We start from the raw sequence: 144,179 nt of genomic DNA, 5'->3' as shown, positions 1-144,179 counted from the left end.
GCATACCACGAAAAACAAATAACAGTAAAGCCTTATATGGACCATAGATGCATGTAATATGAAATGCAATAGCTTTTGCCGAAGATGATTCTTACTTTTCACAAAGCTATCAACAACAGCATGCGACGAGCGCACTCAAAGGCTCATCGAAGATTCCACTCAAGCACCAGCCCAGTAGTGCATTGCAGAGCAACCGATATTGTTGGCAATTTGCATGTATAGTATATACACATGTGTGCGAATGTGTGAACAATCTGCAGAAGCTTCATTAGCATGAATGCAAATACACTTGAGGACATTTCCATCGTCTAATGCTCATCATTGTCATCTTCATTTTCACGATTATCCTTATCAAGTTGACCATCATCGATGGCACTAACCGGCACACACACACACACACATATACAAATGCATGTACTTGAAACTAACAGTAGCAGCAATAACAACAGCAGCTGTAGGCAACAAAGTGCAATAACAGTGACCGGTATTCTCTAGTGGTGCTTGTTGCCGTTCTGAGGCTGCAGAATTGACCGACCATATAGGCATAACTGTATATATTACACATTTGTGTGTCTTTGAGTATGTCGTTGTGTGGTGTAAGTGCTTTGCATGGTTGTTTAATAAAAGTGAGAATTGTCATTTGCAACGCTTTATTTGCACCTGCTGAAACAATAGTGAATGCGTCTCGATTAGAGCGGCCCTCAACTTAGTAATGACAGTCTCTCCACCCAGGCCAACATCCACAGAGCTGTCGTCACAACGCTCAGCCGCCTTGAGTGCGCTCAAAGTGCTTAATTGGTACCGTTGAAAGCCTAATTTATATGCTACAAGCAGTTGTGAAGTATTCTTGATGTCCATAATGGAGAATATGACCATTAGGCATTACCTATAGAAACAACCACGGAAATATCAGAAAAGTATTGAGAATTAAACCGTGATCGTGGTAACATATAACTTTGTATCATCAATTTGGGCCGTCTTACTAAAATTCGCTCTCGAATCGCTCCAAAAATTCAGAGTCCAGTGAACGTTTTGTACATCTCACATGGAGTCGAAGTCGATTACACCTTACCAATACTAAAAAAAAGGTCGGTCGTCACCTCTTCGGTGGATTGGAAGATCCCGGTTTCGACATTTGAAGGTCCCGGTTTGATCTCTGGTGTGTACTGGAGAATCCATGATTCGTCGAAGATCACGTAACGCTACAGAAACTTCTTTGGACAGACAAATATGGTCTGAGTAGTATATTGCCTAGTACAAAAGGACTACTAATAGTAAATTTCACTTGAGAAAGTAGAGCCAACAGGTGGCGGTTCAAATTTCCGAACGACGCACGAAATAGTTCCTCAACTTGACTGCTCGGTCACACCTTACCAATGCTAGAAAATGTTGGTCATCACCTTTTCGGTCGATTGGAAGGTCCCGGTTTCGACACTTTTTTTAACTCTGGTTTGTGCTGAGAAACTCATGATTGATCGAAGGTCACGAAAAGCTATAGAAACTTCTTCGGATAGCGTTTTAATAGCGCAAATCAACGTTGTCGAGTTTCGCGGTCAAAATTATTGTCCGACTAATTAGACGTCTAGTACTCATAGTAAATTTCTCTTGGTGTGGTTTTAACTATCGAACTGACCTCGTATTAACACACGAACCACCTCACCAACTTGATTCCTCGACTTACCTTCGCTGCAATTGTCTACTTCGCTGGTCACGGTATACGAGATGTCTGGTTGTCGGTAACTTTCTCCGTGGGACAGTTAGTTAAACCGTACACGGTGTTGGACGTGGCTCTATTGCGGTCTCCAACATGCACTTTTACAATATTTTTTGTAATATATGCTTGCATATACTTTTCAATATTTTGAAATTTTTTTTGTGTTTTTAAATGATATAATGGCACTTGAAATTTAACTTCAAAAATCGCACATTTAAGCTGAGCACAGTCAAGGAATTTCGGCAATAAATGGCATATAATTGTCCAAATCGTACACTTCACAACACTTAAGAAAATTTGGCTTTATTTGCAAAATGTGCTTAATAACTAAGAATATTTTTTTATTAACTATACGCCTTTGACATGTTTAATAAAAAAATGAAAATTTGTTTTCGTAGAAAAAACTTCACAAAAACACATTTGCTTCAATGAGAATTTGATTGAAAATACATTTTCGGGAAGTGTTACTGTGCGCAGAGGATTTAATGTGAATGAGAAGAAAGCTATAAAATTTAGTTTCGTCCTCATTTCTGAACTTAACAGGCTACTTAGATTTATGGTCTGGCCACATCGGAATCGTCGGAAACTATAAAGCCGAGACAACCTTACTCAAATTCCATCAGGATTAGATCTAGCGCTTTGAATGAGTTCAACAAGTACTTGTGGGCTTGCAAAAGCCTTCTGGCCTGAAGTGGTACGCAAAAGGTCCATTGTACTCCCAGCTGCCAGCAAGATTCACAGGGCCGCAATGATAGCTGTCCTAACTGGAAACTGTCCCATTGACATTCACGCACTGTGACTGAAAAGTTTAGAAGACGCAATTTGTCAATGGGGAAGATGAGGTGGCAACATCTTGATACTTTATGCTCCACTATATTGCTTTCTCCAAACTAAGGTGAAAGCATCTTGATTGCCATGCTTTCTACGAACCCCGCGAATTAGTTGGAATTAATAAAAGCCGCCTCAATACATTTGTTGCAGGCTCTAAGCATTCTATCGATATGCGACGTTTCATGGGAGTTCTAGACATCACAACAGACAGGCGTCTGAAGCTGTCCAAGGGATTATTCATGACTTATTTCCAATCTTCAGAACAGCGGTCGGCTGGCCAAACTATCAATACCAGCAACTGATCTAATAGTTTCTACACCCGCAGAAACTAGCTGCTTAGATGGCTCTAGTTAAGGATATTCCGACATTCGTGTGAATCTCCAACTTTGGTTTCTGGTATTACAATGTGGCTAAACCAACTTTGGATGGCTTCTTTGTTGCCTCATGCTTCATTGGCTTTGTAACGGACAAACTGCTTTGGAAGGGCGCAGGAAACTTGCTAAAGGATGGTTTACGGCTTTATATCTTACACACACCTCATTAGTTTTGTAACAGTGCAACTGCCTGGAAAAGACGCTGGGAACTTGCTAATGAATGGTTAGAAACTAAATTACGATTTAGAATCGTGCACCTGGAAACTTCGGTCCCTTTATTGGGAAAGTACCGCCGTCCAGCTGGATTTTTTCCTCATAAGAGTAAAGACTGACATCACCGCCGTCCAAGAAATGCGATGAACGACGATGAGAATTTTAGTATGTTCTGCCCAATCCACAAAAAGGTACACCCCACAATCGGCATCAACTACCTCGGGTTAAGCCTCATCAACTTAAAGCCCACCGTTAGCAAACTACTTTCCAACAGGTCGAAGTAGCACCTGAGACTGAGTAGGCAATAAAGTCCACTCTCGACGAAGTCACCCATCATCCCAGTCCTGCTGTATGGTGCAGAGGCATAGACGATGACAACAATTTATGAGTCGGCGTTGCGAGTTTTTGAGAGTGGTTCTGCGGCGAATACCGTAGTTCATAGAATGGTTAGTTGTGCAAGATATACGACTTCATTGACATAGTTCACTGAATTAGGGACAGCGGCTAGATCATGTCATCCAAGTGGATGAAAACTCTCCAGTTCAGAGAAGGAAGTTCTTCTGAGGAAGAGGAAGTTTTGCACTCCGTTGAAAAGACCAGGTGGAGAAGGACCTGACTACATTTGGAATCTCTATTTGGTATCAAACAGCGAAATGGAAGAACGACTGGCGCGCTGTTGTTAACTCGGCTATAACCGCGTAAGCGATGTCTACGTCAATTAACAAGAAGAATAAGAAAGTATTGGGCATATTCCTCAAATCAACTAAATTTATTTGGATTTAATTTACTTAGATTCACTCTAATTTAATTAGCCTATACTTATTTTCACTCACATAGTGCCCTCTATTCGTTAAATGAACTCTTGGCAACGTGCCAATTGCAATTTGAATTTTTACCTGAAACAATTGTCTTCGCACTGCCAGAGTAAATTGCCGACTTTCTTACATTTTATTCTGTATTTTGTTTTCTAAATTTGCTTGCATGTCTTCCTTAAACTATTCCCGTCCCTATTCATTTCTCATCAGCAGCGCACATTTCCCTCAAATTGCATTTTCGATGTGTGACATTCTTGGCTTAAGTCGCCAGCAGTTGACTCGATTTAGGTAGTAATGATAGCGGTCTACTCATTGATTGCTTGCAATTTGTAAGACAAATGAGAGAGTTTTAGAAATATTGACTCTAAAACGGAAATATTTTGTAATCATTGCGATAATATTATTTGTGGGAAAGTAAAATAAGAATTCGATACTTTTGCTACGATGGAGTTGGGACAGGAAACTGTTCAGAGTTAGGCATAAGGCAGCCTTTTAAGTTACCGGACCACTGCACAGTATATTTTAAGCTGAGGTCTATGCTATTGCAAAAGCCACGGAACTGGCCTCTAATGCACCTGCATTCTGGAGTCAACATCTACGTAGGCAACCAAGCAGCAATCAATGCAGTAACCCCGTATCGCAAATCGGTCAGAAGCGTCTTGGGAAGCAGGGCAACAGTAGAAAGTGTTGCCAGAAGGAAGTAAGTTCTCTTCTACTGGCTTCTCCTGAGAGCCATGCCACAAAGGTAGCAAGAGCAATAAAATAGTCGACGAAATTGCCAAGAATGGTGTACGACAAACACTCGTAAACGTGATCAACATTGATCTGGACAGGAGCATGGTAAAGAAATCAAAATCCAATGGAACGGAAGTACACACAATTCCTTTTGGCACTCGATAGAAGAGACTGTAGGAACTTGATCGGAATACTAACTTGTTACTGTCTGGTGGCGACACACGTCCACACAATGGGGCTAACAGATCGAAAAGACTGCAGGAAGTGTCGAGAGCAAGGCATTAGGGAAACAATGGAGCATCTCTTGTGCACTTGTACCGCATTCGAAAGACTACGTTGTAAGCAAGTGAGGTCCCTACGTATGATGATAGTGAGGCCGCAGAGTCTGTTAAAGTTCGCGTCCAACGCAAGCATCCTAAAGAATGACTACTCCTCATGGACCTAGCGACAGATCTTCAAAAAGGACCAAAACTATACGTGGCTTATTGGCCTATCAGATTAACCTAACTTAACCTAGCCTATATATTCATGTACTCGAAATATTGATAAATATTGTCCAAAAAGCATTCTTGCGAAATAGTCTGAGTCATATCCTCATTGCAAAAGAACTTCTGTAAGTTGACTACTTCTAAAAACAAGTATAGAGTTTTTAGAACAGCTTGTAGTTTAGACACATTCTCTTCTCACTTGAACAGATATTTGTCCTTTGTATTACCCAAACACTCCTTAAGGTAATGGTAATCGGGTATAATATCAATCCCAGCCACTTCGCTGGGTTCTCCAGCATAGATCCAATATAGAAATAGCGGAGAGTACAAGATAGTTACACCTTGCCTTCCTCCATACAGCTTTGGAAAGAACGTCCAAAAAATTTATATTTGCACCGCATGTGTACCTATTGGGCAGTGTCCAGTCAGAAGGAATACAATAGCGTTGAGATTGACTTTGCTAAGTGCAAGTAGTTCAAAGAACCTCTTATGGTTCACTTTAGAGCAGAAGTATCTCTCATTCGCAAAAGTTCTTGTTGTTGACCAAAACCTGCCATGCTCATAGGTTCATTGGTTCTATGATAGAACACAAGATCTTACGATCTTAAGTAGAGTCAAAATTACCACGATTTTTTTTGTTTTTTTTTTTTTTTGATTTCACATCGTCCAGTGTTGTGTTAAGGTCGGATTTGTACGCTGATTTGTGTCATGTTTTTATTAATACCGACAAAATGAATAAGAAAGATTCATAGTAATAGCCAATTATCTTGAATTTTAACCGAGTCCAGTCATCTGATATTACCATCGAAGGTTGCTGTCTTGGATAAAGTTTATAAGAACTAATAAATTGCCAGTTCGGTATTAGGTTATGTCGTTGAAACGAACGGTTATCCAACCACATACTTATGCACCGGAGCAACACGGATAAAGAAGATCTAAAATGCCATGATCTTGAATTTTAACCCAACTCAAGCATCTGACCTTGCGGTCGAAGGTTTTTGTCTTGCATAAATAAATGAACCCTTAATCCGACAATATATTTATGCATCGGCGAAGATGAGTTAAATCAAGAAAAATAAGACCAACACGAGCAGATTTATGAGTTCCAAGAAAGAACATAAGCACACTTTACAGAGCTTTCTTGCCAAGTTTTTACACCTAACGAAACTCTACCGGCTTTCATTTAGGTAATATCAACACACTTAGAGTGACTTGTAGAACTTCTATCACTATCTCTCTATCTATATTATTTCGTAGCCTAAATCATTGTTATCAACTCTTTCATTACATGCTGACATTTATGAGCTCGCGATTTGTTTATTAACTTAATGAAATTAGCCAAGCAAAACTATTCGTGAGACAACAGAGAGCGCAAACACAAAAACAAAAGTCATTCAAGTTTTCATATTATTTATAAGCCGAGTCGGCGGATGTTGATGTACAGCGTTAATCCTGATTACCGACACTACCCACCCACGCAGCCTCCTCGTGCCACAGCATCCTGTCCATTATCTCTGCTACAGCTTAGTCATTGTTGAGCGTCATTTTCTCTGGCTCTCCTTCTCTTCTGCTCCTTCGATTTTTTTGCTTTTTGCGCATTCATCAGCGAAAAGCACCGGCGTTGGCTTTGCATTAGTGGAAATGCGCTAAGTTCTACTATTTGCTTTGCATCCATTCTTGTGCTGCCAACAATGACAATGTTGTTGTTAGTAATTATATGCTGCGTGAATGCTCTCATTGTAATCTTTAGTCATTCTACTAGTTGGTTGTTTGTATAATTCATTTGTCGACTTGAGTTTTGTTTTCTTGATGGGTTTTTCTCATTTCTAAGTTCCCGTACTTCCCGCCACAAATTGTAGTTTTACTTAATTCCATTCACAAGAAAGTTTGACAGCTTCACATGCACTCAAAAAGTGAGGTTACGTAGCTATAAATATACCTATGATAACATCATTTGGGCTTTTTATGTGATTGTCTTAACAAGTTTGATTGGAGAAACTTTTTTAAGCAGAGAATAACGTTTAAAACGATTTTAGTGCAGTGTTGAAGCTTGCGCTCCTGGTAGCGGTACAAGGGGCAACGAAAAAAGCTTAGCAAGCACCGAAGCTATAATACTCTGACAAAAAAAAAGTTATCAAACAAAATTTTGATCGTTCCGTTTATATGGCACCTATATGCTATCAACACCACCAACAATGTATGCCTGGAAATCCAACGCAGGATTGCTCTTGCCAACAGGTGCTACTTCGGACTGAGTAGGCAATTGAAAAGTAAAGTCCTCTCTCGACGAACAAAAGCTAAACTCTATAAGTCGCTCATAATTCCCGTCCTGCTATATGGTGCAGAGGCTTAGGCGATGACAGCAACCGATGAGTCAACGATACGAGTTTTCGAGAAAAAAATTCTGCGAAATATTTATGGTCCTTTGCACGTTGGCCACGGCGAATATCGCATTCGATGGAACGATGAGCTGTACGAGATATACGACGACATTGACATAGTTCAGCGAATTAAAAGACAGCGGCTACGCTGGCTAGGTTATGTTGTCCGGATGGATGAAAACACTCCAGCTCTGAAAGTATTCGACGCAGTACCCGCCGGGGGAAGCAGAGGAAGAGGAAGACCTCCACTCCGTTGGAAGGACCAAGTGGAGAAGGACCTGGCTTCGCTTGGAATATCCAATTGGCGCCACGTAGCAAAAAAAAGAAACGACTAACGCGCTGTTGTTAACTCGGCTATAATCGCGTAAGCGGTGTCTACGCCAATTAAGAAGAAGAAGATATGCTATTGTGGGCTGTTTATCAGTGGTTTCCACAAATGAGCACTTACAAAAATTCATGCCATTGAACTTAAGCAGAAACTCTAACCTAATTAAAAATATCTATAAGAAAGTTATATAAAATCACATACTTATCAAATAACTGTACTTACCAGTTTTCCAAATAATTAAACATATACCAAAGAAGAAGATATAACTCAGACAGACAACTCTTAAAGTTCTGATTTAAAAAAAATCTTACGAATAGAGTTATGAGTTCCTTAGTTCCTTAATCTACGAATTACGTAATCCAAAAATGTTGAAAATTCAGTTCTAGTATATGGAAATGTTTAAAGTGAAGGAATTTTCAAGCTTCCATTTTAGAAAATCCATCTTGGAGAAGTCATTCACTTGTGCCACCTCTCACACTAGTAGTCTTTCATACTATCGAACAATACATAGAGTAGTACGCTATAAATTGACTACCATGTATGTATAATCTAAAACTAAGCGAGATATACGATTATAAATATATAGATGAACAGGATGACGAGACGAGTTGAAGTTTGGGTGACTGTCCGTCCGTGCAAGCTGTAACTTAAGTCAAAATTGATGAATCTTCGTATGCGCATTCCTCGGCAAAAAAGTACGTAGATAGGCGTCAGACCACGCCAAGCCCACACAACGCAATTAACTGAAAATCTAAAAAGGTCTTAGCCCTGTAAAATGGTTTTAGCCCTGTCATCTAATAGTTTAGTTTACATATCTGCTAAACCACTAAAGCTACAACAACCAAATTCGCCTAGCGCAAAAATTATAAGAACTCCTACCTGCTCACTTCGCATAAAACGGTACTGTCAAAAATTACTAAAAACGCGATAAATGATATGATAAAGCTTTATAGTAGACGGTGTCAAAATTGGTCAATGGGCGTGGCACCGCCTACTTTTATATGAAATCACATATTTCGGAACCCGCCCAACCGATTCCAACCAAATAAACGGTACATGGCATTCTATGGATATTCCTAAGTATGTAATACTGTGAAAGAGAGTAAGATCAGAATACAGCCATGCCTACTTCCCAAATTACACAATTTTAAAATCCAAGCGCACTTTACTTTCTAGTATTCAAATTAAGAGTGAATTAATATATCAAGATAAAACTTGACGCGGATAGTACATTTGAGATGTGCCACTTTATGACTAAAAATTGCGTAAATCGAGCCGAAACTCTTCAAGAACCTAATGGATTCCAGTACCTACAGTTGACTTTTGACCGAAAATATCGTTTGATGTATGGGATATAAATTGAAATTCAGAGAGAACTCTTTCCTGACAGTAGTAACTCCGTGTATCAAAAATGGGTTAAATTGGGTTAATATTTATCTTAGCCCCCTACACCATATACTTAGAAGGATTTTCGAGCTTCCAGGTGACTTTATACCGCATAGATCGAATAATATTTGGGTTATCTTAATAAAATTGCGAGAGCGTGTTTTTCTAGTAACAGTGCATATTTGTGCTAAGAATGATTAAAATCGACTAAAAACTCGCCCTAGACCCCTTATAACTATCAAGCCTTATGTACTTGAAGGTACTTCGCTAGCTTTAATCCTGGCAGGTCGCAAGAGTATGAAATGTTCGGTTATACCCGAACTTAGCACTTTCTGACTTGTTTTAAATAACTTCATTTTTAGGACTGTATAACTATTGCATGCCATTAACTTCCATCATACATACATATGTACGTTTGTTGCATCGTAAACATGCCACGAAAGTGCTCTAACGACCCCGACAAATGCCATTTGCTAAGCCAATGATTTGAACTGAACTACAGGAACATGTTGTGGTTATTTTTGTTTGTCTCAAACAAACGGCATTACTACCAATTACAAACACTCGACACAGTAGGGTGGGTCAATGAGAAAAAACGAGTGATTTCTTTTCGCTTCGTACTCTGAAAAAATGGCTAATAGAAACCATTAAGAAAGACTCTCCAAGTATGAGCTCTTAAGTGTAACGGAAATGTGTTCGGCCTAACGGCTTTCTAGAATTTTTCGTAATATCATATAGAAAAATTTGTATATCGCTTCCAAGTACTAGATGAAATATTTCCAGCAAACGAAAATTGATTTGATTTTTGGAAATTGAACCATTATGCTACTGTAGAAGATACACCTAGCGTTGGTGGATTTGTTCGTCTGAAAAAGAAATTCCCCAAACTCAGCGGTACAAAAACCAAAAAGGGAATTTTTGTAGTTCCACAAATATAGCAAATGATAAACAATAAGAGTTTTGAGAGAAAAACTGAATGAATAGAAAAAAATTATCCGGATTTCCTTTCGTCAAATTTAGGTGCTATGAGTGACAAACAAGGCGAGAAGTTCCTTCAGAACATTTCTTTAATGGAGAAGCGCTATCCAGGGAAATGAAGCGCAGGAAAACTAGCAAAACTAAGCAATAATTTTTCTAAATTTACATACTTATTTGTACTTTTACGAAAATATACTATATGAGCAAAAAATAGTAAGACTTTGTTCATAAATTTAAAATTCTTAATTTATTCTTAAAAATCTAGATCGTTCCCTACAAAATAATCCTCCTTGGTCTCAATGACTTTTGCCAACGTTTTTTTTTCCAATCCTCAAACGTGTTTAAGTCAATGCCAATGTCAAAGCCTTCAATGCGTATAGCGATACACGTTTAATATCTTCAGTTTCCCGGGAGCGGTTGTTTGAATTTGCTGAATACCAGAAGTTACGCGGAGCTACATCATATATATACTATATATAGGATATTGGTGGAAATTTTGGCGAAAATCTAACGAAGAATCAAAAACCACGAGTTATCGACCCGTAATTCCGGTCTCTTTTTTCGAATAAGACTCAAATACTAGTTCCTTGGCTGGTGAGACAGAATTCAGAGTGCACCAAAGCTCAATAATCGAAGGAAACTGTCAACATAACCTTGATTTTTGATCTGCTTAGACATAGTTTTTTCGTCTTCGGCTCATCTTTGCCATGATATTCGGCCGATTGAGCGTCTGTTTCCGCGTCATAAGCATAGATTTGAGACTCATCGCCAATAATAATACGTTTCATGACATCTTGGTAGTCGGAAAGCATTGTTTCACAGAAGTTAATGCGACGCTGTTTTAGGAAAAAATTAAGTGATTTTTGAACCAATCCTGCTTTCATTTTTCATAGTCCCAAATGATCTTTGAAAATGGTTTTCACTGATCATTCCGTTCTTCTAACGATGCCAGTAAGATCTCTGACTGTTAGTCTTCGATACTTAAGCCAAACCAATTAACCAATTCCTCTTTTTTATTGACGTGTTGATCATCAGTTAATGTTGATGTTCGTCCTGGACGTGGTTCGTCGTTAACGCGTTCTCGATCATCTTTAAGTATTTTGTATCAATCAAAACACTTGCTCGCGACTAAGAATTACTAGCAAAGGCCTTTCCCAACATTCTGAACGTTTCGGCACCAGAAATTTGATTCCGCACACAAATTTGAATGGAACTTCTTTGTTGAATAATTTCACTAATCGTAAAAATTGCCGAATACACTTTATATAATACTTCAGAAAAACAAGCTTACACTAAACACTAAAGATTTTTTTGTGCTGAGACTTGGCAGAGAAGTTACTGACAGTAATACCAACCCAGAAAAAAAATATTTCGGCGAGTGTGATTTCACGCACAATTTAAATTAAAAAGTCTTACTATTTTCTGCCCACAGTATGTTTTCATTTCACAAGAAAATTTGGCATGTCATTTTTTTAATCATACAATATTGTTAACTGGCAGTTGTATATTCAGAATTCAATATCAGTTTTCATGTGCTTAAAAAAACTATAAAATTGTTTAGCTAATGTTATTATATGCAAACTACACTGCAAAAAATCGTACCAATTGCACTGATATAGCTCAAATTGCTATACTCACACTTAACAAATATTAGTTATTTGAAAGAAATTAATGAAATTGTTTAGTCACGTGCAACACTGCTGATTTAAGAAATATATTTCAAATATTTTACATACATACATACAAGCAACATTCAACAAATAGCAAATAAACAACAAAAATTTTCCATATAAATAAGTACTAAGTATATGTGTAGCAGAAAGAAATCAAAACCCACAAAAAACAACAAAGAAAGTACATATAGGTAAACCACACATAAATAACGTGTATTAGTGAAGGGTTGCATTGGCGCGCAAATTTGCACTGCGCAGCATGGCGAAATACACGTTGAGCTCAGACCATTTTGATTAGTTCGAGGCGGAATTGTAATGAAATAATAAACTGAAACACTTGAAAATCGGCAGGACAAACATTTGGAACGAACTTTAGAACTAGATACTCACATATGCTACAAAACTAGACAAGTTTACTAGTAAGAAATATATATATAATGTACGTGTATAAGCGATTTTTAATATTTGCAGTTCGCTTTTTGAGTTTTTTTTTTGTTTCGAGGAACACCAAGCACAGTTAAGCCCACAATAAAGCGCTATCAAAGGTTTCAAATGGTTTTTAATGCTTTATTTTCTGGATTTTCGGCACAAATTCACGCAGCTTTTAAAGCGATTAAACACGACTGCAAAACGCTGAAGACAATACGTTACGATAAGTGACGTAACAATAACTAAACGTAACGAACGAATGCAATACGTTATTGTATATATGTATATATAAGTATATAGATGTATATAGTATATAAGACGGCAGCGTTTTACTTTTGACAAAACTATAAAAAACGATTTCAATATTTTTTCTTGAAACGAAGACAATAACACTTTTCGAATTGGACAATTTCACAGCAGAAACAACGTTATGTATTACGTGATGCAGCACAAAACTAAGCGAACAAGTGGGATTATCGGTTGACGACGCACTAAACTGTAACCAAAACAGCAATGAAGAAAGTTTTTTTCTAATTTTTTTTTTGTATTTTTGAAAGTACGTATATATGTATGCCGATGAGTTCGGATGCACAAGCAGTATCGAGAAACGCTTAGTTGAATAAAACAATATGTAAATGAGAACGTTATCAAGACAACGGACGCTGACAAACTGAACTGATCGAAGAGGATCGATTGGGTGGGATGCGTTCTACAATAAAACGAAAAAAAACCCTAAAAACACAACAACAAAAGCATTAAATGTCACACAGTCGAAATACATGCATAGATAGTGCCAAGAATTGAGAGGCGGTGCTGCTGTGGCAGTGTGTCCACCATCACATGGCTGGCATCTCTGAGTGATCTCTGCACGCAATTAGCGATAAGCGTTTGGCGATTATTACACTGTCATTGTACGTTTAAGGGAAACCTTTAAAGCAAAAAAAAGTGAGAGATATGATTTTTATGCTGCGATTTGCGTAATGCCCCAGAGGTCACAAGAACATGTGCTTAGAGTGCATGCAGATACATACATATTCGTGTATACAATGTATACTATACATGTATGCATATGTATATATATATGTATATATATGTATGTATGTATAAGTGCCTGCAAGACCTAAGAGAAATGAACTCTATTGTCTTATCAGTGAATTTTCGAGTCACTCAAATACGTTGAAATACAGTTATCAGCCTATTACTAAGAACACATTAACAAAGTAATTTCTTAGCACAACCGAGCTAAAATAACTAAAAAAATAGAAAAAACTAGTAAGGAAGGGCTAAGTTCGGGTGTCACCGAACATTTTATACTCTCGCATGACAAAGTAATAATCGAGATTTAATAATACGTCATTTACATATTTTTCAAATACCGTATTTGTGTAAAGTTTTATTCCGCTATCATCATTGGTTCCTAATGTATATGTATGTATATTATACAGAGAAGGCATCAGTTGGAATTCAAAATAGCGTTATATTGGAAGAAGGCCTGGTTTTGAACCGATTTCACCCATATTTCGTACATGTCATCAAGGTGTTAAGAAAATATTATATACCGAATTTCATTGAAATCGGTTGAGTAGTTCCTGAGATATGGTTTTTGGTCCATAAGTGGGCGAGGCCACGTGTACCAAGTTTCATCATGATATCTCAATTTTTACTCAAGTTACAGCTTGCACGGACGGACGGACAGACAGACATCCGGATTTCGACTCTACTCGTCACCCTGATCACTTTGGTATACATAACCCTATATCTAACTTTTTTAGTTTTAGGAATTACAAACAACCGTTATGTGAACAAAACTATAATACTCTCGTTAGCAACATTGTTGCGAGAGTATAAAAAGACAAGAAAAAATACCTTCTTCTTATACAATAAGTTGTGAGAACTCTAAAGATAGTTCCAACTGTCAGTGCCTTAAAAATGCCTAACGAGGTGTTCAAATTGAACATAAGCGCCACACGATCAAGCGAGCATTGCACACTAATGATCTTTATGGCCGGGTATCGAAGAAAAAATCACACATAAACAGATTATCTAAACAGTTTGATATAAAATTTGGTCCAGGCGTCGAGACCGGACTTAGTTCAATCCTGAATCAACCTATAGAATAACGATCCTAAGCATACGGCAAGAATAGTAAAGTAATCCTTGATTTTCCGTATAATTTAATAGCTAGATCACCCCCAAAAATCACCGGACATGATCCCCTTGGATTCTTTTTTAAACTGTAGACTTTAGTTTTGAGTACTGAGTATATTTAGTATTCTATGTGTTGTTTTTGTTTCTATAGAGTTTTTTGGGATTGCTCTTAATTTATTGTAAGAACAATATTTAATTATTTATAAATGATAATTGATCTGAAAAATCGAAAATTTGCCAGTAATGAAGCGAGGTACAAGGCGGCGTTCGGAATATGCAACCGTCTCCAAGGCATGTCCAACCTGAAGAAAGAAGAGTTGAAACGGCTGGGTTGGCCAGAAAGGAGGTGAAGTACGGCCGGGCACACTTCGTTACTCGTAACTGGTGTAATGCCTCGAATCCATCGTATGCTAATCGCATTGAGGAGCATATCGCTGGAAAGAGGCAGCATTCGACGGAGATCCAACCGAGGTCGTCCTTTTTAGGCCGTAAGTAGGGTTTAAAAGGCCTTCGCACCGCATAGGGATCGTCATCCTACGTGATTGGTGTACCCACTAAACCACACCCCTTCTAGCATGGACTTTTTCCCACCCCTAGACCGCTTTCGCATTACTTCAGGGCAAGGTTTCCAATATGGACCCATTGCAGGCCTATTTCTACTCTCCCTGCCCACTATTTTATAGCCAGCATCAAGCTAATTGGCTCATCTTCTATTGGAAGTCCGCATCCATGTCTCTTTTTTAGTGCGTAGAATATGTTCCACGTACGAGGAAATTATTTCTCAGTTGTTGCTGCTAGCTATCAAAACACGTGGACGACAAACCGACAAAATCCAAGCCAGCAGCGGCAACCAATGAGACTGCGAAATTGCATATGAACGTCGCGCTCATAGATCGCAGTAGCCCGCTAGGACTAATGTCACAGAAGCGGTGAAAATAGTAGGAATGAAGCTATTGGAAATCCTCTTCTCGAGAAAGGACGCCAAACCAAGCCAAGAACCCATGCCGTCATTTTATTGATGACAGTGGCTTAGCAGAGTCAAAATCTTGAAATACAAAGTCGACCCGTCGCTAACATTGGTAAGGGAAGCGGTCAAAACGATTCCAATAATGACAAGAAACGAAACAGGATGTGGCGGACCATTACAATACTCCATCGGTGTCCATAGCTCGCTTGGTGAACCCGGAGCAGATCTGCGGCTGCTACAACGACAGAATTCAGACGTGCCGACTAGCGACTGGAAGGTATTAGGTGTGGCAAAATCGGTCAACGAAGATGGTGGCCAAAGCTACATACTCCAGATCAATAAGGCAGCAGGGGTTACTTTGTACGCGAGGTTTGGCACTCATAGATCGCATAGATGGAAGATGGCGTGGAACCAAAGAAACCGGTTCCTTCGCCTCAAGAAGCGGGAACCGGCGAACGACAACAAAAACACATTGGAGAAGGATGAAGTGGAATAGTCTCGGCATAAAAGAGATTATGGCGACTTTACTTGTCCTACAGTAGGTGGAAGTGGAGAAAGAGCCCAGTCAGCATTCTGATGATCCAAAACCAAGAGCTGAGGGTACTCCAAGTGAACCTCTACAAAAGTAAGTTCGCCGCTGCCGAGCTTCCTCTCAACTTAGAGAAGTTCGGCTACGACTTTACTTTAGTTTAGGAACCATGGATTGCATGGGGTAACGTCGTCACTAAGCTAAAGTCACAAAACTACACAACATACACCCCGTTATTAATAAGGCAACATCATAATAACAGAGATATTGTAGAAAAAAAGTTTATATTCCCATATTGACTTCATCTTTTACGCGCGTCATTTAAGTGGCAATATTGGCTGATAACTTTAGCTTTCTTTAAAACTTCTGAATAGTTGGCAAATATTTTTTCAAGCTGTCGCCCTAGCCCCACCAATCGGCGCGCCGCGGCGTCAAAATAAGATAGATTGATATTATTTTATAAAGGCATCTTTTAGATACTCTTTCAACAGGATATGTAGACATATTCATCCGTTCATTGGGTATCAAAATAGTTCCCCGTATTTACCTTTCCACAGGTTTAGATTCTGCAATTTTCCTTTCGCTCTTTTTCAAACTTATCTAAAACCAATAAAGTTGATTCTATTCTCTCACTTAAAATATGTGTGATCCTTCTACTTTCGCGATATATTGGCTCGAAGAATGATCAAAGCTGCCAATCACCAGCACAACACATTTGAACATATGTATGTATGCTTGTGTGTCTAAATACAAGTATGGGTGCCATGTTACGTATTTAATCCTCAGCAATTAGAATTAGAGTTTGATTTGGCATCAGTTCAATTGTAAATAAACGCTCGAGCTTGTGTGCGCAAGTGTGCGGTTTTCGGTCGCTAACATGCCCCATGCATTTACTACAAAGCCACTAATCCTTGTAGCCCTATTTAGTACATGTGTTGCACGGCAGATGCCTTCATGCGTTCATCGAATTTGGCATCCACAAATCAATTTCGTAAAATGCTTTCAAAATGTGTTACCGCCAACAGTTTTCGGCAGCTTCCCTCCACCTATAGCCGACGACTCCCCCACACCGCAAAAGCACTTGTATATCCTTTTGTTAGAATTGTTACGCCTTTTGTCTTCAACGTTACACACACACATACACAGAGAGAGGGCTTTCAATGCGGCAGCGGCGGAATCGGCGGGCGGAAGAAGGGGAAATGTTTTTGGTTGCAACTAGGCACTCAGCTGGCAATTACATTCAATCGCGTCGCACACATACATTAACATGTCCGTATGTGCTTATGTGTGTGTGTTAGAAAGCCCAAAAAACCAATTCAATAACGAAAATTAGTTTAATTTTGAATTAAAACCACCGCTGACCGACGAACGAAACAACTAGCTATACAAAAGCATAACTGCGATACCCACGACGTGCACTCAAATGCCAGTACCTTGTCATGGCTGTTGCTGACAAAGCGTTCGGCGTGTGCGCTCACGGCTACATATGCTACATACATACATACACATGCGGCAGATGCGTTGCTGTCATTCATTGACTACGGCGGCACTTCAGCTAACCAACCAGCAATTCGCCATGATGACAGTCAGCGTAGTTTTTACGCAATTTTTCCGTTCAGTTAACAAGCACTTTTGTATTGCATGCCACACACGCCGCACATGCCACATACACCGCATGTACCACATGTCGTGCGCTTCACTTGATGTCATCATAGTCTGACACCGTCCCTGCAGTGAAATAGTGTGGTAGGCAGCAGCAATATTAGTTTACAATTAGAAACTTTTGTTGAAATCGAAGTGGTCCGAAAAGTACTAGTCTACAACCAGTTGGTTATAAGTTTAATTTTATATTATTTAATGTAATAAAAATGAGTTCAACATAATTTGTTAAATTTTAACTAATTTAATGAAAAATTTTATTTAATTTAAAAAAATTATAAATAAGTAATTTAATTAAAATAAATTTCAATCGATTTTCTTGGATTTATTTGAATTTAATTAATTAATTTTAAATTCTTTGATTTAATTATATAATGTAATTATAATTAATTTAGTTTACAGTTGAATTATTAAGTGTTAAATACTTAGTAAGTTTCAAATAATTTACGTAATTTAATTAATATAATTTTCATTCGATTTTAAATTAATTTAAATATAATCACATTGTATCAAATAATTTGCGTAATTTAATTAAGATAATTTATATTCGATTACATGCTCTTTGATTTAGTTAAATTTAATTAATTTTAATTTTGCTTTCTTTATTTTAATTTATGTAATTAAATTTAATTTAGTTTAATAATTTATAAAATCGGCTGAAGGCCTCGTCAGCTGGTGCTGCGTTTATGTATTTACATAATAAAACTAACTTTTTGTTATATGAATTATTATAAATAAATAAATAAATTTAGACTAAAATAATTTATAAAATTTTTTACTTAATTTTGTATTGCATTAAACTTTAATTTAATTTATGTAATTATATTTAATTAAGTTTAAAAAATTATCAAATAATTCAAGTTATCTAATATTAATTAATTTTATTGAATTACATTTCCCTTAAATTAATTTAATGAATTATAATTAAGTTAAAAACCTTGGTTTTATTTAATTTACATATGTAATTAAATCCAATTTAATAAAAATAATATATCATATACTATAAGTAATTTAATTAAGCTAATTTTCATTAAATTAAATTTTCTGAGATTTAATTAAATTTAATTAATTATAATTGAATTATTGTCAATTTTCATTAAATTAAATTTTCTGAAATTTAATTAAAATTAATTAATTATAATTAAATTATTGTCAACATTTATTTTTGCTTTAATTTAATTTATGCAATTTAATTTAAAAAAAAACTATCACATAATTGAAGTAATTTACTTAAAATAAATTTTATTCGATTACATTTTCTTTGATTTAATTTAATTAAGTTAATTTTTTTTAATTTAATGTTTTTGCTTTAATTTAATTAATGTAATTATACTTAATTTAACTTTAAAAAGTATCAAATAATTCATGTAATTTAGTTAAGATAATTTTCATTCGATTAAATTATCGTTGAGTTAGTTTTGTTAAATTAATTATAATTAAGCTAATTTAAACATTTTTTCTTCAATTTAATTTAATTTATGTAATTACATGTATTTAATTTATTTATAAAAAAATTATCATATAGCTTAAGAAATTCAATTAAAATTAATTTCTTTCGATTTAATTTTCTTTGATTTAATTTTATTCAATTTGATCACACATAACTCAGTTTAATGTAACGTAATTTTCTTAAATTTAATTTAACTTAAAATAAAAAAATCTACTTTTACTATTCTTATTTATAACCATTTACCTTCAATCCAATTTTATGTAAACAATTTAATTTAATTTAGCTCAACTTGAATTAATTAAATTTATTTATCGGTATATGAGGCGATATTTACTCGAACTTTATTGAATTGATTGAGATTAATATAATTTACTACATTTCAATCTCACTTCGTTCCATTCTAATTAGACATAATTTGCGATAAATTAATTTAATTAAGATATTAATTAATTAAGATATTAATTAAATTAATTGAAAATAATTAATAATAAAATTATTTAAACAATAAAGTTAAATTGAAATTAATTAATTAATAAAATTTTATTTAATTAAAATAAATTTAATTTAATTCAATAACAAATAAATAAAATAACAGTTAATATAATTTTAGTTAAATCTAAATTATTATTTAATTAGTTTTAATTTTTTAATTTTAATTAAATCCAAATTATTTTTTTAATTTATTTTAATTTAATACAATTAAATTGTTTAAATCACATAAATTTTTTAGAATTGGATTAAATTAAATTTAGAAAAACATTAAGTTAACATACATACATAGTTATAGAAAACCACTATAAATTAAATAATGCTATTTTAATTAAATACTAAAAAAATAAACTAGATTATGTTTATTAATTTATTTAAATTTAAACTGATTTTTATTTACCTGGACTAAACTAAATTAAAATTTAATTTAAATTAATTTAATTTTTTTGAACAATTCTATTTGAATTTAATTTACTTATTTCAATTCAATTGAATTCAGTTTAATATAATTATATTTATTTTAAGTTAATATTAATTAATTTTAATTTAACTTAATTAAATTTAATTAAAATAAATGTAAAATAATTAAGTTTAGATGAAGTTCATTAATTTAATTTAATAAATTTAATTTCAATTCATTTAATTAAAATTTAATAATTTAGTTTAATTAGCTATAGATAATTTATGTTGTATATTGATTATATTGAGCTTTTAGAGGAGAAAGAAACACAATACATATGCTCCTACTTAGCCTGGTAAATCACACCAGTTTTAGTGGAATCCACAAATAATCCTTTTCACTGCCTGGTTACTATAGACAAGCATACCATTGCATTGTTGGAACTCAATTTGTTCAGTCAGCGAAATATATATTTTTATGCGGATAATGCGCGCGACCACTCGTCAATCGAGCAAACTGGGGATATTCGTTTATTTGTTGTATTGTTGAAGTTCAAAGCTGTAGAGGCGGTATCTGAGTTGTTTGGCAAATTATTACCCGCGGAGTACTATGCTTTGTCTATAGGATTTTGGGTGGGTATGACACAATTTGTAAAATTAAAGTTTTTAATTATCTATTAAAGTTCATCATTTATACTTTGAAGGTCATCTACTGCTGGATACTAACGGTTGAACTAACGTAGCAGAAAGTGTTCACGAAGACCTTGGAGAGTCGTTTCAGCGCCGTTCGCAGCAACTCGGACTGATGCATGAAACGGCTTGACACATTCGACGTCGAGATCTCAAATTGAAAGCTTACAAAATATAGCTTGTGCAAGAACTAAAGCCGCTCGAACTTCCCAAGCGAAATCGCTTCGCTCTATAGGCTCTTGAAAAGTGCCCATAAGATCGGACTTTTTCGAGCCAAATTTTGTTGAGCGATGTCGTTTCTGGCTCATAAAGTGTATAAACAAGCAAAAAATGCCGCATTTGGGACGAAGAGCAACCTGGAGGGATTCAACAGCTGCCATTTCACACAGAAAAAGCAACAGTTTGGTGGGCCGGTTGTATCAACGGTAATCAATAGATCTGCTAAGAGAACACTTCAGGGAACAGATAATTTCACGTTTGGGACCGGGCGTTTGGCCACCAAAATCGTGTGATCACAACGTTAGACCTTTACCTGTGGGGATATGTGAAGTCTAAAGTCTATGCGGACAATTTCGCTTCGACTCAGGTCTTCGAGCAAAACATCACGTCTGTCATTCGCCAGTTATCAGTCGAAATGTTCAAACGAGTCGTTGAAATTGGACGCAATAGAGGGACCATTTGAGATGTAGTCGCGGCCAACATTTGAAAGAGATAGTTTTCAAAAAATTAATGCCAAGGAATGTTCTTTCGAATGATAAAGATCATTCTCTTTTAAGTTTGAAGTTTCTGTGTTTTTTCTTTAAAAAAGTATAGAACTTCGAAATGGATCACACTACATATCTGTAAGAATTAATAGTGCGTGCAAAGTATAATAATGATCAATATCTGATTATCTTTCGGAATTTAATTAGTGACTTTAGTATGTTATAGATTTTCAGGGTTTTTCCTGCTCCTAATAGCATAAAATTAAGCTTCAAAGGTCTCAGAATTTGTTCGAGTTAAGCTTACTGAGTCGCTGTAGAGAACTTTGTGCGTACACACTTAGCATGCTAGGATAATCCGCTTCCTTAGACTCTCGTTAAGAGTAGGATGCGAGCTTTTCAGAAACTCATACACAAAAAACTGACCTATTTAATCGAATATATATCGATAAAGGCAAGACTTGGAACTGTAAACACTTTTTTAAACTGTCAGGAATGTTTCTGGCTTGAAGAAACCCCAAAATATCGGCGAAAATTCATTTAAATAATTTTCTATTTAATTAATTTTCCAAACAAAACCTAATTTTCATATCCGCTACACACGCTTATTAGTCTAACTCGAAGCGAGTGCATAAGGAAATTTCATAAGCAACATTTATGCATAACGGTTTGTATGTATGTTAAGCACGCTGCATATGCATAACTCCACATATACAAATGTGTGTGTGTATGTGTGCAGACGTGTAAAAATAGTAGTAATGCTGCCTGACAGCGCAATCCACTAGACACTGGATAATTGATGGGGCGGGCCAAGTTGGGGCATTGCCTGATTCGTTACACGATGGCATGAACATATCCGTTCAATTGTTGTTGTCATTGTCAATTAACAACCATACATGAACGACTTCCGTCTCGTTGCTGACGTATGACGTACGGAGAGGGAGCGGCAGAGAGAGCAGGAGCGGGCGAGTGCGGCTATGAGATGTTGAGCACTCGTTTCAGACCGAACAGCTTCCGTTTCCGTTGCTGTCGTTTAGTTTTCTAAAGTTGCTGCAGTTTACGCTGCACAAAAGTTAGATCCAGTCGTAGTTTTGCCTATTTGTGTGTTCGCCAACATCACTCATGATTGTGGGTTGCTGCGACGACGACGCAACGCCGAACAAAGCGATGGCAAATGAATTATTAACAAGCGCCTAATTGCGTTGCCATTTCACTCACAAAAAGTAACAGGCCACGAAATGAATATTGAGATGTGACAAAGAAATTGACGGCGTGTGTGGCAACTCAAACATCGTATGTACATACAGACACTCACATGCATATGCATGTTGAAGGGAAACGGGAGTATTTAACGATTCGATTATAATGGCGCGGAAAAAGTTAGAAAATTATTTGTTGCATATAAAACATTTTACTTCGCTATATAGTTCTTTGGAGATCGGGGTGTAACGCCTAGACTAGATCGGGCTGAAAATTAATTCCAGCGTTTTAAGAAGATATGCTCACTAGCACTCTAAGAACCTAGAACCTTGCTAAACTTATTTATCCATCATAGTCTTGGGCCGTGAGAAAAATACTTTATCTTAGCAAAGACTTCGACGGCTTCATGGGTGTATTTAAATGGGTATTCTTCGAAAACCATTGAAGAAGAGAACAGTCTTCGGATTTTTTGGCACTGGTTCGTCGGGTGTTTACTAGTAAGTACTTCGGATTACGCTTAAACTGCGTCAAAAAAATACTGAAATGGACTCGGGATTGTCTTGATGTCTATCTCACGTTAATTGAACTCTTTTAGCCGCTTTCCCTTGTACTTCTTTCCTTTTTAATCTTAGGAATAAGCTGGGATTGATAACGAGATCCATCAGGTCTCAAATTGCCATTCTATTGAAAGTTATTGGACCCGTCATAGCCACTAGCAGCCGAAATACCTAGATATATTGATATAGCTAGTTTACTCCTAATAAAACCTTTTAATCTATGCAAGCGAAATTAATTTAATAGTGCGGGACGAAGTCAATTTCTACTACATCGAAAAGTCGACTAACAAGAATATATTCCAATGGACTCGTGCTGTTGTTTCTGAATAGTCTCTGCTGCTTCGGTTCCATTCATTCTAACCTAGATAACTACACCGTAGGAGCGGAAATACTGCACCGGAGTGCAAATTCCTCGAGAGAGGTATGTATTCACTCCGACAGTCGAGCGCCTACATTGGCTTTGAGTTCGCTGACTGTGTGCTTGAGCTCATTAGTAATAGTTTCAAGCTTCTATCATATCAATTTCATCCTTTTGGAGTGGAGTAGGTTCTCTGATATCCAGTGAGCTCAGCAAACGCTGATCAACAACCAGAACTTGTGTTGCTGCGGCATCCTTCTAGCCCAGATTGAGCCGAAAGAGATCATCTGAACTACTGGCTCTTAGCAAATTCAATCTCTACGCAATTATAGGATTTCGGATTGGACGAACTAGTCAAGGAAAACATGATCTCATTAACAATAGATTCAAGCTCCTTTCATATTAGACTTGTAAGAGTGCGTGGCCACAGCGAAATCGCCAGAAACAGCAAAGCGATAAGCTTTCTCTCTTTAATTCAATTGGAAGTGGGTTGGTTTTCCGATGTCCTCTTGAGTTCTGTCGTTAGACCTATGGACCTTTGGAAAGCTCAGTAGATGCTGGTCAGCAACCAAACTGCGAGATCCTTCTTGCCCATAATAAACCGTAAGAGGTTCACCGAACTACTGGCTCTGAGCAAAGTCTACATAAGTATATGCTCTGACTGGACACCGTCCAATAGGTTTACACGCCGTGCGGCTAAATATTCTATCGGACACTCTTTGCCAAAGCTGTGTGGAGGAAGGTCAGATGGGATCATTTTGTCGCTTTCTTCTATATTGCTCAGATGAGACTGAGATTGAGACATCTCGGTAGTCGAACTTTGACAAACCAAGCGAAGTTTCTGTGATCGATATTGACCATCTTAATAAATTTGTGGTAATCACAAAATGTTTCGTCGACCTTTGAGCATCTGGTGATCAAAATTAAGGAGTTTATGGGTAACACAAAAGAAGAATTTCATCGATTTTGGATCAGCCCACGACCTAACTTAACATAACCTAAAAGCTATCGGAGTCAAACTAAGAAGTTCTGTCATAGATCAAAACCTTTTTTTCAAAAAACTATTTTGTAAATTCGAACGTGAGTTGTATGAAGAATAGAACTTTGAACAAAAAGTAAACCACTCGACTTTGCATTTAAATGCTGTGTATAACTTTAATTCCCTTAATAGCTGGAGCATCGAAAACTTGAAGTAAACACAATGCGAAATGCTCAGCGCTTACCTATTTCCAACAAATTACCACGTAGTGCAAGCAAACTTTTTTCGTGAATAATTACAGCCTCTGGGCATATCTATAGGTACATTTCATATTAAATGCGTATACGTATGTACACGTTGCACTCTCCTCAACAAAGTTGGCTTGAAGAGAGTTGGACTAGCATTTGAATTAGTGCCGCGAGGCAAGTGCAACAACTTATTTTACAGCTTTGCTTAAGCCGTCAAGTCAAGTCAGCAGGTTTTTTGGCGAATGTTTACGCAAATTTCATGCCAGCGCAATACGCGCGCGTAAGCATAATGTATACACGTTAGGGTGGTCCACACATAATGTCGAAATATTATGAGATTTTTATACAATTTAACGGTGATAGTTCCAGTACCAGAACAAAAACCAAACTCTGCAAGTCCCGGTCCGCTGTATCGTGCAGAGCCATGGACGAATGACAACATCTCATGAGTCGGAGTTGCGAGTTTTCGAGAGAAAAGTAGTTCAGTGAATTAAGAAACTGTGGCTGCGCTGGCTGGGTCATGTTGTCCGGATGGGTAAAAACACTCCAGCTTTGCGATTATTCCAAAATTCTTTCGATAAAAGTCGAGGTAAATGTTTTTATCTCTTTGAGCTATTCCTCTCATGTAATGGTTATTGCTTTATATTAAAGATCAAACAGTTTTTTTATCTGTCTCAGTCAGTCTCACGAGCATCTGTTTGTCAGTCTGTCTTTAGATTCTTGGAATATATGGGTACTTCTGTGGTGACGGGTCTGTAACCCTCAACCATAGTACATATAATACGTAGTTAATGAATTCTGCTCCTGAAGGATCCTTTAGTTCACTCTCAAAAAGTAAATTATTCTTTAACTCTCAATTACAGTGGAGCCTCTGAAGAACAGAAATCGACCAAAAAGATTCAACACAGTACAACAGAATTTTCCTGGGTCATATTCCTTTAGTTAGAGAGTTGATTAATAATTCATGCTGTGGGTCTGTGATGGATTCTGACTGTCTTTCAGGTTTAGAGGGGCGGCTTTCTTTCCAATATATTTTTAATATTGATGTCACTTCGTAAATTTTTAATAATTTGATTTAAAATTTTTGATTTTTGTGGGTCCGCCACTGCTGAGGATCCAAAGGTTCCTTTGTTTGACTGAGTATCTCACACAAACAAAGCTGCGCTCTCAATTACAATCAAGTTAACTACGGATCTTTGTTCTTTGAGGGTCTTGAGGTCTGTGGAATGTAATTCCTCAGCTCAAAATTGGATAAATGCTTTGTACTAGAATTACAAACTTTCCCTTATCTGACTGAGTATCTCAAATAAACTTCTGAAGTGACCGAAGCTCAACCAAAGTGAAGAATATCAGTTCAATAAGGATTCCTTTAACTCTCTACCTTCCAAATACCTTCTGCCGTGAGCTCGGCTTTTGTTCCCAAAAATTTTAAAGGGTCTCTATTCCATAAAAGGGCAAAATTTAATGGAAGGTTTCCTGTTTAACTCTTCAAAGATGGAGGAGTATTAAAAGTTCGTGGTGAGAACTACATTTGACATTAGAAAGAATGACTCTGAAACCCAGATCCAATACTGTCTTTTCAAATTAACCAACTGACGTTAGGATGGACCCATTTAAAAGTTCTTATAAGCGACCGAAGAAGTCTTCATGCAATAAATAATATTAAGAAAGCATCACTTCAATTAAACTAGATCTTTTGAAATATCTCCAGAGCTCAATCATTTAATGTTCTTTCTGGGGAATATGACTTATTCACTATAATATCCGTTACTTACTTGGAGAGAGATAGAGCTTTTGAAACTTTTCATCAGTCGGATAACACAAACAACAAAAGAATTAGTACCCCGTTTATTAGCTCCTCGAGTAGAGATAGAGCTTTCGTAACTCTCCAACACTCGAATAGTATCAAGTCGAACACCAGTAACAATAGAAAAATCCGTACACCCTAATGTTTTCGCAAATTTCACCACTGCTCGCAAAGGTGCTCGAAACGGATGGACTACAACGCGCTTCTCCGAAATGAATGACCTTTTGCCAAAATCATGTACTCGGCGATGAATAGTGGCGAAAGCAGCAACAACAACAACAATGTACACGTAGCAGCAACATCAGCAAAAGCAATAACACGAACTTTGTAGTAAATCCTTACAAATGTTTATCTTTTCTTAATCCGACCAAACTTATTGTATGCATTCGCAAGGCAGCGCTCTGAGCGAAACTGGTAAATTGCTTGCGCTAGCGCTGGCAAACTTTTCGCTGCCATCACCAACACATCAGCACAGCGAGGACATTAGTAAAGCATCGCTCGGAGTTAGACGCATACTCAACACCCATTTACTCCGCCCCGTAAAGTCGACCAATCATTGTTAGTCGCTTGTTGTTATAACCCCATGCACTTTATAAAGTTTTTAATCGGTTCCTTGACTACACACTGATACATACTTGTATATGTGCGCATGGATGCTGTTTATACATACATAGATATATCTTGAACTATATACAATATACATATGTTGATATAGTTTTATATATTTTAGCAATCGCTTGTTATCTGCCACCTGCTTTTGTTGTAATCGCGGAATTTTTAATTGTCCACATATGCAACCTCTTCGCTATGGTCTTTGTGAACTTAACCGAGTTGATAAGCGTCAATTAGCAGGAAACCGAGCTCAGTGAAGACAAAACTTCGTCAACAAAACAATTTTTATCAAAAAAAGAAAGTTTAAGTGTTAGAGAGTGGATTCTAACTCTGGCGAAAACAAAAATAAGTAAAAGTCAAGGAAAAAGCTCTGTTGAATAGGAAAAAGTTGGGGATGATTTGGGAAGAAAATATCGTAGTGTGCAAGAACTTATACGAGTACAAGGAAATGGAGTCGAAATATCTATGAAGCATATTTGTTATATTCGATTCTACAGAATCCTCCAACACAAGAGCACGAGGCATATGCAATGCTATCAGATGAAATATTTCCTGTCATCAAGCAAACAGTCGACGCACTCGCGACTTGGCTCCCACGTCACAGTTGACACTTACAAGTATAACATCGAAGTTGTAGATAATTTCGTCTATTAGTTCAGTATTAACACCAACAACAACGTCAGCCTTGTAATTCATCATAGAAAACCTCTTCCCAACTGGTGCTACTTCGAACTGAAAAGGCAATTGAGAAGTAAAGTCCTCTCTCGACAAACAAAGAGCAAACTCTACAAGTCACGCGTCATTCCCGTCCTACAATATGTTGCAGAGGTATGGTCGATGACACTATCTGATGAGTTGGCATTACGAGTTTTCGAGAGAAAGGTTCTGCGAAAGATTTGTGGTCCTTTGCACATTGGCAATGGCGAATACTATAGTCGATGGAACGATGAGCTGTACGAGATATGCGACAACATTGACATAAATAGTTCAGCCATTTAAGAGACAGCGATTATGTTTACTGGATCATGTCTTCCGAATGGATGAAAAAACTCCAGCTCTGAAAGTATTCAACGCAGTACCCGCCGGGGGAAGCAGCGGAAGAGGAAAACCTCCACTCCGTTGGAAAGACCAGGTGGAGAAAGACCTGGCTGTACTTTGAATACCCAATTGACGCCAAATAGCAAAAGGAAGAACGACTGGAGCTATGCTGTAAACTCGGCTATAACCTCATAAGCGATGTCTACGCCAATAAAGATGAAGAAGAAAATGTCGATAAATGTTGAACAATGGCAAAAATGGAATTTTAAATGAAAAATAAATCAAAAGAAAATGAGAATGATTATAAACAATATTTCATTAAGCCATTCAATCCCGTATTTCTATTGAAGTAGTATGAAACATATCAGCTGATCATCTATAGTTATCGATGCATTCAACTTGCTGTTTCAAAAAAAGTCAGATTGATGTCATAATTTCGACTATTCAATCGAGAATTAAAATCAAATTCAGTTACAGAAAGGCTGTCTGGATATGGATAAAAGTAATAGTCTGGCGAAACCGTGATATCAAGCGATGTATAGTACGATTGTGATTCCTAATAAGATTTGTGAATTAGAAAGGGAAGAGATAAGAGGAGCTGCAAAATGTTTGAAGTAGCGCTTTGTCTAATACCAAAAGTCATCTCAAATCAAGATTACCATGGTTATAAAGCTAGTTTTGGCAGATCATTCGTTACAAAGGGAAAAACTAAAATTTGCCGTTCATTAGGCGTTGCTGAATTCAAAAATATATACATTTATTCAACAATCACATTCAAAACTCATCAAAACACTGAGAAAATTGATCAGACGTTGAGGAAGAAGCAGTTGAGATAATGTTCCAGTATAATACTTTCAGGAAAATTTAGACTGAGTTGATATTTGTTCGACCACGCATCTTATAAGAAAATGAAAGAACTGTATTTTCATTTTCTTATAAGACCATAAAATAATTGAGACAAGTTTGGTGCCTTCTAGAAGGTAAGACTCGAATACCCTAATTCTTTTAAGCATGCAACTTCTATTATGTAGGTTGTCCTTTATGTATCGGAATTTGACAACCCAAGTTTTGCTATCTTTTAACTACTTTACTCAGAACGTTTTGACATAAGAGCGCTATTTGTGTGGTTTACAGTAACTTAAAATATTCATTTCGGCCAAAAACCAAAAATTTTCGAAGTGGATATACTCAGCAATAGAGCATCGATGAACTTCGTTAAATTTTTTTTATGAAGCTCCATCAAAGGTCAGTGTCTAACGATGGTATGGTAAGTTCAATCGAAGTTGTAGATCACTCAAAGGCGAATTCCGTGAAGGTCGTTCAAAATCAGTTGTTGCTTCGAAAACTATTGATATCGAGCCCAAATTGATATTACAAGATGAGCATGTCACCTATCGTGAGATAGAGACAACTATAGACATTAGTAAGACTACCAAACATTCAAATTGGATGAACATTTGACTGTAAAAAACATTTTTCACATTGAATCCCGCACAATTTGCCAATCACTCAATAACAGGCTCGTGTCGATTGATCGGATGAAATGTTAAAAAATACGATAACGATGCTTCAAAACAGCGGTATGACAAAGAGGTGATAAATCGTTGATATGGGCATATGAACCCGATAGCAAAGTCGACTGTATGGGTGTTGTCAGATGAGCCAAATCCAACACAAGTTGGTGGCAGATGAAGCAGTTGAAAGCAAATGGTTGAATTTTTTAAACTAGACATGTCGCAACCTTAGCACTAAAACCACGCAGAACATTAAATTCTGTGTGGAAAACAGCAATTTATACGACAGTGGTCTTTCAAGAAATCAGAAAGACGAAGCACTCATCTCCTCGACAATGCAAGCTCTCACAAGCCAACTGAAACAACTGCATGTTTGAGCACTCAAAACATCAATTTGATAATTAATCCACCGTGTAGTCCTGACTCGACATGGAATGTCTTCTTTTTATTTCCGTACAACAAAATAAACTAAGGAGTTAATGTTTTTCAACATCTGAACAGGCGGTGAATGCGTCCAGAACACATGTTTCGGAGATACCTCAATTCAAGTGGTAAAAGTGCTTCGGCCATTGGTTCAAAGCCATGCAAAAGTGTATAGATCGTAATGAAGAATATTTTAATAAACAATGAAGGGAGCTTGATGATTCAAATTTGTTTTTGTCCTCTAATACCGAAATATAAAAGGCTCATATGCCCTCTAAACATAGTTAGAAAAACATAACGTTATAGGTGGGTAGAATTAGTGTCTGAAACCGTTATAGAATCAAATATAATTATATTAACTCTCTTCCAGAACTGAACTGAAATTGGTCAATAATTTCTGTAAGACCGCCCACAGGTTACTAGTCACTCAGGTTGACTAAATTCGATATATGTATACTGGATTCTCCATATTTAAGAAATCTTTTAAAAATGCTAACAAATATATTAAATTTAACAAAATCTGGCTCAATATTCCAAAGGACGAAATCGATTTATAACTTTATCAAGCTTTTTTATACAAAATGCAATGATTTTTGACTATCTGGTTTCCTTTGCAATGAGTTTTTCGGTTGATAGAAAGAATATATTGAAGAAATACGTAAGTGGGTCGTATACAGTTTAAGATGATCTGATGCCCAAAACATGGATGCAATTGTTGTAGACCCAAACATTAAGCAAAAATAACGAAACTTTTTCGATTTTCGTCGACTAATTCTACTTAAAAAAAACTGAATGTAATTTCGCTACATTTATTGTACATAGCCATACTCCGTTCACGATGTTTGTTGTAAATGTTGGAGACCCTACACAGAGAGAAAGCATAGCCGATGTAGCCATGTGCTGACTGTACGTCTGCATATACGCGCGCTTGTTCCTCAGTTTTTGATATATCGATTTGAAATTTTGCAAATGTTATCAAAGACACAAGCCTGCGAGAAGTACAAAGCCTTCAAAGATGGTCGAGAGATCGTTGATCACACGCCTTATTCTGGACAACCTTCGACCACTTCAACTCATGAAAACATTAAAAGAAAATGAAGAATATTGTGTTTGAAAGTCTTTAGGCAAGTGTTAGAGAGATGACAAGAGATCTCGTGGTGTTTTGGTAGATATTTTGAGTATGGAACGTGTTCTTGCTCAACTCATTCCGACAAAGCTGAATTTTTTTCAAAAAGTGCTCTTAGACAGGTCTCTTTGGACATGCTTGATCGCGCGAATTCCGATAGCACACCTAGCATTATAACTGGAGAGCATTATAACGGCCGATGAGTCATACATTCAAACAAGAAAAACACGCTCAAAAATCAAGCTGATGCTCATTGTTTCTGCGATACTAGTGGTTATATTCATCATGAAATTCCGGAGCGTCAGACGGTCAATGAGGATTATAATTAGGCCCTATTGAGGTGTTTGCGTGAGACCATCCATCGAAAATGGCCGGAGTAGTGGAAGAACAATTCATGAAATGTACACGATGATTATGCACCATCGCATCGAGCCACAATTGTAAACGTTGGAACCAAATTTAAAGCCAAAAACGCAATGAATACCATCAATCAACCACCATATTCACCAGATTTGGCTCCGTGCGATTTTTTTTCTTGTTCCTCAAACTGAAATTGTCCCTTCGTGGAACCCGTTTTCAGTCGCTCGTAGAGATGAAAAAAAATCGCTGAAGGAACTAAGGACCATACCAAAAAGTGCTAATTAAAAGTGTTTCGAGAACTGGAAAAATCGTTGGCATAAGTACATCTCGTGAGGATTATTTTGAATAAATATTCCGCATTCAGCTAGTATGCCGCCTATAGACATCCAGGGAGACGAGTTCGCGAGACTATATGAACTATCAGCGCCAATTACAGAAACCCATAAGAGAGAAGAGAGAAATAAGAGCATAACTCTATGGCAGCAACGGTGGCAAACCTCAACTAAAGGACGGTGGACCCACAGACTCATACCTGACATCCACACGTGGATAAGTAGACAACATGGGGACCTGGATTTCCACCTCACCCAAATATTAAGTGGGCATGGGTGCTTTAGAGACTACCTATATAAGTTTCAAAATGACGTCAGTCCGTATTGTTCGATGTGTACGGAGTCAATAGAAGACTCTGAACACGTGTTTTTCTATTGTCCTCGGTTTCAAAAAATAAGGGAAAAGTTAGAAACAGCACTGGTGGTAGTTTAATGGTGGAAAGTTTGGCTGCACTTATGTGTCAGTCCTCTGAGAAGTGGAAAACTGTTCGCGAAGCGGCAGCTTCCATCACGATAATATTAAGACAGGTACAGCGGAATAGGCGCCAGTTCGTCCGTGCTATAGAGGAGACGTAAAATGTCTTGTCACTCCCATGAAGTAATACCTTATCTGGTGGTTCCGTGGGAGGGTCTTGAGTTGGGAGTAGGTTAGGTTTAGCGGGTTAAAGTCCCGCACTTCGGCTTTCGATGCTTCCTCCTACTTAAAAAAAAAAAACTCTACAGAAACAAAATCTGCTTGTTGCAAACGTATTTAGAATTAACTTTGAGAAATCGAGGAAGCTTCAAGTTTTATCAAACGAAGATGCTTTCGAAATATCTATGATTGTTTACATTTGTATGAGTATGTGTGTGAACGCTGCAAATCGAACAAAATGTAACAGTATTTTGCAACACAAAGGTTATTGCATTCCTTGCTTTGACAAAACGCCAACAACAGCAACAACAACAACAACAGCATGTAGAGTCTGAAAAAAAAACAGAGTTGAGTTGTTTGTGCCGCTTTTATGAGCTGAACAAAGCAGTTCATAGTGAACCAAGTGCCACAAGTGTAGGTAAGAGGGTTTGACATTTTCAAGAATGTTGTCGACAACAATTGGCCCGCATATGTTTTTTGTAAGACAAGCAGCCAGCTAAAGAGAGAGAGTGGCGGAGAGAGGTTTGTTGCCTTTTTTTAAGCTAAAATATCCAATGTTTGGTAGGGTCAAGACTGTGTGGGCTAAAACGCGTTCAAAAAAATGCGTGTTTGCCGAAGATATACGAGTGTAGACGAGATATGCTCGCTTTATTATTGTCATATGTGCTTCTATTTTTTAAAGATTTTTTTATTTTTTTCACAATTTTTATTTATATTTTTTTTTTTGTACTTTTTAAAAGTTCGGCTTGACTCGCTTATTGTTACACCAGCGTAGTCGATGAAATGTTTGCACAAACGCTTAAGGCAAGCAAAGCTGAATCAGCAGCAGTCGAGAACAATAAGTGAGCTTTATATACCGCATATACAAACATACTTGAAGCGCATACGAAACTATGTATGTGTGTGTGTCTGTCTATCGGTTGCTACTCGGTCTTCGCTTGAGCGACAATTGGCATGAGGGTTGTGCCAGCGCGCCCCCTTTCTAAGCCTTTGTGGCGCATTTCGAACGCGTTGGTATGCATTACATGCTGCAAGAATGGAGCCACAGTGGAAAAAAGAAGCGGACTTCGAACTTTTCAAATTCATGACCGCCAGCATCAGTGCTCGGCGAGAAGGTGAGGAATGAGTATTTTCGCAAACAAATGAAAGTGGATCCACTTCAAAGCGGCAAATGAAGTGGCAGTGTGCGGAGGTGGCAGGCAACAATAGCCAATGGCAACAGTATTAGCAGTGGCAACAATAACAACAACAACAGCAACAACAACAGGAAAAGTAGCAGCAACAACAACAAGCAGCAGTAGAAGTAACAACAACAACAAAAACAGTAGAAGTAACAACAAAAACAAAAACAGTAACAAAAATATTGCTGACCTACAGCAACAAAAACAACAACAATACATTTCACTGAATTACAATAACAAAACATCAACAGCATTTTACTGAACTACAACAACAACAACGAAAGAAACACTCTCAGCAGCGACAACAAAATATACAACAACAACAACAACAACATTATCAGCAGTGACAACTACAGCAATAATAAAAGTAACAACAACAACAACAGTAGTAACAACAACAACAGTGACAACCACAACAACAACAGTAGTAACAACAATAATAATAATAACAACAACATCATCAGCGACAACAACACTCACTCACTCATCAACAACAACAGTATCAGTATCAGCGACAGCAACAACACCGCCAATGTTATCCATCACAGCACCAGCGACTGCAGTTCGGCAGTAAAAGTGCAACGAAAGCGAAAAAATTACTCGACAAACAAGCGAGCAAGTAGCACACGAGCGGACACAAATATGCATACATGAAAACTGGAAAGGAAACGGGCCAACGGCTCATTCATACATACATATGTGTGGCTGTATGTATGTGTATGTGTACTTAACGCCTGGGGATGAGCAGCAGTCACCGCCATCGGCCGGGTAAGCTTTACACGAGATGACAAGAGTTGCCACTAATGCTACTCGTCACAACAACGGATAAGCGCTGGAGTACAATTTTGAAGTGGTGCGTCAATATTTGATGGTGTTGAGTTCTGTGCCATTGTTGAACCAGTACTGCAAACAAACACATTCGACACAGACACGACACGAATGAGTGTACGCAGAGTAAAGAACAAAGAGAATAAGTGAAGGACTTGGTTTTTGGTCGGCGATTAAGTGTTTACTTTCGTACTAGTTGACTGAGGACCAGTTAGTAATGATAATAAGACAATTACACTATGTTACATATTAAGACAAATTGTAGAATATGGAAAAACTCCAAAACTTTGGTAGTTTTAAAATAAAATCAGTAAAAATCGCGACCTTCGGCTGCACCGAAACTATAATACTCTTCACAGTTGCATTGTTGAAAGCGTAAAAGGGTATAAAACAATAATTATCTTGATTGTAAGGCAGCTATATGTTATAGTGGTCCGATAGCCGCGATTCCAACAAACGAGCAGCCGCTTGGTGAGAAAACGGCGTGTTCCAAATTTCAAATCGGTAATCAAAAACTTAGGGACTTGTCATTACTATAAAAGTTGCAGTAAGTGACAAAAGATGGAAATGTGGCACAAAAAAGTAGTGTCGAGAATGCGTTCAACACTGCAAAATGGGAACACATAATCGAGGCCTTGGATGAAATACACTGCCCTGAATACCTCATAAACATTATAACGAGTTATTTTAAAAGTAGAAGGTTGAATTTTGGTACTGACGAAGGCACCAAGAGCTACTCTATCTCGAGTGGAGTACCCCAAGGCTCAGTATTAGCCTCACTCTTATGGCACTTTATGTATGACGAGGTGATAAGAAGACAGCAACCAACAGACGTGCAACTAATAGCGTATGCGGACGATTTCATGGTGGTAGCAGTGGCCAAATAATTAGTTGACCTAAGAAACAAATGCGATGAGACCCTAAATGGTCTTCTCGAATGGTTCTCTGCTGTGAGTCAGGAACTGGCTAAGCACAAAAGTGAATTTTTACTCATAAGCACCAGGGGAGTACGAGATTACTTCACAGCCGCAGCTGAAGTAGCTGTGAGTAATATTGGACTCCAAATTAAAATTTAAGAAACATCTAGCGTATACTTCCGGTAAAGCAAAAAAAATTATAGTGATCTATCAAGAATGATGACCAATAGGAGCTGCGTGCGTTCCAGCCGGCGGGCTTTACTAGAATAAGCCATATTCGAATAATAAGTGCTTTCCGGACAATATAAACCGACGCTGCTGAAGTATTAATCAGTATGCCACCCATTGACATTCAGGGAGATGAACTCGAGCGAATATATCAGCTATCAGCGCCTAAAACAGCATCGGCAAAGACAGAGGAGAGTAAAAGGAGAATGAAAATGTGACAGCGGATGTGGCAATCCTCCACCAAAGAGCGCTGGACCAACAGACTTATTCCGGACATACACTCATTGATAGACAGAAGCTTTAGAAGCAATCTTTACAGATTCAACAATGACATTAGACCGAACTGTCCGACTTGTACAAAGTATAAATACAAGGAAAAACTAAAAACCACACTCGGTGGTAGCTTTACGGTCGATAACTTAACGACACTCATGCGTCAGTCGATTGAGAAATGGAAAGCCGTTGGCGAAGCGTCTATTTTCATAATTACAAAACTGAGACTTTTCAACAGATTAGGGGTCCATCAGTCCTCACAATAGATGAGACTAAACTGTCACGTCCCTTCCACGAAGAAAAACCCAATCGGTGGTTCCGTGGAAGAGTCTTGAGTTGGAGGTGGGTTAGGTTTAGCGAATTAAAGTTCCGCACTCCGGCTTTCGATACTTTCCCCTACTATAAAAAACAAAAACCCAAAAAAAAGACAGACGGTCAGACGGATAGATGTAATGTGTTAAAAATGTTTGATTAATCACCAAGAGGTAATTATAGAAAAAGTCGATTATTTTACTAACGGCAGTAATCCCTTAACCGAGGAGACAATATTCTCAGGTGCATTTCTAACCTAAAAATTCTACTAATTCCATTCAAGCAATATCCGAATGGAGCTTCTAATCCAATTGACGGATAATACAAATCAAAGCAAAACCAAATAAACAGCTTAAAAAATTGGCAAAGGGGCTAGCACATTGCTATAAAAAATAAATCATTAAATTATAACATCACCCCTCATTGCTTTAACATGTGTAAACTATACATAAATTCAATCCGCTACATTTTGATTGCAGCAAGCACTCACCTTACTTAAGTAAATCTCCACACACACTAATTTGAGAAAAAAATTATTTAATGCACAGTTATGTATGGATAAGTTGCGAAAGCAAAAACAAAATAACATTTGATTTCAGAGAAAAAAACTGATTAACTTTTTTTACTTTTTAATCTTCTGCTTGCGTTCATGCAATTTTTTATCTCCAACGTCATTTCCCCAAGCGTCATTATTACGATTGCAGCGTCAGAGAGCTAGGAAATATATGTAATATTAAAACTACACGGATAAAGCAAAAACTGTGAATGAATAAAGGATAAAAAGAAGGCAGAAAAACTGCCGTAAAAGCGTACCTTGATTAAAATTTCTGATTACCAAGGAACTGAGCAAAAAGTCTGCCATACGGTTCCAATAGTTGAACGATAACTAGTAATGACGGTAGCGATTTAGGTAGTTCCCCGCTTGTTTCAATAGCAGGCATGGCTTTTCATACCAACAACGCTACTCCTTTACTCTCTAGTGTGTAACAAATATGTATATATGGATGTATGACTAGCACTGCTGTTGAAAAAGATAGCAGCTTAGGTGGTGGAACACAAGAGCAAGAGAGTTTGAATTAGGACCTGATTAAAATTTATGAAAACTTAAGACAATTAAAAGAAGATGGCGATGAAACCAAGCCAAGAGTTTTTTTGCGAAAATTTATTATATATTCGGAGAGTAAAGAAGTTCACGCAAGTGAGGAAAGTTCTCTGATCGCCATTCACTTGTGAGTGGCCAGAGACGGTTATTTTACATAAGGCTCAAGCAGCTCACAACTTCCGGACTTTGGCCAAGTATCCTCTGGGTAACCTAAGAACATCCGATTGAAGGCGAACTAAAGTGAGAAGGCGAAATATCCCCTACACAGGGTTGTGCGCTGGGTTTGGGACCCTCCACGTAAAAAAACGCACCCAATGAAAAGGAACAAACAGCCTCGGACGAAAAACCCCCGCCGTCCCAGAAATGCGATGGACGGGGCAAGGACTGAGGCGAGTAGGTCCTTGTGGAAATTACAGTGGCCATATAGAGGTGTGGGATGCGTGGTGGGAGAGACACTCCTTCGCCGAGTACAGTCATTCACCCCGGTGGATGAACGTCTAGCCACAATCCGCATCAAAGCGAGGTTCTTCAACATATCGCTGACGATGTGACCAAAGGTACCATCTATAAGCCCACCGAAAAGCCACCAACTAGATGTTGGGATAGACGGAAGACGTGTCTACAGTGTTCTAGACGTGCGTACGCTCCTAGGTTCAAACATCGCCTCGAAAATTTTACGAAAAGATGAGACGACTAACAGAAAGTTTCAAGACCAGGCCGTACTATTGTAGAACCCCCAGAGGTGTTCTAGTGACTGATGCCCAGAGCATACTAAAATTATGGGAAGAACACTTCTCCAGCCTGCTGAATGGCAGTGAAAGTATAACGCCAGAAGAAGGTGAACCCGATTTCCCAATCGATGACGATGGAGCAGATGTTCCATTGCCCGACCATGAAGAAGTTCAAGAGAAAAGTTCTGCGAAAGATTTATGGTCCTTTGAGCGTTGGCCGCGGTGAATATCGTATTCGATGGAACGATGAACTGTACGAGATATACGACGACATTGGCATAGTTGGGCGAATTGAAAGACAGCGGCTACGCTGGCTAGGTCATGTCGTCCAAATGAATGAAAACACTCCAGCTCTGAAAGTATTCGACACAGTACCCGCCGGGGAAAGCAGAGGAAGAGCAAGACCTCCACTCCGTCGGAAGGACCAGGTGAAGAACGACCTCTCCAATTGGCGCCACCTTGCGAAAAGAAGAAAGGACTTGTGGGCTATTGTTAATTCGGCTATAACCGCGTAAGCAGTTTCAACGCCAGTAAAGAAGGAGAAGAAAGAAATGGAGAGAATGTAAAGAAAATGGCAGTAGATATATTGAGCCTTTAACAGATGCTAGAGACAAATATAGATAGACATCTTATTTCTGGTCCGATAATGCTCATTTCAGATCAGATTCATATTTTTAAGATTAGTGTCTGGATAGCGATGGGGGAACTATATACAAGCAATGACAATCCAATGCTTTTTACCGACAAAAAATTACTAAATATGGGCTAAATCCCAATAATGACGAAACATTTCGGTCCATCACAAATTCATTTAAATTTCGTTGGTTGACTCCGACTGTAGCCATTTCGATTGTATGGAAAACTCTTCATGAAAGCGGCAGAGTCAGAAGGATGAACTGCTATAATCTTGTCACACTATTTTCCAGATAACTTCAACAATTAACATTTTCATGGGTGCAATTCAATTAATATCCTTATACAAAGGAGAGTCGACTTCACTGAAAGACTTCTGTGTCCTTCTGAGCAAGATGGTTTTTATGACCGCCAAGCAGTTGACGAGACCTCACTTAGCTGAAATCAAATCCAGACCAGCGGTTGTTAAGACTATTTGGTGCTGAAACATCTATCATGTACGTAATACATACTTATTTTCATCAGTGTCAGGAGGATCGACGAATTCGAACCATAAGTTTGTAAAAACGTTTTTGGTTTAAGAGTGGCGGTACAAGGGTTTACGGGTTTCAACAAATCGAATCTTTGTATTGTCTTATTAAACTCTACAACACCTCTAGAATATTATCTTAAATTTTCAAGTTGACACGAGTAAAAGTTTCAAAGATACAGCTTTGAGAACTTGTGCGCTCGAAGATAGCTAAGCTAAGTGCGCCGTCTTTAAACGTGTTTTTATCGAAACTGTGTTCTTGAATTTGATTGGCAAGTGTTATCGAGAACTACTCAACCGATCCTCATGAAATTTTACACAGGTTTTTGAGATACAATTCTTAAAGACACGGATGAAGAATTTTTTTTTTTCGATTACAACTATTTAAAAAAATAATATTTCTCAAAATTTTCGCTGAAATTTTTATTTTTTTGTAAAAATGTCTGCCGAAAATTGAATTTTCAGTTTTTATTCCTTCATCCAAGTTCTAGGTTAAGGTTTCCCTGTAAGGAGTTATCCTGCCAACGCGGGCACATCTTTTTTCCCAGGGTTCACCGGAAATAGCGTCGCAATGGCCGAGTTTAAAATATTTTTTTCCAAAAATTTCAGAATTTCTTTGTGTATGTTTGTAACATTAACAATAAATATTTTAATAAAATAATTATTTTTTATATGAGGAAAGAATTATTGAAAAAAGGCCGAGAGTGCACGAAGGGTGTCAGAACATATTTTTAGTGCGTCGAAAACAATAAATCCGATTGGGAAGAAGCTTAGATAAACATGATTACGTTTTCTCGAAACTGCTGAAGTCCTTTTTCTAAAATTATTGAGGCATTGGCTTTCAGAATAGCACTATAAATGGGGCTAAAAAGGTATTGATTGCTTTTCTTTAACTGGTGCAAAATGATTTTAAAAATGTTTAGAAAAATTTGTAAATTTAGGAACAGAGTAAGTGAAGAAATACAGAATCCAATTCAGCCCGGCAATCTGATGGTTTCGTAAAATCGGCTGTTATAATTTATTTTTATCAAACACGGCCATTGAAAGGCAAATATGTTATTTTTCTATGAAAATATTAAAAAAATTTTGCTTAAGTACTAAATATCGGTGATAATAGTATGAGGTCATCTTAAACAACAGAATATATAAATGGTATTTACATGTATATCTAAAATCAAAAGACTTACCATTATTAAATTGGTCAACTCGAATGCAGCAACCATCATCGTGGAAATTGATGAAGGCGAAAAGGCTCCGACTCCAAAATTGCTTTGGCCTTCAAGAAAATTGGGTTCAAGGAAAAGAGGACCGGAATTTTGTGTTGAAATAAAACAAAAATAAATAAAAATTACTTAATTTTTTAATAAAATATATATGTACATTTTTTTATAACGTCAATTAATAGAAAAATAATAATTTTTACAAAAAAATAAGAACAAAAATAAATTGTTACTGCCAATATTTACACCCCTACTGTTCATAACTTTAAGTGTGTATGTATAGAGAGAGACATCTTCATGCACATATTTAAAGATGATGCACATTTCACCGGTACTGGCGCACCGTTACTACCATTTAATGCTCATCCAGGCAACATGGATGGTCGGGTATTGTGTTTGATTTTCATTAGTGTTTCATTTCAACACTTTTTAGCATGATTGATGTTTTCAATTTGAACTCGATGTGTACTTAGTGTACGTCGTATTCATGCCTTAGCACAAATGAACATTTCTACACACACACACACATGTATATACACAAATGTAAGCGCACATTCCCCAGCGCATGCCTTTACTTGTAGACATAATTGTAGTGCCGCTCATCAATTGGCACACATAACACACATATGGGCGGATCGGGTGTATATATGTGTGGGTGTGTGTGTGCGTGGTCGGCACATGTGTGTAGGTTAGTGGTGGCGCCTTTGTAATTCGTAATGTAATGTCGCATAGTACGGAAGTTGACTTCCTGTCAAAGCTTTCAGCTGATGCCCCCAACCCCCCTTTGTCATTTCACTCAATTAAAGTTTTTCGCATTTCGCTGGATATTTGCTCTTAAATTCATCGAACAAGCTAATGATAATAATATCCTCAATATTGTGTCAAGGGGTACACTGCGTATAAGTAACATACTACTAATGGAGGGCTTTCATTTAAATTGATCTCTAATTAGAGCTAAGTACGTTTTAGAGGGCAGGACTTGGCAGCTGACAAACCAAATCACTAAAAGCTAAAAGCTTTTTAAGACAAAGTAATCTCAACACAAAAGTAAAAATTTCCGCAGAACCCCAGGCATAAACATAGTGAAGGCCTTGACGGTCATCTAACAGCCTATAATATAGTTTAAAGAAAGCGCTAGGAATTTGTCAAGTTTCGGACCTAATAGGAAATTGAGAAGTAACATCGGATAAGTCGACGTTGCGAGTTTTTGAGAGAAAGGTTCTGCGGAAGTTTTATAGTTTTTTGCCTACAGCAACGGCGAATACCGCAGTCGATGGAACGTAGAAATGTATGAAATGCACGACGACATTGACAAAGCTCAGCGAATTAAGAGACAACGGCTACGCTGGCTAAGTCATGTCGTCCGAATAGATGAAAACACTCCAGCTATGAGAGTGCCCGCCGGGGGAAGCAGACGAAGAGGAAGACCTCCACTCCACTGGAAAGACCAGGTAAAAATGGACCTGGCTGGACTTGGAATCTCTAATTGGCGCCAAACAGTGAAAAGGAAGAACGACTGGTGCGCTATTGTTAACTCGGTCATAACCATGTAAGCGGTGTCTACGCCAATAGAGAAGAAATCCAATCTCTCCAGGTAGCCCAGGTTGAGAAACTAAATTGGATTGTACATAAAGGAAAGACTCCGATGGATACAGAATAACACGAAGACAGCTTTCCTCTAGATAGCATCCTTTTAATCTCGGAACCGGATCCATTGGATTCACTTGATCTAACAATAATATAACTTCTTTGAGCCGTCTGAAAAGTAAGCAAAGTAGACCATGGATACATGTTTCGTCGATGGTCACGGAATGATGCAGAAGCTTCTTCGAACTGTATACAGGGTTAAACACTTCTGTGAAGTGGTTTCATGGTCAGCCGTGTCGCCAAAGATGAACAAATGGAGCGCTCAACGGACCGATAGCTTTCAAGCGCCCAATATTTCATCCTGGATATGAACCATGAGGTCTTTTGAGGCACCTACTGTCTCAGTAATCACTCCTTCAATGAACGATCTGCCTATACGGGCGATGAACATTCATACCAACAGCAGAGCGACGATATTAGCATTAAGTTCGCAAACTGTGCGCTCAAAGGTAATCCAGGAGTGACTGTTTTCGGGTGCGGTATCACTGGAAACTGCTAATCCGACGAGAAAACAAAACGGGCCACCATCGTAGTGGAAAGGAGTCGGATCTCCGTTTTCATTTTGCTCTCAAGCACTGGATCTATAGACATCGAGTGTGTTTGGCAAGCGTTGGTCGACGACCAGCTACTGTCCGACTGCGAGGTCCTTCTGGTTTAGAGTATAACGTAGGAGATCTACTGAACTACTAAACCTTAACAAAGTTAATTTTGGTGTTCAGACACAAATTGTCCATGTTGTATGGAAGAAGGAGAGGTGGAAAGATCCAAGCACTTCCTCATTCATTGTCCAGCATTTGCAAGACAGAGGCGGAAACAGCAGTCATACCTACGGCGAACCAGCAGACATAACAGAGACTGACATTAGCCGCCTCAATAAATTTGTGATCGGCTCAAAGCGCTTTGTCAATTTAGAAGTTCTAGGTACCACAACAAATCGGGTTATAAACTGTCCTAGTGAGATCTCCTTTTAGATTCCCTTTGTCTGAGGAATGACCTCTCTCTTATCTATCTTGTCTGCATAACAGAAACTTAGCGTTATTTAGTGTGTTGAGAATAAACTCTACAAAAACTTTGATTGTCATTCTGAGCATGTGATCAAGTAACAGCCAATCAGGCATGAAACTATACGACCAGCACTTCGTTTCAAAAAAAAACTAGATTCAATATCGAAATCACTATATAATTAGATCATACTAATTCAAATTTTCGACCACTTATTAAGTACATCGTCAAAAGGCATCAGTGTAAACACAGAAGCCGGTTTCTTTTCACGAATATTAACCATAGTAACCTATCTGGACGACATTACCGTGAATCCTTCGAAATAATTTGTTTGCTATTTACCAACACCAATTTATTCTCTTTAGTTCACACACCAGTAGTGTCGAAAATTGAAATTTACTTTCTTTTTGTCTGCGAAGTTTCTTCAGCTGAAAAATTTCTACTCCACATTGTGCTTGCAAACCAGTACGAGGAAGCTCAAAGCATTGTCTTGACGTCATTGAATTCGATTCAATTGCGGTTTATTGGCAACCCATTGCTGCAATAACGTTCATTGCAATGGCATATTTATGTGCATGTGGACTAAGAGATACCAAGCGAACCAAGTGAACAAAATTTTTGAATTAAATTCTGGATGCAGCATAAAGCCAACCGTTGGTTACCACTTTATGAGGCTTTCTCATAAGGAGATAAGGATATATACCCCGACAAAAGAGTCATACGTTTCCAGTTTTTTTTTGGTATGTGTCAGTAAGCCAAATTCACTAAATCCTTGACAACAGTAGAGCTGACGCCATAGATCAGCCGCATTTACGCGGTAGAAGCAACGAAGCTGAAATATTACTTGCCAATTCGCACAGAGTTTGATGGACAAAAAGACGCTCCTTGGCTGATTAAAGTCTGTGAATTTCGTTTAACTAGAACTAGAACTCGTTGAACTATTTATCCAGATTTTTCTACGTATCCTGACCAGACCCTGTTAGATAGCTAGATAGACAGATATTAAAATTGAGGCTTTGCACTGCGACCTATGGTCTATTGTGCCCTCCCCTATATAACATATAGTTAGAAAGGTCCAGCATCCTGAACAATTCCAGAAGCCTGCTGGGCGTGACTGAGATGATGTGGTCTCTGTTCACGTAGATAGAACCTAGAGCCTTGAGCCTGCTTCTGCAAATTGCTGGGTAGTCCAGAATTAGGTGTTCTTGAGTGTCCTGTTTAGTGTCGCAGAACCGGCAGTTTGCGCAAGAGACTACATACTATATATCCATGTTTGACAAGCGCTTCCTGAGCTTGCAGTACCGTGTATAGAGCGCGACAAGGCGGTGGAATTTGTCTCCGGTGAGATTGAAGACCAGACCAGCAAATAGTTTCTGTTTGCCACTAATTAGGTCTTTACATCCAACACCGCGTCTCTCTGATTCAGTTGCTTCAATTTGATGAACCTCGAAGTTCTGTATTTTCTAGTTATATTCATAAAAATTTGGCGAGTCATCTTTAAAGATCACTTTCTATATAGCACAACTAGTTCACAATACATACCTTTCGGATACAATTATGTACTAATCAAACCCAAAGGAATATCTTTAGAGTTAATCTAACCATAAGCCTATCGAGTATGAGACATGCTCGAACTAAAGGGACTCATTCCGCACTTGCTGCATTCAGGGTCTGAATTTTCCCAAACAAAATGGCTTACAACATAGCAGCCGCTAAGTGGAAATGCTCTCTGAATTAGAGTATATTTTTGGTTGAAAATGGCATTGTGTTATGTGGGTTAAATGTAACTTATGCAAACATGACTATTCAACAAGTGTTTCTACGTAAAATAATAAATTCTGGTATGCGCTTGGCTGAGCGAGTCTTCTGCCACCTTCTTTTTACTTTCATAAACTTCTGTGCACAGCTGTGAAATTCACACTTTAATTTCACCTCAACCAATAAAAGCGAAGAGAACTATAGAAATTCGAGTGCAATAACAAATTTATCAAGATTCTTTCACACTTAAATTTGGCTGTCCGATTGCTAGTGCTAATGCATTACTCTGTTGTAAACATGTCCAAAGGGTTTTGTCATTAGGGTGGCTTATTTTTGCTACTAACGAAAACATTTCTATACACTGAACAAGGTACAATAAGTTTGCCAAGAAGTTTCTAACACCCAAAACAATATACATTGAAATAATTAGCACGACGAGGTGAGTCGATTTAGCCATATCTGTCTGTATAGAAGCTTTTGAGATATCAATCCGAAATTTTGCGCATGTCATACTCATTTATCAGAACCGGTGATATCGAAGAGCTATAACAGATAGCGGCAATACAAACTGAACGATCAAAACTAAATTTTTAACGAGATTTTCAATAAAAGCATACAAATGTACTCGATCTCTTTTGCATGGCCACCAATGGCACGCTTGCAGAGATCCAGACACTGAACCCAATTTTCGACAGATTTCAAACATAAATTGGCCGATGCTGCTGCAATTTCACGTTCGATATTCGTACGAAGTTTATCAATCGTCGCTTGCTTGACGTAGCTCCACAGGAAGCAGTCTAACGGCGTCAAAGCGCACGACCGAAGCGGCCAATTGACTGGGTCATCTCGTGAGATAACACGTTCACCAAACTTGGTTTTCAATAAATCGATTGTGACATTAAGTGTGTAGCTTGTGGTGCCGTCTTACTGGACCCACATATTGTCCTAGTTCATATCATCTAATTCGGGCTAAAAATATTCGGTAATCATTGAGCGGTAGCAATTCCCATTCACAGTAACGTGCCGATCTTGATCATCTCGGAAGAAGTACGGCCCATAAACTGCACCAAACCGTAATTTTTTTGGGATTCAATGGTGACTCACGGGTACATGTAGATTGCTGCCTGACCAATAACGCGTATTTTGCTTATTGACGAAACCATTTAGCCAGAAATGAGCCTCATCGCGGACGATGATTTTTTGATGAAAAGCCGGATTATTTTCAAGCTGTTGCTCACCCCAATTCGCGAACATACGACGGTTCTGGAGGTTGAAATCCCCGTTGAAAACTCAGTTTTGATGGTTCAGTTTGTATTGCCACTAAATTCTGTAGCTGTCCGATATCGCCAGTTCCGACAAATGAAAAAATGAGCAGAACAACAAAGAGGCGACGGCTGACGGATTGCCGGCAGAGCTATTCACATCCGGCGACGAAGAACTGAGCATGCATCAAAAAGGATCTTCAACAGCGCTAATAACGTTCAAGCGAGCGGACTGTGTGAAAGATTAAAACCACCATCAACAAACTGAGAGGAGCTTATCAGTGTGACTTAAGGTCTGGAAAATCAATAACTGACCAGATATTCGCCATGCGCCAAGTCTTGGAAAAAATCCTTGAAAAGAAGATCAACACAACACGCACTACCTCTTCGTCGATTTCAAAGCTGTTTTTGACATCACGAAAAGGAACCGCCTTTATGCCCCGATGTCTGAATTAGGTATCCCCGCAAAACTAATACGGTTGTGTAAACTGTCGTTGAGCAACACCCAAAGCTCCGTTAGGATCGGGAAGGACCTCTCCGAGCCATTCGATACTAAACAAGATTTCAGACAAGGCGACTCTCTATCGTGCGACTTCTTCAATCTGCCCTTGGAGAAAATAATTCCAGCTGCAGAACTAAGTAGAGAAGGGACCATCACCTATAGGAATGTACAATTGCTGGCGTACGCCGGTGGTATTGATATCATTGGCCTCAACAACCGCGCCATTAGTTCTGCTTTCTCCAGAATGAATAAGGAAGCGAAGCAAATGAGTATGGTAATGAATTAGGACAAGGGAGAAGACACCTCCTTAAACATAAATTATTAATAATGAAATATTGTTAGGGAGATTACATAAAAAATTAGTCGCAATATCTTTCATGTATTGAAAGTCTATATTTTTGTAATGATTCAAAGAAAAGTGGGAAATGCTGTGGAATGCGTAGCTAAGACCAAAACCTTACACATTTTGGAGTACCCCATTTCTCATGTACCGCCATTTCGTCACCTAAATAATTCTCCAAAAGGAAGAGTTCACATTAAAGCCCCACTTTAATTGATTATGCAGATGCATAATGATGACATACATATGTGTGAGCCTAACATGGTCACATCTGTAATTTTACTGTTATGTGCCGGTTCGACTAACTGCCAATAAATTGTTGAACAATTCAATTTGAAAAGAACCGCACGCTGTCTACTCGGGCACCAGCAGAAATAAATCTATATGAATATATGTACCTAAGTAGGTGCACATGTGCCAAGATGTAGCATATGACAATATTAAGTCAATTGAAATACAGTCGAAAATGTAATGTCATGTGATGTTGGGTAATTGTAAAACCACGATTGAGCAAAGTAGATTTATAGCTGCTATACATATATACTTGTAACTTTATATCGGTAAGGCAAGAGCAAAGGTTGCAGGTAGGGAGGTGTGTATGGTTTTGAATACGCCTTCCCAATGTCACGTACGAAATAGAAAATACAAATATGGAGATGTCGTAAACAATTTGTAGTGTGAAGTCGGTGTTGTTCATTCGAACTCTGCTGTTGCATTATGCAATAAAATTGTAAAAAATTTATTCAAATAGGCACCCATTATAAGTGTTAATATGTATTATAAATAATTTTAGTTCGACGACGAGCTGAAGCTGAGGTCTTTTCTTATGAATAGCGATTTGTCAAAGCAGCTCAGATAGTTTGAAAAATATGTTGCCACAGGCTTTCACATTGAGGAACACTTTCTGTGGTGCTTTGGGCATAAAAATATAATAGTCATGATGTTATTTAAATGGCGCTTGGTCAAGTTTTCGTCCGCTTTTATATATTTTTATCACAAAGTTACTCTGTTATGAGAGAAACACGCTCTCACAATTTCAGTGAGATAACTCACATGTTGGCCGATATACAGTATGTAGTATAAAGTCACACGAAAGTTCGACAATCTTTACATATATTAGGTATATGGGAACTAAGGGAGGTATTGACCCAATTCAACGCACTTTGACACAAAGACATCCCATTGTTAGGTAAGAATTCTCACTGAATATCAATTATATGTATGTCTCACATATTGACCAATACTGTCGTTTAAAAATCAACCACAGGTACCGGGGTCCAAATATTCGGTACTTAGAGGCTTGAATAGTTTTTTTTTTGGGGTTTGGACAATTTTCAATAGCTTCTTGTTTTGTACACTGGAAGAAAAGAATCAGATGGAATTTAAAATTGTGTTATTTGGGGAGCAGGCGTGGTTACAGACTAATATCGCACATTTTCGCACTATTATGTAAGAATGTGAGAAGAATTTCACGTACCAAATTTGGTTTATATCGTTCGGGAGGGTCCCAAGATATGTGATTTCTAGTTACTATCCCGGCCCATCTCGGGTTTTTAAGTATGTATACCATTATATGGAGAGTGTAGGAGGTTATCTTCCGATTTCATCAATTTTTACAGAGTCGGTAGGGGTGATTTAACTTGAGCAAATTCTTTTGTAGTTTAAGTGGTTTAGGACATACATTAAACCAATTAGAGCGCGAGTTCATGCTCACTTTCTCAAAAATGTTAAACCAGCTTGTTGGACCCCTTGATACTGCGATCCCCTGTACCAAATTACAGTTCCTTATAATTATAATTTGCTGCTTAGTTATGGCACTTTATATGTTTTTGCTTAATGGCGTTTTGTAGGCGTGGCAATGTCCAATTACGCCCATCTGAGAACTCGTAATGTTTTTTGTATAAAGGAAACTACGCACCAAGTTTCATCGAGATATCTCAATTTTTACTCAACGTACCGCTTGCGCAGTCGGACGGACGGACAGTCACTCGGATTTAAGCTGGTCTCTTGATCCTGATCATTTAGATACAAGTATAACCCTATATCTAACTCGATTAGTTTTAATTTCTTTAGACAACTCCTCAAATGAAAAAGTTGTCCATACAATCTCCTGATTCCGATCATTAAGTTTCTAAGGCAGTTATATTCTATAATGGTCCAATATAAGCAGTTCCGACAAGTGTGCAAAATTTCAGATAGATATCTCAAAAACTGGGAGACTATTTCGCGTATATACCGACAGACGGACACAACTAGATCGAATCAGCTTATCATACATATCATATAAGTTATGTATATATATAAATATGTATTTTATAGAGTCCCCGACATTTCCTTCTGGGTGTTACAAACTTCGTGGCGAACTTGATTGACCTCAGAATTGTTTGTGGATACCACACATACTATATTTTTCGGATCTGGCCCCAGGAATTTTTCTTTTTCGAATCGCCGATGCTGCAACCTAAAGACAAGAGGACCATAACAGGTACTATAATGAAAATTTGAAAAGCTCGCAATATAGAACCATTAAGGATAGATTAAACTCTTAAGCATTACTTAGTTTTAATTTTCATGAAAGATTGGATAAGAAGAATGCATTCGATTGGATCTGAAGGATGGGTTTGGTTTGTTGGATGCATCTAATTTTCTATTTATTAGTGACGCTAGTACTTTTCCCGATATGTTAAATTATATATGGTAAGTGCCTGGAGCTTTCTTCTTCCTTAGGCTTGCGTCACTACTGTCGAATGCTAACGATTTCTTCCAGGTTTCGTAATTCAAAACAATTGAAATTAGAAAGTACTTAAAAATCATACAATTCTTCTTCTTCTTTATTGGCGTTGAAAAAATCTTACAATTAAGTCCACATAAAATCATCTAAAACCACTGATTTATATTGTTTTACTTAAAAGGGGTTTACTGTTTTCGCTTTAGGGCACACTTAGTGGCCAATGGAATTAAATTGGCAGTTGAAAGACAAAAGTGCCCGAAAATGGGAATCAAAACAAAATAGTACCTACTCGCTTTCGCTTTATACCGTATTCTAAACACGATCGCCGTAAGCTTTTATACGCATAGACAACAGTATATGCGATTTATATAAGAGTACATATGCATACTTGTACATATACATATTTGTGGTTATGTATGACCGAATTAATCGCAAGACCAGTTTTCAACAACTTTGTGCAGGCGTAATTAGTTTGAATTTGTAGTTGTATATTCCAGCAAAATCATTTTTATGTATATAGACTTATATATAGACATTATATTTTTACATTGAATAGACGTACCCAGTAGGAAAAATATTATAAAATTAGCGAATAGCGAAGTTAATAAAATGTTCCATGTGTATGGTCTAAGGCTTAAAGCCAAGGCCAAAACGGGACGAATTAACTTACGGGTGATCCAAATAGGAGTATCTTTCTTTAAAAGCCTTTTTTTGACAGATCATCCGTGAGTCGTGGCAAGCTGTCATGTTATTTTTGTTCGGTATTGTCAAGCATTCCATCAGGAAAAGAATCACGCCCATTTCTAGCTCAATGGGTATGTAAATAAGTAAAAATGCGGTATTTGCGACGAAAAGCAACCTGAAGAGATTCAAGAGCCATTTCATCCAGAAAAAAAAAACGGTTTGATGGGGTTTGTGGTCCGGTGGAATCACGGGTCCATATTTCTTCAAAAATGATGCCGAAGGAAACGTAACCGTCAATGATGACCGTTATCGTGACATGATAACCGATTGTTTGATGCGAGAAATTGAAGCTCGTGATCTCGGCGAGACTTGGCGCCACTGCCCACACATCGCTGTAATCAAAGGATTTATTGAGAGAATAATTCGGCGAGCAAACAATATTGATATCATCGGCCTCAACACCCGCGCCGTTAGTTCTGCTTTCTCCAGACTGGACTAGGAAGCGAAGTAAATGGGGTTGGTAGTGAACGAAGGCAAGACGAAATATCTCCTGTCATCAAACAAACAGTGTTGACAGTCATAACTTCGAAGTTGCAGATAAATTCGTCTATCTTGGAACCAGCATTAACAGCAAAAACAATGTCAGTCTAGAAATCCAACGCAGAATACTTCTTGCCGACAGGTGCTACTTTCAACTGAGCAATTGAGAAGTAAAGTCATCACTCAACGATCAAAAAACAAACTCTACAAGTCACTCACTATTCCCCTCCTGCTGTATGGTGCAGAGACACGGACGATGACAATATCTGATGAGTGAACGTAACGAGTGTTCGAGAGAAAGGTTCTGCGGAATATTTATGGTCCTTAGCGCATTGGCTGCGGCGAATATAGCATTCGATGGACCGATGAGCTCTACGAGTTATACGACGACATTGACATAGTTCAGCGAATTAAGAGACACCGCAGCTACTCTGGCTAGGTCATGTCGTCCGAATGAATGAAAACACTCTAGCTCTGAAAGTATTCGACGCAGCAAGAATATCTTTTGCAATCTCTGCTCGAAGTCTTTTTTGCAAAATATTCAAATTTTTGGTACGCGTCTAGCATTGACACGTTTCAAAAATACTCTTAATCTATTCGGTTCGCGTTTGCAGTTTATATGGATTAGTCCGGGTCAAATTTGATCACAGGGCATAATTTGTTCTCATAACAGTCTGATCTGCGTAACTGGAGCGTACTCGTTTTTTTTCTGATCAGAAGCTGATTAATCGCTACTTGAGGAATATTTACTATCGCTACAACAACAATATAAGAAAAATTGCCAATTCTAAAATTTCAAGCAATGAAATTTCTCGCTTGGCTTGCATTTGTATACATACATACGTATGTACATATGTACATCTAGTCGCATTTGCCAACTTTTGATGTGTACAAATGCTTGTACCTAGATCGTGAAGATTTAAGGCTTTGGCACACAAAAAATTCATTCACGTACTTATGGATTATTTATATAAAATAACATGCTAATTAAGAAAAAAAAGTAAACTGATGACTACATACAACCTTGGTGATCTACATAAAGAGCTACATATATGCATACATACATATATAAAAAATATATATTATATAACGCAAAGTTCTGTGTTTAGTTCCAGTCTAATGACGCTTCAACAAAAAAACTGCAATTAGAGAATTCCACTAGGTGGGGCTTATAGCCGGTACATAGCCTTATTGAAATGTGTACAGTTATAATTCGAATATATAGATACGCCATACAGCTTAACAGCAACAATTTGCAATGGACAACAAAACAAAAATATAAAAAAAATTAAGAGAATAAATGCAACAACGCCAGAAAACTAGAGATTTCTAAACAAATTGCCGACGAATTTTCCAGCATTTCTTAAATAACACGAGGCAAACGCGCGTGAAAAAGCGAAATTAAATATATGTATATATGAACCGAAATGTAAGTGGAAACATTTAGGTACATATGTATAAATATACATATATGTACATATGTATGAAGACTTGTGCTCATATTTGTTATTTGAAAACTGAAAACCACAAAGCAGCGCCAACTCGCTCCAAAGCTCAAGCAGTCATTTCAGTCAGTTTAAATTGAACTGTCTTCGAGTGTACACCTTTGCTTTGGTTATTCTATTGCAGCATAAAGAAAACCTGTTGATTTCTCAACTGTTTGTGAAAGAAAAAATTTTTTGCCAAAATCAAAATGAAACAAATCATTGCACTAGTGCTCTTGGCGGCCTGTCTATTGCCCAGCGGTAAGCGGAGAGTGTAGTTATGTGCAAAAGAATATGTTTATATCTTAAATTTACATATAAGCCGTTACAGACGTTAATTAGTGACAATAACAGTATAATAAAATATAACCTTGACGCGCTTAGGCTGGAGTTATGTGACTGAAAGTGTGTGTGTCAGCCCCAATAGAGAGTTAAAAGTGAAAATTTCCATAATTTCAAATATTTTATACAAGGTGCTTGATTTTTATAAAAAATTATAAGAAAAATTATATTAATAGCATCCCAAAATGGCAACAGTTGTGAGTTATGCGTATATTTACTTAAGAAATTCATTTAATTTGGCCTGCAACCCACAACATTTGGAAAAGCGGTCGCTTGACTAAGCGCAAACGCACTTAAATACGTACAAAAATAACAAAAAAAAACATAAATACATATGTATGCAAGCACATCGGCAACAACGCTTGCATATAAATAGCGATTTTGTCATCATGTTTGGTTTTGTTTTTGTGGTTTTTTATTTGTTTTCTTTATTTTTCCATTTTTTTGTTTTTTTTTTATTTTTTCCCATTTTTTTAATTATTTTTATTTTTCTCTTTTTTTTTATTTTTTTTATTTTGTTTTTTTTTTTTTTTTTTTATTTATTTTTTTTTTTTTTTACATTTTTCTCTTGTAATTTTTGTACTCATTTCAAAGCAAATTGTTCAGCAGCCATTCAAAAACAGCTCAGACTTACAGCTCGCCAATGCGAAATTTACATACATATTTACATGTGTGTGTTTGTATATGCAAACTCATGTGATCGCATTTGGGCGTTATAGCCAGTCAAGTACACTGACATACATATTCAAATGCGTATTTGTAATGTAGATATGTAAGCTTATGCAAATAAACTCTGAATTAGACACTTGCCAGCTACAACTCAGTCTTCTTTAATTACAAAAAAAAACTGGTTTTTGTTAGACAATCGAAGCAAAGTAATGTCGTCGTTCAATAATACAGTTTTCTTTAACGTCAAAGTTTAGACGCAATAAATGAACTTATAAAATCTAAATGTTTGTATGTATGTATAAGTATTAATAATTTAATTTCAAACTGGTTTAAAATTTACACAGTAACTTTTATGTACATGTGTATGTATGTATGTACATATGTAGTATAGTAGCAACTGCGAAAATTAAAATTCTTGAGAAAGCTTTATAGAATAAAATTTACATATTTAATTATACATATGTACATACGTACATATGTATGTACATATATTAGGGTGGGTAAAAAAAACGATTTTCTTTTCCGCTTGGTATGCTGAAAAAATAGTGAATAGACATCTTTTAACAGGTCTCTCCAAGTATGACCTCTTAACTGTAACGGTAAGTTCTTCGGCCAGCACAGTTTTCTCAACAAAAAACTAAAATGACATTTTTTTTTATTTAAGAACCATTTTTTTGGAGTACCAAGCGAAAAAAATTATTCGGATTTTTTTAACCACCCTAATATATTATTACCTACATATGTATATGTATATATATATTTTTTTTGTTTTTGTTATAACGTATATGTATGTATATATTTTGTGTTTTCATTTTAATATAAATTTTTTTAATTTTTCCATTATAAATAAAAATTATTATTTTCTTTACATTTCCAGGTGATGCCATCAAATGCTATCAATGCAAATCGCTAACGGAGGCAAATTGCGCCAAGGACGTTATCGATGCTACCTTAAATATTCAATCCGTCGATTGCGATCAGGTGGCAAAACCTAACACTATGGATCAGTTGTTGCCGGTTACTAAATGCAACAAAGTTGTAACTAGCGGTAGGTTCAATTGATTTCAAAACATAACTTGTTAAAAAAATAGAAATTAATTATAATTATATAAGTTAATTAATTATTTGCAATGCTTTTATATACTATTTATTTATATTTTATAAAAAAAAATATTTTTCTTATTAAAACTTTTATTTAAATTTTTTTATTAAAATCATAATTTTTTTATTAACAGCTGTTAATATACAGCAACTAATTCACCTTACATTTAAAACACTTCGTAAAAATACAAAAATTTAAAAATGTAAACATAACCTACAATTTCAGTAATCAAACTATGTATTGTCCATTCTAAACACTCGCCAGTTTCAATAATCAACACACTTTCCATTATTAACACTCACACAATTCAAATTAATGTCTTGCTTTACGTTTATTAGCACCAAACCTTGTATTTTGCTTGAATTTTCAACTTGAAATTATATGTATACATACTATGTACATACATACATATCTATTTACATCGCACAAAACAGACTGCTCTTGCTAATGATTCATATCAAAATATTCATATTTCACGCACAAATTTATCGAAAATTATATAATATATGAAAAAACGAAAAGAGAGAGAAAATAATAATGCAATACAATGATCAATTCATTAAAAAAAACTTCGCTCAGATATTATTCGGTCAATATTTTTAACTCATGAATTGATAAAATGAGCACAAACAAAACTAAGAACATATTGCTGCACGGCTAAACGTACAAATCGCGTCAATATTTAGCTATAACTATTGTTGTTGCAATATAACGGTGCATTATACCGGTTCTAATTATTTCCAACATAACCGGATCCGTCTAAACTGAATGGACCCTTATATGCTCAAATATATACAACTAAAACTGTCATCTCAGCAGCATAAACCGAAACGATATTTTATATACAACAACAACAACAATTAACTTAATAAGAATTTTATAAAAAAAACCTATCTCCAATATTTTCTATTTTTAATATCAAACAGCGTCTATTGCAGTTGAAAAGCTCTAAAACCAGAATGAACCTTTTGAAGTCTCGTTCTGACTATTGCAGCAGGCTAAATAAAGAGAAGCACCACAGAATGAAGAAAAGAGAAAGGATTAGTTCTATGCATACCTCTCAATCCAAAAATATCTTACAACCCTTTCCTAATATTAAAAATGGTTAATTTTTTGTTAAATTCAGTCGATTTACGGCAACGTAAATGCAAAATTTTCTTTTTTTAATCTTAATATGCTACAAACCCTTTATTAAACCATAAATACCTTCTTTACGGAAAGTTAGCAACTCCTTCAAAGCTCCACTGACGCACATTATGAAACACATTTCATTAAAAAATAATAAAATTAAAATTTTAACGTTAACGTTAACAATTTAAAATTTCTACAATTATAGCGTCTAAACACAACGAATACAACATATGTTTTGCATCTATATTTTGTTTTGATTACAAATTCCACATTTTATTGCTGCCGGAGAAAAGTTGTTTTCATTCGCGAATAAAATACCTTCAGCATATTAGTCATACATTTTTAAATTATAGTGTATGCACCGTTATTAAATGCATGAAAATTAGAAAAAATTCTCTCTGTTCTCTCTCTAGCAGCTCTCAATGTCAAAAACAATAAAAAATACATAAACAAATATTATTATTTATACTTGTAGCATATAAAATTATAGCATAAAATATAAATAAAAAAAAAAAAAATTATCAATTAAAAAATATATATTTTTTTATTTTCCTCCTTTTTTACAGACAAGGCTGGCATTATAGTGTCACGTGACTGCCACTTTGAAGTAGTGGGTCAGAAGCCTGATGTTTGCACAGTGTCCCACAGTCGCGAAGTACAAAGTTGTCACATTTGCAAGGGTGATCTCTGCAATGCTTCCTCAGCTGGTTTCGTGGCGATCAGCTTGGCGGCGCTAATTAGCTTGATTGCTATGCAATTTTTAATGTAAATTATGTTATGTTGAATATTGTTAGAGGCAATCAACTATAACCTCTTGAAAGTATATTTGCAAATTGTATTATATTAATTATGTCAAAATATAAAAAAATAACCAATATGTACATACATACATACATAAAAATTGCCAGTCTCTAAATATGTAAATATTATAATTTATCAATAATTTGTAAAATTAAACAATACAAAAACTATTTTCTGCTCTGGTTTTATCTAGCAAAATATGTTACACTTACACATCTACAAAACTAAGCATTTAGAGAGCTGATGGTATTAAAAAATTAATATTTAAATAATTTATACAAAAATGTATTTAAAGAGTTTAATAAAAGTAGTTTCTGTAAAAATATTTTCCAAAAGCAATTGTTTTATTTTTTAAGAGTCGAAAAGAGTTACACTTTGCGGTTATAGTTTTAGTACTTAATTAAAACCTGTCTAATGGAGATATGACAAAATTGTGACCTTAATCGTACAATTTGTATGTCAGCTGATTACTATAACAAACCGATCTAAAAAATCTAAATCGTTCATCACGCTATCGAGGAATCATGGGACCGACGATATTGAATTTTTATTTTTTACTACTTGTCAAAACTAGTAAACAAACACCGTGTTGTTAATTTCATTTTGTCAATATAAATAAATTGACTTTGGTTTTATTGATTACAATAAATGTTTTTTGGAATGCCAAATGGTTTCTTATACGAACTCGGCAAAGTAAGAGTGTCGTTTTCTTAGTCTTTTGTGTTTATTATTTTTTTAAGTTAATCTAAGTATATATCGTTTTGGACGGACATGTTTAAAATGTTAAGTATTTGTCTTAACAATACTTAATTGTACTAAGTTACATACAAGTATGCATATTCGATTAGTAAATCACTTATAAAAGGCACATTTTAGTTATAAATGATATGGAATGTAGTCACATTTTTTTAAAGGCGTAATGTCCAAGCAATTGCACCGACTATTATTGTACTGAGCGTTATTGCAATTTTGTTCCCACTAAGTAGACTGGCAACATTACAACCATCTTTACTATTGCATGTGCAGTATTCCATAAAAATATTGTAGCTTCCTGTGCGCATCAGACAATAACGCTCATCACCTTCAATGCCAGGTTCTCCCATGTAGGCACAGCTACGGAAATAGCGCCATTCGCCGTGCATTTTTTGGCGAATTTTACGACACATTGTCGGTCGTACACCAGGTAAGTGTTCCAATTCAGGCTCCTGTGCACAATCAGTAATAACCAGTGAACTATTGTCGAATGGATTTCCACATTTTGGATCGTTGTCTGAGCGGCAGTCCCAGCACTTAATAGCAAAGCCTAAAACAATTTTTATGAATGGGTGCGTCATTTTGATTTCATATTTGTAATTTTCAATTATATTTACTTACCCAGTTGTACTAGGCAACATAGAAATATGCCAACATAAATTACTGATTGGAAATTACTCATTGTACTATATTCAATAATAAGAAACTTTTGTACGAATCTATAAATGCAGTTTAATTTCTAACAAACAAAATATTGGGAAAAGCGTCCCCACCCAAAATACACGATGGTTTGATGATTAAAATTTGACACCTTCGGTGGTGATGCCGGATGTATGTAAAGTGAAAAAATATTTCAACACTATTCTACATAGACTTTTGCACATTCGTGAATACATTAAAAGTGATAGAAGATATTTTTTTCTATAAGGGTAGTTTCCAGCTCTCATGAAAAGCAAAAACTCCATACAAAAAACACTAAATAAAAGCTCGAGAAGTATTCCGGTGTAAAATTTGCTTGTGGCAACATCCAGCTCTCAAGAAATTAAGTAAGTATATTTTCAACTTTTATTTTATAAATTTTGGATCGGCAACACTGGTTTTGCAAAGAAACATAACAGTTTCTATATAAAATTTAGGTGGCAGCTCTCAAGAAATGTGAAAACTTCTTATAAAAAAACGCTTAAGAAATAGTCAAGAAAATTTCCTGCGGTAAATTATCTTGTGATAGTATGCAGCTCTAAAGAAATCTAGTACTAATTTTTAGTACATTTTTTCAATAAAAGCGTACATGGCAATCCTGGTTTTGCGAAGAAACATGAAATCAACAATTGTTTCTTGAAGGAAAATCAAAGTAATCATTTCTGAATTTCTGAAGGAAATTGAGCGGGAAGAAAGAGTAAATTTGTGGTTTTATTTCAATTTTTTATATTATTTTGTTTAATCCTTAGAAATGGAACTCTTAATACCTGCAGCAAAGCGGCAAAAGAGAATAAGAAATTTCACAGCAAGTGAAAAACGAAAACTAATTAAAGAAGTGGAAAAGTGGCCCCGAATATGGGATACAAAAAACGTTATGCATTCGAATAAAAATGCTTTGGAGCAGGCCTGGGTCCACATAAGCAATTCACTTGGCAAAACTGGTAAGTGTATATAAACTAAAGTTTTATTTTATGAATCTCTTAACCTTATTTTATTTTTTATATTTATTTAGTTAGTGAGTGCAAAGTTGGATGGATTAGCTTACGGGAGAGCTATCGCTATCACGCCAAAGTGGCCCGCAAGCACAAAAGTGGTAGCGCTCGTGGAGACCCGATTGATTGGGAGTTTGCTGAAGAAATGTCTTTTTTGCCAAATGTATCACACAAAAGAAGGTAAGTCTATTAAATTTTACTTTAAAATTTCACGAATTTTTGTTGTGTTTCCCAGAACATCCACAAGTCCAACATTTGAAGATTTGGATTCATCTTCCTCCATAAATAGAGCGAATGTGGAGGAGTTAATTATTCCACAATTTGATTATGTAAGTATATATAATGTGCATGTAAATGCAAATGTTTTAATTTTTGTTCATTTTGCAGAGTCCAACACCCACCACAAGTAATCGGACGTTAAGCGGAAGCCAAAATGACGAGGCATGGAGTCGATTCAACAACATTTTAAAGAAGCAAGAAGATTTGGTTGCAGGAAAGAACAACTCACCATATGCACAAGCCCTTGGTTGTTTTGACTGGTTGTTGAATAAGCTTCCACAGTCAGTTGCAGATGATATGTGTATGGAATTTAACATTATGCTGTTACAGAAAGTAAAGGAACTTAAATCAAAAAAATAGAATAAGGAACAGAAATAAAACTTTTACCAATATCTTTTTATACACACTTGTCTTATGATTAGTTATGAAATAAATAGACACGAAATTTGGAAACATCAAACTTGTTTTTATAAAAAACATATCTAAATAGTAATTATTGTTTTTATAAATAAACATAAATATTGGAAATGTAGCAGGCAGCGTGCTGAAACAATCGATCGTGCCTGATCCGGATGACAAAATAATACCTTTCTGAGGCAAAGCCAATTTGTACTCAAAATTCCAAACGCGTTTTCAATACATAGTCTTGCTCTACTTAAACGATAATTGAAAATTTCTTCCTTCTTTGCCAACGATAAAGCCGTCGGCCGTAAATTGGCTGCTGTCATTAGGTATGCTGATACCGAATATCGAATTCTTCATAATATTGGAGTGTCCTTCACTTCCGTAAGCACCAACATCCAAGTATGTGAATTTATAATTGGCATCACATGTGGCCATCAACACAATAGAATGGAATCCCTATAATAAAAGCATATTAATACAAATTATTAAGAAATTATATATATCAAAATGGCACATCAAGTGCTAATTGAGCCCGATATAGCTGCACTCCTACCTAGGTATACCCGTACGAGGCTATTATAATCTATATGTATACATATTCACTTACTTTATAATTATAAAATGTTTTGGTCGGGCTTTGATAGCTATGTGTTTGCCATTGATAGCCCCGACCTTGTTTTGAAAATTCCATTGTGTTCGAAAGCAATGAGATATCTCCAACAAGGTGTGTTCTGTACACTCTGGAATTTCATTTTCAATTCCCTTCACACATCGGACAGAATATGCCGACATGAGGCAATATGGCGTTGTAAATCTCCAGAAGCTAGGTATCTGAAAAAAAGAATGCGGTCAAATCTTATTTGCGCTAAAATAGTACCTTATATATTTTCATAACATACTTTAGTACAATTGCTAACTTGGCTTTAGTAGGGATGAAATCGTCTTCCATTCTAGATAATAAAAAGGACCACCTGAAAAATAAATAAAAATAATTAATCATAATATTTTTAAACAAATTTAAGTATACAGAATGGGAAACTTACCAATTACTCTTGTTTAAAGAAGACTCTTTTTTGTTTAATGTTTCACACTCTTCTTTTTTTACTGTTTAACATTCACGATGAGATAGGCGATATGAAATGTTAAAATTTCTTGCTTCACACAAAAGATAAAATACCGATAATTTCCTGAGCATTTACTTGAGAGCCGGAAACTGTATAAATGAATCCGACTATATATTTATTTATATAGTTGTATAATCGCGCATTAAACTTTTTGTTTCATATATGTAAATGGAAATTGTATGCATAAAGACTTTCTGGCAACGCTTGGTCAAAATTTATTGTGATATCTGAGTACCCTTGTACTTCGTACATGTCAAATTTGTTAGCAAAATTATTTGTTTTTATATAGCTTGTTTATATTTTATTAAATTATTATTTATTAAATCGAATTCTGTTCCAATTTCTTGAATTTTAGTATAAAATGCGCAACATTGTGAATTATGTGGTGATTGTGTTATCACTGTGTGCCGTCGGTAAGTTATTTTCTTGCTGATATGCACATTACAATCATACTTTAAAGCATGGCTTGGGTGTGGCTTAAATGGCTTGTTAATAATTATATATGAATGTGTAAACATTATAAAATGATTTAAGGTTCGCTTGCTATACGCTGTTACCAATGCTCCTCCGATCAGGATCGGAAAGGTTACGATAGTTGTGGTGCTTATAAGCCATTTAACCGGACGGAACATATTCCCATCGAATGTAACAGTGATGAATCACATATGCCCGGATCGTTTTGCATGAAGGTGGTACAACAAGGTCCAAAGGGTTTCATCTGTAAGTTCTTTTTTTTAGTTTCTTTTTTTTTGTAATAAGCTACATATTTAACATAATTATTTTTATGTAGGGGATGGCCGTTGGCGTCAAGTAATAAGGCGCTGCGCCTCAGTTTCTGAAACAGGTGTGACTGGTGTCTGCAATTGGGGTGTTTATGAAAACGGCGTCTATTGGGAAGAATGTTATTGCTCTAATGACAGCTGCAATACCGCCTCAAGCATTAATGTATCAAAAAAGAGTTTCGCTTTAGCAATTATTGCAGTATTAGCGCTGTCATGCAAGAAGTTTGTGAATTAGGCAACGAATCAAACGAAAACTGTCTCGAAAAAACATTCCGTCCATTTTATTGGTATATTACTTTTATTTTTATACTAATAACCATCATTATCTAATCGTTCGTAAACTTAAGTGCCTTAATGTAAGCATTTCGCTTTAAGTTCAAATTGTAAAAAAATATATTTCACGTACAAAAATTTTTTACACATACACTGCAATGTATACGTAATAAAACAGACAACAATAGAACTTCACATTTCTTCTGCATCTGGATCTTTAGAATCTTTCATAATTTTCAATGCACCATCTTGCCAACCGGCACTTGGTGAATTAGCAACGGCACAGTATATTGCGAGCGCACCGTTTGGCATTTCTTTAACAGCCATATATGATTTGTTATCCTGAAGCCACAATTTAACTTCAGTTTTTGAACCTTGATACTATTGAGTAATTATATGATGCGTTGAATTTAAAAATAATTCAAACGCTTTATTAGATATATATGTATGTAAATCGCATTTTACATTTTTATTTACCCATTTATCATATAGCTGCAGTGGCTGATGCACACTTGTCCAATTAATCACTTTCAACAAGTATTTCATAAAAACGTTTGTATTTTTTTTAACCATAACATTGTCTACGCTATTCAGACGTTCACAATTTTTTAACAGTTGCTTACAACACTCGCGATCTGCATTTGAAATAAAAGTATGACTTTTTGAAACCTATTTGAACTACACTACCTTTGGGCCGCTTCAATGTTCCTTCGAGTGAACGCGCTACACGCATGTAGCAGCGAAATTCTTCATCCAGTATTTCCTGTTCCTATATAAAAGCAATATTTAACCAACGCAATAATATTGTACTTATGGAGAGTGCTGCAATTTACCATTATTCGAGCTATATTATTGTGCTACTATTAGCACATGTGTATTGTCATTTACTTCTACGAAATCACGCCAGACACGAATACAATTTTTTAAATTAAATAAAATTTTGATTCAATATTCATTGGTAATGATACTCATTTTTTAACAAGGAAGTTGTAATGCTAAAAAAGCAAATGTTTGGCATAGTCAGAGGGCATACAAACGCGAAATATCTGAACAGAAATTGCTGTATATTCTCTGACAAAAATGTACTTGTTGTTGCCGAGTTGACAGTCCTTGACCGGATAAAAAATTCGGGTCCGTTCCGATTAGGCAGACCCAACTGTCGTGGGAACTGCAGAATTTTGCAATTTTCATATTTGAATAACTAGTTTAAACATAATTTCTTACAAAGCATTAGAAATAATTGAAAATAAGTATTTAAAGCATAAATAATAATAATAATGCAAAATTACTGCTTACCATTTACCTAAGTAACAATTGGCGCTCCATCTATGCAGGTTATGTGCTAACTGCTACCAAATTGTGGCAGTGGTTCTCTTGTGGAATCATTGCATATTTTTATTTCTGTATACACACAACCAAAGTAAACACTTTCAATTACACTATTCATGTTTCTTTTACAATAAATTCACTAAATTACACACTAATTTAAGAAAATTACACACAAAACTTGAAATTTGCACACTTTTGCGACAGTGAAGAAACCATTTTGAATTATTGAACTGATTTCCCTTTGCAATTAAATATTCACCACAGCGCGGTGAAAAGCTCTAAATTTGCGCGGAAGTTGGTTGCGTGACGGCAATTGTCAGTGAAGAAACCACTTTGAATTATTGAACTGATTTCCCTTTGCAATTAAATATTCACCACAACGCGGTGAAAAGCTCTAGATTTGGACGGAAGTTGGTTGCGGGTTGACAGTTTTACCGACAGACAGTTATTACCCAGTAAATTATTGTTACCGAAGCTGCAATGCATTGAAAGGATTGACTTAGAAACTAACATATACCATATACACCTTGCACCTTTCTTAAGGACTTTGGGGTTACAAGGGTTTCCTCGGATAAAAAACAGCCTTTTTAAAAAATTTGTTTCTCCTATAAAAATTAAATATTTTATTCGAATTTTTTATTGTTATAAACATACACTATTCAAAAAGAAATTCTGAAATTTTTGGTTAAAAATATTTTAAACTCGGCCTTTGCGACGCCATTTTCGGTGAACCCTCCGAAAAAAGATGTGCCCCCATTGGCAGGATAGCTTCTTTCAGGATCATCTAAAGTGCAAAAATATACGCGTCTTAGTACCTTAACTTAAAACTTGGACGAAAGAAAAAAAACTGAAAATTGGACTTTTGGCAGACATTTTTTACAAAAAAAAATAAAATTTCAGTAAAAAAAAAATTTTCAAATAGTTGTGTCGAACAAAAAAATCCTTCATCCAAGTCTTGAAGTATTGTATCTCAAAAACCTGTATAAAATTTCATGAAGATCGCTGGAGAAATTTTCGAAAAATCTTGCCAACCGACTTCAAAAACACAGTTTCGAGAAAAATGCGTTTAAAAGCGCTGTTTGGCTTAGCTAGACCCGAGCGCACAAGTTTTCAAAGCTGTATCTACGAATCAACTTTAAAATTTTGGGCAATACGCACCTCTAGAATGCTGTAGAATTTTATAATACAATAAAAAAATTCGTTTTTTGAAACCCGTAAACCCATGTAACCACTTAAGAAGAAGAGCAATCACATGTACACAAGAGTTTGTGTTATAATTATCAATTGGGCCTAAATAAACTCTTAGAAACATTAACCGTAATCTCTGATAGCACTGATAGTATTTAGCCGGAAACTTAACCGATAGATGGTTTGCTGGGTAATGCAAGTCGAAATTTCACGGATGTCATTATATATTCACCACAGCACGGTGAAAAGCTCTAACGTTGCGCGGAAGTGTCATGTGATATGACAAGCAATTGTAAGTGCAATTCGAAATTTCACGGAAGTAGGTTTGCGATATAGTGAGTGCTGCTGGTTATACATTATAATATTGCACTTGTAGAGTTTTTTGAAATTTACAACAAATAAGTGTGTTTACGTGTTAAGTATGCTGTTTTGTGCTTAATAAAATGTTAAAAGTCTTTTGTATTTGCTTAATATATTCTTGTTGGTTAGTTATAAATTACTGCCAAACATCCATCTTTTGTAGCGGAAGCCATTTGCTGCAAAACAGCTGATTTGTGCTTTCTCTACTTTGTTCACCACGGCGCAGGCAAGAGCAGTTCGCGTTGCATATTAGTATTTGAAGTTCTTTTGTTTGATAAATTTAAAAAATTTAGTTAGTTGAATATGTTTATTTAATAGAGGCTTTACATAGAATATGTATATCAGTTTTCATAGTGCAAAATGTGAAAAATTGTGAGATTATAGTTAGAATGTGTATGTAAGTTTGTGTAATGTGTAAAAATTTGGTGATCGACTCCATTTTGTTTAGTTGTGTGCCACTTGACTAACCTAATTCTACAAGTATTAAATAAAAGGAACGTAAATCAGATGCAAATCCGTGCATCTGTATGTGAGTATGTAAAATATGTAATGTAAACTCAACTAATTATTATTTTTCCATGTCAAAGCATAACCTACGCAATTTCGAGAATATTCTCTTACACAATAATAACCATCAACAAATAAACTAATTGCTGCAACAACAGAAACGTCTAAGGTAGGACTACTCATTTATTTAAAAAACTCTGTATACCATTTATAATGTTATTTGCTTTATTTATTTATTTATTTTTTCAAAACTGTTAACAATTTATTCATCATTTCATTCGAGTTTATTGGTCAGTTGGTATTGTACATCAAATGCTTACATTTACAAACAATTTAATTTAACACACATGTCATGTTTTATGCAGACACAGGCATATCTTACCTAATTAACTATACTCAAACTTCTTTATGCAAAGTTAAATTTAAAATTCTTGCGTTTTAAGGAGGAAAAATAGTAAAAGTGCAGTATTGAGAAAAGTTTAGTATTGATAAAAATCGTAAAATCAAAATATTTAAAAATATTAAATATCGTACAATTTGCAAACTAGCTTATTCTAAACTGTTACGCATTCTAAAGAATTTGCATATTTCTACCTTTTATTTATTGCATCACGTTTCTTTTTCAACGAAGTGAAAAAAATTGCCCAACATGCTTACACTTTTCATTCATAATTAACTATTTTAAGCAAACGCCATCTTTTATATACATACATAAACATAATATAATTAAAAACATATATCGAATATCCGTTACTTGCATTAATTGCATACAAATTTATCATAGAGCTGGTTTAGTTTGGCTTTCAAAATACTTAGATTAAATTTTTATAAGAAATTAGTACCTTTCCAACTAATAAATATAATAATATAAAAGGTAAATATTTAAAATTTTATATATTTAATTCAAGCTTTTGTGTATACTGACATTTAATCTTAGCAGCCATATTAATTTTTATGAAACACATATCAAGCACAAATATAACGAATAACCTGCCGCAAATTAATAAGAGAAAGTCACGATAAATGCATTTATCGATAGTATTGCATGAAGACCAGGGTTGCGAATTTTTTAATTAAAACAAAGATTTTTAATATTTAATACTATTTTGGGAAATAAAAATTAAATTTTCAATCCAAAATTTTTAAATTCAAAATCCAAAATTTTTGAATTTAAAATTCGAAATCCCAAAACTATATTTTCAATTCCGATTTTGGTATTATAAATAGAAAAGTAAATTTTAATCTCGAAATTGGAATTAAAAATTTAATTTTCGATCCAAATTTTGTAATTTAAAATCCTAAAACCCAAATAGAACTCAAAATCCCAACACCTTGGATTAAAAATTTAATTTTAAATTTTTAATTTATTTTAATTTAAGAAGAATTTATTTTTAATTTGCTTTTCAAGTTTTACTTCTGATTTTGGGATTAAGTTCTCATATTTAAGATAAAAAAATTAAAATTTTGTTTTTAAATTTAACAATGAAAATTGAAAATTAAAATTTAATTTTCGATCCAAATTTCCCAAAATTGGAATTAAAAATTTAATTTTCTATGCAAAATTTTTGAATTTAAAATTCGAAACCTCAAAATTAGAACTAAAAATCGCAACACTTGGGATTAAAAACTTTGTTATCAATTTTTAAATGAGTTTTCAATTTTTAATTCCGATTTTCGGATTAAATTCTGATGTTTAAGAGAAAAAATTGAAAATTTTGTTTTTAAATTTAATAATAAAAATTTAAAATTAAAATCTCATTTTCTATCCAAAATTTTTGAATTTAAAATTTGAAATCCCAAAAACAGAATTAAAAATCCCAACACCTTGGATTAAAGATTTAAATTTAAATTTTTAATTTAATTTTTAATTCTGATGTTGTGGTATTAGGATTAAACACTCTTTGAGATAAAAAATTTAAACTTTTTTATATTATTTAATAATTACAATTAAAAAATAAAAAAAGAATAATTTTTAATCCCAAACAGTTTGGATGTTTTTCTATAGAGAAAATATTTTTAAAATGAAAGTAATAAAATAAAAAAAATATTTTTAAATTAAAAATATAATTTAAAAGGATAAAAAAGTTTACAAATTTCTTATTGAAAGACTAGTATTAAAAGCAGTTAAATAAAAATAAAACCATGTGGATATTTTTTTTAAATAAGCTTTTCTTTGCAAAAGTTAATCAAAATGGTTAAACACGAGGTACACAAGAGTAAAAAAATTTAAATTCTATTACAATTTACTTAAATTTTTTATTTCAAGTGATGCAATATTAAACCAAACTTCAAACCGGTATTTGAGATTAAAAAAAAAATAAAAAGATATTTTTAAGCCGATTTTTGGGATTTTTTTTTAATTTTTCACACTCGTGCTTTGTTTTTTTCCCATCCAAACTAATCCAGTTCAATGAAAATCTGGTATTTTTGATTAAAAAATTAATTAGATTTTTAAAGCAGTTTTTGGGATTATTATAATTTTTTTTTTTAATTATTCAAAGTGGTGCTTGGTTTCTTCCAATCCAATCCAATGAAAATCCGGTGTTTGGGATTAATTACTTTTAATTTGTAAATTGGATTTTGGGATCCAATTTGAAAATTATTACTAATTAAGATTTTCAGTATGAAAAGTAACAATATTAAGCCAAAAATAATTGAATTATTTTTTTTATTATTACGTATTTGCAACCCTGGTCAGATCCAAGCGTAAATGTGTGTTAGTACTGCTGTAAGAAGGTTTTGTTCAAACGCTTTCAATTGACTGTAAAGAGTCTGCTTTTTCCTTTTGTCTCCAAATTTAGCAAGAAATCAGAGAAAAATTTTAATTTTCATTATATACATATGTATGTACATAAATATTTAAATGAATTTACATATGTATGTATGTAATGAAATGTATGTGTAAAATATGCCAAAGATAGTACAAGCGCTAGAATCCAGCCGTAACCATAAGAATATAACACACTGATTCTCTAAAAAATGTTCAGAGCGTATTTTACACCGTTTCAGGGACAGCATTATTCATTAAAATTATTATTTTGAACGTGGTATATGTACGTCAGGTTCCATAGTTCCTGACGTATACAACTTTCAAAATAACAATTTTATTAAATAATATGAAATTATTGAAAGCTGTTATTCAAATAATATTTTCTTGGCATCTATACGGAAATAAATTGACGAAATTAATGTAGCATATACGAGTAGAGTAAATTTCAATTATAACAGTAAAAACAAAGCAATTTATGGTAAAAGAGGCCAAGTGGTAATATCTGTGAACTCACAAGCAAGCCGTTTTTTAACCTTTTGACTGTCTTCTATGGCTCCCCAAACAGTTTTATGACGTCAAAAAAGAATAACATTATAATTTTTGTACACATTGCAAAATTTCTTTACTCATACTAATTTCTATAACTTAAAACTTTTTTTATTTTAAAACTCACAGTTCTTTTTCTATAACATCACTACTTGCTAACGATTAACGCTGTATTCGCAAATCTTAGCTAGATCCTTAACCAATACGACAAAGCAGAATTATCGCGATAAATTCAGTTCGTTAACCAAGCTTCAACGGATCTGACTATTTTTTTTTTACATATTATCGACAGTTTAAATTGCAACCCTTGGTGGAAAAGGCTTAAAGATGGGTCAAGATGTAAGAAAGAGACCTTTCCCTGTGTATTGTGAGACTGTGGAAAAGGAGACATTTCATTCCCATCTCCACTAGACGCTTGGGGTCTTGCTATTCTTTACACACTACCTGAGCCTAAGACTCCATCTACCGTATACACAGCTTTAGACATACCTCAGAGTCTTCTGCATATAGTGCAAACCTGTCGAAACAACTTGCTTCCTAGACTCACCTTTATAACACCTCTATGCTAACCCCTAATTTCCAATAAAATTGCTAAACAAAGTGACTAACTAAGTTATTCAGCTCTCCGAAAACCATTCGACAGTAGAAAGTAATAATTGTTTTGACGTTTGATTTCGCAGCCTAATTACATTTACAAGCCTGAATACAATTAATTAACAAACTACGAAGCTAAGCTTCTGGTTACGAGTAGGATACTTGCGCCTCATTTACCACAATTAGCTTTGTTGCTTTACACTCTTCTATGTAATTTTTGTGGCTTTGCTGCACTTCAACTAATCTTGTCGGGGTTCAAGCACATGGAGGATGTAGCCACTACCAACTTAGGTCCAATTAAATACCATGGTTACCACATTCAAACATACAGACATATTTTTTAACACAAGCTTAAACTACTATCGGTGTTCGTACATCAACAGTTTTGCTATCTGTTAGGGTGGATGACATAGAACAGGATGTATTATTATTTTGACTCGGAAACTCATCGGTGACATTGACGCCAACAACCCCACTTTGCAAATGCTCCATATTCACTCTAACGTCGAGTGCTTTCGTCGGCGGGCAATGTACCTCCACCATCTCGGTAAGGGTGATGCCGTCGATATCGGAGCTTGGCGATTCCAATAGACGAAATCGTATCGGTGATGGCGTGCGTATGGCGTACATGGATGAGCTGGATGTAGATGAAGATGGTATGTGCGGTAGATGCGCCTCGTTAACTGTAAACGATGGTGATTCTGGTGAAATTGTCATTGAGCTGGTCACACTCTTTGTCGGCGTTGTGCGGGTGGTTTCGAGTGGTGAACCGACCTGATTAATTTCGGCAGTCGTCTGTTCGATATGCACATTTGCTGACGAACTCTTACCGCCAGTGTCTTCGTCATCACCATCAACGTCTGAATCTAATATATAATATGTATTGACATCGGATTCGGGGCCGAAAAGCAAAGCAAACTGTTTGAGTAGATCGTGCTCGGCTTGACCGAGCGTTGGCGGTGGGTGTGTTATGGAAGGTGTTGAATGTGGTGAGTATTCACCGCTATGACTATCGATTGAGTGTTGAAAATTAAATTCAGTTGAGCAATCTTTTACACTTCGCTGATCTCGTCAAACTTTCTCCTTATGCGTGCGGGCTTTTGACGGTGTTAAATGGGTGGGGAAGCTAGAAAAAATATTTGAAGAGTTATAAATCTGTTCTCATAAGTACAGTAGTTTGTTACAAGTACTTACCCCAAATTTTTGTTGCCACCGAGTGAGTCCTCAGTGCCTTTAGAAGTTTGTGTTTGGGCGGATGACATCGTATTTTTGCTGAACGGCGCCTGCAACGAAGTCGATGTTATGGTGAAATAGCCACCGGGTTTTGGTTTTAAATGCCGATTATTCATTTGCATGTGCACAGTCTTCATGAACTCAATTTGATGTGCCAACTTCTGGATTTGTTCCTGGAAAGTTTTTCGAAAAGAAATTTTTAAATCCTTGATTGGATGCTATACATACGTTATCGGACCTAGAAGCCATATTTCATAAAATGATGAGGCAATAAAAAATCTGATATTCGATATATACAAAGACATTTATCGATATATTTGTCGACAAAATATGGATATTTTTAGTCTCAATCTTAAAGATAGATCGATTTCAGTACTAATATTTGCAACTAATTTTCGATAACTCTCTTTGTGTAAGATAAAAAGCCTGTTGATAACTCATAAAAAGGTCATACCGTGAAGTAAGTGTTGATAACCAACGGTGTAGCTTCTAGTATAGAATGAGGATATATACAAACACATTTATCGATAAAATATCGATATTTACACTATTATTCTTAAAGATAGATCGATTTCAGTACTAATACTTGCAAAAGATTTTCGATAACACTCTATGTCTAGGGCTAAAAGTCTGTTAATAAGTCATAAAAAGGTCGTACCGTCAAATCAGTGTCGATTCAGACAATAAAAAATCTGATAATCGATGTATAAACACATTTATTGATAAAACAATCGATATTTTCATCATCGACAACATAATTGATATTTTTATCGATAAATTTATCGATTAAATATCGATATTTATACTATCATTCTTAAAGATAGATCGACAAATGCTTGCAAAGATTTTAGATAACACTCTATATTTAAGGCAAAATGCCTGTTGATAACTTTTAAGAAGATCTTATCAACAAATCAGTGCCGATAACCCATGATGCACCTTCTAGTATAGGGTGAAATCGACTTTGAAAATGAGAGTGAAATGTTCTTTAGATAAAGTAGACTAGGATTCGAACGGACCCGAACTTGTGTCGACTTACCGACTAGCACATACACACACTCTACTCTTCTAAAGTGAAAGGTATAGTACCTAAGTTTTAATATGTCTTATTGCATGTAGTTGTTATAGCATAACATCTAAACTATTTTATATAAAAATCAGTCTAACCTTCAATTCTTCATTTTCCTGATACAAGTCCGGAGACTCTTCGGGCACCAGGCCAACGCCATTCAACGAAAACGATGCAGTTATACTGCGTACTTTGGCCTTCTGATCCCATTTGTCACCTTGTCCTTTGAGAACACGTGATATTTTCGGACCGAATACTAGAGCAATTGTTGTTGTTGTAGAAAATTGAGTACGTATGAAGCCGAGGAGATATTTGATATCCGGTCCAGCTCTTGGGAATATGAAAAGACTGGCAAAGAGTTTATTAGTAATAGTTAAAAAAATTAAAACCTAAAACCTAAGTAAGATAGTAAGACTCACTGGAATGCGACCATGGTTATGTTAACAATGGCGATGTTGTAAATGGCATAAGAAATGAGACGAGCTTCATTGTACAATGATTCGGCGTTGCGAACATTATAGCAGACACGTATGCCCCAAGCCAGAAAGAGCACCTCGCCGATGGCCAAACTATGGTCCCACCAATTGTAAGAGCACTGCTTGAACTTCAAACCGCCCTGGTCGTAGATCTATGGGAGGACATGAGAGGCATTAAATTAAAATTTGCTAACTATGCAAAAAGTAGTGTAGACTTACCACTTCAGCATACGGTGTAGCTGAAATGGTCCAAGTGCCCAAATAGATGAGCATCACGAGTAAAATCGGCACCATCCATTGTAAGAGTTGTTGATCGGTGAGTTTGACTTTGTGTGCCGATTTAACGCGATACGTGAGAGAGACTCTAAAAAAAAAAGTAATTTTGAATTTTTGAAAAGAAAAGAGAATTACGTAGATGAGAAACTCTAACTTTTAAACTAGGCTCGATGGTACTTTCTTCGTACTTACCTCCACGTTTTCATTAGTAGCGATGTGTATGTGATACAAAATCCCATGTGACGTGTCCACTTTGTCACGATGCACCATGTCATGTCCAAGTAGGGGAAAATTGCCACCATCTGAAAAATTATATGAATTTTTAGAAACTTGATTTTAACATTACTGCGAACAATTTTGTAAACGAAATCCTTTCAACAGTTCAGAAATCTTAAAAAAGTGCTGTGATCGAAGTCTGTTTTGAGGTTTGGTTGCATGGTCTTGTAGAACTCATTACCTTTTCGACTTTTCTTAACAAAACTTAAAGAAAATATTTTCAAATGATCGTATCATGGAAGAAGTTCTACTAGGCTCCTTAATTGGATGTATTCACATTACCGAAACCCATTAGGGAACAAAGTTCTATCTCGATGTTCCACCTTTAGTCAAATATTTGCACAGGTCGATTGAAAAGTCCCCGGCCTGACACATACATAGATGGGGTTACTGGAACTAAATCCATAAGATTTTTAGTTGGCCTCAAACGAGCTCACTTTTGACCAAAAACAACGAAGAGTTGGCGATTCGGAGTAGTTGTTGGAGATGCTCAAGCGTATTAAACCCATGGTTTTACGACGAAAAGTGACAATGGACGAAACATGACACCATCATATTACTCCGAAGTCTAAGCGACAGTCATCCGAGTGGGCTGAATACGTTTGTATTTTGGAATGCGCTTGCAATAATTTTTACTGACCACCATGAAAAAGAAAGGACAAGCAACAACATTACTGGACCGTTTGAAAGACGAAATCGCTGGCCACATCTGAAGATAACGAGAGTTCTGTTTCACCAAGACGACGCATCATGTCCCAAGTCAGTGAAAACGAAAGCAAAAATCTATGAATTGGATTTCGAATTGCTTTTGCATGCACCGTATTCTTCAGATCTGACCCCCAGTGACTATTTTCTGTTCTCAGATCTCAAAAAAATTCTCGCAGGGAAAAAACTTTCGTCGAATGAAGATGTAACAGCCGATTTTGAGGACTTTTGAATCAAAGGCCAAATTGTGCTACAAAAATGGTATCAAAAAGGCGGAGGGTCGCAATAATCACTGTATTCCCCTTGGGAACTATGTTGAATAAAAACAATGTTAAACCGGGGACTTTTCAATTGACCTGATATTAATTTTCTCTAGCTGTATCTCTGGAACATTATGGAATTATGGTTTTGTGAACTTAGTCATAAAAGTTGTTCTAAAACCCCAATCGACTTCTAAGCACTACTACTGTATTTCTTGATTCGTAAAAAATTCTTAGAGGTTACGGTAGAAAAGCCACCGGCATCCCACAACTTCTTTATTAAGTTCATATGAATTCCAAGATGCAGTATAGTAGTAATCGAGCGTTCACTGGAGCGCGTGTGATAAGCCGACATTTTCAATGCCCTGTGATCATCGTGCTTTCTAAGTTCAAGCTCTTGTTTTCTGAATGGTACATACTAAACAATGTCCTTTCAAAATGCCTGTGATGGTCTGTTGTTCATAGGTACATGAGCAGCCATCACATGAGTTCTTCGGTCTAAAAAAACTATAGGATTGGGTTGTGGTCTAATCGAACACGGATTGATTGACGCATACTGCACTCGAATGTATATAGTACGTTTCATAAAGATCTTTCCGACAGACTTATTGAATCTGGGATTCAACAAAAATCAAAAATCCTCGGTACACTCTTTGGCAGTATAAAGCTTCCTCTCTTCGAACATTCCCCCTTTTTTACTTTTGGAAGCATAAAAGTAATCAAAGAAGTTCCAAAGTCCTACCTATAACACTAATCCATCTCTGACTATATAAAACATATCCAAGAATCTTACGGCTCACCTATATTTGGCACTTACCTCTAAATACATTATTGCGCATCCAATTAGGGTAATTAGTAAAAATATTGGACTGGCCACTTTGAAAACTTTTACTTTGCGATGATGGAAAAGATAACCTGCCAGCACAAAAGTACCAATGGCACAGCCTATTGATATTACTAAAAGCGATATTCTAAAAGTAAAAAAAAAAATTTATAATGAAATTGGTATTTAGATTATGAAGAAATCTCCTCTTTCGCTGGTATTTACCTAAAAGGCCAATTATAATTGGCCAAACATGGCTCGGGCCCCGTACAGAAATCACAGCCGGGCTCACATTGCAGGCAAGTAAAGACGTCTGCATAATAATTGCTCACATTCTCCTGATGCTCCTTCCATGCGATCTCCATAATGGTGCCATTAAAACCGTCGGGATGTCGCATCGAGTAGAAACCGCGCCGACAAAGGCACTGATAAGCGCCACGTGACCAGCTATTTGGTGTGGAGAGAATTTTGCTAGTGATTATTGTCGGCGTCTCCGTACTGGGGACGCGATAGTCGCACTGCAAATAAATAAATATTCAATAACTCCAACTAACAGATTAAGTGCGCCCTTTTGGAACACTTTTGTTACATCGTAATATAGTACGAGCCTAATGCTTACTAACCTTCATAGTATCGCGATGGCATTTGTGTGAGCCATGAAATGCCTGTATATCCTCTATGGATTCGGGAGCTGGTGTATCGGTGAGGTGCAGTCGTCGATTTTGCATTTGCTGGAAACTTAAACGATAAATGGGAGCTTCACACTGATTGACCCTCAGACCGGTTACATCGATATCGATACTGATGAAGCCACGTAAACCGTGTCGTCCACTCGGTGGTATTGCGATACTATAGGAGAGTATCCATTTACTTAAAGTACAGGAGAAATAGGGGAATGTCCACCATCCTTTATAATACATATTCGGTGGGCTTGGTGCAAATTTGGGTGAGCGTAAAGTTGGCGATGTGTTCTCATCGTCGAACCTTGAATAAATAGAATTTTGTTAACGGAGTACTGTTGTAGGTAAAAGCTTTTGAAAAATCTAATCGAATTGGTGAAAAATGACTACAAGCTGAGAACAGCTATCTTGCAGACAGCTCGAAGTAGCTGAAACCCTCATTCTGGAATACTCTTTTTCCAATAAATGTCGAAGAAATGAACATAATTTGAATGTCTGGATGTTGAGCTACTTCTTACATTGTACCTTATTTTGTTAAATGTACACCCCTAAAGGACTGTAACTAAGTAGGTTTAAGGGAACAAAGTAAAGCGTTTTTACTCCCGACAAACTCAGCTTCAACTCTTTGAAACGAAACATTGCCGCGATCCCCATGTTCCAATCCAAATATAATTTGCTGCATCGGTGAATTACTTTCAGAGTGCTATCAAAAGCAGTCAGCCCTCAATAGAAGGGTTCTGGAATCTCACCACCTACCTCTACAACCAGCAAATGGCATGCCAAGTTAGACTAAAGACTGTAGACTATAATGTAAAATAATTACAGTTCACCACTTACCATGGATAACTCTGAATCGGCTTTTTGCCAATCTGCAAGCCATCCTCTTCGTACCGCTGCAATTCGCCAGTCTTCTCATGATAACTTTTCACCCACCAAACATACGACTGCACGGCACCATTGGTAAGGTTTAGTGCTAAAATTCTAGCGCCAGTGGTGGAGTCGTCACTAAGTAAGCCCTTGGCCAATGCATCACTGAGCCCTAAACGAAAGTCGATAATTTCAAATAAGTATTATCCATATCGAAGGAATGAGGTTATGTTACAATAATTACTGGCATGTAGATTGTAGTAAATATTTTTTTTAGACTCACCACCATGTCGTACGATTCCAACCTCCTGCAATATTGAGGCCACCAAATCGGCCTTTTGTCGTGCGCTCTCATAACGCTCGGAATTGATTGGCACTTGCAAAGGGCGGTATAGTGTAGATATGCAAAGGGTGCCCAAATTTTCGGTGGCGATATCATGTACGGTTACCAGCGACTGTTCAATAGCGTCCTGTAAAAATTCAAAAAAATATGTGTAAAGAACATTTTTATTTTTTTTTTTTAATTCTTAAGGACTGAAACTAGAGATTATGACACTTTTTTGACGTTAGTTTTTTTACCCTGAATACGGTAATATAAGGTTTGCCACGAAGTTTGTAACACCAAAAGAGTATATTATATATCTAAAGCATCAGTGTGACGAGCTGAGTCGATTTAGCCATGTCCGTTCGTTAGTCCGTACGTCTGTATATACCCGAACTAGTCCCTCAGTCTTTGAGATATCGATCTGAAATTATGCACACGCCATTTGCTCTCCAAGAAGCTTTTTATCTGTAGGAACCCCAAATATCGGACCATTTTAGAAAGCTGCCAGACATACTGTTCGATTTAAATTTAGGCCTTGTATAGAAAACTTTTTTATTTGCCAACTTATCTTTACGGAGTTTGGCACATATCATTGTACCAGGAAACACTACAGTATTCGAACATATTGTTCGGACTGGATGTCTGCAACATATAGTTCTCACATATAATAACCAATAAAAATCAAAATAAAGTTCTTTTATACCCTGAAGAAAGCCTAGGTGCGGCCGTAGTTAGGTTAGGTTTGCTTAGGTTAAGATAGATGGCTGATCCCTCAGCGTGACGGAGGGATCACAATCAGAGAGTACATTGAGTCCTTTAAAGTCCAACGCAAAACTCTTGTGGCAGGATATTAGCTATTGGCAAAGCGTCCAAAAGCTATCGCAATTACGCTAAGGTGCTTTTTGTCGATTTTTGGCTATATGACCTCAATATCTAAGTGTACGAAAGCCGAGGTGTTTTTGCCTTATTTAAAAAACGGGGCATTTGAAGAGAAAATGTTGAGAGGTTTCTATCTCATCTCTGATCTCTGATGCTGGCATTCGTTAAGCTGTTCAATCTTGCTGCATGAATTCCGATCGTACAGTGTCCAGTTAAAAGGCCAGAAGGACCCTACGAATGCAGTTGATTAGCGCTTGCTGAATTGGTCTGAGGCCCAACGATCCAGTAGCAAACCACAGAATCACACGTAGCTACAAGCCGCTCTCATTCTGTAGTTGTTGAGACTGAAGTAACCGTCCTAGCAAACTCATCAGCCTTACAGTTTCCATCAATGTCGCTGTGGCCAAGTAACTTGATGCTAGAGCACTTGATCTAACTTGATCTAGGCACGCCTCCACTACTCTTGAGCATACAGCCAACGAACTCAAAGCTAATATCACCAGTCTGAAGGAGGCTGTGTTCTAGAGCAGTAGATCTACTGCTACCTTTATGGCAACTGCCTCTTTTTTGAAGACGCCGCAGTAGACAGGAAGCCTAAAACTGGAGTTGATGGAAAATTCCCCACAATGTACTTCTCCAACAACACTCTGAAATTTTGATCCATCCGTAAAAAAGCTCACTCAAAAGAGTGTGCAAGGCAGTGATCACTGACCTACTTTTGCTGCAGATCAATCAGTTTCTCTAACGTCTTCAATAAGAATAAGATTCAAAAGGCTCCAAAAGGATGTGCAGTCCATTCCAGGCGCTACGATGGCTACGGCCGAAGTTAAAGTATTTTCGATTTCGGTCGTTACGTCATAATTAAAAGGCTTTCTCTGTTCACAATTTTATGAAGATTTGACAATTTTAAGGGGTTGACATTTCTCATTATTTTGCACTCTACTGAAGATGTGCCTTGAATAAGGAATTTTGTAACCATTTCTGATGGTCTCTTGACCTTCGGCGTCGAATCGAACCAAATAAGCGTCCAAAAGCTCCCCTTTCGCATCTGTAAAAACCAAAATCAAACCGAACTTTTGCTTAAGTGGACGCGAATGTCGCTCTTAATGGAGGAAAAAAATATATTTTCGAACGAACAGTCCACTGTGGTGAATATTTTATTTTTACTGCAAAAATATAGTGCCTTAATAACATAACGGTATTCAACTTAGTTCATAAAAGGCTATCTACAGCAGAGTTGATTTCGTTTATTTTTGGTGCTCGCCTGAGCGTGTGATGTGTGCAAAAAGCGTCCTGCTGCTATCAAGCTCCGGTTCGGGTTTTTCACAGCGCGCTCGTAAGCGTAAATAAGTGTTAGCATATTTGTACCCTTATTTAGAAGTATGTAAAAAATATATGTATATCATGTTTATTTATAGACTCTCCTTTATATCTGCATGTGTGCAAATTTGGCAGAACAGTACCGGACGATTTAGAAATTAAAGATTTATTTTTGACACAAAATATGCTAAAATGCTAAAAATTTAATACAAAAAAGAAATATTGATTTTGAAGGGGAAAAGACAATTGAAGCAAAAACTTGGCTTGCTGAGGAGTTTCCAAACACTGTCCTAGGAAAATCAACCATTAAGAATTGGTATGTTAAGTTTAGACGTGGGTAAATGAGCACCGAAAACGGTTAACATAGTGGACGCTCAAAAAAGGTTGTTATCGATGAAGGCATCAAAAAATTCCACAAAATAATTTTGGATGACCGAAATATGAAGTTCTTCAAGATAACAGAGACTTTAAAGGAATCTACTGAACATGTACATCATATCTTGTTCGAATATTTGGGTATGAGAAAGCTCTGTGCAAAGTGCAGGCCGCGCGAGCCCAAAACAACGACGAGTTGGTGATTCGGAGCAGCATTTGGAGATGTTCAAGCGTAATGGGACAGAGTTTTTGCGTCGATATGTGACAAAGGATGAAACATGGCTCCAAGATTTCATTCCGAAATCTAACCAATAGTCATCCGAGTGGACTACACATGATAAAAACGCTCCAAAGCGTAGAAAAAGCCAACAAATAGTCGGCTGAGAAGGTTATGTCGTCTGTATTTTGAGATGTGCATGGAATAATTGTTGTTGAGTACCTTGGAAAAGGGAGGATCATCATCAGCGACTATTACATATGAACCATTTGCAGCACGAAATCCCCGAAAACGGCCACATTTGAAGAAAATGAAATTGCTGAAAATGAAACGATGGCAAAAATCTGTGAATTGGTTTTAGAGTGGCTTCCGCATCCGCCGTATTCTCTAGAACTGGCCGCCAGTGACTATTTTCTGTTCTCAGTTCTCAAAAGAATGCTCGCTGGGAAGAAGTTTTCGTTGGATGAAGAGGCGATCACCGAAACTAAGGCCTATTTTGAACCAAAGGACAAATCGAACTAAAAAATGGTATCGAAAAGTAGAAGCCTCGCGATAATCAGTGTAACACCCTTGAATATTACATACTTCGAACTTGAATAAGAAAACATTTTACAAAAAATGTGTTTTACTCTGGTAGGCCGCAGACCTTTCAATTGTCCTGTTATTAAAAAAACAATATTCAAATTTTAAAGAGAAGAAAGCCCTAATTTTGATAGAATATAACATTAAGGACCCTCCCTATAACCGAAATAATCCAATTAACTCTCAAAACCTTTGTTTGCTTAATTTGTGAAAAGTTTTCTCTCTATATTTTTTCCAATAAATAAGTTAAATACTAGTTTGATGGGGTTCTGAAAGACGTTACTTAGAAATCAGGCTTGTCCTAATATGATGTAAAAAAAAATAATCGTGTGTTTTACATAACGGAAACTGAACGCAAGATTTCTCTAAAAGCTCGCATAAAATACCCTAATACTCATATTCTGACAGGATTAATATCAACTAAAATTACAGTATTTGAAAAATTATAAAAAATTTTAAAGAAAAATCATTCGGTTTTTGGGTTTCCAAAATTTCTTGAAAACCCCGCACAATAACTATGTGATCTAGAAATCAATTAGTTCTTAAGAGAACAGTATTTTAGAAGTCGCTAACAATACGTTCACGAAACTAACGAGACTAATGAACTGAGGAAATTGACGAAGTTTGAAGTACAGACTCCGCACTCTAGATGGTTGAACTGATTTTTGAATGGTCACTTTCGGCAAACAAATCTTGAACGGACCCAAATTTCTATCTAGATTCTCTAGGTGGCAGTATTATAGATATAATTCTTGGATTGTTTTACCTTGGTTAGGTTAGGTTAGATGGATCAAAGATCGCACGTTGACAGCTATATGTAGTCCTTTGTGATGTCATAGAAAAGAAGAACTCTTGTGTTCGAACTTATAAATTAGCAGAACGCCTAGTAGACAATACAAATTTGCAAAGGCGTTTAATTTCCACTCCCGCCAATTCGGTGGGATGTATGAAGGTATGCGCTCCCAAGAGTTTAAGTCTTGACCTCCCAAACGAGGGACAGTCAAGAAGGAAATGTAGAGTTGTTTCCACCTCATCTTCTTACATACAGCTTCTGCAAATAGCGTCTGGTAAGATTGTCAACCGCCAATAGGGCAATGGCCTGTTAAAAGCCACACAACTACAGTCTAGCCTTATTGAGCGCGATCACTAGACCTTCTGCGATCGATCTTGGACAAGGAAGCTTTTGCGACAGCGCATGTACCGATGGTGGCCTAGCACTGGCTAAGCCCAGCTGTCTAGAAGTAGAAAACAATGGGATACGAGAGCACCGACCCGCTCCCATTCTACCGATAGTGGTTCTAAGTTGCCTTTCCTTGCTAGCTCATCAGCTTTACAATTTCCTGCGATTCCGTTATGGCCCGGCACCCTGCTTTACCTTGAATCCCTCGCCTCTTCGTTAAAATATTATTTACCACTCTTGGTTCAGTTCCATCAAATACTTTGTTCACTCAAAATGTCTCTCCTAACTCAATTACTTCGTTCTCTATTCTCATGGACGGAGTTATCACATATACTCTGGTATCGTAGAAAAAGAAGGGGCCTGTTTATAATTTGATAGTTCTAATTTTATTACTATGAATATGTATGTTTTTTTAGATTTTAGCTGACTTCGATCGATTTTTTATCATAAAATTTGATTACAAAAATTTCTAACATTATGTAGTTGTGATCGATATGTTTTAGTGTAAATCCTTTTTATGAGCCTTAAAAATAAAATCTCTTAAAATTAAGACCAACCCTAATAGAGTATTCGTGATGACTTTTGTGTCTACATATACATAATATCATTAAACCAGATAAGCGTATTATTATATCCACATACTCATTCGTTTGTTTGTTCGGATTACTTAACCTCAAAAGTAAGACGGGGTACGCGTTAAGTGAAAATTACATCTATTAAATTCATATAATCAAACTGCTACTCACTCTGGTGACAATATTGCCGTCGCCGATGCGTATAATACTTTTGAAATTGACAGATGTGGCTGCCGTAGATGTTGTCCCCGCCTCGGCAGCCACCAACGTTCCAGCAACAACTTCAGCTTGCAACACTAACAGTGACGCCAGTAAAAGCACGATGCACAGCTGACTCGCTTTCATGCATAATGGGTGACACTTTTGACATGTAATTCGGTTTCTTGTAATACATTTGTTGTGCCGATTGCTGATGTCGCTCGCAAGCGAATGTCTGTATTGCCCAAACCAGTGACATTTTGCGCTTTGTTTGATTTTCGTTGCCCGATTTGTAGTTGTTGCACAATTCACTTTCGATTTCGTTTGTTGACAACAATAATTTGTTGACGTCCACTCTGCTCGCGGCCATGTTGTCAACAGGCATTTCATTGTTGTGTTGCATTTGCCGACGAGCTGTGACGAAAAATGGAGATGAGGATATAAAATGATTAAAATTTCCGAGTAGAGAAAATTAATAGTTATAATAATAATAATAATAATAATAATAATAATAATAATAATAATAATAATAATAATAATAATAATAATAATAATAATAATAATAATAAAAGTTTAAGGCTCACAACTATTAGTTGCTAAGGCCGGCGAAATAGTATACTTGTATTGCCAATAACTATAAACAATACATTTCAAGCCGAGGTTACTCCGATCTATTGCTATGAACATGAACCGTAGCCTCCTTCGGAGAACAGGCTAATCAACCTGACCGAAAAAAACAGAACACCAAATATGTGGAGATGAGCAAAACTTGGACGGAATCGAAAAAATTGCAACTGTTTTACAATCTGGTGTTAGATTACGAGATTTTCCAAAGCAAATACTGTGCGAAGTTAATTTACTTTTAATTTTTGACCTTTGAGAAATACCGTTAAAAAGAATAGTCAGTTTCTGACGCAATTTTCTTACAAAATTTACAAAAAAACTCTTCTTATTTTATGAAGAAGTCCTCCATTCACCTCTATTAAAGACGATAAAATCGAAACTGTTAAAGAAACAGTGTTTAAAAATCGTTGCGTAAATATCAGAAAGATAAGAGAGGACCTCAACATCTCTTATGGACTGTCTCAATATATTTTGATAAATGTTCTGGACATAAAGCCCTACTTGTACCTTTATCTTTTGTAAAAATGGCATCGAGGTGGCAAAGAAGATGACTGACAACGTATGTGCGGACCCCACATTCATCACTTCCTTTATTACAGGTGACGAGACGTGGGCTTATGAATATTATATCCAAAGTGTTCAACAAACTAGCGAATGTGGCTCTAGAAATGAGCCGAAGCCGAAAAAATCAATATTCTCTGAAGACTATTTTTAAGGCGATAAAAAAGTTAAACTAAAATTAGTTATTTTTGTCATTTTGGGTCAAATTTGAACATATTTATTTTGTTAAGGTTCTCATAAAAAAAGCCATAAAGCATCCGGCAGAACCTTGTAACACTACGAGTATCTCGATACCTTTCGGTATAAAAAATAATAAGCCGCACAAAACTCAATTATGTTTGTGTTGCACATTGCTCTACCAAAGAAAACGAGACTCCTCTTCACAGTACAATTACCAATGAGTATTCCCATTATGTTCTCAGAGTATTTGATAGAAGTACGGCGCAGGGTTGGTGAATTTAATGCTGGCTAATTAATGCCTAACCTCGCCAACAACTGCTTCGAGTCACTACGAGATAAGGCTTTTCCTAGTTGTAATGGTTCTAACTGGTCATTTCCCTATCGATACATAGAAGTAGTCATATATCGATATATGTATAATATTATGGATATGCTAATAACATGTCGGAGTTCACGAATAAGATAGAGGCTCTTCCGTAGCATCAGTTGTATAAGACACAGTAGAAACATTCCAACTGCTTCTTCGATGTCCCGCATTTAGGTGATCGAGGTGTAAACAACTGCGAGCTCACTCTTTCAGACATACTTGTGAGCTGATGAGCATAGACCCAAAATGCTTTAGTAGATTTTTATTGGCTTTAAAGATAAGTATTTGTCGACTTATAAGTTATGATTACAAAACATTGTTTTCTAACTTCACAAATAGCTGTGTATGGTAGTTCAAGTGCGATCCCCATCTTGACCTTCAACTATTGAATCTAACATAACTTAACCTAAAGGATATTTCTTATAGAGTTATTATCATTTTGACTTTAATACTCGTAGTTAGCAAGTTTTGGGGAATTTTTAGTTAGAACGGAATTAACATTACCACATCAAACTTATATTATTAAGACCTTGTGGTCATTTCACCACCTTTTCTGACGAAAAACCTAAGATATAGCCGTTTATGAGCAAGTCTACATGACAGATTTACAGGCACATTTCTTAATATGTTGCGGTCACTAACAGTTCATCCCAACTTTAGTTAGTCCCATAACTTTAGCTATGGTTTCGTGCACTTATTGTAACATCCTGTTTGAAGTTTTTGACATTTGATGGTCTTTGTTGAAATGAGGCAATCACTTGCCTGCAGCTCCTTTCACAATTTTAAAAATATATAAGAATCAATAATGGCTTCTCCGATAATTATTGCTTTGGCATGCAAATGACACTAAACAGTTATTTTTTCTGAATCTAAGGGAGCCTGGAGAGTCTTTTCAGAACTATCAATACTACAAATACAATAATTTTGATTTTGGGTACGTAAACCCTTAAGAATGCCCGCAAAACTAATACGGTTGTGTAAACTGACGTTGAGCAATACCAAAAGCTCCATCAGGATCGGGAAGAACCTCACCGAGCCGTTCGATACTAAACGAGGTTTCAGACAAGGCGTCTCTCTATCGTGAGACTTCTTCAATCTACTACTGAAGAAAATAGTTCGAGCTGCAGAGCTGAATAGAGAAGGTACAATCTTCTACGAGTATAACAGTGTACAGCTGCTAGATATCATTGGCCTCAACATCCGCGCGGTTAGTTCTGCTTTCTCTAGACTGGGTAAGGAGCACGTCACTGTTGACAGTCCAAACTCCGAAGTCGTAGATAATTTCGTCTATCTTGGAACCATCATTAACCCCAACAACAACGTCAGCATCGAAATCCAACGCAAGATTACTCTTACCTACAAGTGGTACTTCGGACTGAGTAGACAATTGAGAAGTAAAGTCCTCTCTCGACGAACAATATGATGCAGAGCCATGGACGATGACAATACCCGATGAATCGCGCTATGAATTTTCGAGATAAAGGTTCTGCGGAAGATTTATGGTATTTTTGGTATTGACAACGGCGAATACTACAGTCGATGGAACGATAAGCTGTATGAGATATATGACGACTTGAGTTCAGCGAACTAAGAGATAGTGGCTACGCTAGCTAGGTCATGTCGTCCAAATGAATGAAAAGACTTCCGTTCTGAAAGAATTCGACGCAGTACCCGCCGGTGGAAGCATAGGAAGAGGAAGACTTCCACTCCGTTGAAAAGACCAGGTGGAGAAGGATCTGGCTTGGAATCTCCAACTGGCGCCAAACAACGAAAAGGATGAAGGACTGTAAACTCGGCTATAACCGCCTAAGTGGTCTCTACGTCAATAAAGAAGAAGAAAAAAACCTCATGAAATATGATCGCTAAAGATGATTTCACAGTAAAGTCATCAAAGAAGATCTTCCGTACTGAAAGAGGGCTTAGGGTCTCCCTTTTGCATGATAATTAACCAAAGAGGGCTAAACTGTCAAACACATACCTGTATTTTGGTTTTAAGAGCTGGTTTGACAGTCCAAATACGATACATATACCTTAAAAAGCACCCTATAATTTGAGGAAATTATCTATATATTCGTCAAGGGAATTACACATTTGCATCGCAGATTGGACAACATTATTCTTGTGGATATGGAATGGTTGAAAAATAATAATAATTAATGCGGAGCACCATAGTTACACATAAACCTACATACGTATTACATTGGGTTAAACAATGCAATTAAGCACCAACTATTATGGAGCGCATTTTTCCACAACATGAGGCAATTTCAATTACGCCACAATGCGTATATCCTTATATACCATAACATGTAAGTGTGTATAAAATACATACATATTTACAACTGCAAGAGTGGGGAGCGGTTATAGCCATGAGGTTTCTGTGTATCTACGGACCTTCTTGCACGAGTCGAAAGTAAATGATGAAGAAAAATTATCATGTCAGCGATTTTGTATGATTTAGCCAGCGGTACGACAATGCTTATAGCCTGCCATATCTACAGCTTGACTGTCATCCAGCACGTTAACTAGCCGAAGGCACTAACTACTCCCTTATTGAAGATAAAAGAACACGATACCATTATCCCGCACCACAACTACCAACAACGAATCCCTTCCAAACGAAGAAGGAGAAGAAGTGTAAAAGCGGAGGAAAAACGCTGTATGCAGATATAACTGTATACATGTGGTATGTAAGCCAGTGCCAACATAATAATGGCGCGCTGTAAAACTGCCTACGAGAGAGGAACAAAGCACTGCAGCAAATGCCGCAAGCGAAGCATAACTAAGCGGCGTCCAACACATTTCTGTCAAATCGCCATCATCGTAATCATTTTCTCATTCTTCTTAAATGGCCAATTCAGACCGGGAGCGTGATGAAATGGAAAATATCGAAAGAAAAGAACTAGCGTCTAGTGGTTTTGAATAAGATGGCCGGGCCGCTAATAAAGTGATAACACCAACTACGTTGACTTGCAATGTAGGAAATACATATGTGTATGTGTATGTAAATATGTACATATATACGATTGCCATCAAATGTTCGTTTCTGTATGCGCCATAAATAGTAGGCAGATTTCAAGTTATCGAGCTCCATAGGGACCAAGTTTTCGATACCCAAAGGCGTTTGTGGCAGTGGTAAATCAAATTGGAATTTGTTACATTTAAGAGTTGATGAAAGTTATTATGGTTATTGTGCAGGGATTCCTGCTTCTTCGGCGTAAGTGGTTCAGGAAATAGACCACAGTAGTTAGTAAAGCCACGCGCTGACATTTCGGCGTTCTACACCATACAACAGATCGGTTAAAGTCAGAACTAATGAGTAAAGCACCAGAAGTACTCGTAAGATCTCTGCCATGATGTCAGCGGAAGAGAGAGAAGATGAAATGTAGTGAAATTGTCGAACTTTTATGGAAAATGTAGACAAAGCCAGTAACCCTTCTTGCATTCACCCAACTTAGGTATTCATCTGCCATACAGGCTCTAAAGAAAGATAAGAAACTGTTTTAATCTCTATATAACCAATAGGGTCTCATGCGACAGTCTCCGACTTAAAACTCAAGGACTCCTCGGGCTATGTATTTGTTTCACGTCTCCACTTTCCAGCGAATGGCAGTTCCCGTATCAAGACACAGGTACTACGTTGGCTATGTAAATGTTAAGTTACTCAAAGTCAGACATTCTCCGCTACTTTTAAAAACTGACAAAAGTTACGTAAAATTGGAAGAAAGGATATTTTAGTAATTTGTAGACGAGAGGGTCTTTACTTCTTCACGACCTATTGGCAACTTTAGAAACGTACAAAAATCCTCCTTCGAATCAATGTTGATTCAGGTTTTAACGTCCAATTTCTGACGTTCCCCCGAATACGAAACTGAAGAAATCTTCTTTAGTATGATATTTCAAGGATGGAAAATAAATCATAATATAATTCCTATTATATATCCTATTATAGATCCTATTATCTGCTTTAATATTGAAATTATTCCAAGCTTATCTAATTTAAATTACTTAGGAATAACCTATTACTTTACCTACTTTACTGGAACTGTAAAGCCGATGAGCGATTAACGCGGCGCACCCATATCCCGCTCACATCGGAGTCCGAAAGAGTTGCATCTCGGTTGGCGCCTTGAGTTCTAGCACTGGATCTATGAACTTAGCTTGCGTTTAGCAGCACTGGGAGATCTTTCTGACCTAGAGTAGAACGGAGGAAATCTTCTGAACTACTTGCACTTTACAAAGTTCATCTTGCCTCATCATCTTTTGTTCCAACACTAGATCTATGGACTTAGTTTGCGCTTAGCAGGTCTTGGTCGGCGACTAGCTACTGTACGAATGCGAGATCTTTCTGTCCTAGAGTAGAGGACAGAAGATCTTCTCACTTATTTGCTCTTTACAAAGTTCATCTTGCCGCAATCGTAGATATTTTTACTGGACGCTGTCCAATAGGCATTCATGCGGCAAGATTTTTGCGGACGCTAGTTGTCAAAGTTGTATGAAAGAGGGTGAGGTGGAACAACCAGACACTTTTTCCTACATTGTCCAGCTGATGCAAGACTGAGTCTGAGACTGCTCGGCAGTCTTACCTACGACGAACTAGGAGGCATAGCCGAAACTGACCTTAGCCACATCAAAAAATTTGTGTTAGGCTCAAAGCGCTTTGACAATTTGTATGGGACTTATGATCTAATATACATATGTATAGGAGCTTTAGGTAACACAACCGACCGGCGTATGAAGCTGTACAAGTGAGATCGTTTTGAGGATCGACCTCATAATGTAACCTAATCTACTAGTTAAGTTAATCATTTCTTTTTAATCGGTTTTATCGCCTGGGAAAGGTCCAAATGGGCTGGTAATTTTTAAGGTTTTATGCATAACCTAATTTGTATTACTTACATACATTACAAAATCTTCAGTTGAAATATTTCTTGTTCAACAAGAGAAATCGTGTGTGTAACCAAATAAAAAGCGTACCTCGCGTGCGTAGGGGAATTTGCCGTAACAAAATTAGGATTACACAGAGAATACGTTTCACTTTTGGACCTTAACTCTCTTCTTTTCTTCTTATTTTTCCTCTTTATTGATGTAGACACCGCTTACGTGGTTATAGCCGAGTTTACAACAGAAAGGTTGCTATGCCCCTTATTGGCAGTGATTTTTTTTTTTTATAGCGGGTCCCAAACTCAGCGCATAACCCTGGGGAGGGATGTTTCGCTTTCTCACTTTAGCTCGCATTCATCCAGATGTTTTGTAGCTAGCCAGAGGATACCTGGTCTAAGACCGGAAGTCGTGAACTGCTTGAACCATATGTAAAAGAATAATTTCTGGCCACTACCAAGTGAATGGAGCCACGCCTTTTCCTCTATTATTACTCTACTGAACAACAAACTGAACTCCGGAGCCAAATGACAACAACTTCAATACATATAAAAATCGTTTTCATAATGACAGAAAATGACAACAAAGCAATGTTGATTTGTTTGGAAATGTTTTTCTCGGAAACAATCGGAGCCGTTTGAAATTTTTGTGAGCTAAACGAAGCGAATTGAGCTGTGGCGTGAGCACCTCTGATCTAAACAGGCTTACGAATTTTAAAAAAATGAATTTAGAACAAAATAGTCTTGAAATAAGATTTTTGGTAGTAATGCGACAATAGCGCCATCTAGCGTGATTAAGTATCTTTACATTTTCATCAAAATGAACTTAGCGATTCAGGAATCTATAAAGTTGAAATCTGATTAAATTTAATCCAGACTGGTTCTTTTAAAGGCAAAAAGCATGATGGTCCTGAAGTCGACGAAAACTTGCTTCTTGTGTACCGTCCAATCACCTTTGTTAATGAAGATGACACCGAAAAAGTTAAAGAAATAGCGCTTGAAATCGTTGTATTGACATTGGAGAGATACTAGAGCATCTCTAGATATCTTATGGATCGTCTAACTATTTTGGTTAATGTTTCGGATATGAAGCGTTTTTTTATTTCGCAAAAACGACGTCGATAGAGACCACAAAAGAGCGCTGGGAACCCTATATATATCAAACGCATCTTTACTGCTGGCGAGACGCGGTCCTGTGGTGAAGTGTATGGAAAATTGGATTAAACTTTGGTGCCTATATTGACTCAGAGCCCGTTTTAAAGGTGATCCTGATTTAAACAAGCTCACGTATATTCAAAAATGAACTTCGAATGCACCCTGTGCAGTACACATGGAATACAATTAATAATTTTTTGATGATAAAGTCATGTTTTTATTTTAATTACCAGATCAGTTCAATGAATTCCTCCTTATAACTATTATAGAGGACCAATGCTTTTCTGGTTTTCCGTACATAATATATAAAGAGTTATCCGTGTAATAAAAAGCTATCATATGTATATTTCTATATATATATGCATACATCTCTTGATTACTCTGACATACGTTGTCCAAATATTTTACAATATTGTTGACTTTAAGTGATAAGGAAGTCATTTGACCCATATTTTGATGTGGTCAACCGCTTTCTACTTTGCACTTATGCATACACATACACTTATATACTAATAAATGCATGTTTCCATGATGTCTGTCATATCGCATGTTTCTCTTATGTAACTTTGTTTGTTGTTGTTCTTTATTTGATGTTTATGCATTTTGCTTCTTTCAAAATTTTGTAGCACGTGCCAGCATACCACTTTTTAAGGGAATCATGCACGCATAAAATTGCATTGCCAACTTCACTACTTAACTGTATCCATACTGGTGCGAAATAGATGCAAAAGGGATGAGTCAACGAAATTTAAAATTAAATCTTTTAAGTAGCGAACTTAAAAAAAATACAAAAGTTATTGATATTTTCAAATTGAATGAAAAACGTTTATTGCAGAAAGAACACAATTAACCCTTAGAAGATATAAACATAGCTTCTACTAATGTCTAAGACATTTCACATCTTCTTCTTAGCTTTTGAGCTCTCACAAACAGCACTGCTTTTCTGCAGGCTGTCAAATTTAAAATAGGGTTGTCAACGTCTCGTGTTATTTTGTACACAAACATGCTTGCATGTGTCTGTATGTCTGTGTGTATATACTTGTAGTTGTGCATTGTACATTGTGCAACAGTCGAGTGCACTTTGCCATGTAAGTCATATGCTTGTCAAACGTCACCAATAAGAGGCGCATGGTTTTGTGTGAAAGCATTTGTTTGCTTATAATACATACTTACATATACCGCATACACTTATGAATAAAAGTATTCGTCATTTTGTTTCTAAAGTGTTTGAGGTCTTTGTGGAGGCTCAACAATTTTTATACCCACCCAATAAACGGCAGGGTAAGCTTACTTTGCTCAGTGGTTAGGTATATATAAACCTTTATAATCTAGGGAACGTGGATGCCACAGTAAAATTGTATATATGAAGATAGATGTAGTATAGTGATGAGTTTATTACCTGATCAAATATGACCCAGATTGGCAAAAAAAAGAACTTCGTCTTTATAGATTTTACTACAAATCTGTCTTATCGTCGTCAAAATTGGCTTCCAAGCCAATATATGCTTACCAAAGTTTAATCCAATTTTCCATACACTTCACCACGAGACCGCGCCTCGTCACTAGTAATGTTACTTTTGATGAATGTAGAGTTCCCAACTCAATTTTGTGATCGCTATCGACGTCGTTTTTGCAAAATAAAAAAACAAACGCTTCATACCCAAAGGATTAACCAAAATGCTTAGAAATTCTCTATTATCTCTCCGCTATCAATGCGACGATTTCCAAGAGCTACTATATTTCTTAAACTTTTTCGGTACTATGTTCATCAAAAAAGGTGGTCGGACGGCACACAGGAAGCACCATGTTTTCATTGACTTCACTACCATCACGTAATACTTCGCCTTTAAACGCACCAGACCGGCTCAAATTTAATCAGATTTTATACTAAAGTCTTGAATCACTCAGGAAGTGTATCTCCAAATAAATTGAAGCCTGCTAGATGGCGCTAGTGTCGGATTACTACCAAAAATCGTATTTAAAGATCATTTTATTCTAATACGAAATCTAAATCTAAGCAAAAAAATCTCTCTATATGGAACCTGAGTCATGTATTCGCCAAAAATATTATTTATGACCCGACATTGTTCAGTTGGTCGCTACTACCAAAAATCGTATTTCTGGAGCAGTTTTTTCTAGTTCGAAGTCTTAATTGGAAGGAGAAATCAATGAATACAAATTTCTCTAGATGAAACCTGAATCGTGTTGTCGCGAAATATTTTATTTATCATCCGATATTGTTCGGCTAGTCGCTACACCCAAAAATCGTATTTCAACACTATTTTATTTTCACTAAAATCCAAATAAGAAGAGTAAATCTGCAAAAACAAATCTACAGATGAAACTTGAAGCAAGTTATTGCCAAAACTAGTAATCAACAAAATGCTGAACAAAGTGGGACTACCTAAAGCAACATACAATGTTCGTATAGAAATCCACTCAGGTCCTTTTGTAAACTTTTTTGATAGAAGATATCTTCTTTTGGGTTAAAAATCGAAATTGTTTTTCCTTTTTATAGGCGAAAAATGCCACTAATGTATGAGATATATATATAAATAATGATGGAGTAAGAATTTTGCCCAAGATTCCAAGATTTGAGAGGATGATTTCAAATATAGTACAGATACTGACTAACAATCGTACTATATACTCCGTCAACAGACCTTAAGCTCCCAAACTACAAAATCTGAGAACTGAAGAGAGATCGATATGGTTAACAGTCAGTCAGTCCGTCAACAGACTTTGAGCTCCCAATCTACTAAATCCGAGAACTGAAGAGAGATCGATATGATTAAGAACTCAGATCATTCCATACTCCGTCAATAAACCTTGAACTCCCAACCTACTAAATCCGATAACTGAAGAGAGATCGATATGATTAAGAACTCAGATCATTCCATACTCCGTCAACAGACTTTGAGCTCCCAACCTACAAAATCTGAGAACTGAAGAGAGATCGATATGGTTAACAGTCAGTCAGTCCGTCAACAGACTTTGAGCACCCAACCTACTAAATCCGAGAACTGAAGAAAGATCGGTATGATTAAGAACTCAGATCATTCCATCCTCCGTCAACAGAATTTCAACAGATTACGAAATCGGAGAACTAAAAAGAGATCGATATGGTTAACAGAAGAGAGATCGATATGGTTAAGAGTCAGTCAGTCCGTCAACAGACTTTGAGCTCCTAACCTACAAAATCCGAGAACTAAATAGAGATCGGTATGGTTAAAAGCTCAGATCATTCCATATGTGCTTACTTTTTTTACGGAAATTTACTAAAACTATTTTTAAGTTTTCTATAAAAGAAAAGGCACAAAAATGACGGGGTTTCTTATTGGAATTAATGACTTATTGCGCGCTCCGGATTAAGGTCACACTTTTTGTCCTGAGAACTGTTTTGTTATGAGAAATAAAGTAACTTTCTAGAGACGAGGCTGTTAGAGAACACCTCCAATAAAGTTACTGTCCTAGAAAACCCTTATGCTTAAGTAACTGTCTTAGTACACAATTAGTATCAAGTTTTTATCGTATCCTAAGTGAAATTTCGTATCTAGCTATGGACCTTTGAAGAGAACCCCTCAAAATCTTAACGGCATTTGTTGTACTGGGTAGCGAAAGCAATTTCGCTCCTTACACAGAGCTAAATGTAATATAAGGTCTTCCGCGTTGGCACATTAAGCGCTCCGTTATACACATACATACACATATCATCTACACATGTACACATAATGTTTATGTGTTTAAAATGAGTTTTTATTATTTCAACATAAAAAGTTCATTTTTCTGTTTTATGTATCCTTTTTACTTGGCGCTGTAGTAATGCACCATATGTATCATGCACATTTATGTATGCTTATATATAAGCATACATTTGTATGTGTATATACGGACTTTAAAGTATATGAAGCTTGTACCTATAAAAACATGACATAACTTTGCTTTGTACGTAGAGGCAAAGGAAAATGTAGCCAGCAACAAATATTCTAAAAGTCCCGACCTGTTTATTAGCTTTACAGGTGCGGGTATACATATGTATGTATGTACACGAACATAGTACAATGGTGTCTAGAAAACTCTAAGGGAGAAAGTGGCTTAGATAAATCAGCTAAAGTTATTATTTGTTAAAATGCCTACTATTAATGGATTTCTGCAGTTAGAGGCAAACAGGAAGGCTTAAACTCAGCTGGGTCTTGTTATGAGATACACTAAAACATTACACAAATAAGTAAGGAGGAGATAACTTCGTCCACGATCATATGTACCAGGCTTTCCCAACGTGCTATGATTTCTAGTGTGGTTTCGGCCTGTATTTTTTTTATTTTTATTATATTCAGTAATGTTTACAATTTCATCATGGAAAGATATAAACAAGAACAACGTTTACAAATTATTCAATTTTATTATCAAAATAATCGTTCTCTAATTTAATCTTTTCGTGCGCTTTTGCTGTTTTATGGTCGTAATCATCGTCCACCTGTGCTCGCTATTCGTGGAATTGTTGAAAATTTCGAGCGTACATTTTCTGTACATAATATTCAAGTGCCAAAAAGATAAAGAACGCCTCGAAGTAACGAAAATGTTGCTGGCGTTCAGGCAAGTGTTGCTGAAGACCGCAATTTGTCGATTCCATGAAAATTGGTACTGTCTCAAACCATAACTTGGAGGATTTTGAGAAAAGATTTGGTCTTGCAATCGTATAAAATTGTGCTCTTGCAAGAACTGCAGCCATTGGGCCACCGTAAACGTCATTGGGTGATTTTGCCTTGGAACAACTTGAAAGTGATAACGATTTCTTTTAAGCAAATCATCTTCTGCGATGAGGCTCACTTTCGCCGGTGCGAAGAAAATCCACAAATTATTCATGAACAACCATAACATTCACCTAAATTGACAGTTTGGTATAGTTTTTGGTGTGGTGGACGTGCCACACAGCACTTGAAACAACCGAATTATTGCGAGAAAAGTTTGGAGATTTGATTTTTTCAAGAAATTGTAACATGGTCTCAAAGAAGTTGTGATTTAACACCATTAGGCTCCTTCTTGTTTGGTTATTTGATCTTTAGCATATATCAATATTGCAAGTGCTATTCTTCACATACGACTTTATTTAGTAGAAAAAGTACTCGAAAATTGTGTTGATCGAATTCGTTCCGGTAAAAGAAGTTGAGAGGACATTTGAATACTGTTATATGCATTCAGAACGTAGTTACATCAATTTTACTACACATTAAGAAAAAATAATTTAATTTTCCTTAACAATTACTGTTTTTTTTAAGAAATAATATCAGTCTTATTGGAAAATCCTGTATTATACTTCCATGCGAATCCACTAAATATAGTTCAATAATGAAGACATATTGTTTTACTGTGCAACGTCCCGTTTTCCTTAGCCTAAACTGTCATGTGTCGATTTGGTTTTTTATGGTTGTCAACGCTTTACAACATAAATGGTGGCAAATTTAACTCTTGTTTTAATTTTGAGCTACCCTTCATTTACATTATAGCAGTTAATATAAAAAGCCAGCCACTAACGCCGCGAAACTATTTCGGCCATTATTTTTATTCTCATCTTTATATATATAAATCTTCTGACCGTGTGTTTGTAGTTGAACTGCTCCTAAACGGCTGGACCGATTTTGATGAAATTTTTTGTGTGTATTCAAGGAGATTCGAGAATGGTTTAGACTCACAATTTGGTCCACTTGAAAATGTTTTTTAAATTAATTTTTCATTTGTAATTAATTGCTAATTTTGGAATGTTTTACATTGGAACGTGCAATAAACAAAACGATGCCAAAGTAAAAGGCGACATCTGTAGACCAGTCTTCATAACGTGCACAGAGTTGTTCGTTCTTAAGTAATAAATTGGGTGTTTCAATACATCTATGGGTAGCTATAACATTTTTTTCATACCCTAACTATTGGAGGGGTATCTTGACAGGCAATTTAAAATTGCAAAAGATCTGGCATAAAAAAATAACGGCATAACTGAAGTGTTGATAAAAAGGTCTATTAATGTTTGAGATATACAGAAATCTTTTCGTATTCGCATTGCAAGACTGATGCCATAACGTTGCCAGCCGATTTTTTTGACTTTCCACGCTTGAGAACCGTTTCTTAATATGCAGTCCACTAAGCTGACAATCGATTGATTTCACTGATGCACAGCCCAAATTCAATAGTATTTTTACCCCAAAAACCAATTCTTTCTTAACGCACGAAATGCTTTTTGATTCATTTTTGTTGCTTCACCAAAAATGCGATTATTCCTTAACTAATACTTATAAACTAACTAATAGAAATCATATAGATGGTATTAGTAGTACTACCTATGTATCAGCCACAGTAAAACATGGGCGGGTCCTCTAGTATGGAATAAATTTAAAAGCGCGTTGTTATAAAAGACCATAAAATTGTGCAACCACATGAATTGAATGAAATCTGACGACAAGTATGAGACATATGACAAGTATAAGTATTATTTATATATAAAATTGCTTCAAATTATTTTTTCGAATGTACTTAAACAATGTGAAATTAAAGCAAACAGCCGTCCCTTTCTCGCCCCCTATGCATCACATATAATTATTTCAGTCTTACCACTTGACTCCAAACCGTGCAGGCTCGTTTGCAATAGAATATTTTTTTCCAAAAGAAAGCAATCTACAACCTTGGAAAAGTGATACTCTAACACATCGCTGAACAAACAAGGTCTACCATATAGTACACCATGTCGTATGAGCAACACAAAACTACATTCACTTGTAGTTATGAATGCTGTGTACATTTCTTGTATAAATTGAACTGCGTATAACTTTTAAAATAATATTTTTATGAGAAAAATCATTAAAACCTCGTTTGTAGGGCGGAAAAATTTGTATTGGAATATCATTTTTCAAGGTATTATGTGCACCTCTTTAAAGAAAAATATCAAAAAATCCCATGTTGTAGACATGGAAAATGTAAAATGATTTACATAGGTACGGCTGAATTGGAGATAAAGGGCCTCTTCATGCTGGACCCTTAATTAAAAAAAAAACTGAAAGTTTTGGCGGCGTTAGCGAAACACAATCCACTTCAGAAATAAGGAACACACTAATATATGTAGGTATGTATGTATATATGATGATTGTCTTTCAGTAATGAATTTATAAAACCTATGCATATGCATACATATATATTTCAGTATATACATATATAGATTGGAATACAAACAAAATCACTATAAAAGTTTTTAACTGTTACACTTTGACAACCACTGTTTGTTGTTGTTGTGTATCCGCATATGTAAATGCCGGCTTAAGTGCGTTCTTCGATACATAAAATATACAAAGCGGCAAACATTACATGATGCACACATACACATTAATGGTACGAGGAAAAGTGACACAAACCATATATGTGTGTTTGTAAGTGTGTACAACAAAAAAAATGTATGCATGTATAAGTACCAAAGTGAGTAGGTAAAAAAATGAGCGAACGCAGCGCTTTTACCACTTCAAAATAACCACCAACTTTACAACTAATGCCCCCAATATATGTATAACGGTATAAAAATCACGGCGACATGTTTGTGTGTTCTTGGGATGACGGGTGTGCATTTTTTAGCAATAACCTCAACACTTCGATTTGCATTTTGTCAAACGACAAACGTTTGGATACTAAACAGTTTTATGGTTTTTGATCCGAATTAGCAATTCAATTTTATTTCGAAACTAATGCGGATTGCGGCACTTTAATAAGTTTATCAATGTGTCACAAGCCAAAAATAGTTTAAGATTTAAGAGCGTATTTTTCATTGAAGGACTTACAGTTTTTTTATCTATGTAAAATACTTTATTTAGTTCGAAAATGTGGAAACTGCTTTGATCGCTGTTAAGAGAAATATTAGGAAAATCTGACAAAATCTAATATCTAAGAGAAAGTGAAATGGAAAATGTATGACGTATGACTAATATCGTAGCAATTGAGGCGAATTTACTTCTCAGTGTTCAGTTATCTTCTATCTTGGAACCAGCATTAACACCAACAACAGCATCAGCCTCTAAATCCAACGCAGAATAACTTTTGCTCACAGCTGCTACTTCGGACGAATAGGCAATTGAGGAGTAAAGTCCTCTCTCGACGAACAAAGACCATATTCCAGAAGCCACTAATCATCTCCGTCCTGCTATATGATACAGAGGCATGGACGATGGCATCAGCTGATGAATCGGCGTTAGGAGGAAAGGTTCTGCGGAAGACTTATGGTCCTTTGCGCATTGATGGAACGATGAGCAGTACGAGAAATACGATGACTTCGACATAGTTCAGCGAATTGAGAGACAGTGGCTAAGCTCGCTAAGTCTTGTGGTCCGAATGGATGAAAACACTCCTGCTTTGAGGGTATCGATGCAGTACCCGCGGGGCAAGCAGAGGAAGAGGAAGATCCTTTCTCCACTCCGTTGGAAAGATCAGATAGAAAAGGACCTGACTACACTTGGAATCTCTAATTGCAGAAAAACAGCGAAAAGGTAGACCAATTGCAGCGCGTATGCGGTGTATACGGCAATTAAGAAGATCTTCACTCAGTCTGACATTTTAGATATTTGGATTGAGATTTTACTGAAAGCGTGAAGTCTCTTCGCCTAGTGCGTGCCTTCATCAATAAAATTATAGTCTTAGTCCTTGAGTTGGAAAACAGACTAGTAGCAGTGTAATCAGTTCAAATGTGGTCGCAGGTCCTTTTTTTATGAGTATGATTCCTCGAAAACCACAAGACTCTCAGACAGTTGATTAGATATACTACATGAAGTATTGGGTATGAAAAAGCTATTACAGTGATGGCTGCGCCGTGAGACCACTTCGTAGTCATATTTGACACTATTTATGAACAATCCTTTCTATGTCATTTAGTGATCGCCGACGAAACATGGATCCACTAGCACACATCACACAAAAGGCACTGCTTAAGAACAATCCTAAAAAGTTTCTACGTCGTTTCCTGACCGCCGAGTAGTAATGGTTACACCTGTACTAGTTACCATGAAATATTTAATATAAAAGAAAAGACTTAACCCAGCGAACCAGCTCCGCAAAAAGCGAAGACTGTCTTATCGTCTGGAAAGGTGTTAGCTTTTCTGGGGTTCACAAAGTCTACATCGATTAGCTGGAGAAATGCAGAAGGCTTACAAGGCATGACCATTTCGAATTATTGCATCGAATTGCTTTGAACAATGGTCCTATTTTATGTACAAAAAAGTGATCATCCAGCATGATAATGCGGCTACTCTTTCCAATTTTTTTGAATTTGACTGCACAATGTTGCCACATTCTCCGTTTTCACCAGATTTAGTGCGTATGATTTCTTTTATGCTTCCAAATATGATTAAAAAATCCTTCCAACAAGGGTATTTTTCATACGGCTTAAAGACATTGGAGCATTGTTGGGTCAGATATATCGAAGTAAGACTTTTTGCAACAATTGTGGTCGTATGCCAGCAATAACACACCGAATATTCTCAATCAAAACCGTCAAACGTCTCGGGTTAATCTGCGTAGCCAAGCGACTTCACACAACCCCACCAAAAAAGAGTTGTGTTGTTATCATTGAGGGTGTTTTTTAACGTGGCGGGTCCCAGTGCACAAGCCTGGGGAAGCATGTTTCGCCTTCTCACTTTATCTCGCTTTTAAACGGATGTGTTTTTGGCTACCCAGAGGATACTTGGTCTAAGACCGGAAGTCATGAGCTGCTTGAGACCTGCATAAAATAATCGCTTCTGGCCAATCCCAAGTGAATGGCGCTCAGAGAACTTTCCTCAAAAGTTTCCTTCGACAAAATGATTGTTTTGTTTGCAGTATGGCATGTAGTGTTGTCTAGTTTGAATCAGAGGTCATCCGCATCAACATCATACAATTGAAAAAATTCAGAAAAAGTTATGGTTTTTGCATTGTTCCGGAGTAGGTCTGTTCAATATAAAATGGCAAACAAAACTAAGTATAAATCAAGTAACAGTTCTCAAAATGACCAACTCCGAAAATACCTGACCTCGTTGAAAACCAGGCGTTTAAAAAAAATAGTATAGTAATAAGTACTATCTTTCATTTACTTTAAAATCTTCGCTCATAATATTTTCAGTAATAGTCACTTGCTTAAATTCTAATATACCCGTAGAAGAGGCACAAACTAGTCCATAAGCATTTGTAAATATTACATGAACCCTGAATTCATATTGCAATTTTCATTAAATAAGAAACTTCACTGCAACTACATGAAGCTATATGGCATCAGGTACACTACGGCTCTTGAATGAGTTGTAAATTATCACATTCTCATAATTTTAGTATGCACAAGCGCAACAAATTAATTTCCCTTGTGTGTAAAGTGTTAAGGGGTTAGTGAGAGTAAATTTCAACTCTAAAGCCGTAAAGTAGAAAGGTTGACAACGGTGATAAAATAATAACTTTATTTCGTGTAGTAGAAGTACGAAGATGCTGAGGAATTTATAATTGAACGGTTATGAATTCTTAATTATAATTTTTAGGTGAAGAGTCTTTGCTCAGCAATGTATGTATGTATGTATAATATGAAGCTAACACCTTGACAAATTTTTTGATGTGCTTCTTTACCAATTACTGCTATGCTTCTTAATGAGATATGAAGCTGACAAAATACATTAAAATTATTTAATATGTGCAGGAAAGGGAAAATAGTGTAAGAAACCCTTTTTTTGTAGAATTTTTAGTTTTGTTTTGGAAGTATCATGTTCAATCTTAAAACAAGAAAAAACGTTAACTTCGGCTGCACCGAAGCCAATATACGCTTCACCGGTGCATTTCCTTTAGTAACTATATTTTCAGTTTATATGGAAGCTATATGCTATAGTTAACCGATGTGAACAATTTTTTCGGAGATTACATTGTTGCTTCAAAAAAATAATGCATACTATATTTCGTGAATATATCTTGACAAATGTAAAAGTTTTCCTTACAAGAACTTTTTTCCATCGTTCAGTTTGTATGGCAGCTATATGCTATAGTAAGCTGATCTGATCAATTTCTTCGAAGATTACATTGTTTTGGAAAATAATGTACAGCATATTTCGTGAATGTATCTTGTCAAATGCAAAAGTTTTCCATACAAGAACTTTTTTCCGATCGTTAAGTTTGTATGGCAGCTATATGCTATAGTAAGCCGATCTGAACAATTTCTTCGGAGATTACATTGTTGCCTTAGAAAATAATCTGTGCCAACTTTTGTAGATAAGTCTTGTCAAATGCGAAAGTTTTCCATACACACCCTTGATTCCGATCGTTCAGTTTGTATGGAAGCTATATGCTATAGTTAACCGATCTGATCAATTTCTTCGGAGATTACATTAGTATCTTAGAAAATAACCTGTGCCAACTTTCGTGAAGATACATTGTCAAATGTGAAAGTTTTCCATACAAGCATTTGATTCCGATCGTTCAGTTTGTATGGCAGCCATATGTTATAGTGGTCCGATATCGGCAGTTCCGACAAATGAGCAGCTTCTTGAAGAGAAAATGACGTTTGCAAAATTTCAAAACGATATCTTAAAAACTGATGGACTAGTTCATATATAGTATACAGACGGACGGACGGACGGACAGATATGGCTTAATCGACTCAGCTCAACATACTGATCATTTATATATATACTTTATAGGGTCTCCGACGCTTTTTTCTGGGTGTTACAAACTTCGTGACAAACTTAATATACACTTTTCAGGGTATAATAATTAGGTCTATATTGACACTTAAACCGACATACATTAGATACTTTGCCGAACTTGTCCTCCGGTTTTAGGCTAAAATAACTACAAGTGTAAACGGTCTGTAAACATCTGATATATTTTTTTAGAAGCGTTCTTATGACATAAAACATGCCATTGACGTGTGATTTGCGTAAATTTTGTTTTATTTTTTTGTTGGAAGTGGGAAGCAGGGAAGAGGTAGTACGCACCTTAAACTACTTCACGCCGGCATTAACAAAATATTGAATAATGCAGGCAACATAATGAAACTGAGTGGGTATACTTCACTGAGAGGCTGTGTCTGAGTTCGGTGAGTACCTTATCAGCTACCGAATATATCCTTAATAATGATTTTATTACTCTAAGTCAACATGTTTCATGAATGTGGAAATGATGTCATTTAGAGGTTCATAGTTTAAAGAATAACATGTCTTGTGTTTGAGTCATATTAATTCGGAAATTGTATGAAATTTAAATTTTAAACAATCCAATTATACACCACTCATTTCTTAAAAGGTTCTATCACGCTAATAGCGTCTGAGAGATGGTTTCTTATTTATCAATCGTTCTGATTTCTCGGCGTAGAATGTCGACTTGACGCATCTCCTATAAATAGTCGGTTAGCATAGTCAAATCCGATAATATTGCTGACAAATTTAGAGTGCCATTTCTTCATATGAAAATGTTCTTTAAAAGTTTCTCCAAAATATGCGGAACTTTGATTGCAAGCCTAGCTATATCTTCAGTTTTAACGGGTGATCCAAGGAGATGTACTTTTTTCAATAACTTTTTCTGACAGATCACTCATGACTCGTGTCAAGCTGTCTTGTTATTTTTATTGAGTATTGTTTGGCATTTTATCATTGAAGGCTTACGCCTGAATAAGGTTTCCAAATCGTTCAACTTGATTACGAACATTACCGTTCTGTAAGTATTAGAAAAAGTGTTTTCGTATTTCGTCAATAGATGTCGTTGCAGTCGTATATCTCCAGTGCAACAATTCACATTATGTCATACCATATTGGAAAGGAAAGATTAATCTTCATTTAACCAAAAAAAAATTTTAATTTAGGGAAGATGAAAAAAAGTTGTAGCTGTTCAAAAATTAGTGAAAATAATGAAGAAATTCACTATATTTTGAAATTTTTGCATAAAAAAGGGAAGAATGCCACGCAAGCCACCAATGAAATTTTTAAGGATTACGGGAACGATGCTGTGCCCGATCGTGTAGCCCAACAATGTGCATATTTGTATATTTCTTTATTATTATAAATATAAAAAAATAAGTTCGAATTTGATTAGAAATATGAAAAGACTTTTTCGACTATCCAATATTTCGCGAGCTTCGCTCAACTTATGGCCAACATATCAGCCTACTGAGTGTACTATTCGCCATAGCAACACCCCTTTTGGGATACAGCATTCATTATTGGATAATATTCGACCGAATAGACTACGTCCAGCACGCAGTGATGAAAATATGGCAGCCGTAGCAGAGAGTGTACGGAAATAGCGTGCAGAGTCGATTCGGCACCGTTCGCAGCAACACGGCCTGACGTATGGAAGGACTTGGCGCATTTTACGTCGGAATACTAAATTGGAAGCGTACAAAATACAGCTTGTTCAGTTCTTGCCGCTCGACCCTTCCAAGCGACATCGCTTCGCTCTATGGGCTCCAAGTTCCAAGAAGATCCGAAGTTTTCGAGCCAATTTTATTCAGCGATGATGTCCATTTCTGGCTTAATGGTTATGTAAAATTGCCGCGTTTGGGACGGAGAGCAACCTGAAGAGTTTCCAGAGCTGCCATTTCATCCAGAAAAAAACACTGTTTGGTGTTTTTTGTCTGCCGGTGGAATCATCAGTACATATTTCTTCAAAAATGATACCGTTGGGTACGTAACAGTCAAAGGCGACCGTTATCGCGACATTATAACCAACTATTTGTTGACTGAAATTGACCCTCGTGGATCTCGGCGACATTTGGTTTACTTGAACGAGTCATCGGAAATTGGACTCAACGGATGGGTCATCTGAGATAATCTTAAAAAAATAATGCCAAAGAATGTTCTATCAAATAATAATAAATTTTCATTCCTCATTAAATTTAAAGTGTCTGTGTTTTTTCTTTAAAAATGTAGGGAAGCTCGAAATAGATCACTCTTTATAAAAGTATTGATCAACAGCAACTTTGTAATACAAACCACAACATAAAATCACTTTCTCTGGATGGAAAGCAGTCTGTAGAGTCTTCGGAAATTTCTCCACAGTAATAAATTTTTGAGGGTTGAAAACTGTTTAAAAATTTTAAAAATTGAAAAAGTTAAGTTTGCCTACATAAATTTGTTTTTGCACAACAAAAACAGTATAGCAACAATATTACCCTCCACCCTTTGTACAAAATGGCGGCCATAATTAAATCAACCGTTATGGCTTGTAAAATAACGGCTATGTTAATTAAGTTATCAAATGGTTTGGCGCGTTCAAATTGCTATAAAAGTAAATAAAATTTGCAAACAAATGCAAATGCAAATTAGAAATGAAAGGGCACAAACGAAAGTGCAAGCGCTTGCAACACGCCACACTGCCTGCATGCCACCAACACGCATTCGGCGTCGTTGCAAGCGCCACACCTCAGACGCAACAATAGCAGCATAACCATTGAAGAGGACACCTACGCATCAAATTGGTTTTGCTTGTTTTTGTTTTTGTTGTTCTGCGCCCCTATCTAACGATGACAGATAAATTGGCGAGAAGGGATTACGCGACACAAAAGGGTATTTTAATTGAGTTAAACTCTTCGAAAAGGCACGGAACTTAAACAAACACTTTGTTGCTGGTTAACGGGCACATATTACATACATATAGGGTCTATAACTGCGCTAAAATGTTAAAGTGGCTTAAGTTGATTTTAGATTTTTGTGAGAGCTTGTGACATTTTGTAGAACTTATTTGAGATTGGAGATTATTTTTGGTTTATAATAAAAGCTGCGTGTTGGAATTTATAAGTTACAAAAAAAATTTTAAGATCGGAAAAAAATTTATTAAGAAAATTAAAAAAATTAAAAAAAAAATATTTAAAAAATGTAATTTAAATTTAAAATAAATAATAAAATTTAAAAAAATTAAAAAAAACTTAAAAAAATTTAAAAAAAAATTCCGATCTTAAAAAAAAATTTAAAAAAATTAAATAAAAAATTTAGTATTAAAAAATTGTTAATAAGTATGCTACATTTTTTACTAGCACTCAAACTGCTTAACGCAATTTAAGTCGAGTTAAGCTTTTTTTAACATTTTATTACAGTTATGTATTGCTGCTGCTGTTTAGCTGTCAAAAGAAAAGTTGTGACTTTGAAATTACCTTCTAGTTGAATGTTAAACTATGCTGTGGCTCATCAAAAAACTACATTGACACGCGCTTAGTTGACATATTTTCGCAAGTTATGTTTTTATGTATTTTTTTTGGTATTTCTACGCCGACTGCCATGTCATATTAAGTCAGAGCGAGCATTAGCGCAACATTAAAGTCTGCACTTACGCACATTTGTTGCACGAAAATTTGTTGTATTTTTTTAAATTTATCTTTAGTTGTTGTACTTGTTGTTGTAATTGTTATTTTTTATTCTTGTTGTTATTATTTGTATTTGTTGTTGTTCTTTTTTGTTTTTGTTGTTATTATTTTTGTTGCTGTATTTGTTATTTTTTGTTGCTATTGTTGTAGCATTACCGATTTAACATACACTGATAGGCAATTCCGCACACGCGCGTTTCATTTCTTTTGCTGCTTGCCACATTTTTTCAAGGACTTTGTCACAAAACGGTGTGGACGGTTGACGGAAGATGCCATGGCCATTATATGTACTACACGTACTAGTAGCTGCCATCACTTCATCTTTCTTTTGTTTTGGTTTGTCGGTCACAATTTATGTACGCGATGATTAGGCTAACATGTTTGTGCATGAATATGTGAACCGTTATTACAGCGAATCCGGACAAAAATAACCACTCGACAAATCCCTCATACAAATATCTCTATATATATGCGTCCGTGTGTATGTCTGTGTATGTGTGTATGATATTTAACTGATAGTCAAGAGCATATGCGTTTGCCTTTAGCTCTGCATATAACGGTCACAAGCTCTAATTAGTTTCACTTCAACTGTTTCAGCAGTATTTCCGTACACTTAAATATGTACGTATGTTTGTTTGTAGGCGTGCATGCGTGTGCAGAGTTATATTTAAAAGCATCAAAGCTTAAACTCTAATATACAAAATTAAATTTTCCACATACACTCTCACTGCTGTTGCAAGATAACACCAGAGTTGGCTTTGAAAACGCTGCCGCTTTACTCCGAGCACGTCCAGTTCGCTTCGTTTGCCGTCACAGACTGAAAATTCGTGTACGAGAGCGTCGTTGATGTAGTGTCAAGCGGCGAAGTGCAAGCGAATAGACAGTGAACGAACGAATGTTACGTATACGCCCCGTCCACCAGCAGCAACAGAGTTACGTATACGCAACGGTTGCGCGTGCCGGTTTATCAGTTAGCATAAACTTGCCGCTACTGAAGTATTGTGAAAATCACGAGAGCGAAATGAGAATATTATGGTGTGGTAAATCAAGAAAAAACAAACAAATTTCTGCATATATGTATATAAATATGTGTGTGTGTTTGAGGTTTTAGGTATATTTATTGGAGTTGTACAAATATTGCTAGAAGTATGGCGAAAATGGGAATGTGTGTGTGCATATTTATAAAGGGTGTTTCTTGGGTATGGTGGAATGCTGTTCAAGGTATGACTTAGATACATAAATATGTATGTAATAAGTCATATAAATATGTATCTGTGGTAATATATTAAAAAAGGTCTAAATCGATTTAAGTTGTTTGTCAAAATTTTATTTCTTTCAAGTATTTTTTCGTGTATTGACGTCATATTTCTTCAAAAAAATTTTAAAAAATATTTACTTTTTCTTATTGCAAACCAAAACCTTGTTGTTGCTTCAGTATATTACCGCTTAAATATATCAAAAAACGGCGAGAAATTCAGTATTTTATCGTAAAGTTTGACATTTTTGCTGTAGTACATACTCAGAACGTTTTGCGTTATTTATGTTGTTTACAGTAACTTATCATCTAAACGCGAACCTTTTCGTGCGGTTATTTTTGACAACTTTCGACGTGGGTTAACTCATCAAAAAACAGAGAGTCGAGTAAAGATTAGGCTTCCTTTTATATTTTGGCAATCAGAAAACTCAGAACTTTTGCTTACAGTAACTTAAAATATTCATCTCGATTATGTTTTACAACTTTCGACATGAATTAACTCAGCAAAAAACATGGAGACCAATGAAGATACTAAAGTTGCCTTTTATATGCCGGGATTTGGCAACACTAGCGTGCAAACAGAAAACTCAGGAAATTTTGATAAGCGAGCGCCATTGTTATTGTTTACAGTAACTTAAAATGTTCACCTCGCCCAACTGCAAACATTTTCGAGCCATTATTTTTGACAATTATCGACGTGGATTAACTTATCAAGAGCGCATAGATGAAATTAGTTAAATTTTTGACATTGAAGCTTCAACAAGAGCCAGTCTCTAACGATGGTATTGGAAATTAAAGCGAGGTCGTAGACCACGCCAAGATGAATTTCGGAAAGGTAGTTCAAAATCAGTTTTTGCTCTTCAACCTGAAGGGTTGAAGTCGAGATTGTCTCAATTATCGATTTAATGGACTACTTCAATTTAGTCAGATTTCTAGGTTTTGTTTGGACACCTCTTGCTTGACAAAACCCCACCAAAAAAATTCGCAAAATGGAGTTTCTTGATATTAATTTGTCGCGTTGGAGCTCCGCCTTAACCCGTCTGGCTATGTGCGCAGTTGCTCCGTATTGCAGGAACCAAACGCAATTGAGAGAAATGCGTCTTCGGCGTAGTTTTGGATAAAAAACTCGTTCAACATCTGTAACTGTTTACTACTACATCGTTTCAATCGAAGTCGTAGATCACACCAAGACGAATTTTGGTAAGGTCGTTCAATTATCGTACCGGAGTAATCCACCATAGGGCCTTTAGCACATTTAGTCCACTTTTCGCTACTATTATAAGCGAAAAAAGGCCGCCAAGGCACCATTTGACCAGAATTTTATCATGTTATTTTCATTGGTCCCTCAGTTGTTTTTGATTTCATCAACTTTTTATTTCATAGCAGCAGCTGTAAATGAGTTTAAAATCGTTTAGAGGTGTCTTTTTTGCATTTTTTGAAAAAATGTTAAAAATCAGTTATTATTGCACACGAATTTTTTGTTGAAAATTGTAGCCTGTTTCAAGAAGCCTGCAGCAAGTCTCAAAAGCAAGGTACCAGCAAAACAATAGAGCATCCCTAGTGTACTTGTCGCGCCCTGGCAAGGCAACGCTTCAAACATTTTTTAGTGCGGTCGCAGAATCTATTGAAATTCACGTCAAGCGCTGACATCTGGGAGGATGACTACTTCTTATGAACGGCATTCTATCTGGCATCGCTAAGAACCCAAACTGGTCTATGTGTGGCTTACAAGCCCATCAGACTTATCTAATCTAACTTATGGTATTTTTTTATGTTAATTTATTATAGAATTTGTTGAAAGAAACAAAAGTTGTAAAAGTTAAAAAATAAAGAAACAAAAACTTGGTTTTTTTTTGAAAACTTGGTTATTTGAAAATATGGTTATTCGAAATTTTCACATAAATTTTGAGGTTATGTGAAAAAATTGTCAAGTCTAAAGTTGTATTCGATTTATTTATCAGCCACAGCTTTCATGTTCAAGTCAATTCGGTCTTGGTATGATCGCAAAAACGTGAAACAGATCGCTGTAATTATCGAATGTGTGAGGGGTCCCCTCATCGATACCTGTATTCCCTTTTGTGTGAGGAAGACGGTGCTTTGATTTGTGGAAGTGTATTGTGAGTGCTTTTATGGTGAGTGTGGTGAAATTTGCGTATCAGTGTTGTGAGTCTGAGTCGATGTTGTTTGTTAGCATGGTGTGTATGTTAAGGTCGAGAGAAGAGACTCCTCCATATACTATATACCTATAACGGGTCTCCCATAAATTATTTTTCCTTACATGTTTTTTTTTTAACTTCATTTCCTAATGTGTTTAATCCTACCACTGCTTTTTCACTTATTACCAAATTCAATGTCTTCAGTCCCTGGTATATTACATGAGAAAAATATATATTTGTCTGATTTTTGAAAAGAGAGATCCAAAATTTCACTTGAAATACTTTAATGATTTTTGAAAAATATCTAGGAATCATCACAACTCTATTTCCGGCCTCTATTTCCACATAAACTCAACATAAATTATTTTTGGCTCTCACGATTACTGTTTTTCTATTATTCAACCACCACAAATATTTTCAAAAAATTGATGAAAATCTTAGTAAAACAAAATATATATTTTTAAAGTGCATAAAGGGTATATATTACATAAAAATACATTCATACATACTCATATCCTTTCTATGCTCATCTCAGCAACAAGCTGAGCACCCGAAATGTGTGAGATAAAAACGTGTAACTCCTGCACTCACGCTTTGGCCAGAGAAAATTTGTCATTGTGCATTCGCTCATCTCCACATATTATCATAATGTATACACCTATGTAAATATAAGCATGTATATACGAGCATGTAACTGCATCACACGTATGATATAACCGAAAAGCACCGTGGAGTACAGCGCGGACACCTGTAGTACAACCAAAAGCTTTTAATGGCTACAAGTGGCTTATGCAAGTAGACATTTGTGTATGTATCTAGCCACAGGTATATTAGCTTTTACAGCGTGAATATGAATCGTTTTTACCGTTTGGTGTTTGTCAATAACTGTAACTGCAGCTTTGTTAATTTTATTTATTTTACCCTTCAATACCTTCAATATTTACACTGCTTGTAAGCAGCAAGCTGTAATGACCGGTTAATCGATTTCACTGCCGAAATTTTGGGTATATTTGTGGTAGGGGAAAATATCGAATGATTTTCAGTATGCTTTCTAATAGAAGTCTACATTAATTTCCAAATTTTTCTTATTTTTTATCTTAAGGAAAAAAGATTTTACTAGAATTCGGTGTTTACTTTTTATTCAACTATAGCTGATTTAACCTCAAATTTTTAGCTCAAACTAAAAGCAATTTTTCTAGATAAGAAAACTGGCTTATCTGTATTCAAATATCTAGTTCAGTCGGTCAAAAATGTATTTATTGTGATGTGAAAAGTAACAAGTCGAAGAGGCTGTTTTTTTAATAAAATAAAAGTAATTCAAATTCGAATAAAGTAAAAATCTTGACAAACAACATTCTTTGTAAAATTCAAACCAATTTCTTTCCTGTCTTAACTTAATGTATAATAAAAATATTATTATTTTTCTTGCTTGGCATAGACATCACTTACCTGGTCTTTCCAACGAAGTGGAGGTCTTTCTCTTCCTCTGCTTCCTTCGACGGGTACTGCGTCTAATATTCTCAGAGCTTAATTACCTAAACTATTTCAATATCGTCGTATATCTCGCACAGTTCATCATTCCATCGTCATCGATTGGGGAATCGAGTTCACCATCTCCAGGTATTATGCTTTCAGTGCCAATCAGCAGGTAGGAGAAGTGTTGCCTCCATAATTTCAATATGCTCTGGGCATCAGTCATAAGATTACATCTGTTCTGTTAGTCGCCGCATCTTTTCGTAGAATTTTCGAGCATTACCCCTGTTGGCCAGCATGTTAAGCTCTTCATACTTACTCATTTCGGCCTCTCTCTTTTTTGGTCTACAAATGCGTCTCGCTTCACTTTTTAGCTCTCGGTAGCTATCTCATCGGAAACCATAGTTCCCATATACCAAGTTGATGACAAACCGTTCGGCTGTCGGTTGTGATTGTAGCTTCTCGACGTCAACCTTTCCTTGTGTTTTTTTACTTGCGTTTTTTGCTGCGTAGAGGCGGGTGCGTATCTTAGCTGCAACAAGATAGTGGTCCAAGTCGGTGTTAAGACCTTGGAGCGTACGCACGTCTAAAAAACTGGAGACGTGTTTTTGTTCATCACGACATGATCGATCTGGTTGGTGGCTTGTCAATCGGGAGGCAGCAAGGTAGCTTGATGAATTTTCCTATGCTAGAATCTAGTACCACAAATAACCATATTTCGAGCACCGGCGATGTCGATCAGCCTCAACCCATTTGGGGATATTTCATCATGGAGGCTGCACTTACCAAAGATACCTTTTTTGTCCACCATGGCGTCACCAAGCATGATTTTCACATTGTGGCGGGGGCAGCTCTCATAAATGCGCTCCAAACGCTTATAAAAGATATATTTGGTCACATAGGCGTGAGCGCAAATGAGCGATATGTTGGAGAATTTCGCTTTGATGCGGATTTTGGCTGGGCGTTCATCCACCAGGTTAATGCCAGGACCGCACGACGGAGTCTCTCTCCCACCAAGAATCTCACAGCGATCCTGGTCTCAGTTCTTTTCCCGTCAATCGCACTTCTTGGACGGCAGTCTTTACTCTTATGAAGACATCAACCAGCTGGGCAGCGTCGAGTTCCCAATTAAGGGGCAGGACATTTCAGGTGCATGCCCTTAAATCGTAATGCTTAACAGGTTTTCAAGGGTCGTCATCAATAGGGGGCTCACTTATCCTATGGCTCCATCCTTCATTTAGTCGATTACTCACATTGAAAGAGATACATCATGGTTCGTTTTTGTAGCGCGATTCGTGGGCCACCCTATAAATCATCCATAATATTTGTTTTCAATTAAAAGACTTACTTGGCAAATGCAGTCAGACCATTTTTTAACTCACCCAAGATCACGGATGCATTTATGGTATACATTAATTTTGATTAGATCCTATTTTTAAAAATTATTTTTATATGCATAAAACCTTAAAAACATCCACTAAAATCACTCTTCTTTATTGCATATAATAAGCCATACTACTACTTAATAAGTTAATACAAATCCTTATTGAGCAATTTTCAAAAATTAAGCGAACGGAAGCGGCAGTAGATAAGTAATAAGGCATTTGCTCGCCGCACTCGCAGAGGAAATTATGTTGCGGCAGAGCAAATAAGTACGATGGAGGTGAAAATGGAACGGTAATAACAGTCACCCTGCAGGAAAACTGTTGATTCATAAACGTTAATAGAATTAAATACAAAAACCTTTTGATTCTAATGAACAACAGTAAATAATTGCTGTCTTCGATTCGCCAAGCATTAGAAAGAAATGTATGCAATAAAAGCTATTCAGACTGTGCTCAAAAAATAAGGTGACATGGTATTTATTTTGAAAATTCTTTATTTATTCTTCCAAATGAATTTCATCCCCTTCAAAGTAATCCCCTCCTTTTTTCTTTATTTATTCTTCCAAATGAATTTCATCCCCTTCAAAGTAATCCTCTCCCGATGCAATGTACTTATGCCAACGGATTTTCCAATCTTCGAAACACTGTGTTGACTGTTTGACCGGTCGGAAGGAATTCCTAATGCACAACACCACGATAATCGAAGAAAACAGTTAACATGAACTTGATTTTTGAGCGACTTTGGCGCGATTTTTTTGGTCTCGGCTCTCTTTTGGCACGATATTCGCTCGATTGATCGGTTGTTTCGGGGTCGTAAGCATAGATCCAAGTCTCATCGCCAGTTATAATGCGTTTCATGACACCCTGGTAGTCGGAAAGCATCGTTTCACACACTTCAACGCGACGCCTTTTCTCCAAAAAATTCAATGTTTTCGGTACCAGTCGAGATTTGACGCGCTTGAGGCCCAAAACATCCTTCAAAATGGTACTGGCTGAGCCTTTCGTTATGCCAACTTCATCAGCAAGATCTCTAATTGTTAATCGACGGTTTTTCAACACCAAATCTTTGATTTGTTGAACGTAAGCTTCGTCGGTTGAGGTTGATGGTCGCCCTGGACGCTCTTCGTCTTCACGGCCGGCTTGGAACTCACTATACCGCTTGTAAACATTTTTTTTTAGACATAGCCTCATCACCAAAAGCTTTCTGCACTGTCCTCAACGTATTCGCAGCAGAAAATTGATTCCGTAAACAAAATTTAATGCAAATTCTTTGCTCAACAAATTTCGACATCGCAAAAAACGAAAAACTCACTTTTAGCAGCTCACAAAACGACACGTAGTATCTCAAACACTAATGAATATTTTGACATGAAATTTGACATAAGTAAATGTGACTGATAGTACTACTAACCTAAAAAAAAATAATTCTCCAAATCCTTCGACGCGCGCAGTTTAAATTCAAATGTCACCTTATTTTTTGGGCACAGTAGTACTTATGGTTAAGTTGTGTATATCTTCCACACCGCAGAGCAAGCTAAGCTTGCTGAGAAGAAGTATATTTAGTACTTCTTTTTACACTCTAACAATCGGGAAAATCAGAAATTTGCCGGGCTCACTTCCCATATGACGGTTATGTTGAAAACTGGTAAAAGTACGACAACCCACTGAACAATGATGGTAAGGAAGAGCTTTATTGAAGCAGGTGTAAAAATTGGTGTCGCACCGTTCATCTTTAGGGGAAATCCTATATCTCAAGAGCTACTTTATCAATTTCAACCATATTTGTTCTATGAAGTTATCTAAATCTTCCTATCATACACTGTGAAAATGCTAAATCGGATCACAACCCCGCCCACTTCCCATATAAAAACTTTTAAACATCAATATAGTTATCAGAAGAAAATTTTGAAAAAATAGTGTCCTTAATGTACTTCATCTCAAGCCCGAAAATTTTCGACAAATTTTCAAGTAGGCAAACACCGATTATGAAGACCTCGGTGCATATGGCAAATATTTAATCGATCATATCGGTCACGCTGTGAGCTCTAATATTGAAATATATCATATATATTTTAGTGACAAGATGCCCGTTGTCTAAAATGTTTAAAAAAATCTACATATGCTTGACAAATATGTTCGTACTCCGGTTGACTTCCATCCGTCAATGTGTCATAATGAAATTCAGATATAGTCTCTCTTCTTGTCTAAAACAGGGCAATACTCCTCTTGTCCACATATACACAACATACGGGTTTTCAAGCATCTGCTTGGCTTTATACATACCTTATATATTGATCAGTCTTTAAAGTTTTTTAATTGGCAAATTGAGAGAGCATAAAATGTTCGGTTACACCCAAACTTAACCACATTTATGTGGTAAAGTGTTGACAATGCTCAAAAAAGTCAAATCGACAACAGACAGTTTTTTCTTCTTTATTGGTGTACACACCGCTTACGTGGTTATAGCCAATTGCGCCAATTTTAGATTCCAAGTGTAGCCAGGTTCCTCCGCACCTGGTCTTTCCAACGGAGTAAAGATCTTCCTCTTCCTCTGCTTTCCCCGACGGGTACTGCGTCGAATACTATACGAGCTGGAGTGTTTTCATCCATTCGGACCACATGAACTGTCCAGCGTATCCGCTGTCTTTTAATTCGCTGAACTATGTCAATGTCGTCATATATCTCATACAGCTCATCGTTCCATTGACAGTCCGAAGTAGCACCGGTTGGCAAGAGTTATTCTACGACGAAATTATCTACGAATTCGATGTTAAGAGTGTCAACAACGACGTAGGTGCTAACTCGCAAGTGCGATGACTATTTCTTTGAGGACAGGAGATATTTCGTCTTGTGCTCATTCACAACCAGATCCATACGCTTTGCTTTCTCATCCAGTCTAAAAAAAAACGAACTAACGTCGCTTACGTTGCGAAAAATTAAATCAATATCATCGGCGTACGCCAGCAGCTGTACACTATTATAAAATACTGCGCCTTCTCGATTCAGCAGCTAGAATTATTTTCTCCAGCAGTAGGTTGAAGAAATCACACGATAGGTAGTTGCCTTGCCGGAAACCTTGTTTGATATCGAACGGCTCGGGGAGATCCTTCTCGATCCTGATGGAGCTTTTGGTGTTGCTCAACATCGGTTTACACAGCCGTATTAGTTATGCGGGGCTACCTGATTCAGACATAGCGGCATAAAGGCAGCTCTCTTTTCGTGCTGTCAAAAGCAGCTTTAAAATCGACGAAGAGGTGGTTTGTGTTGATACTCTTTTCATCTTTTCCAAGAAACAACAAGAACAAGATTGGTCTTTTCCAAGATTTGGCATATGGTGAATATATTTTCCAAGCCTAAAGCCACACTGAAATTGTGGGCTTTGATCTTTCATGCAATATGCTCGATAGAACCTTATATGCGATGTTGAGACTTATCTCAGCTAGTTGGTGCAGATTGTGAGAGCACACTTAAATTCCAATCGTTGGGCATGTTTCCATCAGTTCTTCGCCGCCGTATTTGAATAGCTCGGTGGGAATTCATCGGCCAACGCCGCTTTGTTGTTCTTCTGACGGGTAATTGCTACTCATCTTCATGGTCGGGCAATGGAACGTCAGCTCCATGGTGATAAATTGGGGAATCGGGTTCACCATCTCCTAGTTTTATGCTTTTACTGTCTTTCTACAGACTAGAGAAATATTCCCTCCATAACTTCAGTAGGCTCTGGGCATCATATTACAGAAAATAAAGCAAACTACGCGGCCGCATTTCGAAAATTTCATATAAACTATGGCCGGAATAAACTTTGTCCACTGTGAAGATTAATTGAAATGGTGGCAAATTTAAATCTTGCATTAATTTTGGGACATCCTGTATATTTGTGGCATCATCAAACCAATTTTAACATATTTTAATCGTTAGCAATCAACTTAAGGTGATGTTTCTGAGTACTCCATCGATGAAACCTAACCTAAAAACGATTTCACACCCTTACTCTATATTTTTCCTTGTGGGTGACTACTTGTAACTGCTTGTTGAATTTGCGCCAAATTATATTGGCATGGAATTGAGTTAGCTGGCGCGCAATAGGAAACAAACTATATGAGTTTAGGATGTAGTTACCACGATTTTGCAGCGCAAATTGCTGCAGTTTTCAAATTCGAGCTTTGCAAGGCATACTGTGGCTGCAATAAAGACAAAAACAAATACTGCGACTAGGAGTCTAGTGCAAGTGAAAATACAGGAAGAGCTGTCAGTATGTATGAGAGGATGTATGTATATGCAATAAAGTTGTTGTAAAGCTCCCGCAGCTGAAACGATTATGTAAGGGTTGAGGCTATGCATGTCTATAAAAAGTATACAAAAATACATATACTTATACATACATACATATATGTATGTATATTTAACAATTTTGCTCAATTATTATTAATGCACAAATATCGAGAACGAAAAAAATATTTTCGTTTACATCAAGATCTTCAAAGACACACAAAGATGAGCATTTATTTTTGAGTACTTGGAAAATATTAATAAAAAAAGTTAGTAGCAATATTCAAAAATATTTAAAAAAATATTAAAAAATTTTTTATTCAGTAGCTTTAAGCATTATCTGCTTGTACGTTTGCAACTGGTGTCAATACCCGCGGTGTAAGACCCTCGATTTTCAAAATCGATGTCATGTCAAATTGCAACAACACAATCAAGTAGGAAGTGGCCGCGCTCACCGTCTGTAATGTTTGCAATTATTATTTGATACAAATAAAATGTTTCTTGAAATCACGAACTACGTTTGACTTACCGAGAAGATGAACGTGTAGTCCAACGCGAACAGGCCAATGCCATTGAATTGGAAATAACCCTCCCAATGTAGAAATTGCAATGTGAACGCCTTCATTTTATTATAGTAGATATCATTACCCAGCATGAAGGCCGGTTTCTTCTGCATAATCTCGTGTACGATCATGGCCGATTGCTTGGAGTGCGCATTCGTGTTGCAGCATAAACGCAAAACGAAGTAAGCGACCATCATGGTGGTGAAACTCCATATGACATAAAGATAGATCACATAATCCATGAGTTCATTTTTGCCACCAACAATAAACATGACCTTGGTTTCCAGAAATATGCCGAATATGGTGATGACAAAGCAGGCCGCCATATAAGGCACGCACTGAGCGCCGAACTCCGAATTCACCAAAACGCTCAGTGAAAGTATCTTGTCGTGCAATTTAAAAAGATTGGGCAAATTAGTTTCGGAGGTCTTGCTGGAAAATTCATAAAAATATTAGTACACATACAAAATTGAGGTTAACTGTTCAAATGGTTTAAGTCGAGTTAAGCTGAGGTAAGAGCTTTGACTTTTCATGACCGCTTCAATTGGTGGTGTTTTTTTTAATTGGCGGGTCCCAAACCCCGCGCACAACCCCGGGGAGGGATGTTTCGCCTTCTGATTTTAGCTCGCTGTCAAACGGGTAATTTTTGGCAACGCAGAGGATACTTGGTCCAAGACCGGAAGTCGTTAGCTGCTTGAGCCATATGTAAAATAATATGCGTGAACATGGCTCCATCCTCCATTCATAAAGAAGAAGAGTTTTGACTACTTACGAAGATACAGGATTTCTATACAGTCCTGAAACTAATAGGACTAATAGGATTTTCTCCAGCTAACGAACCAGCGGCTGGTCAGAAGGGATTGGGAGTTGCTCCACGACTATGTCCCGGCTCAAACCGCCTTTCTTGTGAACAGCTGCCTGACCATGACCGGCATCCCAAAGCTTTCGCAGACGCCCTACAGCCCAGATGTGGGCTCCCCGGAATTTTCTTTGGTTAATTGCCTGAAAAGGCCGATGAAATTCAAGCATTTTGAGACGATAGACGGGATCCAAACAGCATGCACCTCGGCTCTCAAGGTTATTCTGGAGAATGCTTTCCGTAACACCTTCAATACTTGGAAATCGCGATGGCAGTTTTTAAAGAATTGTAACGATTGGTTCAATAATTTTTTTAACTCCACTCAGTCTTATTACTTTCCGGACAAACCCGGTATAACATATTTTCTACCTATATTATACAATGATCAGAAACTTATGCTTGCAAAGTATTTTTTTCTCAAAATATAATCCCAAACTCCGCATAAATTGCTCAGCATAAGTCAATTTGTGCTCCTAAATTTAAGTCGACTTAATCACTTTTAACATATAAACACAAAAATGCACTCCAAAAATACATTTTCATACGCACCCATCATTTGAGCGCGTCTCATCATATTCCCCAAAGCTATACGCATCATCAGCCGAGTCATCCTCCTCGGCGAAATCGCTATCATTGTTGCTCAAATCATCTGATTTTGCGTTTTTCTGTTGCAAACCAGCTGTTTTTCTCTTCGACAATTCACTTATAATCGCTGGACCTCTGCTGCTGTCCTTTCTCGTATCACTTTCGATATCCATAACGGCAATAGGTGAATTCTTCTTCTCACTTTCATGATTGATTTTTTCGAAGAGCACATTTAGTGTGGAGAAACGCTCTGAAATCACCGATACATAGGATGCGAACATGCCCTGTACTATGCTGCCGGCAACATATGGAAATGTGAAGACCATATTTGTTAGAAAACAATATGGACCATAGTAGCTGGGAATGAAAAGTGAAATAAATTATAATATAGTAAATGGTTTTATATAAAAGTTTGGTACTTCATACAATTTTTAATGTATTGTTGTAATTTACGACATATTCCGATTGAGAAAATGCAACCAAATGGAGAATCAGTGTTTAATTAACAAAATATTTACGCAAAAGCCTTCAAGGAACCCTGTAGAGAAAGTTTAATGAGAGGAGGAAGAGATCTACTTAGTGGAAAAATTAAATGTCAAAGACTTGTCAGCTGTCTATTTAATTGTTTAAGCTAAATTGAGGGGGTCTGAAAATCAAGCACAATATCTCAACATCTCCAAAGACGGGTATACCTAACGAGGGGACACAATCTTAAGTCCTATCAAAGACCGTTAGCTCAAAAACATTAACTAAGGCTACTTAACTGCAGTTTCAAACATAATGCGTCAATTAACATCTTAATTGTCTCAGTTAATTGACTCTTCGAAGATCATTTTTTAGTTTCGTTCAGAGAAATTAAGTACAAAAAAGCCATGGCTTTTCTGTTTCTTTCCAATGATCACTTTTTTATGACCTTTACTCAATTTTTATGGCCTGAACAGGATATACTTTGTTTGCCACTTAGCTTTTAAATGCTCAGCGGGACAAGCTGATACTATTTGTCCATGTCCGTCTAGCAATCTCAAATTTTGTAAACGTCCTTTTCTATCAAAGAAGCAGTTTATTTGTCGGAAGGCTCACTACTTGTCAGGTCAATTGAAAAGTCCCCTGCCTGCCATAGTTAAACAGATTTTTTTGGCAAAATTCATTTCTTTTTTTATTCAACCTTAATTCTCTTCAAGGGTGATATAGCGACCCTCCCACCATTTTTGCGATTTGTCTTTTGCTTCAAAGTAGCTTTCAGTTTCGGGGATCACCTCTTCAACGAAACTTTCTTCCCAGTCAGCATTCCTTTGAGATCTGAGAACAGGAAATAGTCGCTGGAGGCCTGGATCTGATCTGGAAACTATGGTGGATGTAGAAACAGTTCGGAGCCCGATAATTTTTACCCATAAAATTTCGCCAACGTTTTCACTGACTTATGACACGGTGCATTAGTTTGGTTCAAACGCGGCGGCATTTTTTGGCGATTTCGTCCTTCAAATAATAACAAAACGCTATTTCTGTGAAAACACCCCAGCAGGAACTGCTTGGAGAGAAGTTCATTATGCTCCTTAACTAAGAGTATACGTGCCTAACTATGCAGGTGTTTGATAGGAGACATCCAAAGGCATCCTGTCGTAGTCCAGAGTGCAGTATTCTGACAAGTCTTGGGCTTCCTCGTCTGCGTTTCACTGCATCCAGGCGACCATATTGGTGCAGCGTAATTAAGGACCACCATCTGAGCCTAGGGAAACACCAGCATGGCTTTCGAAAAGTGCACAGTACCATCACAGCACTTAGCGTGATAAACGCCCAGGTAGTTCATGACCCTAATCAGAAACCACCCTGCGAGATAACGATCCTTGTAGCCTTTGACACAGTCAGTCATATAACGCTACTGGAGGAAATCGAAAAAACTACGCTCCCTCCAGGACTGAAGTGGGGAACCATGAACTACCTGAGCGGTCGTCAATCATCCACACTATTTCGAGGGAAAACTCAACTCCGCAGAGTGGTATCCTCTCCCCATTATTGTTTAACTTCTAAATCTCAAAACTCCCACAACCACCAGAGGGAGTTTCTCTCATCATGACGTTCAAGGGTAAATGGCTATCTCAAGCAAGGTTACAATTCTTTTTTGACTTGAAAGGTATCACAATTAACCTTTCCTATATACTGCAGAAACTTATGCTCGAAATATATATGTACATATCTTACGAAATATAATATAATAATAAACATTAATAAAAATAATAATTAACTACTAAAACTTACTCGAAAATATGGCTCACATCATAAAATATTGCGAATGCGAATGTTACCAATAGTATTATCCAGGTCAAGTAAAATAAGCGCTTCGTTTTTGCCACAAACAATTTATTGCGATTACCAACCAACTGGATACACTTCTCCGATAATTCATCGATTTCATATAGTCTTTTGCCAAACTCTATGTAGAACTTCTTCTGACGAAGTAGCGTTAGAAAATAAATGCTTAAATACAGAAAGCATCCCAAATGCATCAGCAGTTTACCGCTAAAGTTGCAAATACTGTTACATTCGTCCACTTTGAAGAGGCTTTGTTCGTGAAAGTTGACATAATAGTAGCAGAAAAGGTAGAAAACTGGCATAACAAGTACGATGCTATAGTCCACAATGATATTTGAGTCAAGTTCCGTACGATTGAACGGCACCAAGCCAAAGAGCTAAAATAAGAGACATGAATAAAACATATATTAGAAAAGGAGAATGAAAAATATTTATAAATAACTATAACTTTCTTTATGATCTCAAAACATGTGGAGTTACGGAACGAAAAAACAAGTGATATAAATAAATAGAGCCAGTTTAATAATTTGTTATACTCCTTTCTATTCACTCTTGTGTCGAAATCGATGGATGTTGCGCTCTGATTGTACCGTAAATGTTTTGAGAGAAGAGCAGAGTTTAAGTAAAAGGGCAGCGAAATCATAAATTGAGAACAACGGATTTTATCAAAAAGATCGCTACAATGTATGGAACTCGATTTTTTTTTTGGCACGCTTGCAGAAGTTCAGACGCTGAACCCAATTTTCGACGGTTTTCAAGTATAAATCGGCCGATACTGCTGCAATTTCACATTCGATATTCGTACGAACTTCATCAATTGTCGGTGGCTTGTTGGCATAGACGCATCCTCTCAGGAAATAGTCAAATCGCACGACCGAGGCGGTCAATTGACTGCGCAATTTTATGAGATAACAGGTTCGCCAAACCTGGTTTTCAATGAATCGATTGTGACTTTCTCTGTGTGGCTTGTGGCATCGTCCTGTTGGAACCCTATATTTTCCCAGTCCATATCATCCAATTCGGGCCAAAAATATTCAGTCTTGATCATTACGGAAGAAATGCGGCCCAATGACCGCACCAAACCACAATTTTTTTCGGAATGCAAGGTGACTTATGGAGTACGTTTGGATCGCTGCCTGACCATTAACACATATTTTGCTTATTGACCAAGCCATTTAGCCGGAAATGAGCAACATCGCTGAAGATGGTTTTTCGATGAAAATTTTGATAATTTTTAAGTTGTTGACGATAAGAATAATGCCAAGAGACTGATTTGGGTCTTCCTCAATTGATGCGCCAGCGGCAGCAATATTTTCGGCACTATGGTACTGCCACTTTTTTGTCTCACTTGCACGGGAACATTTTGTACTGTGCCTGTTGATCCAAATTTTTCCACTAGACCCTCAATTGTTGATCTGACAGGACGATTATGACGACCTTCAAATTGTGTATAAATTTGACTGCTGCCGCGTTTTTAATTTGTCAATTATATCATTTTGAGTGGACGACTTCTTTCATTGATAAAAATTGATAAAAAGGAATTTCGCGGTAAATAAAATGTTGCATTTTGAAGAAAAAAATGCAGTTGAAGCAAAAACTTGATGACGAGTTTCCGGACACTGCCTCAGGAAAATCAACCAGTAAGGATTGGTATGCTGAGTTTAGACGTGGTGAAATGAGCACCGAAGACGGTGAACGTAGTGGACGCTCAAAAACGGTTCCATCGAAGACATCACAAAAGACCACAAAATAGTTTTGGATGGCCGTTACGTGAAGCTGTTAGAGATAGCAGACACTCTGAAGATAACTATATATGTACAAGGTGCTTTCCAAAGTAAGGAAAAAAAAAGAGAACAAATGGTTTTTTCGTCAACATCAATTTATTTTATTCAAAATAGTCTCCTTCTGCTTCAATACAGTCTTTTGCATGATCCAAAAGCATGTCGAACGAGTGTTTTAGCTCGTTGGCCGGTATGGCCGCCAGTATGCCGGTGCAAGCCTTTTGAATGGCCTCTACGTCTGCATAACGCTTTCCTTTCATGGGCAAATGCATTTTTCCGAAAAGCAAGAAGTCGCACGGTGCCATATCAGGTGAATACGGGGAGTGGTTAATGGTTAAAATGTGATTTTTGGTCAAATAATCGGTCACAAGCGTCGAATCGAATGTTGGATTCTGAGCAATTTTTGGTCGTCAGACAATTTGTGCGGAACAAACCGTGCACACACCTTTCGTAAGCCCAAATGCTCGGTCAAAATGCAATAAATCGATATTTTGGAGATTTTCAGTTCCATTTCCATGAATTTCGGCTGATTTTTGATGAATTCACGCACAATTTCGATGGAATTTCCGGTGATCACGGATTTTGCTTGGCCCACATGTTGATCGTCATTTATGTCCTCACGACCACTTTGAAAACGTTGAAACTACTCGTGCACTCTGCTACGGGATAGGCAATCATCGCCATAAACTTTCATCAATTAAAACGTTTCGGTAAAAGTTTTACCATTTTAAAACAAAATTTAATGTTGGCTTTTTGTTCGAAGCTCATTTTTGCACCGATACCGTAAACATACTGACACTTAAAACGCAATAATTTCACTTCCAATCAATGAATGTCATGAAATTCTCACTGGACAATCGATAAAGATAGCAGATTCTAATGCACCAGACGACATATAGAGATGGTGCCATCAGGGGGAGCTAGATTCAAAAAGTTCTGCTTACTTTGGAACAAACCTTGTAGATCGTATCATTCACGAATATTTGATTATGTGAAAGTTCTGTGCGGAGTGTGCGGCGCACGAGCTCACTCTTGACAAAAAAAAAACGACAAATTGGTGATTCGGAGCTGTGTTTGGAGAGGTTCAAGCCCCAGTTTTTTCGTCGATATCTGACAAAGGATGAAACATGGCTCCATCATTTCACCCCGCAGTCTAATCGATAGTCAACCGAGTGGCAGCGACTATTTCCTGCTCTCAGGTCTCAAATTAAAACCTCGCTAGAAGAAATTTTCGTCGAATGATGGGCTGGTCGCCGAAACTGAAGTCTATTTTAGAGCAAAACGAAAAGCAATTTTGCTAAAAAAATGTGGTTTACTACAGAAGGCCGGGGTCTTTTGAAATGACCTGTTAGTTAAACTCGAAAATTATAACAACTGCGACTAAAAACAACAAGAAGAGAACATGAGTACACCATGCCTCTCTCAATAGTTTTGCTGTCACATTCTCCACATTCACTGACACTTTTTGTAAGTCAAACCCGATTATATTTATTGTACGCAGTCGAATATACGAATTTAAAGATATCCATAGTCTTAGGTTATCGAAATAATTTTACAACATATCAGTCACTCGTATCCTGTATGCTACTTGCTGGTAATTATTGTTTTTTGTACACTCTAACGTTTAATAAAGCAATTATTATTTTTATTTATTTTATATAATTTCCTTGCTCCTTTTTTAATTTACCAATGAAAAAATTTGCAGCAATAAATTCATTTTCCGTTATTTTACTCCGACTTGCGACCACTCAACTATACTCTCCACAATTCACTGTTATATTCGCTTATAGGACATTATGCTTAATCTAATTTTATGTTCGGATAATTTACACACGACTTAATACGAATGAAATTATTGTTATACAAGTGCTAGATAATAATATAACAACAACAAAAATATTGAGCTATCAGTTGAAAACAATGCGCGATAATATCTATTCAATCAACCTGAACGACACAAGGATCGCAATTAGTTTAATAAGAATATACACAGTGAGAAATTATTTGGTGGTATACATTAGCTTCAGTAATAATGACTGTAATATGGTGTTTATAACTTAATTATAATAATAGCTCTCCATAGGTGTTAGGTCCATAAATTTCAAAATTTGACCGATGCGGTTTATCGATATTAATGCAAAACCTTTGGATTTGCAAAATACACTGGAATTTTTTTTTAGTAAAAAATTTTTATTATAACTTTTTTTTCCAAGGAAAGCACTTCTTAATCAAATCCTAATATTCGGAATTATCTTTGTAAAGTTCACATCGGCAGTCAATGGTACTTCTAGGAACTCATTATATATGAAACAAAATAAGAAACGGGCCCTTTATATGTATACCAGCATATAGGGTGATACATTTCGATATTCCCTACGTTTTTAAAGAACACAGAAACTTCAAATTTAATGAACAATATGTATTATCATTCAAAAGACCATTCTCTTTGGCTTTTGTTTGAAGAAGATTAAATAATAATTCAAATGTTGACCGCGGCTCGTCTCAGATGATCCATCCGGTGAGTCCAATTTTCGATGACTCATTCGAGTATTTCGACTGGCGAAAGGCAAGCCCCAACCCCTGAATCGAAGCGACTTTACATATCCCACAGTAAACGGTCTGATATTGCACGATCTTGGTGGCCCATCCATCGGCCCAAAACCAAAATTATCTGCTCACCGAAATGCGCTCTTAATAAATCCATTGATTGACGCGATGTGTGAAGAGTGACGCCGCCTGGTTGAAACCAAATGTCGCCGAGATCACAAGCTTCAATTTCAGACATGAAGTAATAGGTTACCAGATCTTTTTGGAACTTTTCATGAGCCTATAGAACGAAGCAATGTCGCTTGGGATTCTTTCTTAATAAAGTTGAAGGCTTTGTCAACATTGTTCAGGCGTAAGTCTTTCCATGATGAAATGCCAAACAATACGGAACAAAAATTACATGACAGCTTGACACGACTCACGTGTGATTTAAAAAAAGGCTTTGAAAAAAGTACCTCTACTTGGATCATCATCCGTTTTGATGCCTCACTGATAGAATATTTAATGATATTTACTGTTATGGCAGAGAATTATGTGGGTACCAAATAACGGAGTAATTGCTTGGTATTTTTAGACGGACAGCTGGAAAAGCTTACTAAAACTGTGAAACCTTACTATGGTATGTTAAACAATATGGAGTGAGAAGTTGTCGTTATTTTTTTAGCTGAGAACCCTGAAGTCACCACACACATATGCGTTGCGCAACTTGAGTCCGCAAGCAAGAGACTTCAAACGTGTTTAGGAGCTCCAATGATGTGCAAAGTCGCTCGGTCTAACCATAACTTATTTGTGGTAATTTCTTTTTAACCTATCCTTAAAATATAATACAAATTCGGGTTACAAACCCATTTTTTCAATCAAACCGTCTAAGCTGTAGTCCCTGCAACATTTATCGGCTTCAAAAAACGTGAATAACTGGCCCGGTAGGCATGAGCTCTAGGTCCAGTCAAGTGAAATTTTCTGTAATCAAGAAAAATTAGATGTCCCTTGCTGAATCAAACAAATATTACTTCTCAATAATTAAATTTATTGGGTACCAATTTCTTATAAATATATACAAATATTTTATGATGAATTGTGAATTTCCGACCATTTCGGTACCTGCTTTAAGCCCCAGATTGGCATTATGCAGATGGTAAAGATGAAACCTCCACCGAGTAGAATGAAATCAAGATTGCTTATTGGATATTTTGGTGGACCAGCTCTAGTGGACTCATAGCCGCGCTTAAATATTCCGTTTCGAATTGCTTGCGGCTGAACCGCAAATAAGATTGAACGCGCCACGTATTTATGGAACATTTGCAGAATTTTCGTCTCCGGTTCTGTAGCAGACTTCTAAATAATAATTTATGATATGTTAAGCTGTGGAAACTAATTATTTTATGTTGACAGTTGATTTTCAATGAAGACATGTTTTCAAAGCTTACAAGATTCGGTAGCTTACCCCAGTATTTTCTGTTGAATCATGCCGAATGGCATTTTTTTACATTTGAGCAATTCACAACCTGTCGTAAAGCATCGTAAAATCGTAAAATTATAAAAAAAAAAGTGTAAAAATTTATAATTTTACGATTTTACGATGCTTTACGACAGGTTGTGAATTGAACAATTATTTTTGAGATATTTTGTTTATGAAATCGGAAAGGCATTACAAATTCTCGGCACTTTGCTGACAGCCTTCCACGTAATAGTGCTCTGACACTGATTGAGGTCAAAATTTGAACCGTTTGTGTAGTTTGTCTGAGAACGTGAAATATACATATTTAGGTATTCTCTGAGTTCTGGGTCATATTCCTCATGTTTAGAAACGAGATTTTTTTAAACAGGATGTGTTTAGGTCATTATACCTTCAGAATAAGTCGGATAGTACATATTATTGTCATTATAGACTTTATATGTAAATATTGATTTAAAAATATCAATGAGGTACAAATAACCATTTATATCAAATGTATCGTGTATCCGAACACTTTGCATTGGTATTATATACCTTTGGACTTCATTTTTTACTTTAAAAGTTTTTTTTTTATACTAGAACTGATCAATAAATCTCTAAAAAAAGTTCCAATAACACGCCCATCTAACGTTGATCTGGCCACTTCACATTTGACAGCTAATTTTGAAATCATATGGCAACATTAGTTGTCAGCTGATTTTCTATGTTTTCTGTGTCAATCAGAAAGTTTTTTTTGTCAAAGCAAATTTTTGGCTTTCACAGCAACGAACGCTTTGGAATCGCTTTGGGGAATTGCAGTTTATTGGAGTGTAGCCGCAGCCGTTGCCTTTCAGTAACATTGTACGTTTAAAGAAATAACAAAAAGTACGTAAAATGGATTCGAACAACTCAAGCGCGGCTTCAGCTGATTTGAATGGTGCAAGCACTAGTACAAATGGAAATGCAGCCACAACAGCAAAAACAAGTTAGTGTATAAATTAAAAAATCGAAATACTTTAATGAGTGAAGTGTCAAAGAGCTTTTTAATGAAAATTCGTGCTTGCGGAAACGACCGTGAATGCATTTAATACACGTTTAATTCATGTACTTTATTTAAAATATGCGTATGTGCAAGAAAGCTGCGGCATCCGCCAAACAGCTGTGCTCTTAAAAGAAAAAAAAGCTATCGCATATCTATTTTATTATGTCTACCGTGCATACATACATATTCCATAACTTATAAGTATGTATGTGCATGAGCACAATAGTAAATATTACGCCACACGCTCTTGCGATACATGTGCACAATGTATGTATGTTGCCTTTGCGTCAGCGGTCTAAGCTCTGATTTTGGCGAATGAGTTTGCAAGATTTTGTAATATCATTACTGGCGGACGTCTATTGTAATTTTGTTATTGCTTACAGATGGCAACGGCCCCTGCAGAGATGACGATTCATGGGAAGAAATCACCATTGATGTACCATGGGGTACTGTAGCTGGTATGTTATCTTGTTATCTAAAGTGTGGGATTGATTTGAGTTTAGATAAGCATTTTAGTTTAAAAATGCATACATTCGTGTCGATACTAATCAAATCGCGTTTACAACCAGACTAGTTTCATGTATTTTTTTATTTTTTCCTCCTGCGACAAATGAATATAAAGTGTTAAGCTCCAATATATGTAAACAAATCGATTAGAAACGCCTGATAATTTAATTTATGTTAAATTTATACATTTAGAAAGTCATATATACTAAAGAAACGGAGCGGGCGGCTTTTATAAATATAAAATGCCCTGTTTTTAATGTATTGCTTAAATATAATATTTGCAATCGCGTAGACTTTATAAATTTGCAATAGTCATTCGATTGTAAGTCATATTTCCGCTTAAGTTTAATAAGTTTTTCAGCTTTTGCTGAGTTAAAACACTACGAAAAAAATTTATTGTTTTTAATGTCCGCTTTTTATTGAATATGTACAACAAAAAATATATATACAAACGTGCTTGCATACATATGCATTGATTATTTTCACATGCTTGATATTTTTTGAATGGTGCTATACTATTTATACTGATAATAGCCAGACTATGGTATTAGTCATTTGTCCGTAACGACATTTGTTTGATTAAAAACGGTGTTCAGTGATAAAATTTGAAAATTAACAAGGCCTTTTTGGTTTGGATTGCTGTTTACTTTAATCTGTGAAATATACATATGTATTGGTTTCATTTCGTTGTTGCGAAAAGGTAAAACTGGTTTTTGTGTCACAGTTGCATATTATTAGCCAAAACATGACTATGCAATAGTAAAGTAATCAAAATTTCATATCTATTCATAAATACTTTATTGCTATAAGTATATATACAGGTACGCTTAATAATCTTTCTTTATCGTTCCGAAAATGTTGATAAGCAACTCAGTGATTTTCTTTGTCATATTACGCATAATAGTTAGGCGTTCAAAGGTCATTTTAGGGAGTGTTAACAGTGTTTTCCGAAACGTTAATGTGTCAATAGTTGTAAGGTAAAGTGTTAAAATTATTTACTAATCTATACTACATATTTTCTTATTTGTCGCGCAAATATAAATAACAAATGAATAAAAATAAATGAAAAAATGACGTAATAATGTAAAAAAATTGTAAATAGTAAACTCAAGCTTAAATAGATGGTTTTTATTATTTTATATTAAAAAGTTTTTTTGGTTTCTTTATATTTTTTTTTTATTTTTCTTTTTATTAAATTTTTATATATCAATTAATATAAAATACTTTTTTTATATTTTTTTAAATTTGTATAATTTTTTTGTATAATTTTCCTTTTTATATATTTTTATTTTTTATATTTTTTTTATATTTTATATTTTTTTATTTTTTATATTTTTTTATATTTTATATTTCCTTTTTATTTTTCATTAAATTTCCATAGTTTGTTTTAATTTCATAAAAACAATTTTAATGTTTTTACTTAAATTTTTTTATATTAAGTTTTTAATGTTTTATTTTATTATTTAATAATTTTTCTAATTTGTATAATATTTTTATATTATTTTTATTTTTATAAATTCATCTATTATTTTTTTTAATTTCCACAGTTTGTTTAATCAATAATATTTTTTAATATTATTACTTAATATTTTTATATATTATTCCTTTTTTTATCTTTATTTTTTTTTAATGTTTTTTATTTTATTTATTTTGTTTTTTTTTGCAAAGAAAAAAAATTTTTGTTGCGTTAAATTTTTATTGTATGTGAAAGTTTCATAATCAAAAAAAAGTATCGATAAAAATGTGTGTATTACATTCCTATCGCCACTTGCAGGCAAATGGTGGGGTCCACGTAATCGTCAGCCCGTACTAGCGTTTCATGGTTGGCAAGACAATGCCGGCACATTCGATCGCCTGTGTCCACTGCTACCCGCACACATTCCAATACTCTGCATTGATCTACCAGGACATGGCAAATCTTCACATTATCCCAAGGGCATGCAGTATTTCATCTTTTGGGATGGCATTTGTCTAATACGGCGCATCGTGCGTCTCTATGGCTGGGAAAATGTTACATTGTTGGGTCATTCAATGGGTGGCGCCCTCACATTCATGTATGCAGCTAGCTTTCCTGAAGAAGTAGATAAACTTATCAACATTGATATAGCTGGACCGACAGTGCGTGATATCGAACGTATGGCAGCCACTACTGGCTGGGCTTTAGATAAATTTCTGGATTATGAAAATTTACCGTTAAAAAAACTACCATGCTATAGTTATGAAGAGATGATCAAATTAGTTTTAGATGCCTATGATGGTTCGGTGGATGAGGAGTCCGTCAAAGTGTTAATGCGACGTGGCATGGCGCCAGTGCCACCGGAGGTGCAGAAAGATGGCTTTAATTTCGTCCGAGATTTACGCTTGAAAGTGAGTTTACTGGGCATGTTCACAATGGAGCAAGTACTGGCCTATGCCAAGCAGATACGCTGTAAAGTACTCAATATACGCGCTGAACCTGGTATGAATTTCCAAAATCCCCAATTCTATGCGGAAGTAATTGAAACGATGCGAAAGCATGCAAAATTGGTGATATTCGAGAAAGTACCTGGCACGCATCACTTGCATTTGGTAACGCCAGAGCGAGTGGCGCCCGTTATTAGTAATTTTATACTGAAGTCATAAGTACGACTATCTGACATAGTGGAGGCTTTAAGCTACTTACATATAAAAATATAACATACATACATATTTATAAGCGACGAAACTAAACGAAATAGTCAACTAAATGCTTCTATAAGTCATAGTAATTGTGTGTATAATGAGGTTTTTGCAATTAATTGTCACAAGTGCAGGCACGAATCAAGTATTAAATATTTGTACTACAGAATGTGTATGAAAACTGCGTTCAACCGGAATTCGAAAACATTAAACTCGATTTAAAATACTTAAAACATTTTAAATTTGAAAGATTTCTTTAGATTTTAATGACTTAAGTATTTTAAATATATTTATTGTTTTTGTTAATTCCGCTTGTTTGTATGTATGTCACTGATGCTAAAGCGTAGTTTACAAAAAACTATAGTTACTAAAAAATTTACGAGGGCAATAGGTACTGCAAAATTTCCATTTCTAAATATTAAAAAAAAAAAATTATAAACCGAAAAAATGCTAATGAACAAAATAAAATGCTACAAAAGTAAAAATGAACGCCAAAATAATTTATTAATAATCAATAATGGAGAGCAAATACAGCTAAAGTTACGATTCCCACAACAGCTGGTTCTAAGTTACCCGAATTGACCCGGATTTTATCCGGTCAAGTGCTGTACTTTCGGAGATCGGAGGGAGTTAATATATAACCGTTCCTGCGATGGTAGGGTCTACGCAACCGAGACGGATATATTCGGGTGAGACGAAGGTCTGGATTGATGTCATTACGCTCAGCAGGATATGTGTATTAGGTTCGTCACTAAGTTTATAACATCCACAAGGAAATATGTTTATAAACTGTATATCTATATGTAGAAACGATCAGTGTAGCCATCAGAGTTGATTAAACCAAGTTCGTTTGTCTCTCTGAATATACGCGAATTAGCTCCTCAGTTGCTGAGTTATGAATCTGAAATCTTGCGTACGGCATTTTCATCGCAAGAAGTTGCTCATTTGTCGAAACCGCCGATATCGGTTCACTATAACATATAGCTGCCATACAAACTGAACGATCAAAAGTAAGTCTTTGTTTGAAAAACTTTTTTATTTGATGAGATATATTCACCAAATTGGGTATCGATTATTGCCCAAGGCAACAGTACAATCTCCTTAAAAATGTATCACATCGGACCATTACAGCATATAGCTGCTATACAAACTGAAGGATCAAAATGAAGTTCTTGTATGGAAAATTTTTTTATTTGATGAGATATCTTTACCAAATTTGGTATGGATTATTATCCAAGGCAACTATACAATATCCGAAATTTTTTTTTATATCAGACTACTATGTCATATAGTTGCCATACAAATTGACCGTTCAAAACTCAGTCTTTGTATGGAAAACTTTTTTATTGGACGAGATATCTTCACCAAATTTGGTATGCATTATTATACAAAGCAACGCTACAATCTCCGAAGAAATTGATCTCATTGCATTATTATAGCATATAGCTGTCATACAAACTGAAAGATCAGAATTAAGTTCTTGTATGGCAAACTTTTTAATTTGAAAAATTATCTTCATGAAATTTGGCATGTAATATTGCTCAAAGCAACGCTACAATCTCCAAACAAATTCATCAGTTCGGCCCTTTATAGCATATGTACATATACATATGTAGCTGTCATACAAACTGATTGATCAAAATCAAGACAAATATATTTTTGTACCCTTTTATGTTATAAAACTACACCTGTGAAGGGTATTACAGCTGGAATTAATGTTTTTCTTGTTTTATTTTGTATTTAAAAAATAAAAAGATCCTGTAAAAGTCTTTTCCTCGCAATTTCGTTAGGATAATTCCTTAATTGAGCGATTTATTTGACTTAAAATTAACTAGAATGTCAATAAATATAGTATACGAGGAGCCACGCCTACTAAAAAAAAATATAAACCACAAATGTTCGGAAGGACAGACAACATACAGAACACAATTTGTTCCATCATTCCCATCATTTTGATACAAAGACAAATATAGAGGTATAGTTTTAGGCGTTGCAAACAACCGTTAGCTTAACAAAACTATATTACTCTTGGCAACATGTTCTAAGGTTATAAAAAAATTCTACATATAACAACACAAACAATGTATTTGCATTTGTACAGCGGCGACTAGTCAACCACCCCATTGAAATGCATTTATTGTTGTCTTGACAACAGTGCGTTTTGTAAGCAAGGTTCGACTGTTTATAATTTCTTTACTTAGTTTTTACTACATGTGTTACTTTAGCCGTGAAAATGCGTTCATTTTGTTCACAATTAAAATAAATTAAAGGTTCTATAAATGACAGACTGTTGTCGAAGACAATAAGTATGGATGTAATAAGCGAAATTAATGAAAAATATTCGGCGCTGGAAGCAGAGGTCGACAGAAGGCTGGAAAAAATGTGAGTGATCGCCAACGGAATTCTTAAAAAACAATTGCATTTCATTTATGTATATAAATGCAAATTATTTAAATTATTCATATAACACAACAATGTGACTTGGATTATAATAAAAATGCGCTTTGTGAATTATATGCGGACAAAAAATCGCTTTAGAAATAATATTTTCATATTTTACAAAGGTAAACAAATGTTCAATTTGCATACAGGGTGGTTCGATAAATATAATTTATAAATATTAACATAACCGCCGGGTGGTGCCACTTTCATAAGAATTAAAAAAAAAAAATACAATAACCGATCTTTAGTCGAATCGGACTTGAGGAGGGAATTTTCAAGGTCTCATATGGCTTACCGTCGAATGAAGGTGCTTGTTCACTACGGACAACAAGGGCAAACGTGAGACTACTTTATAACAGTTTGTGATGCAATTTCAAAGCGTTTCTGCATTGGATGAAGCATATGTGATACACACCAGAGACCAAATGGGCTCTTTACTTGGCGAACGTGGTCCTAAGAAGCCTGTATCATCAGCCAGATACTTGAGGACATAAACTTCTGGAATTTCCAATGTTTTATTTAGTACGAGACAAAAGAAGCGCGAAGACTGGACCACAGACTAACCTTCTGGGTACAAATCCAGTACGCCACAGAAAAGAGTGAGCAAAGCACCTGCCAACTTAGCAGACTAATGGCCAGCATAGGGGGCCCTAGCCAAGAAAAGAGAAAGCTCCTAATGTCGACGACAATCAGCGTCCCATTATACGGAGCTGAGATCTGGGCAGATGTACTTAAAAAAGGAAAACCGCCGTAAGGTGGTGGCAAGAGTGTACCGCACCGCAGCTTCAGATTTGTCTAAGCATGCCGAACAGTGCAGTGATGCAATATTAGTTATAAGCGGTAATTCCTCAGTTGATCTTCTGGCATACGAAAGGAAAACACTGTGGGAGCTAAAGAAACGTCCGAAAATAATAAGAGCGCAATAGAACAAATAAAGAAAGATATAATAACAAGATGGGAGAATGAGAGTCGTGGCTGATGGACGTCCAGACTAATAAAAGACCTAAACGCATGAACAAGCCGTAAATTCGGTTAAGTCGACTTTTACACAACCCAGCTGTTATCTGGCCACGTATACTTGAAAAAGTACCTCCACAGAATGGAAAAATTCGAAGAGCTGTCATGCCTATACAACGAAGCGATAGAAGACGACGCTGATTACACATTCCTTGAATGCGTGCGATGACAACGAGAACGCACCGCTGTAAAAGACCTGGTTAAAAGACCTGGTTGGCTGAATAAATGCGGACAAGTTAGTGGCCTGCATGTGGCTCATACTGCTGCTGTGACGACAGCACTGATGATGCAGAAGGTATTTTCCGCGTCCGCAAAAAAAATGTATTATCTCTAAGCAAGATTTTTGTATCGGTTTAATGCCGAATTCCAGAAATTCAACTCCTTTTGATCAAGAAAAAAGTACGTTTAAACTTTGAAAATGCACCCATTCATTGTTGTTGTTGTATTTGTATAATCTTCCCTGAAGTAATTTGGAAGAATACTGCTAAGTTGACAATCCGTGATCCGATGAGAAACCGGAACCGCTCCGGTAACGTAGACCAAGAAATGCTGACACAGCCACCGCATTCTCCAGATTTAGACCCGTGCGTATTATTTTTGCTCTCAAACATAAAAAAGTGGATCAAAGAAAACAATTCTAGCCAAGTAAAGAGGCTCTCTTGTAGAACCCCCATAGGGAACACTTCTCCAGCCTGCTAAATGGCAGTGAAAGTATAAAATCAGGAGATGGTGAAACTGATTCCTCAATCGATGACGATGGAGCAGACGATCCATTGTACGACCATGAAGAAGTTCGAATAGCAATTACCGGCCTGAAAAATAACAAAGCGGCTGGGGCCGGTGGATTTCCGGACGAGCTATTCAAACGAAGAACTGATAAGGAGCATGCATCAGCTTCTTTGTAGAATAAGAAAAAGCATGCTCGACAATTGGAATTTTAGTGTGCTCTGCCCAATCTACAAAAAGAGAGATCCCACAATCTGCGCCTACTACCGTGGGATAGGCCTGCCCTGCGCCGTTAGTTCTGCTTTTTCCAGATTGGACAAAAAAGAGAAGCAAATGGGTCTGATAGTGAACGTGGGCAAGACGAAATGTCTCCTGTCATCCAACAGTCGTTGCATTCGCGACTTCACTCCCACGTCATTGTTGGCAGTCATAACTTCGAAGTCGTAGATAAATTTCTCTACCTCGGAACCAGCATTAAACCAACAACAACGTCAGCCTCGAAATCCAACGCATAATAACTCTTGCCAAAATTTGCTACTTCGGTCTTACTAGGCAATTGAGAAGCAAAGTCCTCATTCTACGAACAAAGATCGAATTCTATAAGTCACTCATGGCTTCGCTTGGAATCTCCAATTGGCGCCACCTTGCGAAAAGAAGAAACGACTAGCGTGATGTTGTTAACTCGGCTATAATCGCATAAGCAGTGTCTAAGCCAGTAAAGAAGAAGAAGATATTCCACCTACATAAGTATGTCGGATTGTTTTGTATAGTTGGCAAGCTAGACGCTTAGTACGCTTCGAAATGACCGATAGAAAGTCAAGGTTTGATACTCCCTAATGTTGGTCTTCCCATTAACGCTATATATAAATTGTAAATAAATATGCATCTAGAAAATATATATAATAATTATTTTTGCAGCAAAGTTGATGAAAATAAATTGCAGAAATTAGAGGAGCAAAGAGCGAAAAAGACTCCAGCACAGGCAAATAAGACACTCTCATATGAGGAATGCATTGAGAGAAACACGAACTTACTCAAGGTGTGAAAACATTTCAAAAATCAACTTTATAATATAAATTTAAATGGAATAATGTTTATCGTGGAATACTTTCTTACTTATTTTATGTATATTTGTGCAGTCTTTGGATATAGCGAAAGCGCGTTTACGTTCTCGTTCCACTTTCTCGCCAGTTGAGCAAATACTAGAAAAGGCCATAGCGAATTATAAACGGGAATTGGCAACGTCACGACAGCAGTTAACGTCACGCCTCGAACAAGTGCAAATTCATGAGGCGTCATCGGGACCAGAGCCAACCAGAGCGGATGAAGGGTAAAAGTAGCGAGAGGAAGAGGGAGCTTATAATAAAACCATACATTTAATTACACTATACATAGTAACTGTGACTAATTGAACAATTTCATAAATAAAAAATTATGCTATATTTGCTTGAAAAATTAATTTACAACTGCTTAGAGACATGTTTATATATGCACATACATCTACATCTACCTTCTTTCATACTAACCCTGAACGAAAATTATGGATTTCGTATTTATCGCGAATATATCTTTCAGCTCATGTTGTCTTTTCTCTATTTTGATTTCTATTGAAGATTAAATTTATAAAGATTATGTTAGCATTTCAAATATCTTACATTGATCCGGAGGAGGCAAGTTGTATTGCCAAAGTTTAATTTAGATGAGTTGCTTAAGGGATTATATCCACTTACAATTCAGAAGAAATGCGCTTTTTTTGTGATTTTTTTTTTTAAGATTTATTTAATAAAAACATTAGGTTCTTCTTCTTAATTGGCGTAGACACCGCTTACGTGATTATAGCCGAGTTAACAACAGCGCGCCAGTCGTTTCTTCTTTTCGCTACGTGGCGCCAATTGGATATTCCAAGCGAAGCCAGGTCCTTCTCCACTTGGTCCTTCCAACGGAGTGGAGGTCTTCCTCCTCCTCTGCTTCCCCCGGCGGGTACTGCGCCGAATACTTTCAGAGCTGGAGTGTTTTCGTCCATCCGGACAACACGACCTAGCCAGCGTAGCCGCTGTCTTTTAATAACATTAGGTTAGGTTAAATTAATATGGTAGGCCAATAAGTCACGCATAGACTTTCGCGATACCAGATGGTGTTCAGTTGCTAGGACTAGGATGACTAATCCTCATCATTTAGGATGAATGCTCTTGAGGCGTCTTGCACCTCGCTTTTGCTTTCAACCCCTCCTTTCTTGGCTTCTTCCGATACCCTCTTTTCTTGTCTGAATTGGAACCCTCGAGAGCGTAGAAGTTCTTCCTTTTCTGAGTTAATACCTACAGCACTTTCTTGGTCGTGATGGCACCCGTGCGTTGTAAAGCTGGTTTGGCAGTAGGTACTACAACCTCCGCAACTCGCTTCCGTTGCAGTGTAGGTGTGGTCGCTGGTGACACAGGTCATAAGATCGCTGTGCCCGCCGGTGGTAGCAGCCTCGTTTCCCACTTACGTTTGTACTGATATCGCAGTCCGCTTCGTTTCTTTGTTGACTTCCATGTTGAGTTTTATAACTCGGGGGGTCTCTACCCCTAGCGTTTTATACCTACCGTCAGGTAACTCATTAGAAATGGCCATTGTATTACCCATTCATCTACTTCTGAGAATGCGCATAAAACAGACCATCATAAGGGGATGATTGGGAAAATATGTCAGCCTACGCTGGGAGCCGCCTGTCTGCAATGTAATGACTCTGACAGGAGCCAGCTTGAAATCATGACATTGTAAACAGCGACAACATTAAAATTTTTTACAGATTTAATGTATTTACATTAATAATCGGCGATTCATTAGAAGAGACACCGAAGAAAGGAGTCTGGCGGTGAGGAAGTTGTTTCTGCTTAAAAATAGTTCTAATGGTGGGAATTGTTGTATGGCGGCATCATAGAGTATTTTTTTTTACGAAATGAGGCAAGCAATGCAGTTAGTATCAATTTGCGAGCGATCATGTTAACCGACTTCTTTCCACGGAATTTGATGAAATCGACGCGGACGCTCTCTATTTCCAGCAAGCAGCGGTCTCATGTTTGACGTCTAAACGTGGACTCATGAGATATATTAAATCAAATTTGTAAGTCAACCAGCCAGCAAGGCTCGAGGAGCTCGAAGACAACATTCAGCGCACTATGGCCGAAATTTCAGCCACAATGCTGCTCCGTGTCATCGAAAATTGGCGTAAACGAGAGTTGAGAGTTTCATTTCATTTTTACATCACGACGTTCTTGTTAGTAGACACTTTCCATATTCATGCAAAACAAAAAAATCAAGTTTTTGAAATTCTCAAGTTTATAGAAACTCTTAAACTATTTACTTATTTTAGAAACCTTCACAAAACTTAATTTTTTGAAGGTGGTAATTCGATAAGAGTCAAAGAATAATTTTCTATGAAGTCTCTTTCTTGAACGCTCTATATACTAGACATTCCGCTACATCCCACATTAATCCATATTTCACTATTGAGAAGATACAATGTTGAGACTGGCACCTGGGAATACAATCGTGTATTTTTTAGCTTCAACAAACCATATTTATATACTGCTACAAAAGTACAAATTTAACTGCGGAAATATGTTAGAACAACTTAAGTCAAGTTAAGCTAAGGTAGGCATTTGGATTTCTATGACAAAAATAGAAAGATGTCTTCTCTTTATTCGACAGCAATTTTAACTTTCCGATTCGAAAATATTTTGCAAAATGAAATACAATAAGCAGGCTCAAATAAGTTGTTCTCTACAATCCAAAATTTACCCTTTAACCTAAGTCGACTTAAGCTTTTTTAACATATTACTGCACGTATGTATATTATGCAAATATTTAAATGTAGCCAGTCTTCCTATAGTATAATAAGACATATGAATATACATACAGATATATATATAGTAGAAGTAAATAGGACAAAAATATTTCGTAAAGAAAACAAGCATTTTCTTAGTTTACACAGTTTGTTTTTAAGCAAATAAATTGAGTTGAAATTTATGACAAAATTGGGACAGAAAGATCTTGCTAACAGTCACAGACAACGAACACCTCGGTTCTTTTCGGATAAGTTTGCAAGTATATAAATAAAATGTATATGTCAGCGCCGGGGTTTTTTAATATATATTTAATAAAAAACACGGCTTTAGACGAATTTCAATTTATTAAACTGTTGAGGCTCTCATAATATACCCAATAACCTGCCAAAGAAAAAAATAAATGAAATAAAAATTGTAAAGGAAAAGCAAGATAATATAAATATGTTCACGTAAATCTCGTAAAAAAACTCCTTTGATTATCGCTTTGTGTTTAAGCAGAGAGGCACTGAAGAATTCTGTTGAAACAGTGTTAATGAAATTATCTCATTATCTTTTTGATTAACGTCAAACGGGTTCTCTTTACTTCCGTTTGTTGTACCGTAGTCAAGGATCTTGAAGAAGTATTTTTTTTTATAGTAAGAGGAAGCAACGAAAGCCGGAGTGCAGGACTTTTTATCCGCTAAACATAACCTCCTTCCATCTCATGTCTCTCCCATGGGATCACTGGACAAATTATAACTTCATGTTAGAGAAGAAAACATTTAAGTCGCCTCTACTGTAAGAACTAGTGTTGCCAAAGTTTTCCTTTCTTTGTAGTACAATGTTTGATGACTGTCCATCGGACACATGGGGCTTGAGTTTATCACAGAATATTGAGTGTGGTATGACTAGCACTTTCACCAGCTACATACTATGTATTTTCACGTCAGTTCTGACGGTTTAGTTGTCGCTTAGTCAACAGAGCATCCTTATATGACTAACTAGTCTGAGCAGTTGGGCCACTACACTTTTAAAGTCATATCGGTCAACTTGTCAATAACTCAATTTAATTGAAAGTTCGTTGCCGAAACCTTCATTACTGACCTTTTCTGCCGGTCCAGGAAAGCTCGTGAAAGAACGCTTGATCTCTGAATTTCATTCTATTCAGTTTCATAGCATCCGCAAGATGTTCAATAATTCTCGTTGACCGCCAAATAGATCAGAAGGCTCTGCCTTGGATGTTCAAGTACATAACGACTGGCAGAAAACTAAACCTTTTCAGAACTCTCACGAGACCAAATATTTCAGAAATAAATACATTAATACATCATTTGTATAGTGTAGTACAATATTTAATAAAAAAATATACATAAAAATTTCTTTGATGATTTTGTGAATATTTCCTTATATAGTACATACATTTTTTTATATTTGTACTCATACATGTTTCTATTTATCTACATACATTATTTAATGAGTATATAATTAGAGGAATGGAAAACAGTAGTTGAAATATGGAAAAACACAAAACACATGTATTTTGTAATGTTTTGAAAGTGTGTCAAGTCAAATGAAATGATAAAAGTGCGCAACACAAAGTTTTTGCTTGAAAGGGGTAAGCACTTCTTTATATAGACATTCAATAGACACACATTTTATTATAGAAATCTATCAGTAAAAGACAAGCCTTGAACTCACTGAGCTCAAAGCTAGTCAAGAAGTGCATGACCTAGCAATGTGAGGTCCATATTGAACTTTTCTGCGTGTTTGGCCATAGCGAAATCCTCGGAAACTGTAAAGATTAGTTCACTAGAAAGAGCATCCTTATCTCGGAAACTGTATGTATGAGCCACGCGCGAGCTCAGCCACCAATTGCGAAAACCTACTGACCTTGAGTGGAACGCAAAAGATCCATAGAACTACTAGCCCTTAGAAAGGTTCACATAACCGCAATGATAAGTGTCCTAACTGAACATTATCCCATTGGCACTAACGCGGTGAGGATAAAAATTTTGGAAGACACAACTTGCCGAAGTTACAAATCCAGCTTTCGTCAGACACAGGTTGAAGCATTTCGGTTGCCATACTCTCTACGAATCCGGCGTATTTACTGAAATTGACATTAGTAGCGGTCCGAATTAATTTGTGTCAGGCTTTAGACGCTTGTTCGATAAACGATGGTCTTTTTGAGCCATACCTAGGAGTTCTGGGTATAACAACGAACAAGCGCCTCTAGCAGTCCAACCGGCTTCAGTTTGTATGGAAGCTATATGCTGAACAATTTTTTCGCAGATTATATTATTACCTTAAGCAGTAATCCATGTCAAATTTCGTGAAGATATACGTACAATCACAAATGCGAGAGTTTTCCATACAAGCCCTTGATTCCGATCGTTCAGTTTGTATGGCAGCTATATGCTATAGTAAGCCGATCTGAACAATTTCTTCGGATATTACATTGTTGCCTTAGAAAATAATCTGTACCAAATATATCTTGTCAAATGTGAAAGTTTTTCATACAAGAACTTGATTCCGATCGTTCAGTTTGTATTGTTGGTGGTCCGATATCGGCAATTCCGACAAATGAGCAGCTTCTTGAAGAGAAAATTTCAAAACGATAACTTAAAAAGTGAGGGACTATGTAGTTCGTATATATACAGACAGACAGACAGACGGACATGGCTAAATCGACTCAGCTCAAAATATATACTTTATAGGGTCTCCGACGCCTCCCTCTGGGTGTTACAAACTTCGTGGCAAACTTAATATACCCTGTTCAGGGTATAAAAATATATTAAGAAGTCATTTATTCGGCAAAGTAAACTGAGTTTTGGACTAAATCAGGAAAGAGGTCTTTTGAATACTTTCCATTTGATTCTAACTGGGACATGATATTTTAAAGCTTTTTTTTTTGATATTTAAAAATTTTTTTTTTTGTTTTTTGATGATCTGGCATTTGACACCTTAAACCATCTTTAAAATGCTTTTCCAGAAATAATAATAAGTTGTTAATACTTTTTAGAATCAGCTCTTCTTAGAACTTCAAGGTGGCTACTTCCATCCTCAAAAATTGGGAAAACTGAAAACAATACTGTTTTTCATACGTCAAAAGGGTATTGTCTTAGAAACTTTGTAGCAAAGTGGGCATATTAAGTTCAAGGTATACTAATTTGAGTATTATGTACATTTAAGAGCTCCCATCATATACATGATAATATAGGTTTCACGACATCGAGGATGATAATTATATAAAAGAACATTTATTATGAAATGTTCAATTCTCCAAACTTTTGAACAATATTATATTCACAAGCAGCGCAAATAACAGTTTTCCGAAAAATTATTCTTAACTTTTTTTTTCATTTGATCATATACGCTCCCATATTGAGATACCCTTCACTTTTATACTTACCAACAACAACCACACTGATCGTTTTGTACCATTGATAATTATGTGATCGACGCAATAATTGTTTGTATATCGATGATGGTACATGTATCTTGAAGAGATAATTATTGTACAAACATACAAACTCGTAAATACGTATACCCAACTGCAACTTACATTGGAACACCTGTGTGTCTTCGCTTTGATGTATTGCCCAATTCATAAGGCGGCTTTGTGAAATGTTCGTTGACACTATTTCACTTTAACTAATTTGACATGTTTGATTTGAAAAATGCATTTCGAGAATAGTTTCTCTTAAACATTCGATATCACTTTGGAGTTTGGCCCATATCAATGAGCGTCGTATAATACTAAGAATTTTCGATTATGTACATAAGTGTGAATAGTTCTTTTTGTTTATCTAAGGAGACGGTTTCGAGAATATCTTCAGCTTTTATATACACTCAACGAGCCAATTTTCCAGCGTAATGGAGAAGTATATCGAACTGAATTACAGCAGGGTCAAAAGTATGGGAATGCTTTCTTTTTCATCACCGTGGGAAATATTTGAAACTTTTACAATGGATAAAATATTAAGGCGGTTTAGGTCCCTTCTTTCTTCTTCTTTATTGGCGTAGACACCGCTTACGCGATTATACCCGAGTTAACAACAGCGCGCCAGTCGTTTCTTCTTTTCGCTACGTGTCCGCTGGACTATGTTAATGTCGTCATACAAGCATATCTCATACAGCTACTTGTTCCATCGAATGCGATATTCGCCGTGGCCAACGCGCAAAGAACCATACATCTTTCGCCGAACTTTTCTCTCAAAAAATTCGCAACGTCGACTCATCAGTTGATGCCATCGTCCAAGCCTCTGCACCATATAGCTGGACGGGAACTATGTATGAGTGACTTAGTGAGTTTGGTTTTTGTTCGTCGGGAGAGGACTTTACTTCTCAATTGCCTACTCAGTTCGAAATAGCACCTGTTGGCAAGAGTTATCCTGCGTTGGATTTCCAGGCTGACATTATTGGTGCTGTTTACACTGGTTCCAAGATAGACGAAATTATCAACGACTTCAAAGTTATGACTGTCAACAGTGACGTGAGTGCCAAGTCGCGAGTGCGACGACTGTTTGTTTGATGACAGGAAATATTTCGCCTTGCCCTCGTTCACTACCAGACCCATTTTCTGTGCTTCCTTGTCCTGCCTAGAGAAAGCAGAACTAACGGCGCGGGTGTTGATATCAATATCATCGGCATACGCCAGCAGCTGTACATATAAAAGATTGTACCTGCTCGATTAAGCTCTGCAGCTCGAATTGTTTTCTCCAGCAGCAGGTTGAAGAAGTCGCACGATAAGGAGTCGCCTTGTTTGAAACCTCGTTTGGTATCGAACGGCTCGGAGAGATCCTTCCCGATCCTGACGGAGCATTTGGTGTTGCTCAGTGTCAGTTTACACAGCCGTATTAGTTTTGCGGGGATACCTAATTCAGACATCGCGGCATAAAGGCAGCTCCTTTTCGTCGAAAGCAGCTTTGAAATCGACGAAGAGGCGGCGTGTGTCGATTCTCCTTTTACGGGTCTTTTCCAAATTTGGCGCATGGTGAATATCTGGTCGGTTGTTGATTTGCCAGTTAGTTTTATTGCCAAGGAACACGTGTATCAAGTATTAAAATACATATGCCAATTTTTACTCAAGTTATCACTTATACTACGGACGGACGAACAGACAGATAGTCACCCGGATTTCAACTCCTCTCGTCATCCTGATCATTAATATATACATCACCTTATATCTAACACGATTTCGTTTGGGTGAACAAAAGTATTATACTCTGCAGCAACATGTTGCATGAGTAAAATAATTTAAGGAATGAACTGAACACCTATGTTTTCTAAAAAAATTACTTTAATAGGTTTTTATTGCAAGACAGACCAAATTTCAAATCTGGTCCAATTGTTGATCAGGAAAATATCACGCGAAATATTTTAGAATAGACCTCTGAAATTAAGACGAACCTTCATTTCACCTTTTCTTACATGAAACCAACAAAATTTAATCAAACAAATTGGAATTCAAACCACTGTAAAGCATCGTCATGTGGCAGAGAAAAGGGGGTTTACACTATTGTTACTGATATCGAATAGCTTGAAATTGTTTTGAATCATAAACTCGCATACAAATATTTCTCTGTACATATGTACACGTTTGTATGTCGCGCTGTGTTATGTGAGAAACTGATAGTTATTTCTATGATATACATGGATATTTCATTGTCGGATATTTTAAACAAAGGCAACTTGTAATATTTGCCATTGTGCGAGAACAAACACGGGAAAGACATTTGGTCAAACATTGTGTGTAATTAATTGACTTCTCAACAAGGACGAACTGCTGAAAGACTGATGGGCACCTTAGAATTATTGTCACAAGTGTTTGCTTCTTATCGGGGGTTGTTTCAGCCTGTAGGTTTTGTGATGTTCTTATTGTTGTATTGCTCTTGTTGCTGTTTTAGTAAAGAAGTGAAAGATGTTTTGTGGACCGCCCATCTTTCACTGGCAGCTAGCTGCTTTGCTGTGGCACAACTCGACTATTTCCTACTTAAAAAAAAACAGAAAATTCAAATTTAAAGGAGAATGTTTATTATCATTCGAAAGAACACTCTTTGGTATTTACTTTGTAGATTATCTTTTTCAAATGTTGGGCGGGGCTACGTCTGAGATAGTCCATCCTTTGAGCCCAATTTTCGATGATTCGTTCGAGCATTTTGATTGGTAACTGTCAAATGAAACGCGTGGGATTGTCCACATAGACTTTAGACTTTACATAGCCCCACAGGCAAAAGTCTAACGGTGTGATATCACACGATCTTGGTGGCTAATCGACCGGACCAAAACGTAAAATTATCTGCTCACCGAAGTTTTCTCTCAATAAATCCCTTAATTGATACGATATGTGGGAAGTGGCGTCGTCTTGTTGAAACTAAATGTCGCTGAAAACACGATCTTCAATTTCGGGTATCCAATAGTCGATTACCACGGCGCGATGACGGTCTCCATTAACGGTTACGTTCTCACGGGCATTATTTTTTGAAGACCGCACCAAGCCTTTGTTTTTTCTGGATAAAATGGCAGTTATTGAATATTTTCAAATTGCTCTTTGTCCCGAATGCGGAAATTTAATTTGTTTACACCCGCATTCAGCCAGAAATAGGCCTCACAGTTGAACAAAATTTGGCTTGAAACTGTCCGATCCATTTGGAACTTTCCAAGAGCCCATAGAGCATAACGATTTCGCTTGGGAAGGTCGAGCGGCTTCAGTTCTTGCACAAGCTGTAATTTGTACGCTTTCAATTTAAGATCTCGACGTAAAAGTCGTTCCATACGTCAGTCCAAGTTGTTGCGAACGGCGCCGAATCGACTCTCTATGGTCTTCAGGTACAC

The 144,179-nt window shown here is 36.4% G+C and overlaps 10 protein-coding genes, 1 long non-coding RNA gene and 1 pseudogene across 13 annotated transcripts; 6 read left to right on the top strand and 6 right to left on the bottom strand.

The window, feature by feature from the left end:
- Positions 1–14,699: 14,699 nt before the first annotated feature.
- LOC120767703 lies at positions 14,700–15,512 on the top strand (annotated as a pseudogene).
- Positions 15,513–52,553: 37,041 nt separating this feature from the next.
- LOC120768620 (secreted Ly-6/uPAR-related protein 1) lies at positions 52,554–56,600 on the top strand. Its single transcript, XM_040095387.1, has 3 exons — positions 52,554–52,730; positions 54,358–54,528; positions 56,280–56,600. Exons 1-3 carry the CDS (start codon positions 52,679–52,681, stop codon positions 56,480–56,482), a joined length of 426 nt encoding a protein of 141 aa, XP_039951321.1. The 5' UTR covers positions 52,554–52,678; the 3' UTR covers positions 56,483–56,600.
- Positions 56,601–57,103: 503 nt separating this feature from the next.
- LOC120768619 lies at positions 57,104–58,066 on the bottom strand. Its single transcript, XM_040095386.1, has 2 exons — positions 57,889–58,066; positions 57,104–57,817 (listed from the first exon to the last, which is right to left on the bottom strand). The coding sequence occupies exons 1-2, from the start codon at positions 57,947–57,949 to the stop codon at positions 57,423–57,425; spliced, it is 456 nt and encodes a 151-aa protein (XP_039951320.1). The 5' UTR covers positions 57,950–58,066; the 3' UTR covers positions 57,104–57,422.
- A 388-nt stretch (positions 58,067–58,454) lies between these two features.
- Positions 58,455–59,684, top strand: LOC120768117. 3 transcript variants are annotated; one of them, XM_040094668.1, is made up of 5 exons: positions 58,455–58,663; positions 58,740–58,907; positions 58,979–59,138; positions 59,194–59,287; positions 59,346–59,684. In XM_040094668.1, the coding sequence occupies exons 2-5, from the start codon at positions 58,841–58,843 to the stop codon at positions 59,595–59,597; spliced, it is 573 nt and encodes a 190-aa protein (XP_039950602.1). In that variant the 5' UTR covers positions 58,455–58,663; positions 58,740–58,840; the 3' UTR covers positions 59,598–59,684. The 3 variants fall into 3 exon arrangements, with proteins under 3 accessions (XP_039950602.1, XP_039950600.1, XP_039950601.1); XM_040094666.1 differs by having other exon boundaries at positions 58,716–58,907; XM_040094667.1 differs by lacking the exon at positions 58,455–58,663 and having other exon boundaries at positions 58,670–58,907.
- Positions 59,685–59,794: 110 nt separating this feature from the next.
- Positions 59,795–60,792, bottom strand: LOC120768118. The gene is made up of 4 exons (XR_005704732.1): positions 60,686–60,792; positions 60,542–60,613; positions 60,250–60,473; positions 59,795–60,098 (listed from the first exon to the last, which is right to left on the bottom strand). It is a non-coding gene; the product is annotated as an uncharacterized LOC120768118 (long non-coding RNA).
- A 223-nt stretch (positions 60,793–61,015) lies between these two features.
- LOC120768127 lies at positions 61,016–62,011 on the top strand. Its single transcript, XM_040094681.1, has 3 exons — positions 61,016–61,179; positions 61,301–61,486; positions 61,557–62,011. The coding sequence occupies exons 1-3, from the start codon at positions 61,128–61,130 to the stop codon at positions 61,781–61,783; spliced, it is 465 nt and encodes a 154-aa protein (XP_039950615.1). The 5' UTR covers positions 61,016–61,127; the 3' UTR covers positions 61,784–62,011.
- On the bottom strand, positions 62,000–62,786 carry LOC120768128. Its single transcript, XM_040094682.1, has 4 exons — positions 62,655–62,786; positions 62,509–62,590; positions 62,299–62,456; positions 62,000–62,202 (listed from the first exon to the last, which is right to left on the bottom strand). Exons 1-4 carry the CDS (start codon positions 62,655–62,657, stop codon positions 62,014–62,016), a joined length of 432 nt encoding a protein of 143 aa, XP_039950616.1. The 5' UTR covers positions 62,658–62,786; the 3' UTR covers positions 62,000–62,013.
- Positions 62,787–67,884: 5,098 nt separating this feature from the next.
- LOC120767700 (probable G-protein coupled receptor CG31760) lies at positions 67,885–70,186 on the bottom strand (the record flags this gene model as incomplete). Its single annotated transcript, XM_040093896.1, has 1 exon — positions 67,885–70,186. A coding segment is annotated over one exon (720 nt), but the record flags the coding sequence as incomplete, so codon positions are not given.
- LOC120768570 (probable G-protein coupled receptor CG31760) lies at positions 70,152–104,583 on the bottom strand. Its single transcript, XM_040095319.1, has 13 exons — positions 104,317–104,583; positions 81,405–81,845; positions 76,064–76,250; positions 75,751–75,952; positions 74,857–75,217; positions 74,459–74,751; positions 74,228–74,381; positions 72,362–72,471; positions 72,113–72,257; positions 71,837–72,045; positions 71,516–71,765; positions 70,310–70,521; positions 70,152–70,241 (listed from the first exon to the last, which is right to left on the bottom strand). The coding sequence occupies exons 2-13, from the start codon at positions 81,819–81,821 to the stop codon at positions 70,187–70,189; spliced, it is 2,595 nt and encodes an 864-aa protein (XP_039951253.1). The 5' UTR covers positions 81,822–81,845; positions 104,317–104,583; the 3' UTR covers positions 70,152–70,186.
- A 10,768-nt stretch (positions 104,584–115,351) lies between these two features.
- Positions 115,352–122,880, bottom strand: LOC120769413 (gustatory and pheromone receptor 33a). The gene is made up of 5 exons (XM_040096392.1): positions 122,850–122,880; positions 119,328–119,758; positions 117,036–117,428; positions 115,594–116,059; positions 115,352–115,522 (listed from the first exon to the last, which is right to left on the bottom strand). The coding sequence occupies exons 1-5, from the start codon at positions 122,877–122,879 to the stop codon at positions 115,394–115,396; spliced, it is 1,449 nt and encodes a 482-aa protein (XP_039952326.1). The 5' UTR covers position 122,880; the 3' UTR covers positions 115,352–115,393.
- Positions 122,881–125,900: 3,020 nt separating this feature from the next.
- Positions 125,901–129,515, top strand: LOC120769134 (probable serine hydrolase). The gene is made up of 3 exons (XM_040096006.1): positions 125,901–126,129; positions 126,570–126,644; positions 128,468–129,515. The coding sequence occupies exons 1-3, from the start codon at positions 126,039–126,041 to the stop codon at positions 129,313–129,315; spliced, it is 1,014 nt and encodes a 337-aa protein (XP_039951940.1). The 5' UTR covers positions 125,901–126,038; the 3' UTR covers positions 129,316–129,515.
- A 1,974-nt stretch (positions 129,516–131,489) lies between these two features.
- On the top strand, positions 131,490–134,995 carry LOC120768375. Its single transcript, XM_040095040.1, has 3 exons — positions 131,490–131,733; positions 134,455–134,575; positions 134,676–134,995. The coding sequence occupies exons 1-3, from the start codon at positions 131,660–131,662 to the stop codon at positions 134,868–134,870; spliced, it is 390 nt and encodes a 129-aa protein (XP_039950974.1). The 5' UTR covers positions 131,490–131,659; the 3' UTR covers positions 134,871–134,995.
- Positions 134,996–144,179: the final 9,184 nt, after the last annotated feature.

The sequence above is a fragment of the Bactrocera tryoni genome, chromosome 2 (genome assembly GCF_016617805.1).
Source record: "Bactrocera tryoni isolate S06 chromosome 2, CSIRO_BtryS06_freeze2, whole genome shotgun sequence".
In the NCBI taxonomy this organism is placed as follows: domain Eukaryota; kingdom Metazoa; phylum Arthropoda; class Insecta; order Diptera; family Tephritidae; genus Bactrocera; species Bactrocera tryoni.
The sequence above is the reverse complement of the archived record's forward strand: the minus strand, read 5'-3'. Positions and strand labels throughout refer to the sequence as shown.

Coding starts and splice junctions, on each gene's coding strand:
- LOC120768620 (XM_040095387.1), top strand. CDS start 52,679: ATGAAACAAATCATTGCACTAGTGCTCTTGGCGGCCTGTCTATTGCCC. Junction 52,731..54,357: donor GGCCTGTCTATTGCCCAGCG/GTAAGCGGAGAG, acceptor TTACATTTCCAG/GTGATGCCATCAAATGCTAT. Junction 54,529..56,279: donor CAACAAAGTTGTAACTAGCG/GTAGGTTCAATT, acceptor CCTTTTTTACAG/ACAAGGCTGGCATTATAGTG.
- LOC120768619 (XM_040095386.1), bottom strand. CDS start 57,949: ATGAGTAATTTCCAATCAGTAATTTATGTTGGCATATTTCTATGTTGC. Junction 57,818..57,888: donor ATGTTGCCTAGTACAACTGG/GTAAGTAAATAT, acceptor AAATTGTTTTAG/GCTTTGCTATTAAGTGCTGG.
- LOC120768117 (XM_040094666.1), top strand. CDS start 58,718: ATGGAACTCTTAATACCTGCAGCAAAGCGGCAAAAGAGAATAAGAAAT. Junction 58,908..58,978: donor CAATTCACTTGGCAAAACTG/GTAAGTGTATAT, acceptor ATATTTATTTAG/TTAGTGAGTGCAAAGTTGGA. Junction 59,288..59,345: donor TTATTCCACAATTTGATTAT/GTAAGTATATAT, acceptor TTCATTTTGCAG/AGTCCAACACCCACCACAAG.
- LOC120768127 (XM_040094681.1), top strand. CDS start 61,128: ATGCGCAACATTGTGAATTATGTGGTGATTGTGTTATCACTGTGTGCC. Junction 61,180..61,300: donor GTTATCACTGTGTGCCGTCG/GTAAGTTATTTT, acceptor AAATGATTTAAG/GTTCGCTTGCTATACGCTGT. Junction 61,487..61,556: donor AGGTCCAAAGGGTTTCATCT/GTAAGTTCTTTT, acceptor ATTTTTATGTAG/GGGATGGCCGTTGGCGTCAA.
- LOC120768128 (XM_040094682.1), bottom strand. Junction 62,457..62,508: donor AACATTGAAGCGGCCCAAAG/GTAGTGTAGTTC, acceptor TTTCAAATGCAG/ATCGCGAGTGTTGTAAGCAA. Junction 62,203..62,298: donor TGCAGCTATATGATAAATGG/GTAAATAAAAAT, acceptor ATTACTCAATAG/TATCAAGGTTCAAAAACTGA.
- LOC120768570 (XM_040095319.1), bottom strand. CDS start 81,821: ATGAAATGCCTGTTGACAACATGGCCGCGAGCAGAGTGGACGTCAACA. Junction 76,251..81,404: donor ACGGCAATATTGTCACCAGA/GTGAGTAGCAGT, acceptor GAATTTTTACAG/GACGCTATTGAACAGTCGCT. Junction 72,258..72,361: donor CTACTAATGAAAACGTGGAG/GTAAGTACGAAG, acceptor TTTTTTTTTTAG/AGTCTCTCTCACGTATCGCG.
- LOC120769413 (XM_040096392.1), bottom strand. CDS start 122,879: ATGAATTTATTGCTGCAAATTTTTTCATTG. Junction 119,759..122,849: donor TGCTGCAAATTTTTTCATTG/GTAAATTAAAAA, acceptor CTCTTATTTTAG/CTCTTTGGCTTGGTGCCGTT. Junction 116,060..117,035: donor GAGACGCGCTCAAATGATGG/GTGCGTATGAAA, acceptor TGAATTTTCCAG/CAAGACCTCCGAAACTAATT.
- LOC120769134 (XM_040096006.1), top strand. CDS start 126,039: ATGGATTCGAACAACTCAAGCGCGGCTTCAGCTGATTTGAATGGTGCA. Junction 126,130..126,569: donor AGCCACAACAGCAAAAACAA/GTTAGTGTATAA, acceptor TATTGCTTACAG/ATGGCAACGGCCCCTGCAGA. Junction 126,645..128,467: donor ACCATGGGGTACTGTAGCTG/GTATGTTATCTT, acceptor CGCCACTTGCAG/GCAAATGGTGGGGTCCACGT.
- LOC120768375 (XM_040095040.1), top strand. CDS start 131,660: ATGGATGTAATAAGCGAAATTAATGAAAAATATTCGGCGCTGGAAGCA. Junction 131,734..134,454: donor GACAGAAGGCTGGAAAAAAT/GTGAGTGATCGC, acceptor TTATTTTTGCAG/CAAAGTTGATGAAAATAAAT. Junction 134,576..134,675: donor GAAACACGAACTTACTCAAG/GTGTGAAAACAT, acceptor ATATTTGTGCAG/TCTTTGGATATAGCGAAAGC.